At 31.3% G+C, this 144,179-nt stretch overlaps 13 protein-coding genes and 1 pseudogene across 23 annotated transcripts in view; 7 read left to right on the forward strand and 7 right to left on the reverse strand.

Moving 5' to 3' along the window:
* The window catches only part of LOC106758792 (GDSL esterase/lipase At5g33370-like), a 3,540-nt gene extending 634 nt beyond the window's left edge, over nucleotides 1–2,906 (forward strand). Inside the window, exons 2-5 of the mRNA XM_014641779.2 lie at nucleotides 1–78; nucleotides 1,698–1,940; nucleotides 2,168–2,420; nucleotides 2,524–2,906. The exon at nucleotides 1–78 is cut by the window's left edge and continues 50 nt beyond it. Coding sequence (XP_014497265.1) covers nucleotides 1–78; nucleotides 1,698–1,940; nucleotides 2,168–2,420; nucleotides 2,524–2,762 — 813 coding nt within the window. The 3' untranslated portion in view covers nucleotides 2,763–2,906. The remainder of the gene's footprint in view (nucleotides 79–1,697; nucleotides 1,941–2,167; nucleotides 2,421–2,523) is intronic.
* A 9,084-nt stretch (nucleotides 2,907–11,990) lies between these two features.
* On the reverse strand, nucleotides 11,991–15,047 carry LOC106758089 (beta-glucuronosyltransferase GlcAT14A). The gene is made up of 4 exons (XM_014641002.2): nucleotides 14,295–15,047; nucleotides 14,133–14,208; nucleotides 13,208–13,323; nucleotides 11,991–12,693 (listed from the first exon to the last, which is right to left on the reverse strand). The coding sequence occupies exons 1-4, from the start codon at nucleotides 14,881–14,883 to the stop codon at nucleotides 12,179–12,181; spliced, it is 1,296 nt and encodes a 431-aa protein (XP_014496488.1). The 5' UTR covers nucleotides 14,884–15,047; the 3' UTR covers nucleotides 11,991–12,178.
* A 5,311-nt stretch (nucleotides 15,048–20,358) lies between these two features.
* LOC106758449 lies at nucleotides 20,359–21,849 on the forward strand. The gene is made up of 3 exons (XM_014641373.2): nucleotides 20,359–20,924; nucleotides 21,015–21,303; nucleotides 21,519–21,849. Exons 1-3 carry the CDS (start codon nucleotides 20,364–20,366, stop codon nucleotides 21,521–21,523), a joined length of 855 nt encoding a protein of 284 aa, XP_014496859.2. The 5' UTR covers nucleotides 20,359–20,363; the 3' UTR covers nucleotides 21,524–21,849.
* An 11,579-nt stretch (nucleotides 21,850–33,428) lies between these two features.
* On the forward strand, nucleotides 33,429–60,425 carry LOC106759256 (inositol hexakisphosphate and diphosphoinositol-pentakisphosphate kinase VIP2). 7 transcript variants are annotated; one of them, XM_022779978.1, is made up of 31 exons: nucleotides 33,429–33,589; nucleotides 33,723–33,867; nucleotides 34,012–34,071; nucleotides 34,513–34,559; nucleotides 35,479–35,562; nucleotides 39,840–39,903; nucleotides 40,925–41,078; nucleotides 41,620–41,690; nucleotides 42,527–42,631; nucleotides 42,749–42,841; nucleotides 43,201–43,275; nucleotides 44,471–44,556; nucleotides 45,144–45,350; nucleotides 45,427–45,526; nucleotides 45,629–45,699; nucleotides 45,993–46,089; nucleotides 47,804–47,962; nucleotides 48,107–48,149; nucleotides 49,916–49,998; nucleotides 50,177–50,239; nucleotides 50,330–50,404; nucleotides 51,440–51,565; nucleotides 53,648–53,889; nucleotides 54,403–54,447; nucleotides 55,161–55,227; nucleotides 55,800–55,871; nucleotides 56,288–56,541; nucleotides 56,617–56,674; nucleotides 57,579–57,746; nucleotides 59,310–59,384; nucleotides 59,735–60,425. In XM_022779978.1, the coding sequence occupies exons 2-31, from the start codon at nucleotides 33,772–33,774 to the stop codon at nucleotides 59,990–59,992; spliced, it is 3,198 nt and encodes a 1,065-aa protein (XP_022635699.1). In that variant the 5' UTR covers nucleotides 33,429–33,589; nucleotides 33,723–33,771; the 3' UTR covers nucleotides 59,993–60,425. The 7 variants fall into 7 exon arrangements, with proteins under 7 accessions (XP_022635699.1, XP_022635698.1, XP_022635700.1 ...); XM_022779977.1 differs by lacking the exon at nucleotides 33,429–33,589 and having other exon boundaries at nucleotides 33,596–33,867; XM_022779979.1 differs by lacking the exon at nucleotides 33,429–33,589 and having other exon boundaries at nucleotides 33,596–33,867; nucleotides 46,011–46,089.
* Nucleotides 60,426–61,626: 1,201 nt separating this feature from the next.
* LOC106759249 (heat shock 70 kDa protein 17) lies at nucleotides 61,627–71,522 on the reverse strand. The gene is made up of 13 exons (XM_014642329.2): nucleotides 70,408–71,522; nucleotides 67,821–67,980; nucleotides 66,679–66,924; nucleotides 66,429–66,565; nucleotides 65,965–66,301; nucleotides 65,675–65,836; nucleotides 65,137–65,211; nucleotides 64,954–65,054; nucleotides 64,793–64,862; nucleotides 63,717–63,773; nucleotides 63,566–63,627; nucleotides 62,325–62,397; nucleotides 61,627–62,217 (listed from the first exon to the last, which is right to left on the reverse strand). The coding sequence occupies exons 1-13, from the start codon at nucleotides 71,403–71,405 to the stop codon at nucleotides 62,017–62,019; spliced, it is 2,679 nt and encodes an 892-aa protein (XP_014497815.1). The 5' UTR covers nucleotides 71,406–71,522; the 3' UTR covers nucleotides 61,627–62,016.
* Nucleotides 71,523–73,538: 2,016 nt separating this feature from the next.
* Nucleotides 73,539–75,276, forward strand: LOC106758050 (protein ANTAGONIST OF LIKE HETEROCHROMATIN PROTEIN 1). Its single transcript, XM_014640954.2, has one exon. It carries the CDS (start codon nucleotides 73,633–73,635, stop codon nucleotides 74,986–74,988), a length of 1,356 nt encoding a protein of 451 aa, XP_014496440.1. The 5' UTR covers nucleotides 73,539–73,632; the 3' UTR covers nucleotides 74,989–75,276.
* Nucleotides 75,277–75,944: 668 nt separating this feature from the next.
* LOC106758450 lies at nucleotides 75,945–78,815 on the reverse strand (annotated as a pseudogene).
* Nucleotides 78,816–81,381: 2,566 nt separating this feature from the next.
* LOC106758843 (thioredoxin H2) lies at nucleotides 81,382–82,274 on the reverse strand. Its single transcript, XM_014641836.2, has 3 exons — nucleotides 82,061–82,274; nucleotides 81,836–81,958; nucleotides 81,382–81,722 (listed from the first exon to the last, which is right to left on the reverse strand). Exons 1-3 carry the CDS (start codon nucleotides 82,202–82,204, stop codon nucleotides 81,582–81,584), a joined length of 408 nt encoding a protein of 135 aa, XP_014497322.1. The 5' UTR covers nucleotides 82,205–82,274; the 3' UTR covers nucleotides 81,382–81,581.
* A 17,017-nt stretch (nucleotides 82,275–99,291) lies between these two features.
* On the forward strand, nucleotides 99,292–103,655 carry LOC106759212 (probable serine/threonine-protein kinase PIX7). Of its 5 annotated transcripts, none has more exons than XM_022779984.1 (8): nucleotides 99,292–99,483; nucleotides 99,559–99,644; nucleotides 99,787–99,939; nucleotides 100,633–100,970; nucleotides 101,069–101,204; nucleotides 101,633–101,769; nucleotides 101,855–101,978; nucleotides 102,645–103,655. In XM_022779984.1, exons 1-8 carry the CDS (start codon nucleotides 99,419–99,421, stop codon nucleotides 103,148–103,150), a joined length of 1,545 nt encoding a protein of 514 aa, XP_022635705.1. In that variant the 5' UTR covers nucleotides 99,292–99,418; the 3' UTR covers nucleotides 103,151–103,655. The 5 variants fall into 5 exon arrangements, with proteins under 5 accessions (XP_022635705.1, XP_022635704.1, XP_022635707.1 ...); XM_022779983.1 differs by having other exon boundaries at nucleotides 99,293–99,483; nucleotides 101,630–101,769; XM_022779986.1 differs by having other exon boundaries at nucleotides 99,360–99,483; nucleotides 99,576–99,644; nucleotides 101,630–101,769.
* A 3,458-nt stretch (nucleotides 103,656–107,113) lies between these two features.
* LOC106759532 (outer plastidial membrane protein porin) lies at nucleotides 107,114–110,807 on the reverse strand. Its single transcript, XM_014642742.2, has 6 exons — nucleotides 110,639–110,807; nucleotides 110,431–110,498; nucleotides 108,830–108,940; nucleotides 108,274–108,360; nucleotides 107,980–108,188; nucleotides 107,114–107,704 (listed from the first exon to the last, which is right to left on the reverse strand). The coding sequence occupies exons 1-6, from the start codon at nucleotides 110,685–110,687 to the stop codon at nucleotides 107,398–107,400; spliced, it is 831 nt and encodes a 276-aa protein (XP_014498228.1). The 5' UTR covers nucleotides 110,688–110,807; the 3' UTR covers nucleotides 107,114–107,397.
* An 8,838-nt stretch (nucleotides 110,808–119,645) lies between these two features.
* LOC106759097 (auxin efflux carrier component 8-like) lies at nucleotides 119,646–122,925 on the reverse strand. The gene is made up of 7 exons (XM_022779539.1): nucleotides 122,882–122,925; nucleotides 122,095–122,730; nucleotides 121,325–121,499; nucleotides 121,152–121,237; nucleotides 120,817–120,974; nucleotides 120,645–120,721; nucleotides 119,646–119,770 (listed from the first exon to the last, which is right to left on the reverse strand). Exons 2-7 carry the CDS (start codon nucleotides 122,609–122,611, stop codon nucleotides 119,704–119,706), a joined length of 1,080 nt encoding a protein of 359 aa, XP_022635260.1. The 5' UTR covers nucleotides 122,612–122,730; nucleotides 122,882–122,925; the 3' UTR covers nucleotides 119,646–119,703.
* Nucleotides 122,926–131,867: 8,942 nt separating this feature from the next.
* LOC106758987 (pectate lyase-like) lies at nucleotides 131,868–133,801 on the forward strand. Its single transcript, XM_022779540.1, has 3 exons — nucleotides 131,868–132,267; nucleotides 132,333–133,011; nucleotides 133,102–133,801. Exons 1-3 carry the CDS (start codon nucleotides 132,074–132,076, stop codon nucleotides 133,567–133,569), a joined length of 1,341 nt encoding a protein of 446 aa, XP_022635261.1. The 5' UTR covers nucleotides 131,868–132,073; the 3' UTR covers nucleotides 133,570–133,801.
* A 3,555-nt stretch (nucleotides 133,802–137,356) lies between these two features.
* LOC106758451 (AP2-like ethylene-responsive transcription factor At1g16060) lies at nucleotides 137,357–139,339 on the forward strand. Its single transcript, XM_014641374.1, has 7 exons — nucleotides 137,357–137,589; nucleotides 137,689–137,771; nucleotides 138,020–138,108; nucleotides 138,230–138,303; nucleotides 138,421–138,471; nucleotides 138,562–138,638; nucleotides 138,774–139,339. Exons 1-7 carry the CDS (start codon nucleotides 137,357–137,359, stop codon nucleotides 139,337–139,339), a joined length of 1,173 nt encoding a protein of 390 aa, XP_014496860.1.
* Nucleotides 139,340–141,201: 1,862 nt separating this feature from the next.
* LOC106758452 (receptor like protein 30) lies at nucleotides 141,202–143,859 on the reverse strand. The gene has a single exon (XM_022780173.1). The coding sequence runs from the start codon at nucleotides 143,857–143,859 to the stop codon at nucleotides 141,202–141,204; it is 2,658 nt and encodes an 885-aa protein (XP_022635894.1).
* Between the last annotated feature and the right edge of the window lie 320 nt (nucleotides 143,860–144,179).

The raw sequence follows: 144,179 nt of genomic DNA on the forward strand, positions 1-144,179 counted from the left end.
ACAAGAGATAATCTATTAGTTGGTGCGAATTTTGCTTCAGCTGGAGTTGGAATCCTTAACGATACAGGAGATCACTTTGTAAGTACTTGCACTACCAGCTGAAGCATGGTAGTACAATGAGTATTAACATGCAATGCAACACATTTTTTAATATATTATGTATCTTATTTTTATTTAATTTAACTATATTGTAGAGTTAATTTTACCTGATAGAAAATAATGTTTTACATATGCATGCACGAAAGCCTGAGCGTGCTCTATCATAAATAGACGTAGGTCCGCTTTTTGACCTTTTTTACGTTGGAAAATAGCTACTAATTTCTAAGAATATCAATATCATGCATATCTATAGAGTGTTGGGTCTCAGAAACATATAAATATAGCAAATAAAAAACACATGTTTTGATTTCTGGAAGAGAAGTTGTGTTTGTACGATATTTTTATTCAACAAAGATGAAGGTATCCGTTGAAAGCAAAACCCTCTTCTTCTTTTTTTCTGGACCACTGAAGAACCGAAGCAGAAAACTTCAGTTTATTACCTCGGTTGAAACTGATATCAAAAGTCCATCATTTTTTATCTATTTCGGTTTGAAAACTAAAAGTAATTGTTGTCGTTTATTCCACTGAATTAGAGGGTTTAATTAACCTTCAAAATGTTGGATGGAGATGTTTTGTTGCTTGTGACAAAGGATAACTTTTGCAAAAACAAAATCCTACGATTCTAATTAGTAGAGTAAAAAGAAGATTATGAGTATACGAAGAATGAACATGGAACAGGCATAGGCAATAGTGTAGTGAGTACCCTTAAAATAAGTTGTAGAGTAAATATCTTCAAATATACTGTCATTTGATAATTTACATTATAAATTTATCACCTTCTTCATAATTAGCCTCCGAATTTGTCCATGCTAATTTTAACAGTTTCAAATTTAGCTAATTTTTGTCAAGGAAAGAGTGGGAGTTACAATTTGTGATGAGCAAGTGGGTATTAATTAAATTGTATATAGGTAGATAACAAAGCATGTGCCCCTTTTGAAAACTGACTCACTTATATATGTCTAGTCTGTTGTATGCACCAAATCTATGACCTGATGACTCATAATTAAGAAACATTTATTAAAATAAAGTCATGATTTAGTTTCATTTTTTCTAATCAAGTTTTTTCATACCATGAGTTCAACTCTTAACAAACTCGTTTATCTATAATAAATTTGGATTCTGCAAAATTCCTTTATTACTTTTCATGTTGGATAGCATTATGTTAAAACATTATTAATTATTACTGAAAAAATCTATAGTTTCACATTCTTTTTTCTGTTCTTCATTTCTTTTTACTAATTTGACTAGCATGAGATTAACCCATTTCCTTTTTAATCATACGTTTATACCATTGGAGAAGTGAAATGGATAACAATAAATTGTACTAAGTACTAGCCCCAGAAAACATGGAACCATAAACCATGGAATCTATCCGGATCTAAGACAGGGTAGTGGATTCCAGATCATACTTAATGGCCCTCAGCATTCATTAATGGTCAACACTAACATATTATAGAGGGTGGAGTGACATACTTGTTCATATTTTTCTCTCTTTTTTTCCTTATGAAAAGGTTGTAAAGAAGTACAATATTACAAAGTTGAATTTCTGACATGCAAACAGTTGTAGTTGGCGATGCTTATTAATGCAAGCTTTGCAGATGAACATAATTAAAATGCATAAACAATTAGAGAATTTTAAAGAGTACCAACAACGAATGAGTGCTCTAATCGGTGTGTCGAGAACCAAAAGACTGGTGAATCAAGCGTTAATTCTCATCACTGTTGGTGGGAATGACTTTGTGAACAATTACTTCCTGGTGGATTCTACTGCAAGATCTCGTCAATATCCACTCCCAGACTACGTCAACCTTCTCATCTCTCGCTATAGAAAGCACTTGCAGGTATATACAATAATAAACTTTCATACTTAACTTTTAATACAAGTTATTTCAGTCAAGTGAACTTTAAACTTATCTCAATCTCGTAAAATTGATTTGTTAAGTGAAGTTTACATTCACTTATATAAATTGGTCTTATTTTTAATCGACGTAAAACTTTCAACACTTACATAAGAGATAAGAAGTTGTATTGAACATTAATAATATAATAATGGTGGTGATTAATGCAGAGGCTGTATGATCTTGGAGGCAGAAGAGTTATTGTGACAGGGACAGGACCAATAGGTTGTGCTCCTGCAGAATTGGCTATGCGAGGCAAAAATGGAGAATGTTCTGCTGATCTACAACGTGCTGCAGCATTGTATAACCCTCAGTTGGAACAAATGATAACTGAACTCAACAACAAAATTGGCTCTGTCATTTTCATTGCTGCAAACACAGCACTGATGCACAATGACTTCATCACCAATCCCAAAGCTTATGGTAATTAGTTTCTAATAGTAACATGTATGCAATGTTTGATATTGTTATGAAGAAACAAAAAAGAAAAAGAAAAGCTAACATTTAATGTTGTGAAAATGGGTAGGATTTAATACATCAAAAGTTGCTTGTTGTGGACAAGGACCCTACAATGGTATGGGGCTATGCTTGCCAATTTCCAACCTATGCCCAAACAGAGAATTGCATGTTTTTTGGGATGCATTTCATCCAACTGAAAAGGCAAACAAACTTGTTGTACAGCAAATTATGTCAGGTTCTACTAAGTATATGAAGCCAATCAACCTCAGCACCATTCTCGCCATCGACAACTTTCATCAAGATTAACAAAAACCTAATCACTAACTTCATCCTCAATGCTATGCATTATTCGCTTTGTTCTTTTTATACAATCATTTCTCTAATTTTTATATTGTGCCAGCTTGAAATTTCTAGTAATTAACAATTACAATGCAGGTTGTGAAATAGGAAATGATAAGTTATACTCTAGTACAACCAATATTAATTAATAGAACAAATTCGTTAACTTTACAGCTTCAAATAAAGACTTCGGTGTCTGATGGAAAAAAAAAATAATAACCAAAAATATCAAAATATGTTACAGAAATATGTTTTTCAAATTTGCAAGAATTTAAGCATGGATAATTGAAAATAACAAGTAATAATCACAAAAAACAATAACTGAAAAAAAAAAACACTTCTCAATGTAAAAAGTAAACCTTAGAAGCATTAGCTAATCAATTAAATTTTATTAAGATCAAATATGAATACTCAAATCAAAAACATAAATAAATGTCTCTAACCAACCAATTCATAAAACAATAATGTTTATATGTATCTAAAACAATAAAAGAAATAAATTTAAAATAAAATAACCATATAAAACTTATTTATTTAATCATAACTGTTTAATTAATGATCTTAATATTAAAAATGAATAACGACATGAATTTCCCGATAAGATTTCAACTCAATCTAACCGTCAACCGAAAAAGAATCTTAATTTTACTAAAATAGTTTGATGAATATTTTAACATTTTTTCTCTTTTCTTTCTTTAAAAAAGCTACGAAAATAAAATTTTCTTGACATAGAAAATCACTCCACTTAAGATAAATGAAATAAAATAAATTCGAATAGAAAATCACTCAACTTATAGGATAAATGAGATAAAATAAATTTGAATAGAAAATCATTCAACCTAAAATAAATGAGATAAAATAAATTTGACTAGAACGTACTTAAAAGTACAACCCAATACTTAAATGTTTATATATGAAAAATTAATGACTCTCTGAACTTGTTTTTTATTTAGAATGGTTAAAAGAAACTAAGTATTACTTCAAGGTCTCGTATTGAATATAAATTACAAAAAAACAGTTGAATAATAAATAAGAAATTATTAACTACTTTACATTTATAATTATTTGATTTTATATAGCAGGGAAAAACTTATTTAAAAGCTAATTAAAATAATATAAAATTAATTACTTACATAATATAACGTAACATCACCAAAGTTAAGAAATGACCCATATTACATCACTAAAATAAAACCATCAACAACATTATAAAAATATTTTTCATGAAAATTATTTTGGTAATATATGAACTCCATATGCATTAGTCTAAAACAACTTGTCAAATATAATAAATAATCAACAATCTGAAATTATTTACAAGAATAGACACATTCACATAAAAGAAAAACTGTTTAATTTAATACATAAGGCATTAATGAGTGTAAATAAACTTCAAGCCCAACTAAAAAAAATGGTTATTTATTCTTTTACCCTCACAATTACTAACTGCACCTCCAAACTAATGAAAATACTTAACTGAATTTCATCATTGCATCACACCACTTCTCTCGTTCCAAAACGTATTTCAAGTGTTCCACAAAGATTTTCCCAAATCAAATTTCATATATTCTGGAATGCTTGTTTCGAAAATTCAATTTCGAATTAAAAAACTTCTTCTAAATAATCTTCAAAACATATAATCCAAAAGTTACTTTTATCTAGGATAAAATGGTTATGTTAAAAATTTAGGAGGTGCACAAAGTACTTGTGGAGTGCAGGAAGTAAAAGCCTAAGAAAAATTCAAATAAGTTTTATCAACCCACCACACCCTTATGGACTTGCTAGCAAGAATTTTCTCAATTTTTTTTATATATATAGATGTTGCAATAATTATTTTGCTCAATCCAAGCTAAATAAGACTTTGATCTTTTTTCTTTTATGGTTTAAACCTCTTTTTGGTCTGGATGTTAAGTTTAGTCCCGTTTTTAAAAAATGTAAATATGTGATCCCTAAGTTATAAAAAATGTATCAAATGAGTACTTTTTTGACTTGAAATCCTGTTTTTGGTTGTTTCTTAACAACTGTTATATCTTTAGATTGCTCTGATTTGTTTCTTAATAATAACAGCACATTAGATTGCTCTTTGTACTTTGACCATGAACATCAAAAAATGACTCATTTGATACATTTTTTATAACTTAGGAATCAAAGGTTTACATTTTTAAAAACGGAAACTAAAGTGAACATCCGCTCATAACTTAGGGACCAAAAAGAGGTTTAAACTTTCTTTTATTTTCATTTCTAAATTTTAGAATTTCTGTTTAAAAAAAAGGCCTTTTTATTGATATATACCATCACTATCAGCATTCTATGTACTTGTTTCAACGAAAAGAATAGGGTGCTATAGTTTTTTTTTACAAGTATTGTCTATTTGTTACCTTTTTTATTTTTCGAAAAGATCCATCTCATTATTACCCGCCGTATTATTTGTGAAAAGATATTTGCTGAAATTTTTTTTATTCACGTGAGTATTCACAGATGCGGATATATTTATATATTATTTTTTAAAATTTTAAATAAAATTATTTAAAAATAAATATTTAAAATGTAAAAATAGATATAAAAATATATTTATAAGTTCAATTTAAATCATATTGTTTAATAAAATATTAATCTGAATAAATTTGTTCTTTTTGAAAAACAAATTTAAATAAATTGTTTCAACATATAAATTTAAAAAATTATTCTTTTATAAGTTTCGATTAAATTTAAAGTTTATTTCTTAAAATATATTTTGTAACAAAAAGATGTTAATAATGTATTTTTTTATTGACAAAAAATATGTTAATATATATTAGAATACTTGTAACACTCCAAGCTATATATTACAATTAAAATAAAATTAAATTAGAGTATGCAATAAGTATTTATCTTACTAAGTTAAAATATATATAAGTAAATATAAAATCTTACTTTAGATTTTATGATATTAAAATTAGATGAAAAGGCCTAATTTATTGATTTTGAATTATTGGGTAGTTAAATCATAGAATCTTGAAGAACTCGAAATTGAATAGGACAATGTTGAATAATTCAATCGCAAGGGTCAATTCTTCAATTAACCGATTAATTAGCGTGGAAAATATACGCTAATTTCTTTTAGGTGGTGGAACCAACTATTAGTGATTCCAATGTGTAGGAGCAGTTAGGTTTGTGATAGTTGGAACTGTATGTATAAAGGATTTGAATAGACTTGGGGAATGATGCTATTTTACGTACATAAACTACTTTACTTTATTTATTTCTCACAGATTTTTTCGTGTAGTCTTACAAAGCGTTGAAAAAGACTAAATTACTTATATTTTATTTTTAGGTTATAATGAAATTTAGAAATATATTTTAGATTGGATTCTTAAATTTTAAAATAGATTATATATAGAGTATAAAATTTGAAAATTTATTATAGATTATGAAAATATATTTGAATTTTTAGATTATATAATTTGAAATTTACTTTTAGATTACACAATTTAAAAATATATTTGTATTACTCCATTTAACAACATATTATAAATTTTATAATTGTTACAGAATTCCTTTTCAGATTACATAATTCAATTTAAATTATATAATTTAGAATTCTACAATTCAAATACTTATAATCTATAAATAATTTAGATTTTTCTTGCACTTTTAGAATCAACAACAAAAGTATGGTAACGCTGAAAATAATTATCACTTCATTGTTACGTGGTTGATCCAAGGTGACGAGGTTTACGGAATATAATGCAAAATTTTCTAATTGCACCATCCCAATTTTTAATCAATTGTTTTAAAATGTAAATTTTAAGTATAATTTAATCTTATAAAATAAAGTTTGTATTTATTTATATATTATAAATTTGTCTTATTTTTTGTTCATTTGAGATTTTAAAACGTTTCATCAATACATATACTTCTCAAGTATGGAATAAATATAATTATTATTTAATGATCAACAAATTTTTTAATAGAGGTTTCAAATACATTTTATACTATTTTAGGAGTGAATTTGAATTCTAATTTATCCATATAAAATTTTGTAACACATTTTCTATTATTGGTATAGGATTTCTAAATCAACTGTAGATAATTAAAAAGATGACTTAAGCATAACTCAGCAATTCATCTTATAAGATAAGGTTTGTATCCATTTATATATGATAAATTTGTCTTATCTTTTGTTAACTTGATATTTTAACACATCTCGTCATATAAAGACACATACATCTCGTCATATAAAGACACATGGACTTTGAATATTTCTCATGCTATTTTAAGAAGTGAATTTGAATTCTAATATATTCTTATAAAACTTTATAACACACATTTTTTATTATTGATATAAGATCTCCAAAATATTTAAAATAGTCGTAGTTAATGAATTTTGTTAAGAATGAACTTTAAGTTTAATTTTAAATTGGTTTTATCTTTAATCAATATAAGATTTCTAACACTTTTTTTTACGTCGAGATGTATATATCTCTTAGATGGAATATTAATGGATAATCTAATATAATATTAAGAAATAAAATTTAACTTTAACTCAACATTAGCTTAACTTATAATAAGATGAGGTATTTTTAATTGAAGTGAGATTTCTCTCCAAATTTATCATTACACATGACTCTTAAAAAATGATAAAAAGAAACTCAATACTTGTTATATGTACAATTGGGGTATTTGCAACCACTTGTTGAGCTTGGACTGGGCAAGCATGTCTACACATAGTAAAGTTAGAAAGAACCAATTTTCTATTTTAATTTTTATTTTTGGTACATATATGTCTGTATTAGCCAGCAACACAAATCCAGAAGAGTTGACCGGCGTCGCCAAAGCCTTTACACGAACGTCATACATACGCCACTTGGCTGACCTAATATTATTATTACTATCTATTTTATTATCATTATCATGTTTTATTATTTATTATATTAATATTAATATTCGAATACTTTTCTACGTACTACCTAGTAGCACAGACACGCCGAAAACTTGTTCAATCACTATGTGAAGACAAAAGGTCAACATTGCGATTTTGAATTTTTCAATTGACCAACCAGACCAACCAGAACGAACTGCGAATTAGACCGTTCAAAACATTGGCTTCAACATTACCCCGTTCTTTCATTATCATAATAATAAGCTTTGTCTTTTAATTATACTGTTGAAAATTCTAAATGTGAAAAAATATATAGAGTAAAACGGGTTATGGTTGTAATCAAATTTGAACCAGCTAACTTAAATATGAAAATTTGTTTATCTATTATATATATTTTCATATATTTTGGTTTTTAAAATTTAAAATATATATATATATATATTAAAGTAGAAATATATCTGGAATAAGTAAATAATAAGTGAAGTAGTGTGGTTTAATAAATTGATAGCATGAAGACAGTGGAGATGTGGGTTTCAATTGAAAGATTCAAGTTGACTTGTCAAAAGAATTTGTTGGTTTACCCCACCAAAGTTAATGGCAACTTCTTGAGCAATTAGTATGGGTTGAGAATCATGTGTCGGCAATATCTATATATTGCTCATGTTTTGGCAATGGAGTTTGTAAACTAAGAAGGAAGTGAAAGTGGTTGAGAAAATCTTGTCGCAGGAGAGATGACATTGTAGATACATTGCAAAGTTGCATGAACTGCAAAAACATGTAATTAACCAATGTCATTCTCATGCGACACGATTCCCTTCGACCACTTTTCTCGTAATAATGCACTTTCTGTTTCTGTTTCATCAAAGCGAATCCAAGGTAAGTTAGCAACTGTGTTTTGCTTTTCTTTTCTTTTTACTGTTTATGTATCTTTCTGTGTTTTGATCTTCTGTACTTTGTAAAAAGCAGGATTGAAGCATTGGCTACTTTATAAAATATAGCTTTTATAAATGTAAAAATGAATTGAAGCATTGGCTACTTTATAAAATATTGCTTTTATTCTTTTTAAATATTATGTTTCTCAAAGGAATATAATACAGGTGAGTCAATCGGTTCTCAAAACGACTTCAGTGGTGATTCAAAAAGTATGAATAGGTATAATAATAGATTATCTGAGTTAAAATCTTTATAATAAAGTCATTTCTTGTTAATTGAAAAAAAAAAATGATGATTTCTTAATTAATTGAATGTTTACAATTTTAAGTGAGGGCTATTACATTAACAAGAATTATATAAAAAAATTGAGTTATTAAAGTTTAAGTATTTTTAATTGAGTTTACGTTAAAAAAAATTATTCTATTGAATATTTAAAAGTTTTATATTTTTCATTTATGAATATATATCATTTGATTTTGTCGTCAACTTGGGTGATATGGTTAGTTGAATCATTATTGTTTATTGTTTATGTATCTCTACATAAAATAAAAGAAAATGACATTATTAAATTTTAAGTCTCTTATAAATCTAAATTCATATTGAAAAACTTTGTTGTATTAAATATTCAAAATATATATATATATATATATATATATATATATATGTATTTTTAATCGAATCTTTACATTTTGATTTTGTAGTCTCAAATACAACATCATGAACTCGGTCAACAATAAAAATGAATTTCTAGAACACTAATTATTTTGATATTGTTCCATTTTTTAAATAATGCTAAAGAAAAAATTAAGCCAATAATATGAAGATATGAAACAAATTAAGATTCAAATGCTTTATCTTTTATTTGTTCAAAATTTATGATGTTGTCCTTGAAATTGTAAAATCAATTTATCATGTCACAAAGCGAGGTGATATTTTAATTTTATAGTTTCTAGTAGAATATCACAAATTTGGTCAACAATAAAAATAAATTTCTATAACCCTAATTATTTTGACATTGTTCCATTTTCTAAATAATACAAAAGCAAAAGCTAAGCAATTATAGGTAGATACTAAATAATGTTGTTTGGTAAAGATAATTAAGATTTTAATTATTAACTTCTTTATTATTCAAAATTGTAATGTTTTTTTATTAAGTTGTCTTAAGCTAACATTTGAGTTACAAGTGTACTAAATCGTAATAAAGTGAAAAGTTGATATATCGTGTTTTTTCAATAAACTTGTGCAGAACTTGATAATTCTCGTAATTCATACTCAATTAGATAATAAAGTTCACAAAAGCACAAAGAAACTCTTTTTATACTTTTATCAAATATTTGGTGTGCAATAGAAATTTAACATAAAGTATTTACAATGGCCAAAACTAGATTTCATTCACTTTATTCTCATGTATTTACAAACATCTCAGTTCTAAGTTCATGTTAAAACCAAATCACAATAATACTCAAATCTTATTCCTAGTGACTTGATATATATGGTCAACTAATCGAGTCTCAAGATGCAATCGTCCATTAAATTTAAGAGTCTTTAGATTACTATTGAATCATATTTTATTCATACATAAAAGCTCCATTAGGTACTTAATTTCAATTCTAAGATCAAAAGACATTTTTCAATATCTAATAAACCAAATATCAAGCTATGGATGTCCAAACCAAAGCAAGTATTAAACATAGTAATCAAATAATAACGTTGAAATAGAAAAACATATATATTAACCTCGCAAAATATACAAGAAATCAATTTATTACATTTAATTTGAACAAATAGGTTTAGCTCTCTATGTTGGAGAACTTAAGAATTACAAAACTGAAGAATAAGGAATAAATTGAAACCATGGATAAAAATCAAGGTCTCTTGTGACATCTCTCATTCACATTTCTAACTCTAATTTTTGTGACTTATCTTCCTCCTCAACCCAAAAAAAAAACCTTCATGGGTGAAGATAAAAACCCAAAGAGGACAAGTCCAAAGAGCCTCCCTCTAACACCTTAGACAATTTCTAGTCATAAAAATCTAGAAGATCATAAAACTCTCGTAAAAACATGTATAAATATTAAATTCCGCAATGCTCACTAACTAGATAAATTTGACCCAACTATCTTGATTTAAAAAATATACTTGAATAAATTTTAATTAAAGAATAATTCTTAATACATTATTCAATCTTATAAGAGTTTCGTTACATAATATTTCACAAATAAAATTTAAATACTTATTTTTTTCAAAATTATATAATAAAACCTTAATTATAAAAAAATAATAAAAAAATACCAATAAAAGATAATTTTTTTTTTCAAAATTACTTAATAAACCATTAATTATTTAAAAAGATAAAAGTAAAAATACTTATAAAAGATAAAAATAAACATAATAAAAAACATGATAATGTCAATTATTAATATTTTAGTGAAATAAATATATAAAATTAGCATAAATATTAAATTTAACTAGATAACATAATGGAAAAAATAATACAGCAACGTATGTCTATTCTTTAGTATTGATAAAAAAAAAAATCAGAATAAAAAACAGTTATAGGTGGAACAATGTTTCTTATGCAAAATTGAGCTCATTTGCATGTGTTGCTTAAACATTAAACACATCCTAAAATATTTGAGTGCCACACATTCAACCGATTCAATTATTAGATTACTTAGGACCTCTTTTTATTCAATTACAAGGTGGAGTTATCAAACTAAAAAAAAAAAAAAAAGTAAAAATAACCCTTTATAATTAGACCTTTTCTGTTAAATTATTAGTTTGATACAAAATATAATAAACAATATATTAAACATATATAAAATAAAAGATAAAGCCTTTTTGTCCACTAGTTAAAATAATGATGTTGAAGTGGAACTTTAATCTTAATTGGAGAGCACCTAACCCTAAAATACAATAAATGCATACACTTTCTGCATTATTTTTTTCTTTTATCTATGCTGCATTAACCATTTCATTTAACATTTTTCTCTCTTCATATTTCTATGCCCCTCCTTTTTTCATAACTTTATTACATTTTTCCATAATAACACAATCAAAATCCACCTTGTTTACAAATAAACTAAACCTGTTAAACTCAACCATCAGGCATCAACTTACTCCTTTTCAGTTGTATGCAACACCTACAACCTTCAGCACGTGTTGTTCATTGCTCCAGCCAAGTAAAAGGAACAAATAAATAAGCATATATGTAATATCTCCCGTTCACAATAGTCTGAAGTCAGATTTCAGCTCTCACCTTCTACACACCTACACTACCTCACACCAATGTCAGGTAACATGCACCAAACATTATTAGTGGTTCTGTGGTCAGTTGTTTCATTCATGTCACAAAATTGCAGAATGTGATCTAGCTCTACTGTCAATATCATGCCACCACATAGCTTCAATTCTTGTCAATATATAAAAAAATCGTGTTTGTGCTTTACAATCGCAATATTTACATTTCCTACTGAACAGGTACATGAATTCACCCATCAGGTTAACTAAATAGAGAAAAAAAAAAAACTGAAGCAAGTGGCAAGCGACATAATGTCAAGAAACCAGTGCTGTTAGCAGTAGGCTTTTGTCATACACACTGTTTTGGTCGAAAATTTTCATCAGACAACATTGAACTGATCAAAGTTTGAAGCCTTTTAGAACCTGGGCCAGGCCTAAGGAAAGTAGTATTACCAACTACAGAACAAGGATCGCTCCCATTCTCCCTGCTTCCTATGCACCAGCCACCAGGAACAACCATCCCAGGACCTCTGGACAAAAGCTCTGCATCGATTTTGTCCAATACTGGATCGTCTCCGTGGAACTTCCTCGCGAAGGGGGCGTTGCTGTCAACCATCCTTTCCATGTAATCGAGAGAAAGGTAGTGGGGATGTTGTCTGGGAGGATTGTCCCAAGAAATGAAGTGAAGATCACTATTAACAGTTGTGTTCTTGAACTCTTGAGCATTACAAATGACAGTGTGGAAGTACCCTTCAGGGGAAGATACGAAATTTGTGTAGTACATGAGAGCAGTACGAGGTAGGTTGTCCCATCCCCATATACAGTAATCAATGAAAGATCTTGATAGTACCATCCAAGCCGAACCTAACATGAAGAAAAACATCTAGGTAATCATATATTTGTAGGTTCTTGGGCACATAACCTGGATAAGAGCACATACGTTATCCTATGTCCTCTTATCCACAAATGAAGTCCATCCAATGGCACAGTAATCACCTAAAAACTATAACAACTAAAGCTTTCTTCCCTACACAAACAAGACTCTTAAGCTCCAACAACTTAATTAATCACATTAAGTCCAAACCAAAACCTTGCTTCTGATGAAGAAAACCCCGACTCCGGAGCAAGTTACAACCCATAAAATTGAAACAGCAACCAACAAGCTAGAACATATAATTGAAATCACAGTCAGAATTTCGCTGCAATTCTTGTCATTATAGAAAATTGCAAACAAATGAAGCAACAATTATGATCACATTGTGATTGCAAAGAGTACAAAAAACTTGACGTCATGGCCAGATGCAGGTCATTTTATGAAATGTTGGCAACCGACATAAAATCCAGAGAACAAAAATAGACATAAGAAATGCATGAACACCTGTGAAAAGTTTGAAGGCCGTTGGTTTACTTCTCCTCTGTGTTATCCAAAACACATCTTGCTTCTTAGTCATATACAACCCCGGATCAATAATTATAGGCCTTGCCCGTTGATGACTACACATAAGCATAACAATGCTTTAAAATAAAACGCATTCATAGGGTTTCACATGAAAAACAATATATTATTAAAAATATACTTGATTGAAATTTCAGTTCCTGAAATAAGTGATTGTGCTATGTGTGCCTCCTAGATTCCAATTAGGGCGTGGTATCTTTCATATTTTCTCTCATTCACAGACAGGTTCTTCTATCCTCATTCCATCCAATTGAGATAAAATTATAACTTAAGCAAATGGAATCTAGTATCTATGCAGCACGTAAAAAATAATAGTTTGTAATGGGATGAAAATGTTTGAATCATCTCACCATAGAATATTTACTCCTGTAAATAAAAGAAACTCAAAGGAAAAGGACCGCATTGATGCAATAAGAACTTGAAAGTTCAAAATGTTCATTCACACTACTTCATACTAAATATGCAGTTAAGTATTAGAAAATATGTTTAATTACTCATTTAGTTTCTATAATAAGAAAAAAAAATCTCTCAATCCCTACAATTAAAAACATCCCTTTTAACCCCCAATAATGAATCAGGAGTTCCAATTTACAAGGATTATTATAATTCTAATTTCTTCTATTTTAACTTCAGCTTATACAGGAGAATGCGTATAATAGAATGCGGAAGGATTGAAAATTGGATACAATAGTGTGTGTACGGAATAAAAAGATTAAAAATTGTATGTGCATGAACTAAAAAGGAATGTTTCTTCAGTATACAAACTAAAAAAACAAGACATTTTCTAACTGTACAGAGCAAAACTAATACAAAAAAGGGGAGAATGCATTTAATTAAGTACACTCACTCTTTCCACCCAATGTCACTTGTATGATCAATGAAATTAAGATCCCGTGGCAATTGCGACAACGCGTGCAGCAGATCTACCCAATCAAAATATAAAAAAACCATTCGGTTAAAGAAAGAAGAAGGAGCATACCAAAAATAGAAAGAGTTTGAAGTGACGAACCGTCTTGGGTAACGAGGGGATAATCGGAGGCGCTGAGGTTGATGAACCAATCCCAGTAATGGGTGTCGGAGAGGGCGATGGCGGCAGCGTGGAGGGTGTTGGCGACCATGGTGGGGCCGCGGTAGGTAATGAGGTTGGCTTTGGAGATAAGGCGGACGTTGCGGAATTGTCGGAAGGTGGGGTGACGTTCGATGTGGGCGGCGAGGAGGTGGCGTTCCTCGGGGGAGGAATGGCGGTCGAGGTGGAGGATGTAGCGGTTGCGGGGATGGTAGAGGGCGGATAGGGCTCGGAGGAGGGCAGGGGCGTCGCCGGCGGAGGCGGAGATTAGGTAGGCGAGGACGGGGGGAAGAGGGGATGGGGGAGGGAGTGGGAGAGCGTGAAGCTTGGACTCGACGAAGGGGGATGGGGCAGAGATGACGGCGGAGAGGGGGAAGGGGAAGATGAGGGTGGCGTCGGGGGAGGTTAGTCTGAGGGCGAAAAGGAGGAGGGAGATGAGGGAGATGAAGGAGGCGATGGTGATTACTGGGACAATGTACTTTCGTTGTTGTTGATGATGCTGTTGATGGTAATAATGTTTTAGTTTCTTCATTGTTTGGGTTTGGGAATTTTGATGCCTATGTCAGAGATTATTGAACAGAGTCTGAGAAGGAGAAGGAAGAGAGGGAAGAGAAGAAAAGATGCTGGTGAGTGATGAGAGAGGGTGAGTCACCACCACCTTCACTCGATCACGATGATGGTAGATGGACAAGTTGGATGGGATGATAGTAACTTGTTTATTAATGCTTCAAATTTTAAAAATTAAATAATTTAATATTAAATATGTTGAAATAAAATTAAAGATCACCATTTTTTTTTTAATTTTTGGACAGAAAAATTACACATGTTTTCTTTTATTTAGATTATCGCATTATTAAATGAGAAGTGTCTACTTTTTCTCTACACTATATAAAAAAGACATGTGGTTTGAAAAGTCGTTAAGTTATAGCTATTTTTTATATTCATAATTAATAATGAAAGAAAAATGAAAAATAAAGAATCAAAATTAAAATTTTTAAAAAATTAATAATGGGAATAATAACACTAATATGAAGGGAAGCGGTATTTGAGCTAATAACAACATACTAAATGGGTATGTTGATTATTCATCCACTATTTTGATTTAAGAATAAAGTTAAGGATAAACTTAAAGCTATATATTTAAAATCGTTTTAACTAAATATAGTGTTTTTCATATTAATTTCTTTAAAAGTGAAATTTTAAAATAGGTATATATTAATAAGATAAGATAGGTGGAAGAAGTGAAAAAAATAAAATAAGGTAGAAAGAAAATAATAATAGGCTAGGAAATAAAATGGAAAGAAAAACGTGAAAAATGATTCATTATATAATTTATCGTCGACGGTTTCACGAAATGAGCTGCTCACGTGTCAGGCCACCCTGGATAGAATTAGGGATAAATAATGTGAAAACATTATGTAGAGTGAATGGAAACCATTTTATAAAGCAAAACACTTTTCTTGTCATTCTGAGATAAAAATAAAGATAGAATGCAATTTTTTTTTTCTTCAGGTTGATAAAGAAAGATGAAATATAAAAGAATATAAAGCCAATTAATTACTTGCCTTTTACATAAACATCTTTTGGTTTCACTTTAATTCAGAACAAAATTATTTAATAGTTTAATGAAACATGAGAAAAGCCTGTTCCATATTATTTATTATAAATAAATAAATAAAAATCCTTTTCTATCATTTAAATTTTGTTTTTCTTATTATGATATAAATTTATTCATATTTATATGATAGTTTCCCCTTTCTCCATAGAGAGAGAACAATATCACAGCATATACAACTATAGTTAGAGTATATTTGCTATCTAGGTGTCACATTTTGTAGGTGATCTATCAATTGGGGTTGATGATTAAACTTGTAAGATGGGGTAGGGCTAGCTGAACGTGAAGTGGATAGTTATATTTTTGTAACCATTATTTTATACACATAATTATATTTTGTTATTACTGTAAATTATTTTTTTAATTAATTATAACATTTTTAGTAAGTTACTAATGTTTATAAGAAATATCATTTAATCTTTAATAAAAAAAATTAACACAATTTATAAAAGCTATATTTAAATGTTAAGTTGTATCAAAATTTAAAATATTAATAATTTTTAATTTTATATTAACATTTAATAACTAAAAGTATATTTAATCTTTTTATTTTCTTCATAACCTGATATAATGCAAAAAGATGGTTAATCATTTTATACCATAAAATTATTTTCATTCTTACCGTTGCAGAAACAAAACCACATGGGTGGATGTGTAAAAAAGCGTCTCTCAACCACTTAGTCTCACAATCGTTGAACAGAGTTAAAACGTAATTAATGTCATAATGACTACGATTAGACGGTTATGGTTTGTATTAATGATCATTAAGAGGTAAATAATTGGTCAAATTCTTATAAACTCTATAAATAGGGGTTTAATGAGGTGAACTCACTTTGACTTGCTATTGAATTACAAAAGACTTATAGAAAAAAATAAAACATGATTTGTACCAATGGTAGCACGGAACAAAGATAATATTTGACAGAATCAACACAGGCAATTATCCTCGTTCCATTTAAGTAAGAACACTCATCTATCTTATATTTTTAATTAAGATTTCACTCTTACTATTTGCACTAATTTTGAACGTCAATTATGAACTGGTGATGATGAAAATCACACCCTACAACAGTTTGAAAGTGTGATGTATAGTTTCAAATGGAAAGTATATGACGACGCTTGCTACATAATGTAATAATCAATGGAAAAAATATCTCTTTTTAACATGATTGATGTTTTCGTAATACCATCTGCTTATTGAAAAATATTTCAATATCATTAAAATGTAATTAAACATGTAAGATGTACATGTAATGAAAAAAAAATTGTTATAAATATCTATTTACTTCTAACTTCTGACTAAAATTTATTTGTCCATTTATTTCTTATCTCCTTAATTGCTTATATATATATACTAGCAATAATTCTTTACGTATATATGTACACTCTTCTATTTCTTATTATACATGTAAGGCTTAAATTTTGATTATACAAATCAATAAAACGGATCATGTAACATCCCAATAAATATAACCCAAAGTTATAATTCATTTTAGGAATTAACATGAACAATAAAGGAGAACAGTAGTGAATAAGTATAGAGGTGAAACAGATAGGAGAATATCATTAAAAGTTAAAACTGTACAACAGTTGAGTTAAATACAATGTTTACAAAATAGACCGAACGGTTTTACGTAGAGTTCATTGACCTAACGGTCAATCATCAAAAGGTTCCTATACAGAATGATCTACAAAGTACAAGGCAATGAAAACAACTAAACTAAGGACCGGACGGTCCTGCATAACTTTCAGGCACGGCCTCCACGGGTTGCTCGGCCTGCACAGCATCCTCCAGAGTATCTTCCAAAATATCTTCCAAGGTACCCTCTGCTCACATCCCAAAGGATGATCATTGCAATGAAAGGAATAACCGAACGGTCGAATACCGAACGACAACATAGACAAAGACAAACAAATAAGGGTAAGCTTATGTAAATTTAATTAATTAATTTCATCATACAAGAGAACATGCAACCTCAAACCAATCAACCATACATACATACAATTTCTATACATGCAAATTACATTCCTTTAATCATGACTGACCCATAAGACACTGTCCGGACGGTATGAACATGTAGCTCGGTCGTCCCTAGCACCCGGTGTGGTGTAGTAACTGTCTTTCCTTATCAGTTGCCACCCGAGGTTAGTCCTCAAACGGTTATCTATTCATATAACCGCGGACCTCCTGCCATTCCCACACATGAGTGACCTTTCTCTACCTGAGAAAGCGTCCTCACGGAATATCAGGATCAGGACGACACCTGAGTCATTCCCACGTTCATACTTTACCAATCATCACCAAATTCATGAGACATTCCTCCAGTGGAATTCCCTTACTCAACCAAATTCGATATATGTTCATTATCACTTTCAGACTAGAAAGATGTCAAGAAAACGACCAGATTATCAAAGATAGAATAAGAGATTGAGTAAGATAAGAAGGTGTGACCGAATGGTCAGGCAAGAGAAAACCGGACCCCAATAAGGAAGTATAAATAGTTGATCGAATGATTCGACAATGAACAGGACCAAACCAAAGACCGAATTATAACTAATAGTGACCGGACGGTCTAACCAAGATGAGGAATTGAGTATCAAGAATTCAAATAAGTAACCGGACATTCAAATCAAAGGTGAGACTGAATAGCAGAATAAATGTCAAATGGTTGGCCGGATGGTCCGACAAAGAATAAGACCGTGACCCAAAGGATGGACTATAAGTGATAGTCATCCGGACGGTTCAGCAAAGAGTGTTATGAAACAGATACTAATCATGATCGAAGGCTGGTCTATGACCGAACACTTCTCAAACCAAACGAACTAAGAAAAGAGAAACTCTTTAAAGGAGTAAAAGGACTTTAGTCACGTAAACCGGATGTTTCAATAATAAAGACTCACTAGACCATTCAGTCACTAAGTGACCGAACGGTTTCAAAAGGAAGAATATCAGATTTGCAAGTTTTATATTTTAAGTGTCAGCCTAAGGCCGAACACTTGTAGGGCCGAACGCTTGGTTTATGACCAGCGTTCTTAAATATATGACAATGAAATAATTAAAGGAAAGCAACTAAGTTTAGCAAACACGCTAGGCCGAACAGTCTAAACAGACCGAACGGTAAAAAGGGGAACCGAACGGTCCTAATGACCTTCGATCACAGATTTACATTTTCTTCTAAGTTTTATACATACTCACATCAGTGCAGAATTCATAGTTCATACTTATCATACAATTCATACAATAACATATCATATTTCAATCATAAGAAATCAAGCAACATACTTTAGATATCAAGTATACATTAAATCAGACATACATTCAAACCATACAGAGAAATGTTAATTAAACTATATAAGCTTCCCTTACCTCTATATCTAGCTAGGTCTTTGAAAGTAGGTTGGTAGGAACTATCTCTTCTAAGGTTTCCAAAGTCAGATACAAACTCGAAACCGGACGGTTCAAGTGAGAGAGGAGACCACCAGGAGTCTTCAGGTGTGATCTGAATGGTGATCGGAACAGTAGATGGGTTAGAATTTTAGAGAGAAGGTAGGGAGGTTTTAGAGAGAAGGAGGAGAATTTGAGATTTTCAGAAAGTTGAGTTTGAGGAAGAAGAAGATTGCATGGAAAAGTGGCGTCAGGATTTTTCATTTTACCTTAAGTACTGCCTCCATTCCGAACGGTCGGCCAACTCCCAGCGTGACACCTGACTTCCACTTTCTGGGGTTCACTGCTCTCCTGCTGCTACACGGATCACGAAGGAAGGAAATTAAAAGTGTGACAGAATTTGTTTCCCACTAACCAGGGAAGAACCGGACGGTCGACAGGTGTACTCCACTAAGGTGGGGTTTTAAATGGGTTGTGACAATAGTAGGAGTGTGTATTAACAAATAACATAACAAACTTATATTATAATTAAGTCGCAACTTAAAATAACTTTTTAAAACAAAATAATATGATTATATAAATTATCTTTAATAAAACAAATTGCGTTAGTTTTTTGTCGTTTTGCTTTATTCTAAAAACAATATTTATATATAAGTTTAGGGTTTAGGTTAAGAAACAAAATTAGGAAAACCTAGCAGTTAACTTTGTTTAAGAAAAATATAGGGCAACAATCCAAGTTGGTGCCACCAAAAATATAACTAAACGAAACATCCTATCAATTACTTGATAGTTGTTATAGTCGAAAATAAATTTTAAATTTTAAAAGTTTCCATGGTTGATGAGTTAGTGATGATAATCCAAAAAAACTAGTTTTTGAGAACCAGTCGTTTAGTTTTGCAGTCTAATTTTAGCGGTAAAATCCCATCATTCATAATTAACATGCAAAACAAACATCCTAAAAGACGCTCCTTTTAATCTGCGAATTAGAAAGTAGGAAAGTGGTGATTTTGGAATGGAGGTGTTCGAAAAGGCACAGGTGGTGCGTCTGAGGAGTCGCCATGACAAATATCTGTTGGCAGACAATGACAAAGAAGCTGTTTACCAAGATCGAAATGGGATATACAAAAATGCTAAATGGAGCGTGGAAATCGTCCAGGGTACAAACTGGATAAGACTCAAGAGTTGCTATGAAAAATACTTAACAGCCTCCAACATGCCGTTTTTGTTAGGAGCCACAGGTAAGAAAGTCATCCAGACCCTTCCCACAAGGTTAAACTCTTCTTTGGACTGGGAACCCGTAAGAGAAGGTGCATACGTCAGGCTTAAAACACGTTATGGACAGTTTCTTCGTGCTAACAAAGGCTTACCACCCTGGAAAAATTCTATCACTCACGATATCCCACATCGCTCATCAACCACAAATTGGATCCTCTGGGATGTCGACCTTGTACAGCTTCGACCACAACAACCTCCTAAACCAATTTCGCTCCCTCCTCCCGTCTTAGAATCTCCTTCTCATTCTCCACCGGACGATGACTCCTTCAGTATATATCTCAAGTCTCCTTCAAATCAGGTCTAGCCACTAAAAATATATTTAATCTCAAACATTTAGACTAGGATCAGCCATGGTTACATCTTATAATGGGTTCGGTTTTATATGCAGGGTGAAGATTTTCTGGAGGCTGCGTCACCGATAAAAGATGGAAGGATTGTATTTTATAACGTGGAAAATGGAGATGCTTCTAATTCTAATGAGAGTGAAGAAAAATTCTTCTCATTCCAAGGAAGTAGCGTGGAGGATTTGAAGGAGAAGTTAAAGGAAGAGACCGGGCATGATGATATTGTTGTGTGCTGCCGCAACCCATTCAATGCCGAACTTCATCCCCTTCGTTTGCAATTACCTCCTAACAACTCTGACATGCACGTTGTTGTAATTACTCCTTCCTGCAATGGTCAGCATTTCTTCTTTCGTTTCTGCACAAATTTACCCATAGGGATCACAAATTTATTTCCTTCAACAACCGATACACAACTTTAGATTAGTGATTTTGTCAAACTTCTTAAAAATTTAACCATGTATTTCATTGCTTGGTTTAAATCTCGTATTTATACTATTTAACCGTGCATGTGCATTCTTAATTTGTTATACCAACTTTTGTTTTTTTAGCATAAACAAAGATGTTGAGCGTCACACGTTCATCGGTGGAAATGCTTCGTGAAAAGGAGTCGACTCAAAATTCGTGTTCTCACTCCAAGAAGAAAAAGGCACATAGAAGACGAAAACAGAGAAATCTAAAAAGAAAAGTGGCGTAGACGTTAGAAACACCATGAAGAAGTAATGTTAGTCTCCTTATATCTTCGGAATTCAATATTCTTTGTTATGTAATCTGTAATTTTCTTCCACAGGCATATTCCATTGTTGTACATATATAAAGAAAATGTAAATGATTTTTCGTTTGATGTACACAAGATAATTTCAACTATTGTTTCATTTTCAAATTAAGTTCTTTCGTATATTTAGCCATTGAAATCAAAGTAATTAAAAATGTTATATATATTCATTTAAGAATGAAATAAGTTTGTTTGTTTTTTTGTTTTTTTGTTTTATATGTTGATTAAGATAAGATATATGTGAGTTTAAATTAATTTGTAAATAAAGGTTTGATGCTAAAAGTCTAAATGAGTAAAATTTGAAAAAAAAAAAAGGTAAGCTAATTTTTTATATTTATCTTAATAAATTTCATTTAATTCAAATTGTCATTAGGAATAATTTAAACCTAATTCAAAAATAATTTTTCCACGAAAAAATACATGTAAATAAAAATCTGGAATATATATATATATATATATATATATATATAGAGAGAGAGAGAGAGAGAGAGAGAGAGATAGATATATTAGTGTTTGAAATCCGATTTGGATGAATGATGTTTGAAATTCAATCCTTTAATTAGATTGGTTAATTTGGTCCAATCCAAATGGCTTGGTTCATATTCATGTGCATTGTGGCAAAAAAAAGTTCAAAGACTAAAAATATACCAAGCCCTAAAAAATTGTTATGGACCATGGTCATTTTGTGGATTTCTTTTAAAATATAAAAGAATATCATTTTTAAATATATTATTAAACTTTTGGTTTACATAAACATATATTTACATTCATCCAAAATTATCAACAAGTTAAAATTAACCCGTCTTGAATTTTAGTATGTGTCAATCCAAATCAGTTCAAAATTTTTTTAATTAAGATTAATTAAATTTCGATCAAAATTGGCTTAACCGTTAAATTCGATCAAAATTTGGTTGGAAGTGATTCAATTGAAGTTCAACCAAGATTAACTCAATAAAAATTTGATCAAAACTAACACAATCAAATTTCAGCTAACACCGAATTAACAAAAATTATTTAATTACATCAAAAATTTTAAAATAAAAATTAAATTAATATGAATAAAAAAGAAAACCAATTTAAAATTTTTCTACAAAATAGTTACAAGTGACATTATTTAACCCAAAAAAGAAGATGTAAAAGAATATAGATGATACAAATATTAAACAGATATGATTAAAAAGTAAAAGAACAATTTTTATTCCTTTATTATTTACTATCTTTTTTTTTTTTTGGAGTTTTTTAAAATTAAAATTTATTATTTACTATCTATCTTTTTAGAGTTTTTCAAAACTCAAATTTATTAACCGAACAAAATTGGATGGTGAGAAGTGACATAAAACTTGATTTTCCACTTCAACGCCGGTTGTAGTAGATGATGTGGAGTGCCATGGCTTGATGCATCATTAGGACACAAATACTCTACTCCATCGCTTGTATTTAGTTTACAAAAAGTTTCAGCTCCATATCCTTTAATATACCAACGGCCACCATTATTATACTCCAGCTCATGCACGTGAGTCAACATTTTTTTAAAGTTCAATATTTTACTCTAACTCATGCACGTGAGTCTACATTTTTTTTAAACATTCGGGAAGATATGTCAGATTCATAAATGTTTTCAATCCAAAAAATATTTTTATATTCTGGATATTTTAGAAAGTATTTTCAAATTTCAAAATAACTTCCAAAACATATCTCCTGAAATATATTTTGAGAATTTCTGGAATATCCAATCTGGAAAATTAATATAAAAAAAAAAAAGATGTGCAGGAATTGTTATTATGTTTTTAATGAGGGTTACTTTGGGAATTGCAAGTTTTACGGGGTGTAGGAGGAAAAAAAGAGATACAAGAAAAAATGGCCCAATAAAAATCCAATATCTGAAAAAAGATTGTGAAAAGAAAAGCTCCAATGATAAGAATCCTCATAAAAACTATCAAGAAATATATAAACAAATTTATTTTCGAAATTTTATAGAAAATAATTTACAAAATGTATAAGATAAATATAAAGTAAATAATCAGTTGTGCTGGATCGCCATGTTAATTTATAAAATTAAGAAAAAAATCTGAAAATTTTCGTAGTTACGTATACCTTACTAAGATTATTATAATTACTTTAGTCTAATTAGAACTGTCAAAATAGGTTACAATCTATGGATCAATCCGGTCCATTACAGGTTTGAACCAGATTGGGTTTGGAAAAATGTATTTCTTTTTATGCGAGTCAATTTTCAACTTGACTCATTTAAATCTGACTCATCCGGGTTGAACTCGTGATGAGCTGGGTTGACTCGCCAATTCACCTAATTTTATTTTATTAATTTATTATTTTAATAAACCTTAAAAAAAATACTCTCCTCACTCACTATGATAATATACCAAAAAAGATTATTTTGTACTTTTTTTTATTATTTTGAATTGTCTTGAGTTTAATATCATTTTGGAAGTGAAATTTATTTATATTTAAATTACAAAAAGTTTATAATTTTTTTATTTTAAAAAAATTATAATTAAGTGAGTCAGTGACCCAACCCGTTTAACTCACCAACCTGTGATGGATCGGAACATGTTTGAATTTTTTTGACTCGCTGATAAATGAGTCGAATTAGGTTGACTTACTAAGTGGTCAATCCGTAATAAATCGAACCGGATCAGGTCAAATGACCTGTTTTGACAACTCTATCTTTAATTCAGGAACTTAACTAATAATAATAACAACCAGAATGAAAAAAAAAAATCCCGGTAGAAACTTTAAATAATTTGAGAGATATAAGTTCAAGAACATCATTTATTAAAAAGGATGCATTATAAAAAATCATAATATACTAATACATTAATAAATGAGGGAAAGTATTTTATGTGAAGATTAAGTTTATAGAAGAAAAAAGTTTGAGAAGTGGAAAAAAACACGAGAGTAATATAAATTATACCTTTCTAATATCGTGGATAGTTCTAAAATTCTCCTAGTTTCACAATATACATTTTTGTCCTGGCTTCATAAAGGTAGAAATATGGAATTATTTCATCAAAGCTAATAATCTGTGTTATTTCCTGAAAAGATAAAGGACTAATCCTTGGAGACCACAATCTTAATCCTTATCACATAACACCGTTTTCCTATTGCCACCCCTACAAAGGAAGTTATTACGTGGAGCCTACCTTTAATCCCAATCAATAAATCATATCATAATATTGAGTTTCTGGTCAAACTCCTATTCAATCACTAGTTGCCAACTCTGAATTTTGTCAACTAAAATTTTAACCCCTTTCCTCCTTTTAAAGGTCAATATATATTATACATTCAAATATGAATTTAAATTTTACACTTAGTAAAAATAAAAGCGTGAACAATATGAAAAAATACATAAAATTACTTATATTACAATTATATTAATTTCGTGGATTGAACTTTAACTTCATTTGTATTATACTTTTTCGGTAAATGTAGTTCAATAAAATATTAAAATTTGATGCATAACAATAAAAACAAAGTTTCTTTTAAAGTAAAAGTATACATAAATGGAACATTAAAGACTCCCACTAACGCTTACGGCACCATACACTTATAAATAAATGAAGAAGTATTTTACATAAAGTTGTTTCAATCATATGATGTTTACACATAATTACATATTTGTTATTGAACTTACTATAATTTAAAATCGTAAAATGCATATTGTGATAGTAATATATATATATATATATATATATATATATATATATATATATATATATATATATATATATATATAAAGATTAACCGTTAAAGTTATGTTGTGTTTAAATGTTGTTTAGAAATTTAAGTGTTTTATTTAATTGTTTAAAAAGATACATGTAAAAGAAATTTGGATGTCAAAATTAGCTATTAACAATTAATACAACAGTAAATACATGTAATTTATATTTATATCTTAAATTTCTATGAGCTTTTGATTAACATTGACTTAATTATTTGTCAAATGTGAGTAATTATACTTTATGTTTGTCTATCAATCTTAAAACTAATCTCCTGACAGTTTATATCAGTTCAATTCATGATTAATTGGTCTCTTTGATGATTGATGAATTTAGTTGAGTTCACTGATTAATAAATTGACATGTTGTCAACTGTCCCTTGTTAGTTTTGTTAAGTTATTTATAACTTCAAATTTGAACCAAACTAATTACAATTGATTTGTTGTTTAATTTTTCTTTTCTAAAGTTTAATCAATCCAATAAATCGAACAACAATTTTTAAACTTTTGTATTAATGCATTTTAGACTTTACAATCGTATTTTTTATTTGATCAAACATTTTTAAGCTTTTTTTCTTAATTTAGTTATTCTCGTCATGTGATTTTTATTAGGTAACAAGTTAAGTAATGACTAGAAAAACTAGTAAATATTGAGCATGCAAAATATTGCGAGCTTTACCACACGTTTGGAGAAGGTAATTAAGGTATGTTGGCTTGCCCCTTTTGGTAACATCGAAAGTATCAAACCAATGTCCAATCCCATTTTTTTACATACTATAATTTTATCCCTCTTCAACCTTTATTATTGGTCCACTGGGACAAACTAAAGTAACTAATTCGATTCAAATTGCGTTAAACAACTGTATAAAGCCAAATAGATTAGGTAGTTAGTCATTTGAAGTGATCCTGTCAGATCAGACCAAATTAGATCAGCACATCTCAGATTCGGTATTTGACAACAACTCAATGAAAACATTACTCGTATATTCTACATATCTTTTACTAATTAGTACTTTTTAATTATTTTATTACTATACTAAATAATGCACCTATAATTAATTATGAATACCAGATCATCAATTATAATAAGAAATAAACAATTATTTCTTCTTTATTCTTTATTATTTATTAAAATTTTTACATAAATTAAAAATAAAATCATATTATAATATATAAGTAAAATACAAATTTATATTTTTTAATTCGATACACCAAATTACAATTTTGTTAAACTTTTTCTTTTTATATGTTTGAACGAAAAGCCTTTTGACTCTATCCCTCTTTCTCTCTTTTTCTAGGCACATCCACTCGTTAAAAGTATCACCTTCCTCTTTTCTTTCATAGGTCAATCTTTCCACTTTACATCGTGAATGAAGCGTAGTTAGCGAAATGATTGGTGAGGGTATGATTTGTTGCTGGAATCACCGGCACTGTTACCATGGATTACTACCACCACTTTTAGTTGCTGAAAAAGGTGGAAACTCACTCATTGATTCTTTGATTTATTTCTTAATGGCTTGCTATATCTTTTTTGTTTCTTTGTTATGTTTATGTTTACTTGTGGGAAACAACTTTATTTATACCATCATCATTACTACTGTTCCTTTAATGGTAAATAAGATTGAGTTCACAATATTTACTATCCAAAAGATACTCTCAAATATGTTAGCATCTCAAGATATTACTCAGAAAAAAATTAACAAAGTTGTAGCAGTCCATTGGATCTATAAGAAAGGAGATTCACCCGAAGACAATAATAATAAAACATGAGTATCAGATAAAAGATTTCACACCATTTTTTTATTAGATTAAAAATTAAAGATTAATAATATATATATATATATATATATATATATATATATTGTGAAATTTAATTTTTATTATAATAAGATAATACTATTATAATAAGTGCTTTTTTATTGTTATAATTCATACAGTGTATGATATAATTGTTGTTTTTTCAACTTTTATTTTGATGAAAGATTTTTTAACTTCCAACTTAATTAATATTTTATTTAGTTGGTGATTGAAATATTTATGTTTAATACAAAAAAATCTTTTTTATTTTATCATTTAAGTTTTAAATTTTATATCATGAACAAATTATGGAAGATTTCATGTTTTTAGTTGATGATTATATATGTATATGCAAAAATTAGTTCTTTTTCCTTTATTTATCAAACTAAACCTTTTTATTGTTTAGGAGAAAACTTTTGAAAAGTGAACAATGCATAATTTAAATTTCTAACTTTCCTCCTGATTTTTTTAAACACTCTTTACATAATACTTTGAACAACGTTTCAACAATTTTTTGAAACAATAAAGTTACTACCTTTTGTCATAATTATGTTGGTAATCAAAGAGAAAATTTTCAATCATATTTAGAACACCTATTTTTTTTTTAAATAGTTAAGTTTAAACTCACCATTTTAACTATAATTTGTTCAATCGAGATTAATTAAACTTTAACTAAAATTATTGATTAAAATTAGATTTTAAAACATCGGTAGACATTAAACATTTTATACAAAAAACCATTACATTGTTTATATAGATGGTCTAATATGTTCAACTCACTAGATATGGTGAACCATCAATGATATGAATTTTGTAACTAAAATATAAACAATAGTTCATATTTATCTATAATTGATATAATGATAAATGATCTAATAGACCTATGGACGAAGTTTTGTGTAACTAAAATATAAACAAGTTCATATATTATCTATTGTTTATATAATGATAAATGGTTATGGAAAATGTTAACAGATTAATTTTAGGACTTTTTAATGACTAATTGAAGATTTAATTTATGACAAGTTTAGTGGGTTCGAATTCTTATATATGAGCAATTAGATGTTTAATCTATGAACAATCAAATGTCTAATTTGTGAACTACTAAGTTGTGCATATTAGATGTCTAATATGTGTACCACAACCTTACCTAATGTGTGGACGTGTGTACCACAACTTTGTCTAAGATCACATTGTATTTTCTGCACCAAAATTTGTTATTTTGAAGTATTTTCTAAGTTGAATAGAATTTATTAATTTGGATTGCTTGTTGTGTTGAATCTCTAGAAAAAATTGGTTCTTTTTGATAAAATGAATGAAAGCTTAGGATTGTGATTCTGAAAAACATATTCAGTTAACCATGGAACCTGTATACATACATCCATCAACACTCAATCATCTAAACACTCACCATTCAATCTCATCATAACACATCATACTTTTCTATTTTGTAATTCTTAATTTTTTCCGTAAAAGGCTAAACCTTTTTGGATTGATTAACCTAATATATACTTATATTTTATATCGTAGACGTTATTTGATTGCACATTAAATAGTCTAATATTTTATTATATGACCTACTCCAAAAGTGAAAGATTTATCTATTCGTTAAACAATCTACTAAATTTAATCATGAAAATAAGAATGATAAATCATACTTATAATCACTTTTCATGTCTCTAGTTCCAACTTCTTAGTCTTCGTAGTCATTCCATAATATGATCAATGTCTTATTCTTAAAAGGTTCATTTATAATTAGAAAGTTATAATTATTGTATTACAAGAAACACTATAGGAGTTTGATAAGGTTAGCTAAGTGATAAACCAAATTATGACTATGAACAACAAAAGATTTATGTAAATATAGGTGAGTTTAACTGGATAGTTTTAAAAAAAAATATTATTTAAAATAAATTAATTTTTATATATCTTTTATAAAAGTTATATTTTCTTCCTCTCTCTCTAAATATTATGTATAAGTTAAATAATACATTACAACAAGTTTTCTAACAAACTTAATATATAGTCTTTTGTTTTTTTTTTTATGTAGAGGTTATATAATATAGAAGTTTAATTTAGTGAATAACGTTTGAAGAATTAATTTTTGTAATTTCTTTTAAATGTGTGTTTAAGAAAAGAAAAGTGAATATATGTAAAAAAAAATTGTACAGAAACCTATGTATGTGACATAAATACGTTTCTAGTAAACTATACATAGATTAGTGAACATACAGTCATAATCTATTTATGAAAAAAAAAAAGAAAACTTGTTAATATGGGAAATTTTCAATTATTTAAGACGAAGGATTCACGAGTTGGTTCTAGTGTGTAGAGTTTTTTTGTTTTTCTTTCATGGATTTCATTGGTGACCTGCCTTTTTTTTATTTTTTCTGGGATGATGAATGGGTGGTTTAGATGAGAGAGAGGCTTTTGTGGTTTGGATGAATGGAAGGGGTGAAATTAACAATAGAAAAAGCAAATCAATGCACAGAGCATATGTATGATTGTGAGTGGATCATACACAGTGTATTTAATCACTTCTCTTAATCTTACTGTGTATAGTTAAATAGTAGAATATAAGAAATATACAATTAAATGAAAGTAATATCCTTTATAATAAATGATAAGTTTATTTTATAATTTGGTTCCTGAGTCATTATATTCTATTTCAATTTTATTAAATTTTAATATATTTTAAATAAAATCAATTTAATTTATTTTATTAAATTAACGTTGATATCATTTAAAAAGTATCACATATAAAAAATATAAATTATGTTGAATTTTAAAACTCGTCTGTTGTGATCGTGATATTTTTGATACGCGATAATTCTTGATATATGATATTTTAAAAATGCCAATTTAATGAAAAAAATTATTGTGATTTGATTAATTAAAAAATATATATATAAAAATCAAAGTAAATCACAAAATTAAATATAAAGAGTATATACTAATTTTATCAATAATTAACTTAATAGTAAATCCAATTTATTATTTTTAATAGAGTCCTCCTTTTCAATATTGTTCCTACTAATAAAATATATAAGCATATTAAGCATTTAATATTAAATAATATTGCTTTGTTTTTTCCTCATAAATTAATTATTGTAAAGTTATGAGTGTTAAAGTATATGTATTTTTTTTTATAGGATATAAATAGTTTTTTATAATAACTTTTAGGATTGAAAGTATAATATAAATATAATATTGTTAACTTATTTGTAACTTTAATGCTAATTTTTATATAACTTAAAAGTAAACATTTAAAAAAAGTTATATAATTTCCTTTACATAAGTTGATTTAAAAAATGTATCAAACATAAAGATTTGTAACTTTGTAAGAAGATAGAGTGATATTTCTCATTTGTTTCACGAAAAGTTGGAAAACGATGAAATAAAGACGGAAAAGAAAAATAAAAATATAAAAAAATCAATTATATTGTTAATACTTTATTAATATTTACCTAATTGTTATATTATTATTTATTGTGATAAAATAAATAATAATGAAAACAATAAATATAAATGAAAACTATTAATAACAAATAAACATAATTCACTATCAAATTTATTGTTTAAAATTTGCAGTCTTATATTTTTATCATCTTTCATTTCACTTTTTACTTCCCTATTTTTCATAATTCAATAAAAGCAATAATTTGATTGCCATTATAAGATAAGATGATATCGATATACTTTTAGAACAAGGAGACCCTACCTTTCCTTTTCACCATCCATCTGTCTGGTTTTGGTTGCTTTAATTATTAGTGATCATTAAAGGTAAATATCGTTTTTTCCTTGAAAAGAAATTGCTTCACCTTTTTCATATTTATCATTTTCAAAATTTAAAACTAAAATAAAGAAATAATTTTAGTATTGCTTAAGACAATCATACATTTTGTAATACCATCAATTGTTCTATCAAATATAATCATAATATAATGTAAACTAATTTTAAGGAGCTATATAGTATGTTATCTATATTATTATATAAAGAGATTCCTGTGTATATATTTTGTTTTCAATTTGACACTTTAAGAATTTTTTAAATCAAAATAATTTTTTTACAAGTTTTATCATTATTCTTTTAAATTTAACTATTATTTTAATTTGATGGTTTTCTTTTCTAAATTTAACTATTTCTTTTTCAACTAATATAACTATTTATAATAAAAAAAATTTAGACACAACAAAGTAAACATAATCTAAAATTATAAAAATTATAATAATAATTTTATTATTTTTATTATCATAAAAAAAACAGGCGAACATATAATGCACACACTAATATATTTATAAAATTTACAAATGGCACCCATTATATAGATATCCATCTTGAAAAATTAGGATAATTTAAAATCCAAAAATCCAACACAGAGAAAAGCAAAGACTATTTGATTTTAAAGAGATATGATTTTAGAATAAAAAAATATTTTAAATTTATTTATCATTTTTTTAAAATATATTTCCATTTATAATTTAAGTTAAAGTCACAACTAGTTGATCTAAATAAACTGGTTCATTTGAATTACTTTTAAACTTGCTTACATTTGAGTTTTTAATAAATGCGAAACTGAATAACATTATAGGTTCACAATAATGTTTTCATAACTCATCTTATACAACTTTATTTAACAATAAAATATTATATTTAACTGAGTCCATAAGAAAACCAATAACAAAATAATATTTACAATTTTTAAATGGGTGTAAAAAATATTATGATTCAAATAATAATAAGTAAAACCTTTTTAAACAATTAACACCAATTTTAAAGTCATAATTATTAATTAAACTAGTTAATTCAAGGATTTGATATTTGTCAGGGTAGAGGATGAAAGTCAAATAATAAAAAGCTAACAACCATAAAAAAAAATCCTTTATTTGTATTTTTTCAACCCAGCTACAAGTAGAGTAGAAGAATAAATTCCCATTCTAGGCATGAACGCAGTCAAAACGGGAAAAAGTGCTTTTAAAAAATCAACTATTGACTAAAATCTCAACGAATTGCGATGGCTGTTACAAGTCAAAATGCCCCGAGACAGTTCGAAATTTAAGAGCATGTTTTATAAATGTAAAATAAATAAAAAAATCTGCCAAGATTAATTGAATATATAATAGCTATTAAGCATGCTAAATTAAATGCTCAAAATTCTGTAAAGAATATTATATATGGCATGCATTTAAATTAATGAACCTAACTCAGATAGTTTCAACTTAAATTATATATAACTGACTGCGTTAAACATATTTAATAAAGAAAGGTTAATAAAATATAGCGGGCTTACTATATTCTGTGATACTTGCTTTCTGGTGAATGATAAGCAAGAAACAAACAAGCTTGCTTAATTTATAATTTTCTAAATATCACTTGACAAAATGCGTCAAGCATGGTTTACCAAAACCTGAATAAAATAATGGAAGCAGACGGATTCGAAAAAGTCTCAAAAGTGAATCTTAGGTGACAAAAATGAAAAGAAACAAGAGAATGAGACATGCGTGAATGATGGTTGAGGGTGCATGTGGGGGACCTCAGTCATGTTACAGTAGGTGGCCAACATTTCCCATTCCACTTGTCCAATAATTATCCGAGTGCTCAACAGGCCTCCAAGGTTACCAGAAAACCTCATGAAATGTTATCGCGGTGTCACGTTGAGATAGCGACAGAGAAAGCAGCAACCAAAAGTTAATTAGGTCCCACTTGGATCCTTCCCACTGAAAAAAATACCATACACAATATCTCACTCCCTCTTCTTCCAGGCTCTTTTTTGCATCCCTCTCTCTCACCTAAAATCCGTTGCATATTCCACATCAATCCACGCACGCATGCGCCACCCTTTCTTGTATTTTACCAATCTATCATTTATTTTTCTAAATTACTCTTTCAATACATTTCATTCAAATTAATTACTACTATTTTTTTTTTTAATTTCATTGAATGTAGATAAGAGAACTTATACAAACTTTAAAATGGAATTTAATTTATGAAAAAAAATTATTATATTTTACATTTTCAATTTTTTCTCTTCAACACAAGTTTTTCAAATAGGACACATTATGAGAAGAGTTAATAATTTTTTTTATTAAATGATTATGAAAGAGGTAGAAAAATGTTTTTTTTTTTCTTGAGAAAAGGAAAAGAAAAATTAAAGTGGCTGAGAGAGGGATTCAGCTAACTACTCTCGTCGTCTATCTTTTAATTTCTCCGATTTACCCGTGAGAACTCGTGACTTGCGTGCTACTGTACTAACTAGCCTAGCGACTCGTTTTTTCACTATAAATACAAATCCAAGTCGGCGGCCTAAGTTTCGGTAATTTTTCTTCTCTTGCTTTCTCTGTTTCGTTTCGGCATTCTCGAGATTTTTCTGCTCTACATTTCTCTCTCGCACCTCTTCAACCTCCGTCTTCCAAGTTCCGTGCTCACTTCTCCTTGTGTTCGGGAAGAGGCGTCGATCGGTTCGAGTTTCATTTTCGAAGAGCTTTTTTGCTTGCGATGGCGGAGGAGATGGACGAGGAGTTAGTTTTGGCGGCGAAGAAGATAACTATTGGAGTCTGCGTCATGGAAAAGAAGGTGAAATGTGGCTACGAGGTTCTTTCTCTAATTTGTTATTTATTATTATTTTGAAAGTGGATCCTCTGTTTGCAAGCTGGTTTTGCCTTCTCAGTGAAAGGAGGGAGACAGGCAACGAGTTTTCGTGAATCTTTTGATTTAGTTGCTCTGTTTTGGATGCAGGTTTTCTCGGCGCCTATGGAGCAGATCCTCCAGAGGTTGCAAGCATTTGGTGAATTTGAGGTAGTTGAATGTTCAATATTTTTTTTCCCGACGTTTTGGTTATCGCATGATTGATTTAGAATTTACCTCTTCATGAATCTACTGACTAATAATGATAGCGCTGTTCCTATTGTTTTTTTTTTAATAATACCGATACGTTATAAAATTATGTAGTTGATGTTATTTTTTTTTTCCATTTCTCATTGATTTTGAGAGATACTATTTTTACGAGAAAGAGGGAGAGAAACAAAAAGAGAGAGAGAGAGAGAGGAGAGAGAAGCATGAGGGATGTCATTGATGATATGATGGAAAGAGTTAAAAGAGAGAAAAATAATATTATATAAATTGCTCTATCTACCTATGAAAAACACAACTATTAAATTTTTCATATTTGTCTATTATATTTTTGTTGTACAGTAACAGAGATGGTCCACTCTCACCTTTACGTTGTAATATATTCAGGTCGTATATTTTGGGGACAAGGTCATTCTTGAGGAACCAATTGAGAGGTATAGTGCATATCAGTTGGCACTTGTTTGATTCTACATTTTGAAGAATGGTCTATTTATTGCCCTTTTTTTTTAAAAGCTAGTATCTGTTTGATTGAGTACCTACATACTGTTTTGCAATAACTTTTGTTTCTAGTTCTTTTCATTGGCCAGTGGATCAAAAAGATATGATGTACCGTTCTGAAACTCTACCAGTAGACGAGAATTAGTTAATAGTTTGAGGACATTTTACTTGCACATTGGCATGGAGTTTTGGTTGCTTTAAGAAAAAGAATTATCTAAATGTCACGTGAGCAGAAGTTCAAATTCCATATTGAAGGATTTTTTTTTTCTGGTTTTTTAATTTGCCATCGGTAGTAGACCTTTTTAGCTGATCGGAAAGAGTCTTTTACTGTATGTCTGGTTGCACGGGAAATAAGGAAATAATGATGTTGAGAATACTTTCTTTGTTCTGGATATTTACCTTATCGAAGTAGAGAGATTTGCATATGTATATATGACAACACGAGCATATTCTTTGGCATACTCTTTTTCACCGCATGAAATATATTGAAAACTACAAAATCTGGAGAAATGATCATTAAGTAAGAGGTGAGTCCCACACCTCATTTTGTAATTTCTAATAAATTTCAACCAATGAGAGAGAATCTGTCCAAAAAAGTATGTTAGAGAGTGTGCTTTTAAATTTTTGTTCCTAGAGAACACTTTATTCCCTCATCCGCATTGTTTTGCTCTGTCAATACATCCAAACAAGGAATCAAACTGTTTTTTTGCCTATTATTTTCTTGTATGTTCCATAAATAATATTTGCATCTGAGACTTTTAAGTTATAGCTCAAATATTTCTTGGTGTTCACATTCTAAGTGTTTAGAGTTTCAGTGTTGGCATACTATATTTATATATTTTGCTATTATTTCAGCTGGCCAGTGTGCGATTGTTTGATTGCTTTTCATTCCTCTGGATATCCTCTCGAAAAAGCTGAAGCATATTCTGCTTTAAGAAAGTAAGCCTGTTTATTTACTGACTATACTTGACCTGTATGTCACATAAATTATATATATAATCCAAACCGCAGTAGTCTATTATTATCAAATATTGGATCGTGTTATTATAAGATGTTCTGGAAATCTTATTGGAGCCTAGGTCAATTACACCTAGGATGGGAAAAGCTGATGTAATATGAGAATAATTATATGCTAGCTTCTTGACATTCACATTCTAAAGCAAATCAATCTTACAAATTGGATATGAGTGTTTAAAGGGAGTTTGGTACAACAAACCATGCTGATGATAAGTTTTCACGGTTTTGGCAAGAATAAGGAGGCTACTATTTTATAAATTATAACAGTGCACAGTTTATGCTATTTTCTGCTAGTTGCAGAGAATGTCCCTTTTTTTCAGTTGTTCCTCATTGGATGCACATTTGTTATGAGATAAATTTATTCATGCTTTGGTCTTGCATAAAGTAAAGTCCTATACTTTTGTTTGGCGTGCTTAACTCTTTTGCTGCATTTTATATCTGGCCCATTGTTCCTTTCCATTTACCCCCCTCTCTTGTGTGGTTTGGTATGAGAGGTGTGAATTTTAGATGTCTTGCAATTTATGAACTAAGGATTGAAGATGGTGGGCATAATGTAAACGACATAATGGAGATTTAGGCTGTAACAAACTTGTCTTTGTGGCAAGGGTGGAAAGTAAAGGAATAAAAATTAGGACCAAGACAGTAAGGGGAGTGGAGTGGAGAAGGGCATAAGGTTATGGATATATATCTTGTAACTTCAGTTTTAATATCAATGCATAATCTTTTAGAGTGTTTTAATATTAATGCATAATCTTTTAGAGTGAGCAAGGTGCATTTTAAGACTAGGGATTTTGTGTGGAGTAGCTCGTTAATCTAATTCTCATTCGTCATAGTTGATTTTGTCTTTTTTTTTTTTTTTCTTTTTGTGTTTTGTGTGTACATAGGCGTATAGTGTTGATTGAAATTATGTATAGTTCTCGTTTCCTTGCTATAAGTTATTAGAGTATGAACTTAGTTATAATTTTGTATGTAAATATTGTATGTTAGTTGGAGCCTGGTTGTCATAGTACATGCTTATTTATTGTATCTCACAAAATAAATTTAAGCTCTTGAAGAAATTGTTTTATCCACACACATCCACAAGTAGGTGATGCCATTGCCCTATATTTAGCTTTGGCACTAGATCAAGCAATCACATTTATTTCTTGCTTTTCCAAGTAAATAATGTTGGCTCTATTTAAAACATAACATCTGAATGTGGAACACCAAACTGTATGGGATTTGGTCCAATCATCATCGCAATACCCAACTATATGAGTATATCCCTTATCTTTGTAGAGCAATGCCTTTCCTGCAAAGGTATCTAGGATAATGACAACACTCTTATCAAGATGAGGAGCTTGCAGAAATTGACTAATCATTCCACTTGCAAAAGACGATTTAGATTTAGTAATAGTAAGATAAATAAGTTTCCCAATAAGACTTCTATATATTTCTTGGTGGGAGAACGATTCTCTCTACTATGCCATTAACTTCTAATTTGGATCCATTGGACTATCCATTCCATTAACTCACGGATTGTTGTCATCCCAAGTTCTTCTTGTACAATTTTAGGAATAATACATGAGATAAAGGAGAAAAAAGGAGACAACCAATATTGACTTACTCTAAGAGCTATGAGCCAAACATGATCTTCATTATTGGGAGGGTTAGTATGGGTTTATGATGGTGAAGGAATGGATGAAGATGATTGACTAAGTAAACATCAAAGCAATCTCTTGTATTTTGGGTTTATAAGTTATTAGTGATGAAAACTCAGGTGGACTTGATGGAGGAGACAAACATTGAGAATTTGTATGATTTCGAATGTCATAAGTAAGGAATGACAATGACAATGATTCAAAAAATGGAACACGCAAGACTTGTTGTACAAAAGTAACATTGTGAAGTGAAGAAGGAAATATTGAAGGTCTCCTAAAAATGGTGATATTGACATAAATGTAGTACTTTATAATATTGGAGAATGAATAACAACGATATCCTATTTAGAGACGAGAATATCTTAAGAAAACACACTTGATATTTCTTGTAAAGAGTTTTTCCAACTTGGGGAATGTATTATGAACAAAACACACAAACCCAAAGGCAGGGAGATATGAAATAAAGGTTTGTTGGAAATAAGACACTATATGGAATTTGATTTTGAGAGAGAAGGATGATGTTCTATGTATGAGGAAACAAGTAGTAATGATAACATCCATCTAATAATGATCTATTACATTAGTACTAAAGCAACAAGGTACGAGTAGTTTCAGCAAAGTGTTTATTTATTTTACTATACCATTTTTCTGAGGTTTATGAGTGCAGGTGGATTGTAGAATGTCATGCAGACTTAAAAGGTAAAAAAAACTAAGAAAAATGTTCTTTCACATCACCACTTCTAGAAACATTGATTTTCTAAACTGATTTTTTTATCTTGTTATGAAAAGACAGAAATCTGGAAGAAGAAATAATTTTCTTGAGTATGTTTACATGCTTGTCTTGATATTCTTCATCTGAATACTCCCTAGATAGTGTGTAAGTTTACGTGCAGGATATTCTTCATTACAAAACTTACAATCAACATTTTCAGTCTTGGAGACATTGAAAATCTTATTAGGAAAGCCAGGTAAAGAGAAACAATTTTCTTGAGTATGTTCCACTAAGAGAATTGCGACTTCTTTGTCCTTTATTTCCGTAACCCACCCCTTTTGCTAGTAGACACCATGACATATGATTCGACATAATTGTGTAGAATTTTGGCAATGAGAGTGAGAGTTTGAAGTAGTCATGTTGTGAGCCATATATTGATGAGATTTCTTCACCAATCACAATTTGGTCCCATACCTGATCAAAATCTGGTGCATGGCACGAAGAATCATAACTATGTATAACTTATCCAACCTCTCAATCTCTTCCAAGGAATCAACCTCAAAAATTTAAATTTCTCATCATCTTATTGGCCTTTGACAATGAAGGAGGCCATGTCTTGATCTATTCATTTCAGAGATGCTAGTTTATGGTGCTAAATATCATTTTCAAAAATACTCTTAGCATTTCAAAAGGAGTTACAAGTTTTAAATGCTCTAAGAGTTCTCAATATATCGGGTTGCACAAATTGCCACAATAGGACACAACTGAAAAATCTATCTTCCAATGTTCAACCTTATTTAGTGTCTTCTTCCTAGTGATTATGGAAGCCTTGGCCAAGAAATCAATGCTCAATTAATGCAGAGCAAGACAAGTAATTTTTGTCACCAGTTTTTCTAAAGTAATTATGGGATAACTAGAAAAAAAGTGGAAAAGTTCAGAAGTAGCTATTTCAAATAAGGAAATAAGAAGACAATGGTAAAAAAGAGGACCCCACAAGGTCGTCACAAGGGTTGTGCATGAACTAGTGCGAAGAAAAGCTGGTTAGAGCAGGAATAGTAGAGGCTGACAACACGGAGGTGGCATCAAGTCATTCTGGTAGCTGGAAGGTGGCATGTGGGAGCACATGCCTAGGTTTGTTGTCTACTAATGTTGCATGCGGTGTCACACAAGGAGGAATTGGCTTTTGAGATTGGTTGGGTTCTTTGTCCAAAGGAGAGGTCTAGGTTCAATGCTTTAATAGTGAAAACTATGTTGACTGGCAGTGGCAGATAACAACAAGGAGTATTGGGTTCTGGTCGTTTCATGAGTCAAACCCAACAACTTAAAGACGGTGGTGCATTGCTATCAGTGGTGAACACAGCACACAATGATGAACATATGGGATCTACCCACTTTGATACTAACTTGAGATTGGAAAATATGAAAAAATGTCTAAGAGCTTTTAAAAGTTGTTAGCTGATTCATTCATTTAAATGGATTGTAGAAAAAGTGAAAGAAAGATATGATGATTTACATCTAGGTTTTACATAGGTAATATAAAGGATGAGTTAATCTATTGTAACAAGTTAACCTCTTCACATAAGTTAATATATTTTGGCATAAATAAAGCAAAATGTGTGGAATTGGTACAATTTGGAAATCACTCAATAACATTGTTCTATATTCCCCCTTCCCCCAGGACAATGGTGATGTTCACTTAAATATGTACTTGCATAAGAATAATTTCTTCACCTTGTGTGTTTGTTTTAATTGTGTTCTGTTTTTTACTTCTTTTGTTATAGTTTTCTTTACTTTAAGTTATTGGATGAGAATGCTTATTGATCTAAAACATGTGCACTGTGATCTAGACCCTTTCTAGTAAATGAACTGGAGCCGCAACACCTTCTTCATGATCGAAGAAAAGTATACGAGGTAAAAGAATATTGGGTCTTTTTCTTTCTTTTGGTCAAATTCTAATTGCTTTGTTTTCATATTCATGTCATTTCACTTTCGTTACATTAAATTAAGCTAATCTCTGATTTCCATTTAAGAAGAAAATTTCGTTTTGTTGAATCCTTAATGACTTTGTAATATATTATTTGGCTGCAAAGCTGATTGCTGTGGTATCTGGTTCTCATATCAAGCTTAAATGTACTAGGACATGTGCTCTTTTGTTCATTTATTTTGTGTAACGATTCGTTTTAAAATGATGCAAGGAAGCAGATGTTAGAGATACAAACATAATCTTGGGTTGTTTGTTAAATGATATTTGAGCCTTTTTGACTTACTATGTTTGGATTGCAAAAGGGATGGGATAAAATGGAATTGAATGGATAATATCATAACATAAAAAAACTCAATTCAATTGTTTATGTTATGATAGAATAAAATTCCCATTTTATATCATTCCTCTCAAATTGAGGGTGGGGAGAAATGAGAAACTAAAGTGAAATGGATTCTACCAGTCTCCATCATATTCCACCCACATTTCAATGATCTAAAAGATGGATCATAATGCCATTATATTTTATTTTCCTCCATTCCATCCTTTTCCACCAATCCAAACATAGGAATCCTATCCTTGCAACATTTGAAGTCACAAGGTAAAATGGACTTGTGCATTGTGCATTTAGGAAGTTGGTCAAACCTACCTTCGACAATTTTTGGGGAATGACTAGCTCCTGTTGATCGCAAATCTGTGTTACTTTTAGTGATAAGTCTTACCTAGCAAAGACATTCTAGTTGCAATTAGTTTTAATTATGTTTCTTTTTTTTGTGCGGGTGGGGGGAGGCCACCGACCCATATGCTCTGGACTTATAGAGTTTTGGACAAAAAATATTGTATTTGTCTCTGTGGTTGGTGTGTTAATGTTTGGTCTATTACATCCAAATGCTTTTTGTTATTTCCTCTCACATGTAATGGTTTTAATAATGTTCAATTTTGGTGTTCAAGCGTCTTGAAAAGTTTGAAATTCCTGTTCCAAGATATGCCCTTGTAAATAGAGAAGTGCCATACCAACAGTTGGATTACTTTATTGAGGAAGAAGATTTTGTTGAGGTTCATGGTATGCGTTTCTGGAAGCCATTTGTGGAGAAACCTATTGACGGTGAGACTATTTCTTGTATTTAAGACTGGCACTGTTTTGCAATTCCAGAATCGTTCTTGTCATGGTTGAAAGCAATGTGTTGTATGATCAATAGTCTGCCCAGGTATAAAACTGATTGATGGACTTTGCATTAGGTTGCTTTAGCATGAGAAGGATATATGATTATTTGGAAAGCCATTGTATTACGTGTCTGTGGTATAGCTCTAAATACTATACTGGTACTTATCTACTGAGAAACTTCTGCAGTTTGTGGGTATTGCAGAGTTATGTAACATACTTTTGTGCCATATATTTTATTGATAGAAATTAAGCGCTCATAGATGCTCTTATGTTATTGTTATTTGATTATATGCAGAATGCTGTATTGGTTGCATAATTACTAATGTTTCTTTTTTGTTTTTTTGTAAAAAGTAATGAAGATTTAAGTTCTCATGACTACCTCTGTATTTATTTTCTTGTTTATTTGATACATAACTAACTAGACATATATTTTCATGGATGTGGTATAACCCTTATTCTATTTTATTTTATTTTTGTGAAGGTGATAACCATAGTATAATGATATACTATCCCAGTTCAGCTGGTGGAGGAATGAAGGAATTATTTAGGAAGGTAAGCTTTAAGCTGACATATCACTCACCCAAATGTGGCCAGGTGTATTGTATTGCAGTTAACATTTTAGAGCACATAGTAAGTCTTAAAAGAGAGAACTTATTTGATCATGTTTTTTGTCTTTCTTTCACCCAAAAATAAAAGCGACGAATGTCCCAAACTGACATGGATTCCATGCTCCATCCATGAAATTTGATTTAATTTTTCTTTTCCCATTATAGCCTGAGTAGTTTAAAAAAACTGTAGTTATTATTCTTGTTAAATTTAATTTGCCTTAACCACTTAAGTGGTCGATGCTATGCTACTGCTAAAGTATTTACATGGGCAACATGAGTAGAGTTTAATTTGTATATTGTACATCCGGCGCAAATGATGATTAAGACTGCATCCATCACTACTAAAATATTTGTTATTTCTTCAGTGGCTTTTTTTATAAACAGGTTGTAAAATAGAAATAAACTAGAATGATGCTCGATAGTCAATAATATGTATTTAAGTGGCATATGAGGTTGTTGGTGTACCATTATTATTATTATTATTATTATTTTTTATAGAATTATTATTATTTATCATTTTTATTAATATTAGAGATATCATTAGATCAATTTCAATTCCATTTGAAATTAATTCATTCTATCAATGCTAGAAGACTATTATTGTATTAAAAAATGACTTACATTCCATTTCATCTGTATTCCTTCTGTGAAATCAGTTTGCCATGTCCTAAAAGTAACATTGAACTTCTGGATAATCGATGTTATCATTTCTTTCTTTTGGTTTTATGATTAAATATAATCAAGTAGTTTAGTCTGCTTTGGGTTTTTTTATGATCTTAGGTGGGCAACAGATCTAGTGAGTTCCATCCAGAGGTAAGAAGAGTGAGGCGTGAAGGGTCCTATATTTATGAGGAGTTCATGCCAACCGGAGGGACAGATGTGAAGGTTTGGCTGTGAAATTCACATTGCTTGTGTTTGTTTTATTGTTTCTGCATGACATGTAATGTTTCTACATAGTTTTTCACAACAAAAATTATTTTCAACATTTTGACATGATTGTAGGTATATACAGTTGGTCCTGAATATGCTCATGCTGAGGCAAGGAAGTCTCCGGTTGTTGATGGTGTTGTGATGAGAAATCCTGATGGGAAGGAAGTAAGAAGCCTGTCAAAAATTATAGGGTTGGAGTATTGTTTGTAGGGTGTTCTGTCACAGGTCTTTTCTGCTAATGCCTGCCCTTGCATATTGTTGATTGCACCACTACCTTACATCAGAGTTTTCCTAAACAGTAGCCAATAGTCTCTTTTTGTTTGCTTAAATTGTTTGCTTTTGTTGGTTTTAGTTAATCCTTTTTTAATTGCATGAACATTCAATGCTTGTCTGAGTTGTAGATTTTGGATGGATTTGAGAAGAAACAAATTTTTAACATTCAAAAGCAGGATGGGTTAGCTGATTGGTGTGCAACAATAATTGGATTTTTCTTATTGAAAAATATCTACAATTTCATTTGGCAGGTTAGGTATCCTGTCCTACTGACTCCTGCTGAGAAGGAAATGGCAAGAGAAGTTTGCATTGCTTTCAGGCAAGCGGTATGTTTAAGAATGTGGCAACCACAAAACTGCGAGTCATTTGAAGATGATTCTTTTTTTTTTTTTTTGCTATGGCTTATTTTGAGTGACTGTTATCTGAAAATCTGTTAAAACCGGCTATCTGGCTCTTAGTTTGCATAGATGGATTAATTTGCATTAAACTGAACTGATTAGTAATTCTAAGTTGTTGCATCTATCCAAATTTTGAAGTTTGGGTTTTCATAGTTAGAATTGCTATTGAATCTTGCCAATAGTTGCATTTCCGTTTCTTTTGTCCCCTGTATACATGTGCTTGAAATGCATTATGGCTTAGTCTTTCTTTTTGTAGTTTATTTTCCGTATTATAGAATTTTGACTGGTAACTTAAGAAGTATGTAAATCCGTTTTTGGACAAGTAACCACCTTAACAAGTTCTATCATTAAATATCTTGTAAATGATTTTGTTTTATCTTTATTTAATTTGAAATACCTTTATCCCGTAAGAGAAAATAATTTTTATTTTTTTTACTTCATTTAACTTTATGTCTTGGGATTATGTGGCTAATATACTATTTCGATAAGGGGTTGTGTAATAGCAGGGGTACCAAGGTGCTGAGGCAAGGTGGCTTTTGTTGGCTGAGGAACTGTCTCCTTAGAGTGTTTCTTACCTTTAGTACCTTTAGAGTATCTTTCTGGTTATAAGGGAAAACAGACGTTTAGTTGCTAATTATAGTTGTAAAAACCGAAAAGCCTTGGGCTGTGACTTGCTTTCTTTGATGTTAAAAGGGTTATAATAATAAGAATGTACAAATAATTATTACTTGTCTATCCTATGGACTCTTAGCAGCCAGCAGCTTAGGGGTAATAATTAGTATTTTATATTTACTGCAAATGTTATGCCTGAGTAGTAATTTATATGGTAAATTTATTCTATTAGAAACTAGCTTTTTCTATTTTTTTTTCTAGTATTAAGGCATATGTAGAGCGAGGAAAATGGTATTTTGGAACTATTGGCTCAAGGCATTTGAATTCCTTGTCTTGATTGCCTTGATGAGGGGCTGCTAGTTGAAGTTTACACATTTGATGCGTTCAGCTTCATATGCATACACTCATTGATGATGAGGTTTTAAAAATGGTTTGTCTTGCTGGGGAAAATAAACAATTTGGAGTCTGCACCTCTTATTCTCCTACTATAGTTCACTCTTGTTGCTTGCAGGTTTGTGGGTTTGATCTCTTGAGATGTGAGGGACGCTCCTATGTTTGTGACGTGAATGGGTGGAGCTTTGTTAAAAACTCACACAAGTAATATTTTGTGATTTTATTATTTTGGCTTTGTTAGATGGTTCTTAGTACATCGTATTTGTTCACTCGTCAAGTGACTGCAATCAGAAAATTTTATCTACCACTCTGTTTTTTATGATATTTATGATTTGTCTATTTTGTTTGGTCCTTCTATTTGTAACACAAGCTTACATGACAAAAACTAATCCCTCCTGTTTGCAAATTGAAAGATATTCCGATAAATGGAAACTTGTGTCTTTCTTTGATGATTACAAATTTGCGTTCTGCATAGCATGCTGAATTTTTTAATTATATCGTCTGATTTCATCCCATAACATGTTTTTGCAATTAGTACCTCTTCACCTGTACCTAAAATGCACTTTTACTAATCTTGTTTGTGTTAATGAATTAATAGTGATTAGAAATTTGATGGAATCTTTTTTACTGCAGAATATATAAACAAGAAAATTTACTCATCCATGACAAAATTTACTAATTGTTTATGAAATATTTCTTCATATTTTAAATTTCATGTTGCATTTCTTGTTTCCCTTGACATTTATTTTATTGTTGAAATTTTCACCATATCTCATTTGCAACTTCTGAAGGTATTATGATGATACTGCTTGTGTGCTGCGGAAGATGTTCCTAGATGCAAAAGCACCTCATCTTTCTTCGGCAATTCCACCAACTTTACCATGGAAAGTAAATGAACCAGTCCAACCTTCTGAGGGACTCACTCGTCAGGGTAGTGGTATTATTGGTACTTTTGGACAATCTGAAGAGCTAAGATGTGTGATTGCTGTTATTCGTCAGTATGTTTTTTCCCCTTTCTGTAACTTAAATTGGTTAATCATCTTTTCTTTGCTACTTACTACTTTGTTTTGGCAGTGGTGATAGAACTCCCAAACAGAAGGTGAAGCTAAAAGTTACCGAGGAAAAACTGCTGAACCTAATGTTGAAATACAATGGAGGTCGACCTAGAGCTGAGGTGATATGAATTTCTGGTGCCAATGTAATATTTACTAACTTTTATTTCAGTCACTGGATTTTGTTTTGCTTATTTTCTTGATTGATGGTCCTTTGTTTGCAGACAAAACTTAAAAGTGCTGTTCAACTTCAAGATCTGTTAGATGCCACACGCATGCTAGTTCCTCGTACCAGGTATTACACTATGCACACACTTCAATATTTGTAGCACATTTGCATCACATGCAACTCAATTTTAATAATTTGATATGTAAGTTTAATCAAATTTTGGAAGTGTGGTTGGTGTGGTAAAGTGTGTTTTATTCTTGGAATTTCTTTTGATTGAACCAGAATAAATTTGTAATTTTCTATGTTCACATGTTTACTATTTGCACATTTTACCATTGTTATTGACAGGTCATTTCATGGGTTTCCTAATCAGTGTATATTTGCTCTTTGTGTTAAACAAGGTTTTAAATTAATTATAGCTTTTATATACTATGTAGACCAGATCGAGAAAGTGATAGTGAGGCTGAAGTCGAGCATGCTGAAAAGCTCCGCCAAGTTAAAGCTGTCCTGGAGGAGGTATTTAATTTTCTTAACTTTGATATGATGACAAGTTTGTAGAGTATTAACAACATGATGGTTATTGAAATTTGAAATTTACATTTCTATGGACTCTGGAGTTGTTGGTTGGGTTTGATTTATGAAGTTTGTAAAGTTCAGTAAAGTTTCAATAGTTTGTAAAGTTCAGTCAATAACTTTACTACTTGAAACAATAGTTTGTTGGTTGGGTTTGAAATTTGAAATTTACATTTCTATGGACTCTGGAGTTGTAGGGCATTTGTTTTCAAGTTTTGCAATATTTTGTGAGGAGGACTTGGTTAGATACGAACTTGTGTATCTTTATTTTATTTTATTTTTAACTTTATGAAACTATTGAGCCAAGGACTTGGAATTTCAAAAATAGCATTGCCATAAACGTATTTTTTTCTTAAACCATCAAGCATAGGACTTTTATTTTGCATAAGGCATTTAACTTTTATGGAAAAATCATAAAATCAGTGACTTGAAATATCTTTTTCTCCTTTTTTTCATCTATCACATCTGCAGAGTAGGAAATTCGTGTGTGGATAAACTTGCCTACTATTGTGTTAGTCACCAATGTAATAGGTGGTGGGATTCCATTTTGGATTTCATTTGCTATGACTTATATAGGGATAGGTTTTTTTGACTACCTTTTTATAGGTTTGGTAATTGAGTGGGTTTTGGTTAGTCTCCCCACTATCTTATAATCCTTTTCTCTGTTTCTTTCATATCATTTTTGTATTTTGCAAATGTTTGATATAACATAGGGTACCAACCTAATTGGGGTTGTACGCTATATGTAATGATGCTTTTGCATACCTACCTTTGATGAAAGGAAAGAATGAATGACAAGAAAAGGATAACATGAATTGTTGCTATGATTAGATTTTAACCCCTAATGCAGAGTTTGTGGAAAATTTTCTTTTATTTCGTTGGGTAACAAAAGAAAAACTCTCAGCCTTATTCTCATGCGCCCTAGGCAGTATGATGCATATGCTCACTTAGCTTTTATTTAGAAAAATGAGGGAAAAGTTTATCAAAGTCATGACCACTTTGTCAAACAGACTCTTACAGCATGTCATGAATAGAGAAAGAAGAGTAATATTCTTTATTGTATAGACTAATAAGAACATAAAAATAGAAGAGCACTTTCTACTCCAAGGGTTTCCCCTTCACAAAGAGCTAAAGCTCAATCTACAAAATTATTCAAAAGTCCTACACATAAAGGATTCCCCTAACTATATAAAGGAAACCTCACTCAACCGAACAACCTAACTAACAATTACTTCTTAATCTGTTACCTTCTATTATATCCTATCATCACGTGAGAAGAAGCCCGACCAAAAAGCCATTTGGAATGGTTGATCAGATGAACGATAAATGATAAACTGATAGAGGTTAAGACTAAGAAAGAAGAGAAACCATTTATAGCATATAATGGCAGTTTTTGATCATAGATATCCTCTCTTGTGGGAAAGGCTTTTGGTGTTTTTTCTGTGTTTTTATTGAGATAAAAGAGCACAGGTACTGTGTTACACTTAGAGAAACTTGTCTATTAGTTGTGGCGTACTACCCATGTTTCTTGCAAAAGAGAAAGACAATAGCCTTACACACATGACTCTTGAAGCTTAATGATGTTTTATTTTGATAATTTTAGTAAACAAGTCTTGAGATGTTCAGTGTACTTTTGTTTTCTTTTATTCAATGTCAGGGTGGGCACTTCTCTGGCATATATAGAAAGGTTCAACTAAAGCCACTAAAGTGGATCAAAGTGGCCAAAAGCAGTGGTGAAGGAGAAGAGGAACGGCCCGTTGAAGCTCTGATGGTTCTTAAATATGGGGGTGTTCTTACACATGCTGGCAGAAAGCAGGTTCAGATTGATAAACACATCAGAGAATGTTTCTGCTCAGTTTGAGTTTGATTGTATTTCTGTTGTCGAGACTTGATAGTAAATGTGAGATTTGTATTTGTAATCTTCTTTCCCGGTGTGCTAATTTTGTTTTTTTCTTTGTAGGCTGAAGAATTAGGAAGATATTTCCGCAATAATATGTATCCAGGTAACTCAACTAAGTTTTTTGTCGGCAATGCATTCTGAAGTTTAAACTAAAAGGCACTGAGACATGCTAGAGCTGATTTTTTTTCCTGGAATGAACTGTAGAAGTAGTATCACTGATTTTCTATTTTGATATATGCGTATACTATTTGAAAGTCTTCTTTTAAGTAGGAATGATGTTTGCCTAATTGTGTGCTGAAAGAGATATAAAAATACCTATGGGTGGGTGCACACTTGCTTTTTATAGATTTGACACTGATGGGTTGTATATTTTTGGCTTAATTACAATATGTAGCTACCCACGTATTAAAAGCATTCTTTGATCTTATAGTCACAGACTTGATCCTTGGGGGGCTTCAATTGGTGGACTTGTTCACCAAGGAGCTTCCGGAAACAGTATCTCAGGAACTTGTTGTAATTTGGGAATGACGATATGTATTCACAAACTTGAGGGGTAGTATGAAGCACCAATCCTTCAATTTGCTTCACGTATCAATATCTGATACATGCTTAATACCAATACTCTTCGATACTCCATGAATATGTATTGTGAAGTATCTTAACCTTTTGAAGCATCAATATGTTGGATGAAGTGTCTACACTTTTAATGCAGACATGTGCAATATAGAAACATATAATTGTGTCTCTTCATAAACCAGAGAGGGCCATTGTTATCTTTATGAATTATTTTAAAAAATTAATGAGATTGATAATGTTATTCCTATAAGTAGTTTATGATGACATTGATTAATACTTCTTTTATTTCAACAATTACTCCGAAATGGGTTTTTACTTTGGATTTTCACAATTGTAGTTATGTATTTGATGTTATATGAATTTTTAAATATTTTAAAATATGTATCTTATATGTATAGTATCTTGTTTCTTTTAGAGTGTATTGCCGTATCATATTGTAGACATTTTAGGATATGAAAAAATTAGTCTCGAAATTTGTTTATATTTTATATTGTTTCCCTATATTGCTTTTTAGGCTTAGCTGTTTTCCCTATAAATGATTGACTAAAGCTTGTATTTAAACTGTATGGAATATATCAAAGTTTCTTTTCTTTTGACTGATAAACTGCTATCAATTGTTTTATTTGAATTTCTCTTCAACTGTTGTAAATAGTAAATTATTAGGATAAAGATATTCTCAATATTTTCATAGTAATCAAAGAAAAAAATATCTTTAGAATCTTCGTATTCATTTGTGCATATTTGTATTTTCTTGTTTTAAACGTTCTGATTATTACAAATAAGGATAATGAGAATGTAATTAGTGTGATTGTTATCAATAAAACAATTCTTTATCTTCTTACATAGTTCACATTTAACGAAAAAATTCAATTTGATGTTTAGATGTGCTGGGATATACATAAGAAAAATGTAACAGAAGATATTGTGGAACGGACTTACATCTTAAAAAATACAGAATGTATTTAAATGTTTTAGAAAGGTTTTTAAGATGATTTTAGTCCATCTTACTGAGTTCAAAATCTGTTTGAATTGTTTCTTTGCATTATGAAACAGATTTTCGTAGTCATTTAAAATGATTTCTGTTTTTGACCAATTTGGGGAAAAATAGGAAGAATCATACATGTACAGTTTGTGAATGTGTGTATACATCATACTGTCATGCTTAAAATATGAGAGTGCTACTTATGTTTTAGTCAGAAGGATATATTTCAAATATGATCTTTCACTCTTCTTGTAATATAGACATGACAAGGGATTGTACACACAAGCAAATTAAATTCTAAAATGTTGCAGGAGAAGGTACAGGGCTGCTTCGCCTCCATAGCACATACCGTCATGATCTTAAGATATACAGCTCTGATGAGGGTCGCGTACAGGTATGGGCTGCCTCACTTACTTCCTGCAACCAAAAGGAGGCCTTAACTTCTTGATTGGTTGTGGAAGCTAGTACTCCCCTTCTTATATAATTATTTTCGTTTGATTATGTTACTAACTGTCATTATCTGTCAAAAATGCATTGTTTATGAACCATCTTATATTGGTCCATGTTAACAGATGTCTGCAGCTGCTTTTGCCAAAGGTCTTCTTGACCTTGAAGGGCAGCTAACACCAATCCTGGTTTGTTTGTTTTCTAAATTTTTGTAAAGTTATTTTATGATCTATTTTTTGTGTTGGATATATATTTGACTTAAATAATTGTAATGTTAGGTTTCACTTGTTAGTAAGGACTCCTCCATGTTGGATGGGCTTGACAATGCCAGTATTGAAATGGAAGAAGCCAAGGTTTGAAGTGTGTACATTGATTTGTGTTCTTGTTGTATGTTATAGGCATTACAGTATTGATGAAAACTTGAAAATTTGTTCAACGTCAAAGACGGATTATGGCTGAGAATTGTTTTATTTCTTAGATACCCCCTCATCCAAGGGCCCTTTTTTCTTGTAGAGTTATTAGAGATGAAAACCATTCACGTGCTTTTGTCTAAGAGGTAAAACTTTTGGGATTGTGAGTAATACTAGCAACATATTGTATAACAAATGCTTTCCAACACATTCTACTACAACAAAACCTATCCCACTAGGTAAGGCCATCAGCTATATAGATTACACACACTATTTGGCTCAATTAAAGACCAAAGTTTCTGCAATGTTATTTACGCAAAGTCCCTCTTTGACCACTTTCTCCAGTCTTGGCCTCCCTCTCCTATTCATAGGATTAGAAATCATATAACTAACATCTGTCATGGATGCCTTGAGGCCTTCTTCACATATTCAAACTCTAAACCATCTTAATTGATTTTCTGTTATCTTTTCCTCAATCACTGCTGCAACAATCTCTTCTCAAATACATTCATTTTGTATCTTGACGTTTCTTTGTTGACCCACATCCTTGTTTTCTATTTTGGGTTATACAATAGAAGGGTTGATCCATTTTTTTACCTGTATATTTTTGTTAAATTGAATGAGAATTCTAGCACCTTTGTGATGGAACCCCTATTCCTATAATTGTAAAAATGATCATTTCCTTTCCAATAACCATAATATTAATTGGAATTGAAACGACCCCTTCCTATTCTCATTTCATTTACTTCAAAATATTCTCAAATCTTGAGCTATTAGGAGATGAATAATTTTATGTATAGCATAGATGCTAACTATACTAGATTTTGAGACTAAAGCATGGGTAATACATAGACTCACATCTTGATCTCGTGCATAACTTCAATTTTGTGTGGAGAGTCTCAAGTAAGGTTCAGAAAGTAATACAGGAAAACTGCTGTGCTTTTCAACTTATTATAGGCATGGTTGAATATTCTGCAGGCCCGGCTAAACGAAATCATAACCTCCAGTTCAAAGACAATCCCTAGCAATGGATCAGCTGAATTTTCTTGGATGGTTGATGGTGCTGGACTGCCGCCTAACGCATCAGAATTGCTTCCCAAGTTGGTAATGCTTTTGTAAATATAATAATTGCATTGTTGTGCTGCCATGGCAGGATTCAGAGGCAAAGCTAAAAAATCCTTTTTGATGAGGCAAAATAATCTGGTTATCTTATTGTGCTGCCTTAAGAAGACTCTAGTGTGTAACTCAAAAATTGTTTAAAAATACTTATCGGCACGTATTTTTGTAAAATAAAATAATCATTGCCCAAATGAGTCCAGATACTATGGAAGATGAGTGTCATACGAATAGAACATAAAGGGACGATGAAATTCATTGGAATGTTATTATTACCTTTTTTTGACTAAAGATGTGGTTTAGTGCTCATATTTTGTTCATTTACAACATATCCACCTATAACTCCCTCAATCTAAGAAGCAAGAATGAAATAGTAATGGATTGATTTCTTATTTTAAATTCACAATAGATCTTATTAAGATATCTTCTAATCAAGCATACTAATGGAAAACTCAGACCAAGGGAGCCCTAGAATGTTATAAAGCTGTCCAATCTAAAAAATAAAGCAAAGACTAAAGAATGAACATACTATAATTGTTGGGTGAGTGAATGGTCGAATGGGAGAACCATTCCCTTGTGTAATCTCTTTTAAAACTAAAAATAGAACATCTATTTCAAAACTAAAAATAGACCCCTCCCCCTTCAAGCATCCATGAGTAAGTCAATAAAGATCAATTAATGTGATTTCATTTATGATTGCTTTCATGTTTTGGTCATATATGGTTACAGATATGATTTGAATGTCACATTAAATAGAGAGATGTGATAGGGAAATGTTACCAAAAATTTTCTTATTATTAAATATTGTTTTTGTTCCTTATTAATGTATCTCTTTCAAATTGTATCAGAGTGGCCTATTTTGTCATTAATTCCCTATTAGGCCATGAATTTTTCACTCCCTCAACTAACCATTATTCAGTGCAGCATTTTTTATCTCCAGTAGTTGCATTGCCCTCCGAGTATTTTTTTTACTCTTTGGCAACCACCCCGCTCTCCTAGTCTCTGCTCTCTTCAAACCTTTTTTTCTCCTTAGCAGCTACACACCCTCTGAGCATATTTGCTCTTTGGCTACTACCATTGCGATTTCCAGACATTTTTATTGCTCTTTGGAAGTTGCTGCATCTTTTGCTCCTCGATAGCCACTGCATTTTCCGAGCCTCTGCACTCTCCAGATGTTGTTGTGCCCTCTAAGCCCTTTTTCTGTGGCAGGCACTGTGCTCTCCAAACAGTTTATTTTTCTTTTTGACAGTTGTTTCATTCCAAGCATTTTTGCTCCCTAGCAGCCGCCTGCGCTCTCGAAACATTTTCTTTGTGGCAGCTGCCACATTCCAAGTGATTTTTCTTCCTTTATGTGCTGAGCTTTGCAATAACATTTTGCTCTCTGGTACTCACGTCCGTCCAACACAACGATAATATGTATGTTCCAACTTGAGGTGAAGTGTCAAACATACAATGTCATTATTTACTTGATCAGATCTAACAACCAACTGAGCAAGATGATTCTCTTGAGGGGTTTTGTATTAATCATGTTTGTAACAAGCTTGTCTCATGTCTCATGATATATATGCTCTAGGTTGAGGGAGAAGTATTAGAAATGTAATTTGATTATGTTAAGAGATATAATTTGATAGAGAAAATTCTTACCAAATATTTCTCATTATTAAATTTTGATTTTATTTCTTATTATTGTACCTCTTCCCTTAAATAAGAATGTTCATGGGTGTACACAATGCAAAATACACAATTACTAGCAGTTCTTTCAATATATGTGAATATGGTGACAATTATGTCAAGCAAAGATTTATTGAGTTGCAATACTAAAATTTTGTTACACTTCAAAGTTGATCGAGTTTCAATAGTAAAATTTTGAAATATCATGTTAAAATTTTGTTTATATTCTTACCATCTCATGTTTGGTATAAATTTGAGTTCATTACTTGATAGGATAGTGTTTTTGTCACAAGTTATTCCTCCTATAGTTTTTCACTAATGTTAAACATGAAACTATTTGTGTGAAATGGTACTAAAAATGTTTTGTTTCTCATCTTCTTTTGCTTATCTACTGAATAGGTAAGCTTGATTAAGAAGGTTACTGAACAAGTGAGACTACTTGCCACGGATGAAGATGAGAATCTTGCAGAAACGAGCCTATATGATGTAATTCCTCCTTATGATCAAGCAAAAGCACTTGGAAAAACAAATATTGATGTTGATCGTATAGCTGCTGGATTACCTTGTGGTAGTGAAGGGTTTCTTTTAATGTATGCTCGATGGAAAAAGCTTGAAAGGGATCTGTATAATGAACGCAAAGAGTAAGCATTCATGTTTAGTTTTTGTTTAATCTTGTTTGATTCTATTGTATTTCCTTCTATATATGAGAAAACAAATGGTACTTCAACTGCTATCAACACATGAGAAGGTTTTTAGTTACATGCAATATCCATAATAATGATAGGATTCCTCATTTGAATATTTTAAATCTAGTTATTAGTGTAGTCGAAACTTATTAAACCCTGGTAGTTTGTAAATGGGTACTATTTTTGTATCTTTCCTTGATTTCTGGATGGACATATTATTAAATCATTTCATCCAAATTAGTTTTCTTTTCTGGACATTGTAATTTGTAGCTTCTTGAAAACTGAAATAATTCTTTTGTTTGTAACTCGTAAGAAAATTTAACTTTCCTTAGTTAGAATGATTTTCATTTTTCTCTGGCTTTTTCAAATTATGTTTTTTCCTGTGACAAGATTGTTCACAAAACTCTGATGACTTCTAAAGTTGCTTATTGTTTTGGCTGACACACTGGCGGTGTTTTACTTTCATAGGCGCTTTGACATCACTCAAATTCCTGATGTGTACGATTCATGCAAGTAAGTTTTTTAATTAGTTGTGGAATACTGCAACAGTGGAGATTGATTAGATACCTTGCGAGAAAATTTTCATTATATGAATGAAATTACAGTGAGCTATTAGCACAATTGTCAGTTTGACAATTTCTAGAAGCTTGTTTGTGGATTCCCAGGGGATGATTTTGTAATGTTAACAGTTGAGTTTCCTGATGGACTTACTAGTTTATATCTTTATCTTTCCATTTCCTGTTAATGTGGTCCTACCATAGTAGTGATGGCAATTAACATTGTGATACTTTAGCAGTACCATTTTATTGAAAAATGATAATTTCCTTTCCCCTCTCATGCCAGTGACTTGAGACTCGAGCATAGAAATTGATAGGACCTATCATAAATAAATATTTGTTGGCGGTTTAATAGTGACCCAATCACAAGTGCCATGATATGCCCAATTAGGTTCTGATACCATTTTAAAAAACGGACTTTACACATAATTCACTCTTTTAAAATTGGTTTGTAAGACGAGATTTGCACTTACTTATATACTATAATTTGATCATATTTTCCCTCCATCCGGTTTAGTGTGTGAGGTGTCTATGTAGGTATTAAAGTTGAGACTATTGACTAGGCGTTGAAATTTGGGAAACCCACTACAGCCACAATTGTTTCGCTTAAATTATGTAGCTTCTTTATTCCTTATGTTTGAGAAGTTAACATTTACTTTGATATTGCAGATATGATCTTTTACATAATGCGCACCTTAATCTAGAGGGATTGGATAAGCTTTTTAAGGTTGCCCAGGTACGAGTTCTATTAGGGAAATTTGTGCTCAAATAGAACTGCTTGAAACTGTGTAAGCCTGGCTAACTAGCCTGGATTTTTATCCACTAGATATTCTGAGATATAAATTTGGATGGCTAACTATTATTAATATTTCCATGCTTCTTGGGGTTGAGCATAAATTTCATACCAGTAGCATTGGTTATATTAAATCATCAAAATACTCCGTCTGCACTTTTTTATACTGTTTTCAACTTTGATTAGCATGTAATTTGTTGCCTTTATACTTGTGTCCTTGTAGCAAACATCATCTAGTGGGATAAGATTATTGTTCGTGTTTGTTATTGTATTTATCCTTTTTGAAAGAAAAACTTACTTCCAAGCCTGAGCACCTTTTTACTCAGCAAACTTTTTTCTTAAAATTTTGAATGGTGTTTTTGCTTTACCTCTTAAAAAGAAGATTTGGATTTTAAGAAACCAGAAGAGTCAAGCGATCCGCTGTAGAAACAACATACTCACATATAATATTCCTGTGCATCATCACCTTGATCGATGATGATATGTCCTTTATTGCTATGCCTTGTTATTTGCAGGCACTTGCTGATGGTGTAATTCCTAATGAATATGGAATAAATCCGAAGCAGAAGCTAAAGATTGGCTCAAAGGTAAAGTCTTCGTGTATGGAATCTATATGAAAATTTTCGAATAGTTTAGAGACCAAGTTAACTATCTAGTTGGTCCATGAATTATTTAAAAAAATTTAATCTGTTTACTTAATGGAATCCTATTGATTTTTTTGCCAAAGAGCTAATTAAAAATGATTTATAAGTTACGGATCCTTGTATAAATATTTATTGTACCTTTAAATACTTCCAAATAGTTCTGGGTCATACAGATTAATTTAACTTTAATATTATTTTTAAAATTTTCAATTTGATACATAAAATTGATTGCATGACAAGAAGGGAAGATTAGGGTAAAATGAAAACAAAATTCATTGTTAGGCAGAAAACATCCAGTAGCGAGTAAATAATGTGAATTGTTGTTACATTTTTTATTTGTTGGTATTGATTTGATTCAGATTGCACGTCGGTTGTTGGGTAAAATTTTAATTGATTTGAGGAACACTCGAGAGGAAGCCATTAGTGTTGCTGAGTTAAAGAGTAACCAAGACCATGATTCATCCTCCGTGAAAACCGAAAAGGAAGATACTGAGGCCAAGTCAAAACATCCAAATAAGAATGAAGAAATAAGGAAATCCATCACTTTAAGTGATATATCAATGGATCAAGAGGATGACGACGATAAGGAGACCAAATACCGTTTGGATCCAAAGTAACTGTGTTGTCTTTGTTTTATGTTGTGCACTTTTACTCGCATTTTAATACTTCTTTTATTGTCCACCACCAGGTATGCAAATGTGAAGACGCCTGAACGTCATGTGCGAACACGCCTATACTTCACATCAGTGAGTCCTTTCAGTTCACATTATGTTAATAAAACTGCGAACAGAAGTTTACTGGCCACCCCTCTCTCCCTCACTCACTCACTACCCTAGGATCATTCATTTTAAAATATTTTGAAACTGGTTATTTCAATCACAAATAGGTTACCATTGGATATTCTTGTCAACATCTTAGAACTTTTAAGTGGTTTATTATTCTGAAGCAGTATTCTTCAGTGAGTGACATTGAATTTATTTTCCCAAAATCTCGTCATCATATTGGCTGGGGAATAGTGCTGGAGATTTGGATCCTTTTCATCTTGTGTTTTGGCGGACTTTACATCAATTTTACATCAATCTGGTTCAACAACCGGCTTAACTAAAAAAAATGACAAATAGATGAGGAAAAAAGCATATATGGAAGCCAATTGTTGGGTTCTACGGGGTGTACACAAAATAGAAGGCATGCAAGATAGTTGATAGTCAAACATGTTGGACAGGCTATTCTGGTCCAGCTGCTAGCATTATTTACACTCTTGTTAAGAGAATTTGAATAAAGTTTCTTGGAAGGAATCTTTTTGATTAATGATGTTTTGTTCATGATGCATTGTAGTATGACAAGAATAACAAAGTCCTTTGGCATGTAGCTCTGTTTTTATTGAGGTCTTCAGTCATGTGAAAGGAAATTATAGGCTTTAGCAGAGTTTTCTTCACTTAAGCAGTTAGACACCGATGTCACTCCCCAGTTCCCTCAAATAAAACATTCAAAGCTGTCGTTTAACTGTGAAATTATTTTCGAACAAACAGGTATAAAATCCTATAATTTCTCAATAGGTGCAAACTCAGGTTCAAAAGTTTTGACATTAGCATGAATTTATCTACGTTTTATTTCCGTATTTTTGTTTTTAACTACTATTTATGTTTACAGGAATCTCATATCCATTCTCTCATGAATGTTCTTCGTTATTGTAATTTGGATGAATCACTTTTAGAAGAAGAGAGCCTCGTTTGCTATAACGCTCTACAGCGCCTTTATAAAACAAAGGAGCTGGACTATATGAGCTACATTGTGCTGAGGATGTTTGAAAACACGGAGGTAGGTTATTTTTTACCTTCCCCAAGCAATGTTTCTGATTTGATACTGCACGTTTGCAATATCCCTCACAGTCGTTTGCCGCTAGTTGCCATTTTCAATGTGGTATTGAGAGAATAAAGACTTAGTTACCATTTTATTCCTAGGTATATTTTGTTCAATTCTAACCCATTATTAATAAAAGGTTCAATCAAGCTCTCAACTTTTTAAAAATATTAAAATGTGACTATTTGCTATTCAATTTTGTAGTAAAGTCATTAGTAAATAAATAGACACTTTTAATTTAAACATAATACAATGTATAACCAATATGGAGTTACAATTTGTAAAACTACGTTGTTTTCTTTAAAATTAAGAGACTTGATTGAACCTTGAAAAGGCCACATTGTTGTTATTGAAAGACTTGAGTGTTAATAGAGAGACTAAATTAAATAAAAAAAATTAATAATAGAGACCAATAAAAGAAAAAAATAATAATAGAGCCAAAAGGGTAATTAAGTCTAGAATTAAATCTGGTTCTTGAATGCTCAATATTATTTTGGTCCTTCAATTTTTCGTTTTTGGTATAAGAGAGAGTTCACTAGGAGGGGAGGCTATCCCATGGAGGCCAGGGCAAGCCACATGGCGTAGTGGGGTGTACACAGTGGTGTGATATGTTGCTGATAGTTATTTTAAGTCTTTTAGTGACTTGGGTTGATGGCTGCTTGGCTTGTACACATCTACCATAAGGTATGGGCGACAAAAGAATCTACTTATCTGTCATCCATCCACCTGTAAATTCATTTAATTCATTCATCGCAAAATATTAAAATTTATCAGATCAAATCCTTCCGGATAATTTTATGGACGGTTAATGATCCATCCAGGTTTTTTTCAAAATTCAATGTACCTTCCCATCAATTCTTAAGGGATCAAAACTAATCTGAACTAATGTATTCATAATTAAATTTTTCTTAATATTTACTTCCTAGTAATTTATCTTTTGAAAATTGTTTTAAAAATATATTATTTTTATGGATGGATTGAATATTTATCTGTGAAAAAATTGTCAAGCAATGGATTTGATTTTTGTCAAATGGATCTAGACGAATTATATTTTAAATGGATTAATGAACTTATAGTTGGATTCATCAATTTTCCACCCGTACGTGAGGGTAAGGTAATCAAGTGGCCCTATTCTCCTTAGGTGAACAATGCCATTCAGATACTCCGCTTTGTTGAGTGGTATACGAGTGACGAATAACTAGGACTAGGAAAGAGCCCACAGATAGAACATTCTGAACAATCCACTCTTGGTATATGAAACTGCCTTTGGCAAGGCTGTTTAGAATCCTAGATATCCTAATTATGTCAGCTATAGTAACAGTTGTGAAAACTAACCACAGTTGCAACTAACTGGACTAACCAAGAGGCAGTTTTAGTCTGAAAACAGAGAAAGAGAGCTACCTCGTAGAACAGTGTGATACTTTCATTATCTTGGAGGGGTATAATATCTAGAGTTATGTGATATGTAGTTTCTGTGGTATCTGTGTTATATTGATTTTAATTTTGGTTTGCAAATGGCAGGTAGATTTGGAAGATCCAAAAAGGTTCCGCATAGAGTTGACTTTTAGCCGTGGTGCTGATTTATCCCCCTTGGAGGTAAATGCTATTCAATTTATAGTGTTTGCTGTATCTGGTATATGGTTTGAAAGTGAAATTCAATTCAATTCAATTCCACTGGGCATTACTATACAAATGGTGCACAACTGGTTTCAAGCTTCGAAATTTCCAAGTTAATCCATCTGACAGCATCATTGTCCCTCGCAACTGCACATAACACAGCCGTATGAGGCTTCAGTTTTTACATCACTCATTTCATTGAAATTACATTTATTGGCATGATAAAAGTTCTCCCCTTCACAACTTTTCGTTGAGAGGAATATATGCTGACTGATTTTAAGTGTTGAATTTCTTCATTAACTTATTTATGTTTGTTGTATTATTTGCAGAAAAATGATAGCGAGGCATCTTCGTTGCATCAGGAGCACACACTGCCTATTATGGGTCCTGAAAGGCTACAAGAAGTAGGGTCCTATCTCACATTGGAAAAAATGGAGATGATGATTCGTCCATTTGCTATGCCTGCAGAAGACTTCCCTCCACCAGCAACCCCTGCAGGATTCTCTGGCTATTTCTCAAAGAGCGTACTTGAGCGTCTAGTAAACCTTTGGCCTTTCCATAAGCATGCCCATTCTAATGGGAAATAGTTAACTTGTACTTTTGCGCCTCTACTTCAATGTTCCAACTTAATGTTTCTTATTGTACATGGGAAAATTCTGAAACAACCAAAGCGAGCTTTTGGGGCTCTTTGGAAATTTTTTTGAAGCAAACCTCTTCCAGCCAAAAAAAATGTTGGAAGTTGTATAAATCAGCTATAGTAGTTAAATTAGACTCTTGTCCAGCTCCTTATTTTGCTTTTGTCCAAAAACTACCTGGATTACGGGAAGGAATACTATGAGTGAAAACGGGTAAGATGAGCAAAAACCTGATAAATGAGAACAGACACTAGAAAATTGGGATGGTTGGAAAGTAGACAGGCTTGCTCGGATCGGATAACATTTCCGCTGCTGAGAGGGTAGTTGGCAAAATTTCTCCGAATCAAAGTAGTTGCTTCAATGCAATAGCTACTGCAATTTCAAATTCTTTTGCCTGCTCCCGTCAAAACGCGACGCATTGCATACTATACTAAATGTTCAGTGGTACCATCTTTCTTGGTCTACGCCGTGGCAACGTTAATTGTCGTGATTAACTACTTTGGGTTGAATCATCGTATCACGTGTTTAGTTTTTATGGGTTTGATGATAGTTTTGGTTTCATTCTTTGGATTGACTCGTCTGCGCGACCCTGACGAAATTTAGTATCAAACGTAGTTCACGGTCTTATTGTTATTCAATGGTAAATGGTAAATTTCATTTTCCATATTCGAGCAATAATAGCATTGAACAAAGATTTTGAAGAGCAGTATAAATTTCATTTTCCATTCCTTGTCTATGTCTATCATGGTATAGAGTTATAAGTTTGAATTTATTTAAATAAGATTTGTTATTTCTTAGTTCTAATATGTTATTTGTTATTAGACCGGACTAGTATTAGACTATTATTTTCTCACATTCAAAATATATAGAGTGTGTTAAAGATTTCACATGGTTAAGATTATATAGTATATATAAGTATAATTCAATAAGTTGAATTAAATTTAAAAATCACTTTATAATACATCTTAAAAAAGTTAAAATGAATAGAGTTTATATTATTTTAAAAGATAGATGGACATGTTGTATATAATCTTGTATAAAATAATTTATACAAATAATTTGAAATGATTCAAAATTTAGAAATACGTGTTATTCATAAAATTGTATAATTTAAAACGTACCAAATTATATAATTAAAATAGACATTTTGGATTGTACTATATTAAAATTGGAATCCTACACTTTATAATAAATTTTTAAATCAAAATAAGCTTAATCATTAGCTAAGTCTTAATCATTTATTTATTTTAGTTTTCAAATACTTTTTAGTCTTCTATAGTATATTCTAATTTGTATATGTTAATACTAAAAGTATATAGCCGTTATTACTAGTGTACTTCCTAACTAAATGTTTTGAAAATACGATATTTTAAATTTCTAAAATTTATATGTGGAGTGAGCCTAAGATTTTATTTTGCCAAAAATTTTAAATAACATCGAGTGAGCCTAAGAAAATAAATGTTAATCCTTGAAATTAAAAATACCAATTCAAAATTGCCAATATTACTTTTGAATTTAAAGGAAAAACTTGATCTAAATTTGAGGACAAAAAGTCACATAAAACGTGACAACTGTTGCAAACAAAGTTTCGTGAGCAAGGAAAGAGAGACTTTTTATAATTATAACTGAAGCAAAATTTGTATATGATGTTCGTAGCACAAATCAAGTCTCGTGAGTTATCTTTTCTCTTCGATAGCATTGTGTTTCGGCAGATAGAACTTTGCATACGGCTGTAAATAATACGTCCCCTTAAATATAAAAGGGAAATTAATCATCTTCTACAAGGACCCATCTAACCTCAAAAATTTAGCACTCAACCAGCAAGCAAATGTTGCCTCAACTCTATTATCCTGCTAGCTGAGAACTGACACTGCCTCCATTTCACCAATTAATTCTATCATTACCATTCTACATTTGATTATAAAAACTCTCAGCTACATGAATAAAACTGGACTTACGTGCATATTCACAGTTAATCATAGCTCATCATGACCTTCAGGTTGCTCAGTAACAGTTTCTTGGTTTGCCCCTTCTGAACTATCAGCAGATGAATCACTTGAAGAGGAATTGTCCGTTGAGGTAGAATTGGAATCATCCGGATTTTGTTCATTGCTCTCTGTTTCATTCTTTTCAGGCTTCTGAACCTTAGGCTTGGAAATTCTGTTAATACTGGCAACCTGTATATGTACAGGAAACAAGGTCATTAACAAAAAATAAATGGCACTACTTGTAAAATCACATGGCAATATTGTCTTGATTTAGACAAGTAGAAGAGACAGGTTACCTTGTTTTGCAGATCGAGCACCTTTAAATATACTTCTTCGGATGTAAATGCTGGCTTACTGAATCCAGAAGTCCTTCGAAACAAGTACAGAATAGGAAATCAATAACCAACAACGTTAAAAATGCTACGAGCTGAACACAATGCAATTTCCTCAGTGGACAAACTCACTTTGCCAGTCAGTAAAGTGGAAAAGCGAATACTTTACAAACCTAGACTGGTCCATTTCCTTAAATATTCGGAAGTGCATGGTTAAAAAATATGATCTAAAAAAGGGGTAGGGATCTATAAAGTCGTCAATGATATGATTCAGATGATCCATCGGTCATCTTTTACAGTCTTCGTGGACATTTAAGAGAAGGAGACTCACCCTCAAATGAACAATGTTAGGAAAATTATCTAGAAAATGGATATAACACAACAGACAAAGAGACCTTGCAAAGAAAAATCTTAAAGCTCAAAAGAAGTGGTGTCTAGGTTATTTTAATATTATAAAAGACTGAACTTTATTCAAGAATTCCACAGACTCTGAGTAGCACAATACACTGCACATTACATACATATTCCGTTAGCAGTAGCAACTTCCATATACACAAATAACCTCAATTTAACCCAAACTATTTCATTATATAGCTCATTGCCAGTGATCATATTTTGTGCTATAAAGCTAACTGATGAAAAGGCAACCATTTTCAAAGATAACTTCGATTCATAATAATACTATAGAACCTAACTTAGGCCCTCAAAGTCCAGCCATAAGACAATACCAAACCAACAATTTGGAGTGTCTACATTCAGAAATAACAAGGGGTGAGGAATAAATTATTAGGTGGCAGAGAGAGAAGCACAGGTTTTGTGATTTGTGAATTCGGTTACAGTGAGCACCGAGAGGAGACTGGGGGATAGATTTTGATCGTTGGGTTGTTATTACGAAGAGGACTTTTCTCTCTGTTGGAATTCGGCTCTGAGCATGGGAACTTCAAACATCCTTTGCATTATCTTCTTCCTCTTAAAAAATAATTCGGCAATTATTTGATTTTGTAGTTTGATTTTCTTTAATCAATATTTCTTCCTATTATGTTATGGATGAACTGTTTCATGGAATGTTATTTCTAAATAAATAAAAGCAGAGATAAATGTTTTTATATAGGCATCCGCTCACGACATGACAAAATATTGAAATAACAAAGTAAACAACTAATTGCAGCTTCAATAACAACTAAAGTAATAGAACAAGAACTTACTTCTTTTGCTCGTCTTCTTTTTCGCCCAACCAATTCTTTAACTTTTCAGAACTTTCTATAACCTTGTAAGTTAAAAACAAAAAAAACAATGAACTTTCTGAACGTGACATATCAGCATCAATAGATCATCAAAATTTAAGTTAAACAATACCTCATCTACTCGTTCTTGCGGAAGCCAAGGCTTTTTTGCTTTCCACTCTTCAACAATCTGTACAGGTAATAAATGTATCAAGTTACATTACATCAAAAAAATAGCTGGCAGCAGCAGTTGCATATAAAAACTTATAAATCAGAAATTCTCAATATATAATTTATGCTCCAGACACAAGCAATAGTTCAAGGGACGTTTTTAGTTCACCTAACTAATGCCTTTTCAATGAATTGTGTTTTGATTATATAATTTCCTGAAGTGGTTTGAATGTGTACAAATGATTTAATAGGAATGAGTGCATAAATGCTGATATGATGAAAACTGAATAAAACAGATAACCACTTCAATGAAAGTTGTCTTATCTTTCGTATCAGATCATATATCTGACATCTCAACGAGTGCAACTACCAATCTCAACATTCTTTCAAATGAAATATGTGAATTATTGTAATAGAAATAATAGAGAAAATCTTTTTGGTTACCATATTACAGCTTCTATTGATCCAACATAAGCTTACAACAAGAACTTACACATCCATCTAGCAAAGGTATAGAATTTGTGAAATATGCTGAATAAATGTAAAAAGTATTTGTTAAAGTATTTAGATTACACAAATTATATCAAATTCAACATGCATTTGAATTCAAGCTCACTCTCTCTCTCTCTCTCTCCTTTTTCTTTCTCCTATCTCCCCATTTTCTCTCGTTACCATCATCTCATTTCAACCCCCTTTCCCATATCTATTTCCTTGCTTTTCGCCCATTTTCTCTCTCCTCTCTTTCTCCCCTCTCGTTAAAAATGAGAATTGGAATATGGTGACCCTATCCAAACTAAGTATGAAATTTAAAAAATGAACTGATTTATCTAAACAAAGGATTAAAAATGAAAGAAATTTCAATTAAAGCATTTTGAATTTCAGATATTTCAAATTCCTTAATTCTTCCCCCAAACACAATTTAGGAGTGATTAACTATGAGGATCAATCAACATAATTCAACCCTAACAAAGAATTGGATTCAAAAAGAACATAGACAAGAAGAAAATAAAAAACTGAGTCACTTCACATGAGATGTACCTGTTTCAACTCATCAATATACTTACGAGCATGCTCAACTGCTGCTGGTCGAGCTGTAAGCTCTTTTAACCTGAAACAGATATTCACAAATTCAGAAAAACACTATCAAATTTAAAACCGTAAAGGGTAAAATTAATATAATTGGGCAAAATATAACAAACCTTAAGAAAATTGGATCTCCAACAGCTTTTAACTGATCTAGACGCTCTTGAAACTCTGCAGCATTGGCATCCTCACCATCTGTATACAACCAATCTTGCACCTGACAAAATATACAAGAGGCATAAGTCAAGGTTCTTATCAATAACATTTTTTATTCAATTGCCCAAGGAAAAGGGTTAAACCTGATCAAGCTTCTCAATGAAGGACTGGCGTTCCTCACTTGTAGAAACTTTTTCAAAATTCTCTAGAGTTTCAATCTGATAAAGACATGATAAGCATTAAGAACATGTTGAATAAAACAGCTACATTGATGTGCTTGTATTGATGCGTGTGTAAACACACAGAGAGAGAGAGAGAGAGAGTGAAAGAGAGAAAACAGTATATTCAACCTACACAGTCGTGATTGTATTGATGCTATATATAGAGAGAACTAGGGACAGAGGTTATCTAACACTCAACCTCCTGACTTAGACTTAATGATTACATGGATTTATAAGCAATTTCAACAAGTTGGAATTTCTTTCTCAAAAAGCAACAATCAAGAACAAAAGTTAAATTTCCTTAGTATAAATTTAGACTAAGTCAACTATTTAAATGGCAACCTTTTGTATGAATCCCTGAAAGAAAATTAGAAATTTTTAAAGGATAAAGATTACCCATGAATAATAAATGAAGGATGTAAACACCGTGAAAACTATAAGCACATTGCTTTCTACGAACCTTTTCCTTAGTAGAGTATATATATCCTTCTAAATTATTTTTTAACTCAGCTGTTCTTTTTCTGTCTGTGTCTTTTTGGTCTAGTACTTGTAATTTCTTTTTAGCTTCAGTGAGAAAATCTTGTGACAGAGACATTCCAAGTCCAGTTATCTTCTCAGTAATCTGTAATGAGCAAAAAGCAAAAACAGCAATGAAGCAAGAAAGGAATATTAGATCTTGTTTCAATTTTTCCCAAAAGTAGCCACCCAGTTTAAATAATCACAAAATAAGGCTGGCCAGTTGACATTCACCTTTAATGGCACCCTAAAGGTCCGCTTTTTCAGTTTCTTCTCTGTAGCGGGCTCGGCGGAAGCTTTCTCCTCTGCACTAGTGTTGGATGTGTTACTATTCCCAATGTCAGTTTGGATGCTTTCATTGTTTCCCTCAGAACTATTTCCAGCAGCAGATTCAGCCGAAACATTTGATGAAATGGTTGAATTCTCTACAGTCAAATTCTTCTTAGGAACTTCCACCCACTCTGTTATTTCAATAACAGCATCTGCCTTATCCAGAGAAAGAATTCCACTTCTACTAAGAGAAAAATGTATGCTTGCCTTGATGGGGGATGACAAATTCCGAGATGAGTATCTAGAAGAACAGAGAAGAAACAAATATATGAGGTCATCAGAGTTTCTAATTTTACATAAAAAGCAATTCGCCAAGGGGCTAAAATAAGCAATATTGCCCAAAACTTCAGCAAGCCTTTCATCCTTACTTCTCACTTGCATCTGTCAAACCAGATATTTGGTATCGAGCAATTTCAGGAGTGGTAGCACCAGGAGGCAAAAGATGCTCACTTTCATAAGCTAGTGAAACTTCAAAATCTTTGTTATGATTAATGGACCTAAACATCTGGTATGTTAACAACAGTACCATGGATTAGTAAAGTTGAAGAATAAAATTGATCAAATAATTCTTCATGTGATATGTAGTCCCATTCAGCATTGAAACATCAACTGATTTACCTTACTCGGGACTTTCTTCATTCGTGGTACAAGTAACTGCCTAGAGCTTTCATCTTTTAGAAGTTCAGGACCACTCAACTCAACCACAAATCCATACAAGGAACCATCAACCATTCCTAGTTTACGGTTTAACTTAATTCCATCACTTAAATTTGCTGCATGAAGAGCTGCACCAAGAACTATTGCTTCATCAGCATCAAGATGCCTATCAAGCTCTTTTCTACCAAGGAATTCTTGAAGCTTAGCCTGCAATAATATTAACAGAATATCAATAAATAAAGCTCTACACTAATGCTGGACAGTGACAAAAATACTTCATCTGTGAAACTAAAGTTCAAAGACTGTATCCAACAATACATCTGCAAGATAAAGTGCTTCAGTTTCATGGATTCTAGACATTCAAACTCAGTTATATTCATATTTGAAATAAAAAAGTATTAATGTTAGTAAATTATATAGCAATCAATCTTCTCTATTGAAATTTTTGTGCCAAAATTTGAGACATCAGCTGTGCTCTTCCTTTCTCTGCATTATTCAGATAAATATAAATAAGTAAATAAAAAAAGTAGCAATTATAGGTTAACATAAAATAGGGTCAAGTTTGTATAGCATGAATTACTATGATTGACAATAATAACAGAAATATTGAAGTAGAAGCGAACAAAAAGTGAGAGAAAAGGACAGAAAACTAAGAGGGAAAGGGTCTGAAATGCTCTCAGTGTGATTGTGTTTCTTGTGAAAAAAAGAATTAGCCTTGGATGCTGAGTGCAACTCTAAATGTAAAGGAAATTGTGTGGAAAAATCTTTAGCAACTGAATCAGTTGTAACAAACATTCAGACCAATATATAACGAAATAATTAAACTGATGGGTTAGTTAGTTCTGTTAAATCAGATTAGTATCACATGCTGCATTTAACATCTAATAATATACTAGCATAGCAGCTGCAATATAAAGACAGCATATACAGATACAGTTGCATAACAAGGTTTATACTTTAAGTAACAGATGATATATATGGTAAACAAATGTTGTTGACGACTACCAAGCATGGACTACAATATTGTATGAAGAGATCAAACTCCAACCTGGCCAGAATGCACATTGTCAAAATAATTGTCAAAGAAAAAGAAGTATTCACACCTGTAATTTTGGGACTCTTGTGGCTCCTCCTATTAACTCTACTGCATATATCTGTTCCAATGAAAGGCCAGAATGCTCAAGCACCTCTTTCACTGGTAAAAGTGATTTTTCCCAAATGTCTTCACAGAGCTCTTCAAATTTCTCACGGGTTATAGTGCTCCTGTAAGAAACAAGATATGTATGAAGAACCCTTATGCATTCATTACATCGACTGTAAAAATATCAACTTGATAATTGTTGGAAGTCTCACATCAGCTAAAGATAAGACTAATTTAGAGTATATAAATGGGTGCAAACCTCACCTTACAAACTGGTTTAGTGGGATTGAGCTAGATTTTGTGAGACTAAACATTAATGGATGATTCGATAGCGGGTGAAACAATATATCCAACAACACAAATCTCGCTAGGATAGGCTCAGACTCTGATACCATGTTAAAAAGTAGACTTTAAACCTAACTTAACCTTACAAGTCAGTTTTGTAGGATTGAGTTAAACTTAAAATCCACTTCTTAACATGATATTAGAGTCATTATTAGAGTCTATCCTAACAATATTTGTTGTTTATTAGGTGTTTCATCTGCTATCAGACCACCCATTAATGCCTAATCCCACACATATAATATATTTTAGCATGAGGAGGTGTATTGAAATTCCCACATCGATTAGAAATAAAGTCAATTTAAAGGATAAAAGTATTGTTGGGTTGAGTTGCACTTAAAGTCCACTTCTTAATAATAAACTAATTTTACTTTCCTTGTAAGTCAGTACTTTCATTTTTATTTTGACTATTCTATTTATTTATGTTGACATGATTGAACATATAAGGGAATTTCATTGTTAATCGTACTTGAGATTAAAACAGAAAATATATTTCTAGAGAGCTTAAGAAATCACTCTCACGATCTTCTATTTATAATGAAAGTAGAAGAGTACATGGAATATTAAGGAACTACACTAGACACCTAGGTACAGAACTAGGTATGACTAATAAATGATCTAGCATACTACACCCTGCTTAAGCTTAATGATGATACATAGATGAAACTATTCTAACAACAGTATTTATTGACTTCCCCTTTAGAATCCTCAAATTGATCTCTACCATAAGATACCAACCTAGCCTATCTATTAACCAAAATACTAACATTAAGTTTATATGTAACTCCTTAACCAAGCTAAAGCTAAGCATATTACTATATTCCTTAACTGCTGAAATCATAGGCTTAAGTGAAGGAAAGAGAGAATCAAAACAACAGGTGAATATTTTCTTTTGTATCTTGATGTGAAACAAAATACATAGCATACACCTATTTATACTAATATTAGACTTGTAATCTTAATTAACTAAGGAAACAAATCATGATGTGTAAAGAAATACGAAAAAAACACTTCTAAAAGATCATCCCACATACAATATTAGCTTAGAAGATATAATTAAGATATGATGCATCGATTACATATGCTATCAGGAACCATTAACCACCCTACTAATTAACAATGTGAAAATAATGGCTAATGACTTACTAATGTATAACCACTGACAAAACTGGCGATGGATTTAATTGTTCCAAAAAACATGAAATGCACGTATCAAGAATTTGATTGTTTTCTTTTCCAATTTTGTTTATCTAAAACAGAGTGAAGACATGTTTTTACTGCTGTATTCAAGCAAGGCATAACTCCCAAGAATGATGCCCTTTTCTCAACCTCAGCCAGCCAATAAGACCCGCTCCTTCATTCTAATTAATTCCAAATAACTAACTACTTAAGCAACGAGTTTTTTACTCAATCAGCCATTTGAAAGCTGAACTACTTTGTTAATGGAAAATTATGCTATAAACAACTCCTTTTTTTCTGTACGATTTTTCCAACTACGTTTTACCTGAATGAAATCTAGGACGTGATTTTATTGAAGGGTTGGAGAAAGTCAGGTCACAGTTTACTCAGACAACTGAAGCAGAGGCAACTGTGTTCTTGCTACCTGTTTTTGCTACTGTAATCATTTTACAGGAAAGCTATGGTGTTCCCATATAATTCCAATGCCCACACTGAATATTTCCAATACCAGTACTTATTGAATACAAATGCAAGCATACCCAATAATCTTATCACTCATGTAAAACTAAGTTCACACAAAAACACCAAGTCTTGTTACTTAGGAGTTTACTCTGCTACTAGCTGAGACAAAATGCTACTTCACTATCAAACAATCGTTTTGAATAGACAACACTCTATACCAAAAAAAAAAAAAACAAATACAAGAAAACGTATTCCTACCTAGAAAGATTATCAACTGAATTGTTTATTTTTTAGTCAAAAAATTGAAAAATACAAAACTCTTTAGATTAAATATTTCCCATATTAGTTTGCCATCATAACATATAGGATAAATATTGATTGTCATTATCCTTACTGTTATTGTTCGTACTAGATAATAAAAAAAATTAAAGATGGTGCTACAGTACACTGTCCAAATAAGGTTGAACCATGATCTACCCAGCACAAAGCAGCAACTTTTGCTAAGAACTAGAGAGAATAATAATAATAGCAATTTCATAGAATGAGTAATTTCAAATTCCAGCTACCTGAAGTCGACGTCATCATGAAGCGATTCGACGGAAATAGGAGCGGCGGTATTCGCACTAAGAATTTCTTTAGTCCGTTTAACCTGTTTCTTCAATTTAGCCATGGCCTTGGGAAACTTCCTCACATCGATCCCGCCACCAACTTGCGCGTTGAACTGATCCGCAAAATACTCCACCAATCGCAATTCCATGTGCTGACCACCAAGCTCCGCGTTCCAGCGCACATCCTTGACCTGAAACTGGTTCACTGACACACTCTTGCCATACTCCTTACCCTTGTACGACGAGAAGTACACAAGCGCCGCGTAGGTACCGGTCGCACCCATGTCATAGAAAATCACGTGCCTCGTCTCGTTGGAGAAGTCCTTATCGATCCCATACTGCAGCGCCGCACCGGAATGCTCGTTTATCAGGGACAAAACGTTAATCCCCGCCAACTGTGCCGCCACGAGCAGCCCTTTCCGCTCGGCCTGTCCCATGTACGGCGGCACCGCGATCACTGCGTCCTTAATTGGAATCTTCGAGTGAAACTCCGCCAAATTCGCCGCGTAACCTAACACCATGGCGACGAGTTCCTCGGGGGAGTAAACGCTATCGTTCTCGTTTCCGTCGTCCACGACAAAACTAATGTCGCCTCGGAAATTTTCCTTCGTCTTGAAAGGGAGGTACATTGAGTTAAGAATCCTCTGCGCGGAAGCGTAGGGCTTCCCGAGGAGGTCCCGCGTTTGGGAATAGACCTTGTGCGGGTAACGCGCAGCGAGGCCTGCCGCCTCTTCGCCGAGAAGGCGGTGGCCGTCGTGGAAGGAGACCAACGCCGGCGATTTCCGCTTGGACATCTCGTTGATCGCGATCGAGATCGGAGATTGACCGGGCTTCAGGTTCACCACCGCCACCTTCAACGATTCGGAACCTAGATCTACGCTGAAAACCGCAGACTGCGACGGAGAGAACAAGAGTGCGAGGGAGAACAGCACAGTTAACGCCACCTTCCAAGCCATGTTTTTCCGACGGAATGCGGCGTTTTGCCGCCGAGAAAGTGAGGGAAAATTATGTGAATGCGTTGGGAAGGAGATGCGAGATTGTAGAGCTGAGTTTAATAATTAGTAATAATAAATAAATAAATTTGAAGTAAATAGTTGTGGTTTCTTGAAGTGTATTTTACGGGAGAAAGTGTGAGGGAGTGAGGAGGGTTTAACCACTGAGAACACGACACGTGGCGAAATGTACACGTGGCGAGAATTGAGAAGGTGAGGTGTGTTGTTCTTTACTTGACTGGTGTTTGCTGAAGGTTCTCGCAGAGTCAAGGCGTAGCAAATGCATCAAATGACGCTTCTAACCTTGTATGTATTTAGCATGTAACATGAAAATCACTAACTCGTCTGAAAATTTTACATTTTAACACGTTCAAAACGTTTTTAAGTGTTTTATGGATCTTTCTTTATGTACTAAATAAATGCATTAAAAGTATATATTTTTTATTTTTAGTTCGTTCTAAACATTTTTAATATTCTACTTCGTTTTCCACAAAATTCTAAAGATTAAGATTGATATATATATATATATATATATATATAATATAAATTATTTTATTACATTTATCAACTATATATTATTTATGCGATAAAAGTAATGTTTATAATTATTGATTTAAAAGTTGTATATTTAATGTTGTGTTTGGATGAATGAATTATATTATTTATCGTAATTCAGAAAGACGGATTATATTATTTACCGTAATTCAGAAAGACGGATTACGATTCTGAATTCTCTTCGTTTTATCGAATAAATAGCTATGGATGAAGATAGATTTGTGGGATGAAGGATTTATTTTATGTTCACTTAAGTCATGTGATTTGTGTGGATTAGATGTGAAATATCTTACTTACCCTTTTTTAATTTCATTTACAAAGACATTATAATTAATTGAAATGCATGTAGTGGAGGTTGGTGCATAATAACGTTGCTCACAGCTCATGTTAGTGTATAATAACGTTGCTTATAGCTCGTGTTGGTGCTTGTAGCTCTTGTGTTTTCATGGTGATGCTTCCATTTCATGATTGTGTGGTTGTACTCACAGTTGTTGTGAGGAAGGAGGTGTTGCTTGTGTTGTTTGCGGTGAGTGGTGGTTGATGGAGAATATTTTTTCATGATGCAGGTTCAAGGTTTTACACCCTCCATTGTTGTGTGAGGGAGTGGACGTTGAGGAAGAAGATCATGGAAGAAGGTGTAACGATGGAGGTTCATTAACAAAGAAGATGAGTTGAAGAAGAAGAGTGCTTATCCGAATACATGGAGAAGAGGATTCAATTTCAGGGAGAGTCGTATTCGGTTCCATGGAGAGTGGATTCGGTTCCACCTATGTGTGCAAAATGATGAAGGCTCGTCTTCGGTTCTAGTGTGTGGATTTGGTTAATTCTGTGTTGAAAGTGTTGAAGGTTTGTATTTAGTTACAAGGAGAGTGGATATGATTTCAACTCTATGTGTAAAGTGAACAGAACACCATATTCGATTCCAAGCTAGGAGATTCGGTTCAAGCACCTTTAATTTGATGTCGCACACCGCGACCAGCACATTACCTTCGATGAAAGTGAGCACGTTGAAGTAGAATCCTCCAATATTGAGTAACCTTATAACGTTGTCACATCAATTAAGCCACATAGTTGCCAGGTAATGAAAAATTGGACAAATTGACTAAGTTCTGTTAATTTTTTAACATCGTAAGTAAAAATAACTAACTCAAACTATTTTTTACAAAATATAAAATAATTTTGAACGACTGAGAAAAAAATAAAAGAACTTTGAATACATCTCACATGCCAAGAAACCAAAATACATGTTAAACCTTAAAACATCCTCAACATAAGTGCTTTTGTTATATAACTTTTTAATAGAAATAATTGTTGAATATAAAGATTACCCAAAGTAGCAATAGTCATAAGGTGGGGGCGGAGCGCGGTGGGAAAAAGCAAGGAAACTAAACATTTATTAATTATTAAAAAAATAAACAGTTATTATTTTATAATATTATCTCGTATTTTCTGAACCATCTAGCTTCTATTGCTAGTAACATGAGGCTTGTGATTTGTAGTGTGTGAGTGTTTATAATTTTGTTTTGCAGTTGAGCATGTAATTATTAAATACTTAAGCAAAGTAATGGAGCAATAGAGAGAGAGATATTGATAGTTGAGGAGGTGAGGTGAGGGAGGGGGAAAGGAAAAAAAAAGGATGGATCAATCGTTTCTGGTAATGCTGTCAAATCTGCTTCACCTCCACAACTCCCTCGACCCAACCACCTCCCTCCTCTCCGACTCACTCTCATCAACCACCGCCAACCCCTCCTCCCTCCTCCACTCCTCCTCCATCGCCCCCCTCCTCTTCTTCACCATCGCCTCCGTCCTTTCCTACGTCTCTTCCACGCGCCCCTCCTCCTCCCCTCCCAACCCTAACGCCGCCACCACCACCACCAACAACAACCCCAACACCACCACCACCAACAACGCCTCCTCCGACTACTCCGTCTCCGCCTTTCGCGCGCTCTCCACGGAACACATCTGGTCCCTCGAAGCCCCTCTCCGCGACGCCCACTGGCGCTCGCTCTACGGCCTCTCTTACCCCGTCTTCACAACCGTCGTCGACAAGCTCAAGCCCCACATCGCCCTCTCCAATCTCTCCCTACCCTCCGACTACGCCGTCGCCATGGTCCTCTCCCGCCTCGCCCACGGCCTCTCTGCCAAAACCCTCGCCGCCCGCTATTCTCTCGATCCCTACCTCGTCTCCAAAATCACCAACATGGTCACGCGCCTCCTCGCTACCAAGCTCTACCCCGAGTTCATCAAAATACCCGTTGGCCGCCGCCGCCTCCTCGAGACCACCCAGTCCTTCGAGGAACTCACATCCCTCCCCAACATGTGCGGCGCCATCGACACCACCCCCGTCCACCTCCGCTCCACCCATAACAGCAACCCTAACCTCAACCCCTACCGCTGCCGCTATGGCTACCCCTCTTTACTCCTCCAGGTCGTCTCCGACCACAAGAAGATCTTCTGGGACGTCTGCGTCAAGGCCCCTGGCGGCACCGACGACGCCACCCACTTCCGCGACAGCCTCCTCTACCACCGCCTCACCTCCGGCGACGTCGTCTGGGACAAGGTCATTAGCGTTCGCGGCCACCACGTGAGGCCTTACGTGGTCGGCGACTGGTGCTTCCCTCTGCTGCCCTTTCTCCTCACCCCCTTCTCCCCCAGCGGGATGGGCACCCCCGCCCAGAACCTGTTCGATGGAATGCTCATGAAGGGAAGGTCCGTGGTGGTGGAGGCCATTGCGCTTCTGAAGGGGAGGTGGAAGATTCTTCAGGATTTGAACACCGGTGTCCATCACGCCCCCCAAACCATCGTCGCCTGTTGCGTGTTACACAACCTCTGCCAGATTGCAAGGGAGCCGGAACCCGAGCTATGGAAGGAGCCCGACGAGAGTGGACCCCCGCCCAGGGTCATGGACAGTGAGAAGTCCTTTCATTACTATGGGGAAAAATTGAGGCAAGCGCTTGCTGATGATTTGCACCACAAGCTTTCCTCAAGATAGTACTTCCTTAATCTCTTTGCCCCCTTTTTACTATTATAACTGCCAACTGCCTCGCAAGACAGCAACCTCATTGTGTTGTTTAATGAGAAGAAATGTGTTTTTAGTTTTAGTTCTAAATAACTTCTGAGCTTGTTGTCGTTCGTACATGATAAGATAGATTGGTGACACTAAGTGTGGGAATGCTGAATGCGGAGGACTGAACTACTAACATTATTTTCTATTCGTATATGAAAATTTCATGTTTCAGACTCGTTTCAACTCTAATACCATTTGCTTTCGCCTCTCTTACATCCTTTCTTCCTCCTTCAAGGTTAAAACTTACTTCCTTTTGATACTTTTAGTGAGATTCGATAGGTCCTTTTTTGTTTGATTTTGCGGCGGTTTGGTGTTTAATCTGCAACCTTTTTCTTCTATGGAATTTGTTAGTAGCAAGTCCAACACCAAAAGACTGCTTGTTCAACGTATGGTGATGTAATTTGATGATAATATGTTGCCGCTTCGGTCTAGCTGCATGAAGTTTAAAATTAATGTGTGTGTGTGTATATTTGTAGTTTGGGATTTTTTGGGGTCCATATTCTGGTGTAACATGGTTCACATATTGTTAACACCGTCTTTTCTATCAGTAAGATATCAGACATTTCACTTACACACTTGAACACAATCAACACCTGTTTCCTAGAAGCGAGTAACTTGCATACTTGTGAATGTACAAACGATAAGTAACACAAATACCAAAGCAAAATATTGAAAACTGAACAAAAATTGATAGATACGAAACGATTGACTGGGCTACGATTAAGATCACGCTTATGGGAATGTGCATCATGGTGCACATTTTTCTCTTTCCAAACAATTGGAATCGCTCAGCAGCAGCAGCTTCCTATAATTTTAGTTTCTTAAACAGCTAAAATCTCCTTCAACGCTACGAGGAAAGTAACTGATAACACAACAAAACATATAAAATTAAGATTAAAATTTTCAGATTCACAACCGTATGGTTATACAAAAGCATTCATTAATACAGGTGACAGGAAATTATTACAACCCATCGAGACAAAGCTAATCGAATTCTACAATTCATATATTAATTCTTAGACCAACGATCTGTAGACTATTTTACAGTTTGAGCTCCTTCAAAAAGAATCAGAGTTGCATTTCATTATGAACCTGTACTTTTATAAATGGGTGTGCTAGCAAGAGCTTCAGATAACAAGACAATGATGAGTTCCAGCGCCAACTAGACACAAATCCAAATATGACCGAGTCGAGCCACACAAGGCTTCCTCTGCTTTAAATTTTATTCAACCTTCGCAAGGCTTCGGCTAGATACACAGTGTAATAATTTGACAAACCCAAGAAAGCTTAATTTTCCATCAGTGTGGCGTATGTATCCAGTCGTGAAGAACAACACGAACAGGAGGGATAGAGGGACCAAGGCCAAGTTCCTAAACAATATTTTGAAGAAATATGATGCGGATTAGGCATATATACTCATGAACTAAATAGTTGTATATAAGACAACTGTAATTTTAAAATGTTCACCCTATGACTAACAAGAGTCACATCAGTACATTCTTGACAGATCCAGCAGTAATCAGTAGCAGATAACTGCAGATTCGTTAGATCCATATAAAGTGGCAGATAGAAAGTGTATATGCATTAAATTATGCAAAGTGAGGCCATCAGATGTAGTTACCCAATTATTTTTGGAAGACTTCGTTAAATTTGGTTGGAGGACCATGCATGAATTTTTAAGGTCTTTAGTCTCTTCACCTATCATGGGAAAGGGTGGTATTTTATGGCCAAGTATCTTTTTGGTTCAAAGCCTTGCTATACATCTAATTTTTGGGTTCTTTAGTTTCTTAACTTTCCACTTTCTGTTTTTTCCTAATAAATTTTCTGCAACTACCCCCTCCATCTGTTTTTAGTTTCCTATGTAACTACCCCTGCCATTAGTTCTTTTCTTTCTTTACTTTCCCTACGGCCTATGGAGGATTCCTTATCCTCCTTAACTTGTACTTTCTGTTCTTCCTAATAAATTTTGTAACTACCCACTCCCCTCTCGAAAAAGAAGGGTCACAACCTACATCAATTACAAGCACACACATATATAAATCAGTTATAGTGGAAATGACGGTAAATGCAGCTTCAAGAATAATCGCTAATAGTCTAAGAATGAAGTGTTCTTTTCTGAACGTACTGAAGCAAGCTCTTCAATGACAATAGCCCTGTTTCCATCTTTATCATAAAGCTCATAGGCACAGCGAACATGTTGTTCCCACCGATCAAGAGCTTCAAGTTGATGCACACTTAACGCTAAGTTGATGCACTTAACGCTGTACAGAATTCTTCAAAATCTATCCTTCTATATTGTAATAAATTCAGCTGTCGTAAAAAAAATATAAAGAACATGTAAGATTGAAACAAATCAAATTAAGAGATATATCTATATACACAGAACACGGTAGTTTTATCAAGGAAAGAAAGTCGGGGATGCGAGACTCTTTCATGGCATATGTTGCCTATTTCATCAGGGCCTGCCCAGAATGTATGAATTAGAAGAGCTTGTGGAATCTAACATAGATAAACTTCATACACATTGTGTGATGACTAACCTTGTTAACATTCTCTAAAGATATGCTGCCATTTTTGCTTGGTTCGAGCAGTGAAAATTGCTCCCTCAGATAATAGAGTTCATCTGCAGTCAGTGTCTTTGACAAGGCCTGTGAAAGAGACAAATAAAATTAATTAGTCAATCACAAAAAGAAAACTAAATTGCAAACACTTGTGGTTAGAAGCACGCACCCTTAAGGCAGCCTTGCGTAAGAATGATGATATCTCATATATGTCTTCACGAGCTTAAATATTAAAATATCAAGTGGAACTTTTACGTTAAAATATTATTGGTGGAAGATTGAAAAATATCTTACTAGATGTGAATGATGATGTAGGTAAAAGAAAAACTAACTTAGAGCCTGTGCAGCAGATTTCGGCTTCCGTGGGTCCTTATTCAGTAAGCGTTTGACAAAATCCTTTGCTTCTGAAGATAAAGATGGCCACGGTGTTTCATCAAAGCTAGGATCAGCTTTCAGTACTGCCCTGAAAATACCAGACTCCGTTCGAGCCCAAAATGGACGACTACCACATAAAAGAATATATGCTATCACGCCTATACTCCACACATCAGCCTCTGTGCTGTAAGATCTATGGAGAACTTCAGGGGCCACATAATATGCACTTCCAACAATATCATTAAGCCTTTCATCTGTAAGCAAGAAACAATATCATTCCCAAGGTCTCATGATGTAAAGGATACTACTACCAACTACCAGGTAAGGACTTGTAAAGGAAGACCTGGTCTGACAAAATCTGATAACCCAAAGTCTAGCTTTCAACTCAGAACTTTCATCCATTTTAGTGTACAAAAAATTCTGAAAAGAAAAAAGCAAGGAGGTTAGATAATATTCCAAGTTGAAATTCATATTCAATGAACCAATCTAACCTTTCAATACATAGAGCAGGTGTCACTAAAAATGTTGTATCATATATTGTTATGATAAGATATTTTATTTGAGCTAAAAGAAAAGTTATTGTTAAGCTCCCTCCCGCCGGCGCCGGAGACTTCTTCAGGAAGCGCGCGGGGCTCGGGCTGTAGAACGGGAAGAACGGAGACTGTTTCCCGGCGGCGACGTCATCTTTCCGGCAGTGGTTCTCGGCTGCGGCTGGACTAAGTGGGGCTTTTGGGATTTGCGAAGGGTCGGCTTCGGCTTCCGCTTTGCGAAGAGCGTAAGGGTTGGCCTTCTGCGGCTTCGATGTGCAAACTCCATCACTGGTCTTGTCCGTTCATAGAAATTGCTAGATGTAATTTTACCACGAAAATATATTTTTTAGGGGAAATATGGGACGTATTTCTGATGGATTATTTCGTCTTGGTTTTTATCTCTCTAATTACACCTGCTTTTGTCTTACATATATGAAGTTTCTTATTTTATCTTTTGAGTTAGTAGGTAACTTTGTTCATAGTATGCTATATATTGTTAATTTAGAGATAACATATTTTGTTAATCTATACATTTTCTATGTATTTTTTTTATAGGTATTTTGAAGCCTAAACATGTTAAATCATCTTCTTCACCAACATTATAATCAACAATTCTACAAATATTAATGAAATTCACATATTTAACGAAAAATTTGATGATTCTAACTTTTTGGAATGAAATCTATAAGTGGTTTTATTTTTGAAGGCTCATTGTAGTCTTCTATCTTCTTTTTTAATAAGTATCATTTAATCTAAGTTAAAAATCACATATATTATAAGTGAGAATTATAACATCAAGTGAATTCAATTATTATTATCTTTATTGATATTAATAAGAGTCATTCCTATTAGTCTTTGAGTTGAAAATTAGATATTGTTCAACCAAAACCTCATATATAATATATCCATTCAAGAAAACACTTTTCACGTTCATTTAAAATAGTTTAAAGTTAAACATTAGTAAGATTCAAATAGTTTCAAGTCTAGCAGTATATGTCTCGTCATAGTTAATTTTTTATTCTGAACTGATCTTTAGCCAATAGTCTTACCTTATTCTTTATAATAACTCTTAAATCATTGATTTTGTTTCTAAACATCCACTTATTTTTAGTTACCCGAAAAGTATTGCTTCGTGGATCAAGTTTCCAAACAGAGTTTCTTTTGAACTGATTGAGTTCCTCTTCAATTACTAGATATCAGTTTTGATCTTGTAAAACCTCATTAGTGTTTTTTGGTTCCACTTGGAACAAAAATAATACTTTCATGCATAAATGTCTTATTTTCTTATAAATACTCCTTTGGAAATATCACCATTACATTCCCTCTCTCTCTACCTCTCTCATATATATATATATATATATATATATATATATCTTATAATGCAAAAATTTATTGGAATGCCAGGTTAAAATTACGAAAGTAGAGAAGGAAACGAGGCACTACTTTGCCCAAAATATAACAAAGAAGCAAATTACTCTCTACATGCCCACAGCCGAATCAAATACATAGCCTAAGAAGACGTGAATATTGGTTAGGTTTTGGAAAATTCAAATTGAATTTAGTTTTATTATATGTTAGATAAATTATATTTAGATTATATTTATTTTTATTTTATTTTTATCTTTTATTTTTTAGTTAATTTATTATTATTATTTATTTATATTTTGGACTTAATTTATATTTCTTTTATTATAAATAAAACAACCTATATATGTATTTAACATAAAAAAAATTAATCCCAAATATAGTTTTTTATTATACTGTATCTTATCGAGCTTTGATAAACTCTATCTCATACTCAATTTGAGTTCCAGAGCTGCAAGGCTCTACTGAAATTTGGTGCCTTAATATACCCCGTTGTTAAACAAATGAAAATATATGAATTTTTATTCTTAATCTATTTATATATATATTCTAATTTTAACGTATTAAAACATAGTATTTTTTTTTTCTCTTTTACAAAACATTTCTCAAGAAATTTGTTCAAATCAGTCCTTAATTTTTAACGGCGTAATAACTCAACACTACTACAAAGCACTACCCAATTACGTGATAATTTTCATTAACATGATATTAGTGGAGTGCACTTTAGTTTATCCTCTACACTGCCTCCTTCCACCTAAAATAAGTCAAATCCTTATGGTTAACATTATAATGCGCAACGGCATCTGACAAATACTAACAATAACCCAAACAACAACCATAAACTAAAGGACTAAAAAGTCCAGTAAATCATAGAAATCAAAAATTATATTTAAACCTTATACTTTATTGTCTTAAGCACTATCTTTCTATCCAAATATTTAACTTTTTTTTTTTTATAAAAGTCAATAATCCATTCTTAGATAGAAATGTATGTATATATAAATAAAAAAACCTTTATCGTATTATCCAGTTTGCTCAATTAAAAGAATCAAGTAATCGAACAACTTTTCATAATAGTTAAAAATCTATCCAAAAAAAAAAAATATAGTTGTCCAGTAAAAGGAGTAACTTCAATTTCAATGTAGTGATAAAGAAATGTATAGTCATTTCGAAAGATGGTCTATTCAGAGTGAAGAAATGAACTTCTTTTGACATAATTATACCAAGACTTGACTACCAACTAGTTTTGCAATGTCCTAAAACCAGGTATCAAAATTATTCATTCAATCCTACTAAAAAGGCTACTTAGTCAATTCGATCAATATTTTAAATCGACTGACCTATATGGGATCAACCAATCACTTTGACAAGCCCTTTCACAGCTCTAACCCTAAGCATTAACCTGTAATCTGAAGTAAAACTTCAAATCTGATTAAAAATCATCATAAACAACATATAGCAAAAAAAATACTATCATTTTAAAGAAATTGAGCACAAAAGCAACACGCAGTGAGATAGTATTTTGAATTTCGTTATACAATTATGATTGGCTAAATTATGAAACAGACATCATCTTAATGAAGAAACAACTAACAAGTTTAAATTTTACAAATCCATCATGATCATCATAAAAAAAACTTTCAAATATTTGTCCTCCCTCGAAAAGGAAAAGTACATAGCTGGATAACTAGGCTTGAAGAGCTCGATGCTTCTCAACCTTCTTCTCGAGCTCGTCCTTCTTTGCGCCAACAACCCTGTCAATTATCTTCCCTCCCTTGAACAACACGAACGTCGGCATCGCCTGCACCTGAAACTCCCCCGCCACATCCTAGAATATCCAATTCAGAAAATAAAAATTAAAATAAGAAGTTCAGAATCATTCACGGAAACAACAATAGAAGTCAATTAACATAGAAAGAAGAACACGGAAGCGAAAATCACCGATAATTCGTCGACGTCAATCTTGACGAAGTTAACGTCAGTGAACTTTTCGGCCATGGCGTGAATCGCTGGCTCTATGAATTTGCAAGGTCCGCACCACGACGCCGAGAAATCGACCACGAGCTAATGAACATTCAATGAAAAGATGAAGAAGACTAAGATTTAAATTCAGATACAACACGCAGAAAAATAAAATTGGGGAAAGCTTGTGATCTAGGGATTTACGAGCTGGCCGGATTCTTTGACCTCGTTGAAGTGGAGCTGCCAACGCGCCGACGAGTGAAACGACTGCACGCGAGAAGGCCCCTCCGAGTACGACGTCTCATCGCCGCCGCTACCACCAAAGAGCGAAGAAAGGAAACCGCCCATTGCTTTGTTTTGATGGTTGTTGATATTCGTTTCTTACTATCGCGCTTTCTTCCTACGCATTCTTATGTATAAACATAAAGTGGGAAGATACTTCACTCCACATAAAGATTTTTTACATGATAATGATGAATTAAAAACACTTTATTTTAAATAGAGGATGCATTTTCGTTTTTATACAATTAAAGCTTAAAATAAATAAAAAAATTAAATATGTAGATTATATTATATTACATTTTCATTTATGAATATCATGATTATGTACATTTTCTTATTTTAAAATTAATCATTCAAATTATAATAAAAGTTATTTTTATTGTTGGCGTTTTCTTTAAAAATATAATATGAAAATAGAGATAAATAGAAATTAAAAATGTTAAATACAGAGATAATGATTTAGAAAAGGAATTATTTTAGAATTTTATATTTCAATACCTTAAAATTGTATATTATTTAAATTTTTTATGGGTATAATTATAGTAATATTTTTTACTTTCCCCTTATATAAAATATTAGATATGTGAATTCAACACCCCCTCCTATTTTTTTCTCTATTTGGGAAAGATATATATATTCAATAAAATATTGAAATAAGAAAGTATATTCCTTTGCTATTATGAAGACAGTATTATATAGTTTTTTTTTTTCGTAAAATGGCTATTTAATTTCTTGTTTGGGTTAAGGTGAAAAGCTAAGAAAGATATAAATTCACGAGAAATTTCCTAAAAAAAGTTAAACTAAAAGGTGAAGTTTGTTTAAATTGATGATGACAACCTAAAGGAAACTAACCAACCAGTGATGACGGACATCCCAATATGTGTGATTTTGTTAGCAATTAATATGTTTGGTAAAAAAACAAAATTGAAAAAAAATTAATGAGTTTTATTTAATTAATATATTAACTTTTAATGCAAAATATTTTTGTTTTATTTTTATTCGTGTATTTTACTTTTATATATTTGATTTCCTTTGTCCTTCATAATCTCATCGAAAAGACAAATCAGTAGGCAAAATCATAAATGGCGATAAGATCCTGAAAGAAACGGGGAATTCAACGTTGGTTATTTCTGTAATGTATTTTTTTTTTCTTTTATAATATACATTTTGAACCATTGCAATTTAATAATATTTATGCAAACAATGAATATATAAACTTATAATTTTCATTTTCTTAATTATTTTAAATATTGGCCATAACTTCTGTTACCAAGACTTTTTTCATGTTTTTACCTTTGTTTTGTAGAGTTTTTTCATGTTTATAATTATTTATTTTTAATATTGGCCATAACAATGTATTTTTACCTTTGTTTTGTAGAGTTTTTTTCATGTTTATAATTATTTATTTATTAACAATGTTTTAAAAATTGACCAAAATATTAATACAAAATTAAGTATATAACTTTTATCCGTAAAAAATATTATGATTGTACTATTTTAATATTTGAGATGCATGATATTAGAACACACTTCAATTGATCAAATTAAATTGTTTATTTCAAAGTACTTGGCAATAAAAATTTAAAATTAAATATAATTTTAGTCTTTAAGCATTATATTAATTATTGTAAATGATTTTCTGCTTTTAATTTTTTTAAATAGAATTTAAATTTGAAAATTATCAATTTTTCTCTTCAGTTGAGTACAAATAATTAACTACTTAAATAAGGTTTAAATGAGCATTATAAATAATACATATGGTATTCGTATATTAAAATTGTAATACACTGTCACACAAACAAAATCTCGAGATATATAAAATACATGTTCTTTATTTATTTTAAAATGAATATATAGATATTTGAAATATTGGAGTGAACATATAAAAAATTATTTAAAAAAAAAAAGTAAAAGAAAAGTTCATACATTTCATGAATGGTTTCAAATTTTATGGAAATGAAAAAGATAGCAAAGTTAAAACATATACGATATTATAAAATTAAAAGTACTTTTTAAGTTTTAAATTTTAATTAAAAGATAAAATTTTGAAACCATTTAAAATATATTTCATAATTTTATTTATGCACTTGTTGAATCAATGATTTAATCTTTAATTCAACAACATATTAGGAAAGAAGAGCCTATTCCTTTGTCCAAACCCAACCTTCTTCAAGAGAGTAAGTCTTCTCTCTCTTTCGTTTTTGCTAGATAAGAAAAGATCCATATGCATGTGTGAAAGTTTTATTCTACATGTGTTTCTTGAGCTTTTTCTTAGGATTCTAGATTTGCACAGAGTCTTGGAGCATATTGAAAGGCGTAGAATTTGCCCACCACAACAAATTGAGGAAAGCTAAATCTATAACAAATTGCATAGTATTTTTGTCAAATTTATTGTTGATACTTTGACTTGGATATGATTTGTATAATGTATGTTATCTTTTCATAAACGGGTTGACTTTTTTTTTTTATAGTATTTGAGTTTGAGGTTTGATAGGTCGAAAAAGGATAAAAATTATGTTATTTTCGCTCAAATAAATATAGTTCTTACTTAAATAAAAATAGCATAAAATTTTATTTTACTGTCTACCAAAATCTTGTTCGAGTGATACATTATAACTTAAATGAGAAAGTTATCACCCAAGTGACAAAAATGTTGCCCATGCGACAAATATTGTTACTCAAGCAAGTAACTTTTTTCTTAGATGACACTCCATTTTTTAGTTTGAGCCGTTTTTGGAAAATTAAGATTTTTCGTTAACTGCGAGATCAAACTTAAATTTTGACAAGAGGTCCTACACACATGAATTGTTACTTGACGTATGAGATCTTTGATTTGAAATCCGTAATTAAAAAATTAATCTCTTATATTTGTCTTAGTTTCTATTTTGTGAAAAATATATTTTTTTTTTTAATTTTGGTTTCATCTTACAATAAAAGAAAGTATATGATTGTTTATAAAATTGTTATAAATTCATTGATAAATATACATGTATTTGATGATGATGTAGTTAATGGATATAACATGTATTAAAATATGTGATAATTATAATTTAGAACATAAATATTATATTATTTAATATGAATGAATAGAAATATGGATTAAGAGTCGGTATAAAAAATAATTTTGAGGATGAAAGAGAATAATAAATTTACTTTATTTAAATGCACATACATAAAATTCACTTCTATGTTATACAGATTTATATAAGATATGAATTATAAATTTTAATCTTAGATGAGGTTGATGTTTAATATTATGATAAAAGCATTTTCTTACAGTATCATGTAAGAGAGCAATTATATTATTACTTTTTATTTTATTTTTTATATATTATTTTATACATTGAAACAATTCAAGTATCTTTATTTAATATATTTATTGTACTAGTGCTTCCCTTTACCAATTACTTTTGATGTTGTTATAAATAAGTTAAAGTAGATATTTTAGATTTTCTATAAATATAATAAATCTTACAAAAAAAAATAATTATGTGATTATATATGAAACTTGGCTTTTATATATTAGTTTTATCTTGCGTAAAAGTCGAAGTTTTTGTGATGACTTAAATAATTATTGTTGCTTTTAGTGACATTTCTCCATCAGGTAGTTAATATGAAAGTCAAACTTCACTATCATATAATGTCTTATCCTATAAGATAATTATCCCTAAAGAAAAATTATATGTAATTGTTTTAAAGCTTATTAATAAAGTTTGTTCATTGTGAAGATTTTTGATAACTTGATCTTTGATTCATTCTGAAATTTTGGGTTGCGTGTAAATGTAAAAACTATAGTTGAAACTGAATAACATTAATTGCATTTTCGTCTTATATGTTTTATTTGCATATATAATTGAAGAAAATCTATTCCATGTGCATATGATGTTCCTTAATAGTATGTAGAATCTTATTAACATCAATTGCATGAACATCTAGCATTCCCCCACAATAATGTTGAGTCTATATAGAATCCCCGTTTTTAACTACAAAATTATAGTCTCTTTTTATTTGTCTAAACCAGAGTCATTTTAAATTTATGTAAATTTTGAATTTAGTATGATCATTTCCACTTTCAAAATGAAAAGTATTATGATATGATATCGGAACATGATTCGAAGAAGGTATCTTCAATAGTTTCATTTTAAGTGTTATTGCCCTAGTTTAGAAGGTTTCTTCTAATATTCTTGCTCGAGTAAAAGCAAATAAATATTTCAAATAAAATTAGTACAATTTTAAAATAAACATTTGAAATAAAATTAATACAAATTTTAAACAAAAATTAAATAAAATCAATAGAAATTTGTTGTAATTAGAAGAAATATCTATAAATTTTTTTTAATTAGATATAATATCTATAGGATTTTCCTAATTGGACAAAATTTTTTGTAGAATATAATAATTTATTTTGAAAAATATTTTGTTTCCTTATTTTCCTAATATTATTTTTAGTATATTGTTTCCCAATTTTCCTTTTTACAAAATTAAATTTAAAAAAAATAATTAATTCACTATCTTTTTCAAATACAACAAAAACAAATTTTCTTTTCATAAACTTCAAAAAGAACATAAATAAATAAACATCATAATTTAATAAGAATTAAAAACAATCATTCAATTTCAAAAATTAAAATAAAAAAAAATTGTTCAGTTCCCAAAACCATTGAACAACCATTTTCTAAACATTCCTTATAATTCAAAATGGTTTCAAAAATCATTCAATCCTTCAATGGTTTTCAAACTCATTAAATCCATTCACGAGCCAGGCTTTTACAAATATATAATAATTGAAAATATATTAAAATTGTTTGATGGGTTTCAAAAACCATTCATAACCATTTAAACCTATGGTTTTCCACACCCACCACAATGGCTAAGCTTAACTGTTTTTCGTTTTTTTTCCATGCTATTTTCATTATTATTTGAAAACCCCTATAGAAGAGAAAAAACAGGGGAAGATGACAAATGGATGGGGTAAAAACCCCTATTTATAAGAAAATTTTTTGAAAATCGTCGCGCATCCCCACCGTTCAAAATTCACAACACCAACGCCTCAGATTCAGCGCCGTTACAGTTTCCCAAACGTAACGAACCACAGAAATGTGACACGTGCCCTTTCCCGCTCAAATTCCATAAGATCAGCCTCCCTGTTGCGCGCCAGCATCCAGAGTGCCTTTAAACCCCACGACAATCACGTTGCCTAGGGCTTGGGGGGCCTATGTACAGTAGGGACCGGATAGCGCCGTGAGGTCTACCTACATACCGGCAGTCTAGTTAAAGGCTAGTCAACCGCCACCACACAACCGACCGAAGGTTAGGAAATAGAGCTCGGTCGACATCTGCATAGCAGCAGGAACGGATGGACGTTCCGCGAGAGTCACAGGACACCCGTCAGGAGCTAGGGTTCACAGAGGGTTGCCGTCTCATAGCAGCGGCGACGAACGGACGCTCCGCCGGAGTCATGGGACGATAGCCAAGAGCTAGGGTTCACAGAGGGTTGACGTCTCCATAGCGGCGAGGACAGACGGACACTCCGCGAGAGTCACAAGACGACCGTTTGCAGAGATTGGGCGTGTCTGATTCAAGACACCACGACGACGCTAGCCGAAATATCGTCCGGTAAATTCGTGATAAAGTAGGAGGAAACAAAATAATTAAAGTATAATAAAACACAATTAGAAGATTGGGCCTTGATTAAGGAATAGATAATTAAAAGCCCACAATGAATACTATAAATACAAGTCAAAAGTAAAAGGTAGTTGGTTACATTGAATGCACATTTATTTCACCCTCTCTCTATCTCTACCCTTTTAACCAGTACTGACTTGAGCGTCGGAGTGTATTTAACAGGTACCCGACCGGACAAAACTGAGAGTTATCCTATTGAGCGAAGTTGGCGGAGAGGAGGAGTGCAGACGGTTTGCAAGGAAAGTGTGTAGGAAGACTTGGAGATATTCCCAACCGGAACAATTTTCAAAAACCATTGTGCAATTATAAAACAGATAAGTATTAAATGGTTTTCAAAAAGGTGCAATTATAAGATTAAAAGTATTAAATGGTTTTCAAAAACCATTGTGCAATTATAAAACACATTAAAAGTATTAAATGGTTTTCTGATGAGAAAAAGAAAGAGTTAAAGAAAAGGCTTTTTAGGCAAAATGGGCTTATGCCCAAAGAGAATGGGGTGCGAAATATGAAACCGGGGTGCAAAAAAAAGTTCTTTTTTTATTTTTTATTTTAGTTTGGCCCAACATCGGCCCAGACAGAAAATAAAGAGGGGTGCACGTGAGAAACGAGGGTGTACACAAAGTAGAAAGCGTTTCTTTTTTTTCATATTTTGTAAGCTGAATCAGAAGGCCCGAGGCCTTTTTGCTTCTCAGATCTGGAAAAACCCTTAGTAGTTCTCATATCCTAATTCATTTCAGCACCTATACTAAAATCAAAACCTAGAACCAGACACCTTCGAGAGAGAGCAAGTAGGTTCGCATCCTCGGCCCCCATGCACACACTGTCGTCAACCTCTCGGATAGCCACCGCGAGGAGACCGTCCGCCTGGTTCATGATATCGTCGGCGAACCCAAGCGCAACCAAGGCTGTCGTCGACCGCAACACCACATCTTCTTCCGGCCCTTTCTCGCGTGCGAGAGGAGAGCACACACCTTCCACCTTGCGTTTCTGCCACCGCTGCCGACCACGACTCAGTCTCCACCGCTCAACGTCGCCGCTGTCCTCGCCGGAGACGCTTCCTCGCCGGTGCTGTCAGCGCCGCTCCCCTTCCCTATCTGTTCGAGGGTTTTCTTTCTTTTCCCTCAAACTCCAGGCGCCTCCAGCAGTGCCACCACCTACCTCTAGTAGCTCCACCGCCGACGTTCTACTCTATTTTTTTTGTTATGAAAACTGACATGAGGATGCATCTGATTCTATGTATGTTTTTTGAAGCAAAAGGTATATCGAAATCTTGATGTTGGAGGATCTACTTATCCTCTATTATTAGTTAAGTCTCTGATGGAGTTTACAAGCAAAGAAACTATATTTTGGGTGCAGTTTTGATGAACAGGTGAAGCCATGAATAACATAAACACAATTATATTCACTCATCATACATCAGTTATTGATATCTAGACACAACAGAGGAGTATGCATTCAAATCAAACCGAGAGCTTAGATATGGAGACTTACCTTCACAGCTTCACAAGAAGTTCTCCTTTTGATTCTAGCTCTTTTGATTCTCCAATACTCTTGCAGGCACGAGAAAGTTGAATGGGAGGTTCGTGGATGACCACCAAGGTGAAAGCAAATTGGTTACTTTTTCTCTCGTGCTCTCGTGGTGATCGTGAAAAAGAAAAATGGTGATCCCTGTGAATCCTGTCCTCTAGCTCTGATATGGTATTTCGTGAATAATGCTCTCTTGTGGTAGTGCTCTTGTGCTCTTCCTGTGATCTTGAATGAATAACGTTTTTCTTAAGGGTTCTCTAAGGCGTGGTAAAAGAATCTCTTTCCCAATGTCCGGTCTCGTAGGGTTTTTAAGAAACCGGTTTCCCTCCCAAGAAAGTACACACCTCTCTTTCCTTTCTCGATGATTAGGACGTATACCAAAAGATTTGCTATCTGTATAGTAGGGACCGGATAACGCCACGGGACCGGTCAAAGACTAGTCAATCGATGTCACGTGGCCGGAAGCTAGGAACTAGGGCTCACAGAGGGTTGCCACCCCCATAGCAATAGCGGCGGACGGACGGTCGTGGCAGCCAAAAGACCAGTCAACCAACATCACATGACCGGAAGCTAGGAGCTAGGGCTCACAGAGGGTTGCCACCTCCACAGCAACAACGGTGGACGGACGGTCACGACAGGGCATGACAGTCCAGAGCAGCATCCCACGAGTCACGGCATTGGACGATTATTAACAGCGACCGGTCGTGTCTGCATGACTGTTGGAGCCACTGCGATGTCGCAAACTAAGATGTCGGGTAAGAGATAACGAATTTCGGCCGCCTGGTGAATCCGTGATGGGTATTAGGAAAAGGTGATTAGAGTATGAAAACACAATTAGAAGGATTGGGCCATAGATTGGGTCGTGATTAAGGAGTAGGTAATTAAGGGTCCATAATGAATACTATAAATACAAGTCAAAGATGAAAGGTAGTTGGTTACATTGAATGCTCATTTATTCCTGCATAGTCAAATTCCTTTCCTATTCCCATTCCTTTTTTATCACTAACTTGGGCGTCGGAGTGCCTTTAGCAGGTACCCGGCCGGTCTGAACAAGAGCGTACAGAGTCAAGGAGAGAGTTGGAGGATACGTGTTCGGGACACCTGGTAGTCTGAGAGGTGAGCAGGAGACAGAGAACATCATCCGGAACACTATCCATCCTCTTTTGTAACTCATTGCAGGCATCTGGTTGCAGCTACTGGACAGTGATATTCTGTAGAGAGCTGAACTTGTACTTGCGTAGCGGTAAAAGGGAAAGCACAAAGTCTATCATTTCCAAAAAGGGTTAGCTGACCATTGCGTTTTTTTTCTTCTTTGTTTTTCTTATTTTTTGTTTTTGTCTGTACAACAACGTTTCTGATTTTTTTTCATTAATAACACACATTATTTTTTTAACGCTTAATACCCCTGATGGTCCCTATTTTCATCAAGTTTGTTCACTTTGGTCTCCATGTTTTTTTTATGTTCAATGTTGTCCTAAAGAGTGTAAATTTTGTTCAATTTGGTCCTTTTTGCTAACGTCGTTTAAATCGTTAACGGCCAGATCTCCACATGTGCAATTAGAGAGTGAACTGTCATTTATGTTCTGATGTGGACTAGATCAGTCATCATCATAGGGATCACATTCGGAAATAATTAACAGAAATGAGGACTAGATTGAACAACCTTCATTCATTACAAAACATAGAGCCACATCACCATCTTCTTCAACCTTCAGCCCAATCAAATATAGAAACCCTACTTTCTTTCTAAAAATCTAACCCTAGCACCGCCACACCTAAACCCTCAGGCCACCACCGCAATCACCACATACCTACAAATGAAACCCAGAAGACCATTACCATGACGCGGCTGCGACCACCTCCACGCACCACCATCTTCATCGCGCGCCTTCACCATCATCTTCTTCCCATTTCGCGCTGCCACCATAGCGATTGAGGGTTTCTAATATTCTTGCTCGAGTAAAAGCAAATACACTTAAGTGAATGTATAATCTAAGTCACTCTATTAAGTGTTTCATATGATGCTCAGGGCAAAAATAGTTGTATTTAAATGGGATACTATTTGAGTGACTCTAGTTAATACTTCTTTTTGATATTTTTGTTCAACAAAAAATATTGTTTGATCTTATTTTAATGATTTTCATGATATGTTTGAAGGTATGTGTTATTATAAGTATGTTTATGTGTATAAATTATAGTGTGTTTGTATGTGTGTATGCATGTAATGGAAACAAAAATAGTATTATTATGTATGATTATGATGTCACAAAATGGGATGATATGTAAGTCACATCTCATTGTGGATATTATAATCAAAGATATTTATGTTGTAATACAAATTTCTTAAGCATCAGTGGTAAAAAGCTAAAGGATATTTTATTATGTCATCAAATTGCATGTTGAAGTCTAAAAGAGTGAATTAATTGGAATTTGGTTAAGGATATGCTTTAAACTCACTTAGATCCAAGTAATTGATGTGTACATACCTTCTGTTCTAAAATGGGTTAGGTAATAAATTTCTTGTGAAAAATACTTAATATAGGTATCCTAGAGACATTAATAAATATTTTGGATAGGTGGGTCCATGTGTATACATCTTATAATATAGATGATTGTGAGATTATGTATTTAGTGTTAAGTTGTGGAAACTTAGAATTTATGGATTCTTAATAGCTCATTCTGGTAGAGTTTACCTTTGTATTTTTGCTTATATAAAAGATTATATATATATATATATATATATATATATATATACACTAAACTTGTAACTATTATGTGACCATTATCCACTGTAAGAAAATCATATATTACTAACACTCTTAATTTGTCGATAATAGCAAAAATATGTTGGTAAAGTGGTCATTATAAACATTAATGACAAATGGCAAAATTCGTCGATAATTACCAACGATCACAAATATGTTCAGTAAGTGCTCGTAGGTAAATATTTGTTGGTAATTATTGATAGATTCAAACCATCGGTAAAATACGTGATTGGGTCTCATTCTTCTTCTTACTTTTTGTTTTTCTTTATTTCTTCATCTTCATCCTTCTCTCTTCCTCATAGGATTATCGTTGTCATCATGCTACCAACGCCAATTCCAACTAATCTTCACTCTCACCATTCTCCTTCTTCCTCCTCTTTATCTTATTTTTCCTCCTTCAGTTCCTCCTCATCCTCCTTCTCCAACTCCAATAACCACCAATGTGTCTCTCCATCACATCACTTATTCACATCCAAACACCATCAAGTTGTCATCACGTCACCACCATGCCAACAATGTGTCTTCACTGTTACATTGTCGTATCACCATCAAACGTGTAGTAACTTATCGTAAAGCCTCTACCTCCTACTCTTCTTTTATTCTTCTTCTTTTTCTTTTCTTATTCTTTTACTCTTCTTTTAATCCATCTTTCCTTAATATACAAAAAAACTCATCAGAATTTTGTGACAGAAAATTTGTGATCTAAATTGTTGACGAATTTACCAATAAAGAAAAAGAATTGGTAGTTGTATTGATAAGTTACTAACAAAAATATTTGTTGATAATTTTCATGATAAATTATAGACAAAAATATTTGTCAATAATAAAAAATGTACTTTACCAACAAACCTTACCGATAAACTTTACTAGTAGATTTGTTATTAACTAAATTAAATATTAAAAATTTAAATTGTGAAATTCGTAAAAGATTTATTGATAAAATTGATTTTATTAACGATTTTTCTGTTGTTAATAATTACAAAAATTCATGTAATGATTTAACTTCAAACCACCCACAATTATTTAATTTCATCTTCTACAAGTTCAGTTTTTTCAATATGAACAAGTAAGTTGGAAATTGCATATTAACCAAAAGAAATAAGTATAAACTAAAAAAGAATATTCTATAAATATATCGGATGCATGAATAAGTGCGGATGTAAACATTGAACGTGTATCTAAACAAGTATAAAACATAACCTTGCAATAGGCTTATTTTATAGACATACCTTGTGTCCATAAAAGAGTTAAATATTTTTTTTTTGTCATCAAACTATATTCAAAAATTGTGTTTTTGTTCATAAACTAAACTTTATACTTATTTTGTTCCCATGGGCTTTATGAAAATATAGTGAAACATATTTTCAAGCAAACAACGTGACTATATTAAAGTCTAATGTAAGACTCTTAAGAAACACTTCACTTATAGTTTCATGAGAATTTATAAAAAAAAGAAGTACATAATTTAATTCAAAAAAGGAATACAATTTTTTAAAATAGTTAAAAAATAAAATTATATTTAACTTTTTTTTATCAAGTTTAAGTTAGTCTACCTATTATGGATTTGTTTTCTTTTTTTGTTAAGATTGCTTGGTAATAGAGATTAGTGATGTCCGTGAAGATTAGTTGACGTTAAGATTCTCGTGACCATTTAATACATCTTATCGGATTTTAATTATGAAGCGGAATAGTTTTCCTAATACGCTGAATTCTATTATCCCAAAAATCATGATACTCCGAGTTACCTGCTCCGTTATTGTTATGGAAAGCGAATTTAAAAGTTTCTGTGAGATTAAATTAATTTGTTTTCTTTTCAGAATAATATTTTTAAATAAATTTAAGCAATTAAAAAAATAACTCTCAAAAGTAAATATCAGTGTGAATGCTTCAAAATGAACAATTTAAATAGTTATTTCTTCTATTCTTTTATAGCTGTCTGTATAAACCTTTGTCCATTTTTATATTTACTTTTCTAAAATTTCAAGATCATTTTTTTTTCAGTTATATTCTTAATTTAATTGATATAAAGAGAAAAATTAGGTATAACAACAAATATATGCATTAAAAAAAATTGACAAAGTATAATTGATATTGCACTTAAACTTTAAAGAAATGAAAATGAAATGATTTCCTTATCATTGATGAAAGTAAATTTAAATAATTATTATATATTTCGAAAATTATTTTGGTAAGAGTATGAAAAATCATGTTTTAGAATTAATAGTTTATTTAAATTGATAATACTTAATTATTTTAATATTAAAAGTTTAAAGTATAAATATAGTTTTTATAGACATATTTTATTATTTAAAAATATATTATCTCTTTAAAAACTTTTTTTAAAATTCTCTTCTTTTTCTATAAGTTTCTCAAGTTTTGTTATGTTTAAAGATGAAGACTACTAGGATAATATTTGAGACGAGTTTTTCACTTTGTTCGATTAGTTTTTTCAATAGAGTAAGTTGATTTTTTATTCTTTTCTTAGTTTGTATGTTTTATACGTGCATGTTAATCATCTTGTTTCTCATAATAATCTCTGTTGATCAATGGTTATAATGGTGTGTCCTGATTGTGTTTATGTTATTCCTATGAGCATATAAGGTTTTATGTGTATTTGAAGGTGTTTTAAGAGTTTTTGAACAACTTGGTTTGTCTCTTAGACAAGAGAAGCTAACGACACAACTTTTTACATGATTGATATATTGTAAGTGCTAATTGTATGATTTTACTATGAATTGTCAACATGATTGAGTTGTATGGTGAATTGTCTTGGTTGAGTTTGTGTTAATTGAAGAATTTAGGATATGATTAATTTTCTTAGTTAAGTTTGTGTTAATTAGGGAACTTACAATGTGATTCATTAAGCTAATTGGTATGTTCCTAACATTAAAAGTTTTTTTTTTCTTAACAAAATACTAAAAAGGGAATACCAATTTAACCATTTGAACATGTTTTATTTTTCTTAAATCACAGAGTTTATTTTAATCTATAAACCGTTGATTAAGTAAGTAATCTTCAAATTCCAACCCACATAACAAGACTTTATAAAAGATAGCAAAAACACATGTTCTAAACATGTGTATTCACAATTTTTTTATATATTAAAACAATAAACCAAAAACACTTTTGTTAAATTAATTATCGGTAAGTATGCTTAGTGTTATTTAAATATTTTATAATTAATTTGATAACATGGAATGTCCTTTATCAACGACCAAATCAGCTTGAGTTTAAAATATTCTTTAGTAAGAAAGAAAACACATAACTCCCTTTTGTATGTTTTAGTTATAATATTTTTAGGTTATCAAACAAAAGTTAATCGATATTGAAACATAAAACTATAATTATTTTTTCATAGTTGTTTTCCTAAGAAATTGTTTCCAAATTTATTTATTTATTTTTATTATCATTAGTTTTGGAAACATAGTTTGGTCATCCAACTTGATATAAATATAATTCGGTTCAGTTCGACAAGTTTAATACAGTTCAGTTATCAAAGTTGACTCAGCTCAACCATCAAACTTTATATTATTCTATAACACAACTCGATTATATATCGTTTAGAGTCATTAGCACAGATAACTTTGTTCTTCTGTTTTTTTTTACTCTTTTTTTCTTCTCTTTCTTTGGTTAATTGTGTCAGATATTATACTTGTTATTTACCTAAAGATATTTTTTATTTTCTCCTTTTCTATTCTCTCTTTTCTTCATTTTTGGTTGGAGTGTTTGATACCTTACGATTTCATCCATGCAATTTTTTCTTTTGCAATTTATAACGTAAAACTTATTTTGTGTTGGATAATGATATTTAGACAACATTTTTTTTGACAACATTTGAACATTGATTACGTGTCAATCTGTGATTGGTCAAAAATCACTCCACAATCAATAATAATAATCATAAACATTATTGTGGAGTGATATTTGACCAATCACAGATTGACACGTAATCAATGTTTAAATGTTGTCAAAAAAATATTGTCTAAAATGTTATGGTATGCGAGTGTAATATCACTTTTTTTTTTTATTCTTTCAATTACTTATTTTCAACTCTCTTTCTTCTTTCTTTGAAATATGTACTCACACTATCGCACGACTAACAAAGAAACATCTTTTTCAACTATATTACTTATCTTCTGGAAAATTTTGTATGTATACTTGACTTTTCTTAACCATGTGTACTGTTTTTCAATTTAAAAATATTGTATTACAATGTAATTTTCATTTTAAATTCAGAATATAATTTATAATATTCAAACATCTATTTATATGAATATTAATTATATCTTTCAATAAATCTAAACAAATTATTTGTTATCAATTTTATCACATAAAATAATTTTTTATCCTATTCATTGACTGATACGTTAATTAATAAACAGGTACAGTAGATTCAATGATTGAAAACTTCTGTTTCTTTAACAAATGATTAGAAAATTTATATCCTAAAATAACCTTTTTACTATTATTATTATCATTATTATTTCTTAACAACTTTTCTTTTCCTAGAGAACATTATCCTCAAATTATTCCTACATTTCCTAATAATTTATTTTCTCTCTGTCACCTTAATACATATTTTATCTCGTATCTTGTACTATAAAGTTGATTTTTTTATTGTTTAACATATCAAAATATAATTAAGAGTCTCACATTTCCATTATTTTAATTATAAATTTTCAACACTATTTTTCTTCTCTTTTCATAAGATGCATTTCACTTACAATCCCAAAATTAGCGAAAAAAAATTCTCTTAACTATTTCAATCCATAATTCATTTTGTTTTATCGTATGTATCTTGACTTAAACGTTTACATGTTTCAATTAGAAAAACTTTATTTATTTATATATGTGTGTGTATATATATATATATATATATATATATATATATATATATATATATATTAAAAATATTTATTTTGCTATAAATTTCAAAATACAGCATACGACATAAGATACCAGCTTCTCGTAGTTTAAGGAATAAACATGTGTCTAAAATAAACGAAGTTTGTAAAGTCCAATAATTACAAACAAAGCATTTTGTTCTCTAAGTTTTAGTTTCTGATTAATGTGTGGTACTATATTTGTCGTGTACCGTATTTTGTTGTTTATACTTGTTCTCACATGCCTTTTCTATTTAACATTTTTCTCTGTTTGCTTTCGTCTATGGAATACTAAAGTTTCCAACATCTTTTGTCTTTATGTTAATTATTTTATTAACTCCAATATAACATTTCGTTTTCTTTTCTTCTCTCTCATTTGTTTCCCCCCATCTTTTCTCTCATTTCCTCTTACGTTTTTTTCTTCAGCCGCATTTAAAAAAACTGATTTTTTTAATACATTCTTTTCCGTCGATTAAAAACATTATTAAATATTGGTAAAAAAAAGGACTTTAAAGTAGTGGTGTGAAAACAACTCACCGACTTGGTTCATCACTTAATAAACCAATTAAATCCGTCTAATTTATTAATGAACAAGAAAAATTTAAATTTGATCTGATTCACTATGGATTAATGGGTAAATGGGTTGATTCACTGACTCACTTAATTACAATATTTTTTAAATAAAAAAATTACAAACTTTCTATAATTCAAATTTAAACAAATTTCACTTCCAACATGAAGTGTTTAATTAGTTTTAAAAATAGAAAACTTAAATAATTTTTTCAAGTAAAAAATAATAAATATTTTTTTATAAAATTAAAATTAAATTTTAATAATATAAAATTAGGTAGATGGATTGGTGGGTCAACTCGGTCCATCACGGGTTCAATCTAGATGAGTCGGGTTGAAATATGACTTGCATAAAAAAATATAATTTTTTAAAACCCAACTCGGCTCCAACTGTGGTGGACTGGGTTGATCCGCGGGTTGTGACTCATTTTGATAGTTCTACTTTAAAGTTTAACTTAATTCTATAAAAATGGATAAGGTGAAGTTTACACCTACTTATATACTTTAAATTGGTGTTATTTTTAGACGTTGTAGGACTTTGAAGAAACATAATGATAAAAAAAATATAATTTTCAACCAAGAATATGAAAAATAAGAATAAAAATTGTGTTACCGATTTGTTCTATTAAAAGAAATAGTAGTGAGATATGAGCACTGGGCCACACACTCACACAGAACCCAACAATTTAAAGGCCCAGCAAGGCACTATGAAAATGATTGATTCCATTGTCTCTTGTGCTTCTTTCTTACTCCACAAATTGGCTCAAAAAACGTTTCAAAAGTTAGGCACCATCCTATATTGGTCACGAGTCATGAGTTGTCCCATTCCAGTACACCAAATATGGGTAAAAATATATGTTGCAGACAAAAAAATAACACTAATGAGACTAACGTGGCATATTCTGAATGATGGAACAACTCATAGTGCAATTGCTCCTAAGTCCCAAATTGCCTTACACCACTATGTAAACAGTTTCCATAATTATTGTCTCTAAGCATAATTACATTATTAAATAAGTTTAACGCTTTTGCTAAAAAATAATGTCTAATCATATACATATAGACTTTTAAAAAATGGAGAACAAAAATATGCTAGATAGGTTAAGTCATCATCTAATTATGATATTTATTTTGTTACATAATCTCTTTTGAAAATATTTGTGGTTATCCAATAATTAGATCGATTGATATACGGGTTATCAATTATTCATAGTTCTTTGTTGAGTGACGAGCGATTCAACAATATTAAATGCTTGTATTTACATCATTCGATCATTTTATATAAAAGATAAATTAATTAATAAATCCATTATTTTTTATCATGTCTATTAAACTTCTAAACTTCACTTAAGTTTATTTATTTTTATATAGTTTTTAGTTGAGAATTTACGTGGTACACTAATAACATTTATTGGTATTATAAATAGTATTCGACAAAACAAAATAATGTAATGAAATAGTCCATTAATTAGTTGTATGTGTACAAATAAATATATATATATAAATAAGAGGTTGTGTAGGAAGATAAGCTACCAACAATGGGTATTAATTTATTAACAAGCGTAACACTTGATTATGGTTTTGATTTAATGATTGAGATATTTGATATATAAATTTAGGGGAAAAAGAAGATTATCTTGTGTGAAATAATTCAGAGTGCAAAAATAAAGTCAAACAAATAAGAGGAAAGTAGATATTGTAAGTTGTAACTAGCAAGTGCTCTTCTCAAAAAAGCAAAAACATAAAGAAATGGCTGTCACTTTCTCTCTCCTGCCCGCACTGCCCGGCTGCCAACTTTCACATTTGAAGCCTACCCGGCCGGCCCGTTGTTGAAAAACTCTCTCTTTCACATGCAGTTTCCCATTGCCTCTCTCCTCCACCACCTACACCCCTTCTGGACTGATTTTCAGAACTGGTATTCTGTTTGTGTTTGTTTTTTACCCATTTATCTGTGTACTTGTGTTGATCCTTTTGTTCTGATTCACTACAGTGATGTTCTTCTTTTAGTTCTGTTGATTGTGACTGTGATCACGGTCGTGATCATCATATGGGTTGCAGAGTCTTCAATTATTGGAAGTGAGTTTGCTTGAACAGGCTTTTTATTTCCGTTTTTCCTTTTTCAATCCTAAAGTCGGAAACTTGTGGGGACTTTGAGCATGAAAAGCTCTTTCTAAGACTTTGTGGAAGATGGGGTTTGGGAATAATGCAATTCAAGCAGGGAGTTTGGATGTGGGGAAGTCAAAGGTAAAGATGCAAAAGGCTGGTGCAGAAAAGGAAATTGGGTGCTGTGTTAAATTCTGTTTCATTGGGAGCTGTATACCTTCAAGATCAAAGGTTGATACTTCCATCAGTGGCACTAGTGCTAACAGTGGTAATTTTCTTTCCTTCTTCATACGCTTCTCTTCTTTAGTTCCAGGAAATTATTTCAATTTGACATTATTTTTTGGTAAAAATAAATCATTTTTATCTCTCCCTTTGGTTGAAATCCACCCTTTTTTCTCTCCGAATTTTTTGAAACAATATAACTTCTGTGAGTTGATTAAGGTAATATTATGTCTGACGTGCTTCAACTCGTGGATGTAGTTGAAGAGCTGCCTAATTTTCTTGCAAACAATTGAGCTTCAAAACAATTATATGGTGTGCATTACCATTGAAAAATTGCATGATCTTTCTGTAAACAGTACAGTAGCACTATCTCGGTTTGATCTTGTCCATAAGTAAGGCTGAGGAACTTATCTACTTAATTCTTTTGACAATTTAATAGCAACTTGAGGTTCTTAGATGGTAATGGAGGGGTGAGATTTCAGTGAAGGTTTTTCAAAATTCATAGATTCATCTTAACAAAAAAATATATCATGGTTTGAAACTTAGTATAATAAAAGTGTAGTTTTTTTCGTTGCCATGAACAAAACCATTATTGCATGATCATTTTAGCACAGTTCGTGCGTTTGAATTTAGTTAGTGTACAAATTCATTATCCTGTAATGAACCTGCACACTGTGTGGCACATCAGGGTCAGATTCTGAAGAAGTGATAATTTAATATATGAATTTTTTTTAAGCAGTGGAAAAAACACCTGCATATGAGAAAAACAAGAAGGAAACAAATGCTCTTCCAGGGTCCTCTACAACAACCAGTAATGCAGAAAGTATCCCTTCCACCCCAAAATTCAGTGAGGAGTTGAAGGTTTCTTCTCGTTTGAGAAAATTTACATTCAATGAGCTTAAGTTGGCCACTAGGAATTTCAGACCAGAGAGTCTTCTTGGTGAGGGAGGGTTTGGATGTGTTTTCAAGGGCTGGATTGAAGAAAATGGTACTGCACCCGTGAAACCTGGTACCGGGCTTACTGTAGCTGTGAAAACTCTCAACCATGATGGGCTTCAGGGTCACAAAGAGTGGCTTGTATAAACTTATATACTCTTCTCAATGTTTTCCTTCTATGATTTTTTCTCTTACAGTTCTCTTTGTTAACATTTTCCCTATTTTTTATTCCTTCTCAGGCAGAGTTAGACATTCTTGGTGACCTCGTCCATCCAAATCTGGTCAAATTGGTTGGTTTCTGTATTGAAGATGACCAAAGATTGCTGGTTTATGAATGCATGCCCCGTGGAAGTTTGGAGAACCACCTCTTCAGAAGTACGCATTGGACTTGTTTTGTTTCTAATCATGTCTTCGCTACTGCTTGTTTAAATCTGTTTTCACTTGTTTCTGCAGCAAATTTGGATGTTCTTCACACAAATTAAATCAACATTATCAAAACTACTAAATGAAGTTCACACATGACCTTGAGTTTTACTGACACCACTACTTTTTTTTAAGACAAATGTTAATGCTGTATTAACCATTTGAAGTACTGCCATCATTTTCGTACATATTTGATTCAATAGTAATTCTTGGAGTCCTAGATTAATAGTGAATACGCAGGCGTTTATGCTCAAAGAAAATGTAAACCAGAACTAAAGATTCTCTTCCTATAGCACATTATTCTTTCTGGTTTTTGTGTGCTCTTTTTATGCATAAGGAAGTTCATTGTTTTCTGGTAACAACCATGATTTGTGCAGAAGGGTCGTTGCCTCTTCCTTGGTCTATCAGAATGAAAATTGCACTTGGTGCCGCAAAAGGTCTTTCTTTTCTCCATGAAGAAGCTCAGCGACCAGTAATCTATCGTGATTTTAAGACATCTAATATTCTGTTGGATGCGGTATGTGAATTGATCAGAAAAGGAAGTTGTTTATTATTTGCTATCTACATCCAACATAAAAATCTAAAAGCAGAATTATTGTTAGGAATACAATGCAAAGCTCTCTGATTTTGGACTCGCCAAAGATGGTCCTGAAGGGGAAAAGACACATATATCAACAAGAGTCATGGGAACATATGGTTATGCAGCTCCTGAGTATGTGATGACTGGTGAGTTTCCTTTTCTATTTTTTGTTTTTCATTGATTTTAGACTTCACTGCATGATTTAGGCTCTAGATTGCTAATGACATATGGGACTGTGTATAATATTGTCCTCTAGCTGTCTTTTTTTGTTTTCCTGGAATGAAATATGTAATCGACTGCTTTTGTTGCACTAAAGTTATTCTTAAGCTAAAAATATTTTATTACAAGTTCTCCAGCTTATCATAAATAAACTTCTTTCTTCCCAGAAAAAAGGCTAGATTTTTTTTTTTTGCTAGTAAAGTGTTGAAATAATAGATGGGAAATATTTGCAAATTGCTTATAGAATGGACTTGTGTTGTTGGGTTTCAAACAGTCTGGTTCTTGACATCGACATTGGAAAAATGTTTATGCATCAACTAATCATGCGTATCAAAACCAAATGCATACTTCATCTTTAAAAGCAGGGAAAGGTGACTAGATGACATTAAAACTTTCTTCTTGTTCAGCACATATTATAAATATTCCTTTGAACTGCTTCCTTTTTAACCAAGCTGTTATAATGACAAAAAAAAATGTAAGAAAGATTCATGATGTTTTCCCATAATAACTAGGAAACTTCAACTGATACCCTCTATTGCATAGCTTTTCACTTGCACAGTTTCAGTCTTGACCTTAACTGTGAATTCTGTCAGGACACTTGACATCAAAAAGTGATGTCTATAGTTTTGGAGTAGTACTGTTAGAAATGCTGACCGGGCGGCGATCCATCGATAAGAACAGACCAAATGGGGAACACAATCTTGTGGAGTGGGCAAGGCCTGTGCTTGGCGACAGGAGGATGTTACTACGGATCATTGATCCTCGCCTTGAAGGTCACTTCTCTGTTAAAGGGGCACAGAAGGCTGCACAGCTGGCTGCTCAATGCCTCTGCCGTGATCCAAAATCCAGACCTATGATGAGTGATGTTGTTCATGCTCTGAAGCATTTGCAAAACCTCAAGGATATGGCCATCTCAACTTTTCATTTCCAGGTTGCACGAGTGGATCGAACCATGTCCATGCCAACTTCTAAAAATGGTATGCAAGCACAGTTAACAATATCAAGGAAGGGTCAACCTGCAAGGTCCTTGTCAAGTCCAAAAGGCCCTCATGGTTCTCCTTATCATCATTATATCAAGTCACCAAAACCAAATGGATGATAATATCATGGTTGTGTCTTTGATTTGCTTTTCTATTCATTCAGTTCCCTCAACTTAGGCTATCAGCTGAACAGAAACTGTTTGTGTTTTTAAAAATGCTCTGAAATTTGAGGAATCATTAGAGTTTTCTGACCTTATCTTGTCTCAAATAAGGTGGGGGATGGTGGGGACCATGATAGAGTTTCCTGGACTACAAAGTTTAGTGGGGACTGAATTGACCAAACTTGAAGAGAAAACTATACAGTTTTCACATGGAGAATTTGTTACTGTGAAGTTGCTATACTTTTTCTACCATTTCACAGGCTTTCTTCTGCCTTTCAGAATGTATTTTTGTAAAGAAAACAGGATGGTGGTGTTAACTCATGTTATTCATAGAGATTTTTACATACTAATTCGTCAATATACTTTCAGTTAATACTTATCAGTGTAATTAAGTGTTGTACTAAATATGCTACAGTTTGGAATTTCAACCACTTAAAAGGTTCTCAACTTTCTTCTTTTGTCATATCTGTGTTAAATGAGTTGTTCAAAGAAAGAACATTGTTGCTTTTTCATGCAGATTCTGTGTTTTGCAATTGTTATATCAAGCATGCTACGTGTATCATTTACAAACATTTGGAACATAATATTTAATACCATGTTATCACTTATTTCTAGCAGGTTGGGAAAGTTTTTCATAAAAGAAAGTTATTCTGTTAAAAATTAATCGCTAACTTCAGATCGATAATAAATATAAATTTAAGCGTAGAAATTCTTCCGTATAATTTGTAAAGTTCTATTTTTAATTTGTATATAGATTAATTTTAATTTATAGAAAAGCTAATTCTTTTTTTTTTGTCATACTTTATCAAAAGGAAATTTATGAAAAAGTTCGTCTAAATATATCCCGACTTGATTGCACTTAATTTTTTTATAAAAAAATATAAAAACGTCCTTTTGTTTTTTTGGTGTATAATTAGTGGAAGAAAATAAAATAAAAAAACAAAGAAAAGAATTCGTAAAAGTGACAGAAAACAGATAGAAATATAAAAAAGTACAAATAGAATAAAAGAGAAGTTAAATATATTAAAATAATAAGCATTTTTTTTAATAAAGGTTCAAAATAACACATTTATTAAATCAGTTCAAAATATTTTATCTATCTCACATATTTATTAAAAGAATAATGATATTTGATAATATTTTTTTATAACATTTTAAATATTGTGAAAAAAATGTTGTGAAATAATAATTATCCTTATTACAAAGTCTCAATTTTTTTCTTACACAGAAGGTTATTTCATTCCCTTCTTTAAAATTCTTTTCAGCAACGCTTTTTTTCTTGACTTTTTGTTATGTTCAAAAGAGACAACAAAATGTTCGTTTGTTTTTTTCTTACTTTCTCGTGTTAGCAAAAGTAAAAATGTATACCATACATATATATATATATATATATATATATATATATATAGAATTTTTTTTATCAAATGAATTTTGATTGTATTATATCGGAAAGGTTTATATACTTTTGTTATTGTATATTAGGTATTTCTTAAATTCTCAATCAAAATATTTAACATACATATTACTTTTTGCATAGTACGATATCGGGACCGAATGGTTAGTATCTAAGACCGGTTGGTCCATTTAGATTCAGCGTTCGTCAGACCAAGCTAAGTGATATTTGACCGCAATTAGGTCAGCGTTTAAGTGATTGAGCTAATAGTCCAACAGAAAATAAAATAAATTAAGAATATCTGGTTAAAGATATTTATGAAGTCGTTTAGTGCAACCAACTGGATTTCCAGATAAACCGTTTAAGGTAAGTTTGTTTTTATTTTATTGGCTTAAAACAGGTTAAGTCCGTAAGATAACTTATAAGTTAAAAGTCAGGTATGTTTCATCTACACCACACTGATACTTAGAAACACTCAATTAAGAACCGAGGTTCTTCTATCAATACGCCTAACTTGACTGAAGAGGAAACAAAGACGCATCCGTCAGGTCAGTCTCTCGGTCCCACAAAATTTATACCGAAACACTTTCCTTTCTTTCTTCACCACATCAACAATTATATTCTTCTCCTATATTTCTTTTCAATACACTTCAAACAAAGAGTAAGCATTATTATTCAAAAACTTGTCTAGGATTATATTTTCTTATGAAAATAACCATTGGTAATTATATTTATACCATATATATATATATATATATATATATATATATATTCCTACTTCAATGATTCAAAATATAATTTAATAAAATATTTACCTTACACTGAAATAAATTTTGTGCACATAAAAGATATTAATGTTTCTTTTTATCTTCAATTAATGTAGTCATTTTTCCAAATTTTTGTCATAACTTTTGGAAAAATAAATAAAATAATAATAAATATGTTCTAGTCTAGAGTTAACCAGTGAAAAAAAAAATCTAATTTAGATTAAATAGTATTTTAAATAAAAAAAACTTAAACACCTTTGCTTTTCTATTTATAAACATTTAAGTTACAAATCATATATCTATAAAATATAAAGATAATATAATCATTTTTATTTTCTGCTAAAATATCTCCTGACTATTACTTCATGTATCATATCTCAACATCCTATCATTTCGGAATTTATTTTTCAAAACACATTAAACCAAATTTAGAATTTTTTTTTTCCGGTAAACAGTCACCAACTTCTATTACCGAAATAATTTTCCAGATGCTTTAATGGGGTGCAGCAAGAAATTTGATATGGTGCTGGAAGTCCTTGCCTTATAAGATTATAAGATTTGATAGCCAAATCATAATTTTCTATGAGACTTAGAACTAATCTAATAAACGGATATTTATTAGAGAATTTCTTAAATAATCGATAAATATTTGATTACATTTATGTTATCTTTAACTTCATCATATAAATTTTAAACACGGATGTTCAATAGTATTAATTTAATTTATAACATTAAATGTTTAATTAATAATACATTTACATTTCATATGTTAAAACTTTTTTTTTTAATAAATTACCTGCAAAAGTGAATTTGAATACTGAAGATAAATAAAGTATGTATTTATAAATCCATGAGACAAGTATTACTATGAATTATAAATGTAAAACGGATTGCATCATTGAAATTAAAAGTCATTTAAAAACCACTAAAATTTTAGGATAATGTGTTTGTGATGGTGGTTGCATCCGTGCAATGCCATGGCTGATAAAACAGTGATGCCAATAAACTGATTTTGATGGTACTTACTACACAGTAGAATGATTGCTCTGCAATTTGCATAAATTCTGTTATAAAAGTGCTACATCCTTTTTTATTGTGCTTGAAGTTATTATAGCATTAATGTTCATTGATTGGGTTGCTGCCTTTGAGCAGAGAAATGAGATAAGTTTGAAAAGTGTTATCTGGTTCCATTAGCTCGTGTTTATCATTCTTTTTTTTGTAAAATATTGTCTATAAAATCATAAGAGCCTTGTAAATTGTTGAGATTAATAAATTAAATCCTTGGAGCTGAGTAGCATAAGTGTTTGTGTTTTGGAAACCTCCGACAAATTAACCTTGTGAGGGTCGCTGTGCTGGAAAGCCATGTTATTGCACACACAATACAACAGATTTTGATATCTCCTTTTCAATGTAGCACTCATCACAACAACTTCGATCACGATTTGTTTATCTTTCTTCGAGACAAAAATTAAGTTGAAAATGGTAACATGCAGAATCGTTAAGCTGTAGTTTCAATGGCTCAAAATAAAAGCAAATTTCGAAATAAATTAATGAGTTTGCACTCAGTTAAGGAAAAATATAATTTGAAAACAAACATTGAAACATCTCATGGATATAAAGGAATTCAGGAATAAAGCATAAAGGGGAATATCTATCCCTAGCATCAACGTATTTTATCTAAAGATGCAAAACAGCAACAAAGCAAGTGGAAGAAAAAGCAACCAAATATTCATAAAGAGGATATGAAAATGCAAGGGACGATTGCAAAAAATATCCATCAATCAGAAGATATAAAATTTCGCATGTCAAAACCTCAATAGAGTACCAATCCTCATGCAACAAAAGAGGCTTGCTGAGCTTTGGGCAGTCACAGTTGGTTTATAGAAAACCTATTTTATTTTTACAAGGTCGAATTGCTCAGATGCAACGAAAACACCATGAACACTTCTTACCCAAAAAGAGAACCAACTTAAAGAAAATGATTGTCTGACAGACTAGCTTCCTAACACCTATTTCAACGCTCTTGCCAGGATGGATAAAAATTCTTAGGGCTTGAGAACCAAACTCAATCCAACCTTGGCACTCTTTTCAATGGCCTTGGTGTCTACCTCACCAGAAATTGTAAAGAATGATTTGGGACGCCACTCGTGCTGGATGAGAGCACTTGTCTTACCAAAGTTGTTGACACGTGCCTTCAATGTGGTCAATGGATCCAATGCATGTTGGGTACCAAGAGTGAGAGTGTTCTCATTAGTTGAGAAACGATGAGTGACCTCAGCACCAACAGCAGTGTTGGTCAAGGGGTTAACTACATGATAATATGCAGCATTCAGAGCATCACCTTTGTCATTCCTGCACACAAGAACTCACCACATCACCAAAAAGTTCATTCAAAATCAGTAGTATGATACAAGCACAGGCAGGCCTAGGGAATAGTTTGGACAAGCATATGCAACTAGGCAGAACTTGGGAAAAGGGGAAGTAGAAAACTGAAAATAACAAAAAATGCATCTATAATGGAACTTCGAAAGGTTCACCAATCGACCCTAGAGCCTTGAACCAAACAAAGTAAACGATGCATTTTTTCTAGATCATACTGTTAACACTGAGTAGCTACTGTTACTTACAGAGTCAATGAGGCAATCAAGTCATCCTTAGTGAAGCTCAGTCCAGCATTGGATTTTGTTAACTCCCCAATTTTGGTGTCAAATGAAAGATCAGCACCAAGAGCAAGAACATTGGTTCCTACTACACCAGAGAAGTTAACAATTGGGTTCGCTGTCAACCCAACACTGGTGCTTATTCCAGCATAGTCATGCAAGTACTGAAGTTCCACCTGTTTACATTAAGACAATGAAAATTTCAGATTGAGTTTAAGGTTTTTGAAAGCTTGTTATGTAAAAATGCTTTGACTATCTTACCTTTCCAGACCTCTGGTCAGGAACTTTGAAGTTAAAGATAGCCTTAAGACCAGGAGCAGGTTCATTGACAGTGATAGTTGTGAAGAGCTGCAATGCACACATTAACCAACATTAGCAAAATGGATACAAGAATATAGAAGTCATAAATAGATGAAAGCATGAACTTCCACTCAACATGGTTCATGAAAGATGAACCTTTTGCTTTAAATTATGTATGCACGTAGTATAAAAACAGTTCGACTACAATTATTGAAAAAGTTGAACAGGAGATATTTTAATCCAATTTTGAAAAGGAGTTCTATGAAGAACAAAATAATTGTTGATGGGAAAAAAAACTACACACAATATCCTAAAAATATAATATACAACAAATTGAATTTTCTGGAAACGCACCCACCAAGGGCAGTAGAACAAACATGTAATATCAATCACAAAACTTGATTGATAATTCCCTACATGGTGTGTGTGTGTGTGTATCAGAAGCACAGGAAACCAGATATCAATTAAAAAGAGAAAAGAATATCAACAAATATCCAAACAAGAATATTGAACTTACATTAGAATCTGTATCAACTTTGATATCAGTAGTGATGTTTTTGTTCTTCAACTGTGTGTTGACATCAGCCACAAAAAGTTCACCTTTCCTAGTTCCTGATGACGTAATAGCCTGAAGCAGAAGACAAAAAATAAATCAGAACGCTAACAGTGGTTAAAATGACACTGATATAATGTAAATATCACAGTGCTTCACAGGATCAGTTTAAAGTATGCTTCTGCAACTGATATACTACTTGAATCAACATCCATCCATCTCATCTAAGGTATCCACATTGCAAGGTATACATGACAGTCCATACTTCCTTATTGATATACACAAACATAATGCATCAACTTCCATGATGAATATTAAGACAGGGTACGAAGTATACAAAAGTAAATTATGAGAGAAAACAAAGCAGGCAGACAAGGCACACAAAATCTTAAGGCAACATGTCAGATCCCAAAGTAGCCTGCCTTTATCAATTAACCAAAACAACGGGTAGGCAACATAAATTACCATAAAACAAAAGGGATGTCAATTACAAAAAAGAAAATAGGGAAATGGTGATCTCTTTTTTGTAAACAATCAGTCCGTGTGGACTTGGATGAGTAGAGCAGAGAGATAACAGCTAAAAGCAGCATCACAAGTACAAAACAGAGAGTGCCCACAGCTTAAAGAAAAAAAATGGTAGATGTGTAATGGGGTTGGTTAGTTGAGTGCAAAACAGAGGGATCATGTGAATGAAATCAATAGCCAATCAAGAAGGCTGGTTCCCTGGTTTGCAGCATTACACTGAAAACTCTCATAAAAACCCTAAGAAAAGTAAAAAATCAAATTATGCACGGCAAAAAGCGTGCATTGCTCCACTTTTGATGCAAAAATTGTCACTCTGGCCACTATTGACATGCATACGCAAGCTTGTCATTACATACAAACTCCACACGTTTACATAAAATGAAAATCAGGAAAATCTAATGAAATTCTAAAAGTGGTTAAAACATAAATTTGCGTTTAGTTGGTGGCATATTACATTAAATTACAAAAATCTAATCGGTACATCCAGATTATTTCCATCACGATGCTATAGGAACAGCCATCGAAAATAAAAGCTCATGCAAAACTACAACCCAATCGGCAAATGAAGAAAATGAAAATGGTAGAGAAGAAACTTATGAAAACAGCTAGAGTGAAAAATCACAACAAAACAAGCTATTGTTTTCATTTTAAAATAAAAGGATATGCTTATTTGGATTATCTGTTCTTCCATTCACTGAAAAAAAAAAGATTATAACCAAAATGCTGCTAGAATACTTCCAGCCAAAAAAACCCAGTTCGTTTTATCATCAAGAAAATTCAACACTAAAGAGTTGAATGAAAATCAAAATGGCCAAAACAGAACACAAACCCATTTCTTTCCTTTTTGAAAAACGAAATTCATGACAAAGATTTCTTGCTGTCAAAACATAGATAGAACACATAAATCTTCCAACAAAACCAACCAGCCACTAGTTAAATAGAACATCCAATAACAAACCGAACAGCATAAAAGAAATACCCATTCCACGCATTGTGTCTGTGCTGCAAAATTGAAGGACTAAAAATAAAAGGAGACTCACAACTCCGGTGGGCGAGTAGGTGGTGACGGTGAACTTCTGGTCACTCTGGTAGTCCTTGAACAACAGATCTACAAAAAACAAACAAAAGCAATTACAAGATTCATCAAAAATCATAAGTTTTTGACGGTCGGAAAAGAACCTCTCGCCCCCCCAAATCCGAATTCGGAATTCAAGAAGACATAGAGTGAGAGAGAGGGAAAGACAGTACCCCTGGCCTTCTTGCCGATATCAGAGTAGAGACCGGGACCCTTGGCCATGGCTTTGATTCGGAGAAAATGGGGATCTCGAGAAATTTTGTGGAGGAAGAACGCAGAGTGTTTTGTCTGTCTGTGAAACCCAAACACTGTCTTTTGCCAATTAAATAAATACCTCAAAACCCTAATTTTCAGCTTCTTTTCCAAGACTTATTTTCTTCAAATCTTGAAGGCTACTCCACCGTTTGATCTCAAAACGTTTTCTTTTTCCTTTATGGAATTATTTTAAATACATTATTATGGAATTTTTTACTCCTTTATACATTAGTAATAACAATAATAAAATAATTGTAATAATAATTATTATAATATCAATAAAAGTAATGATAATAAATAATAATTCGTACTTGTCTTAAATTTTTTGAAAATAAAAAATATTTCAAACATACTATATCGTATATAAAACTATATTACAAATCTTAATTTAAAATGTAAGAACAATAGTAATTATTAATTATATCCAAATAAATACACCTATAGACGCGCAACAAAAACACAAAACAAGTTCAACGACGGAATAATTAAATGAATAAGGAAATTTCACATATGTAATTACATTATTTTATTTTCACATCGAGTTTTTTTCTAACTGCATTTTTAATAAGTGTTCGTTTAATTAATTTTTTTTTCTTTCAATGATGTTTTTCTATTCATAAACTCAAAATTTAAATCTTTTCATAAATAATTTGAGCCAAAATATATTTGAAATGAATGTAATGTTAATTTTAAGATCAAATTTTATCTTTCTTGAATATCTCACAATTTCTTTAAATATAGTTATTTCCTTTAAGTTTTAATAAAATAATATTTAACATAATTTTAAAAGAAATAATTATATTGTTTTCTTATTTTTAATTCTATTTTTTCACTCTTAAAAAATAGATTAGATTTTAAATATTTCTCATACAGTCATAAATTTTTATAAAAACAAAATGGAAATTTATATTTTTAAAATTTTTGGATACACTTTTAAGATAAAACTTGTATTTGAAATTACATTACAGTTAAAAGGTTAAGTGTAATAAATATATTGATATATTATGATATTCGTAGTAAAACGATTATTTATAATTCAATTAGGAAATGTATATAACTTTAAAAATACTTACTTTTAATTCATGAGAACTTCCTACTCTCCTTGCATAAAGGAAGAAATGGTCAGAATCGAAGTTGTTGGAACTAATTATTTGACTAGTCTTGATGATTTCAAAACTCACTTTCTGCAAAGTTCTTTTAAATAACTTTACATCAAATTATGTTTATATGTTTTTAGAATTCATTGTCCTATTCAAGGTACATCTAATAATGCTATTAAATTATAGAGACCACTTTTTTTCCTTTATAAAATCAATTTTTAGCCAAAGCTAAATAACCATAATATAGTGATTATTTTCTATTTAAAGTGAAAATTCTTGATGAAACTTTCATAGATTCATAGTTTACTTCAAACTATCGTTGTAAATATTATTTTAGCAAGCGTTTTTAGTCAAGGTCGATAATATTAATTATCATATCTCGAAACGAGTTTATGGCTTAAAATAGTAATAAAATATAATATTTATTTAAATAGTTACATAGATAAATGTATTTTATGAACAATATTAATTGAAAGATAGTATTTTTAATGTTTAATCAAATGTAAAATAATAATTAAGGAACGAACAAAGAGATAACTTTTATTCAATATTTTACATATAGTAAACGCTTTACTTAACATAATTATTATTATAATAGTAAAAATATCAATAATTAATTTTATCCTAAATATAAAATAATATATATATATATATATATATAATTGTTTTAAAATTAATTACTTATAAAAAATTGAAATTATAATATAATTTATGTTAAAAACATTTATTCATTATAACTTTCAAATATATTAAGTTTATGTTTCAGGAATAGGTGGTGTATTTTCATTTTAACCTTTAAATATATATTTTTTAAATTAAAATAATTATTTTATCAATATTATTTTTTGAATAATCGTTTATTTAAATTTAACTATTTTTTAAACTTAATTATTTTTTAATTAGAATATTACCTAAAAAAATAAAAGCTACTTGCAATAAAATTATAAAAAAAAATATTTATATTTTATTTTATAATAATAATAATAATTTTATTAGTTTTTATTATCATAAAAAAAATAAACACGCGCTAAGTATGTACTATATATGTTACTGTCTTTAAATTTTACTAATTTAAAATGTATGCTTCATAGAGTAAATTTAGAAAATAATAATAATATTGTAATGTATGTATCATATATATTTATTAAAATTAATAATATGGTAAAACTTAATAATATTATTAGAGATTATTATATGTTACACTTTTAATATGTACAATGGTCTGATATTATTTAATGATTATATAAATACTAAAGTACTTTAAATAATAATAATGACATTTTAATGCATGTCACATATATATTTATTAAAATTAATTATATACTAAAATGTATTAATTAGAGTTTATTACGGTTAAAATTATTTAATATTATTTAATTATTGCAATAATGTTAAGTGTAATTTCTCATTATAATAATCTATCACTAAATCACAACTATAACTATCCAAAATAACTATAATTCAAATTTATATACATAATTCTATCAAAATTATTTACTAATTTACAAAAGATTTCGCAATTATATTAACCAAAAACAACTACACTAAGTACAATTAAATATATGTATCCTTTTCATTAGGATTTGTTTCACTATTAGATCACTTTCATCTGCTCATACTTATCCGATAATAATTTAAATCACATAACAAAAACAATAAATAAACCATACAACAAAGATAAACTAATATCAAAAGAATAACACATAGCATTCACAAAGTAACATATTTTATTTTCATTTCGAATTAAGCAAAACACCTAAACATGTAAGACATCTAGACTCAAAATTCGGATACATGCGTTATTGTTGAGTTGCGGCAGCTGTATACTTGTAGTGGTGAAACAGCTTCTTCCCAAGCTACCACACAAAATTAGTCCGTTAAAACACCATTTGCCAATGGTAGAAGGCTTCAGACTAGGATTTCCTGCTACTTTCACCGTATGACTTACCCCTCTCTACTTGAAAATAAATTACTATTAGAGTGTTAAGACAATCCCCAAAATTGAGCTTCTGCAATAGTACACTATTTTGAAATTCCTTTCCAATCACATTTATCCACATGTATAACCTCAAGTAAAGTCCACAATACCATTCCATAAATATTACTAAACATCCATCAACGTACTTGAAATAATTTATGATCAACATGAAACAAGAAACAAAATACATAAATAGAATAAGTAGCGGGGCACCCAACGCCAGAAACCTAACGTTTAGCGCCAACACCACTAAAAGTGTGGCGCTCAACGCATAAAAATCAAAGAACTCATTGACTTTGTGGCACCCAGCGTTCTAGAGCCTGGGGGCTATTGGGTTTGACAACGCTGAGCGTCACACGAGACCACTCAACACACCATAAGACAACAACATATTTTCTGATTTTTTAGGCACCTTGAACCTATCCAAATTATCAATCTAGGTTCTTCAACACTAGGATTGATACGAAAACAAGTTTACATATGAAAATGGAGAACCTCATTACTTATTTGGTTAGAATCTAGATGCACTAAACCAACTCAGTAACTTAAAAGCACCTAAAATCAATTTTATACCTTCTAGGCCAGAAATTTGCAACCTAAGGGATTGAGCTAGAGTTGTTAAAACGGGTCACCCGGCCTGATCCGGTTCGGATCACCACGAGTTGTTTACTTAGTGAGCCAACCCAACCTGACTCATTTATTAGCGAGCCAGAAAAATTCAAATACGGCCCGACCCGTAGGTAAACAAGTTGGCTCACTTAGTTACAATTTTTTTAAATAAAAAAAATTACAAAATTTCTATAATTCAAATCTAACCAAATTTCACTTCCAACATGAGTGTTTAATTAATTTTGAAAATAGGAAACTTAAATAATTTTTTCAAGCAAAAAAAAAAACAATAAATATTTTTAAAAAAATTAAAATTAAAATTTAATAAAATAAAATTAAGTAGGTGGGTTGGTGGGCCAACCCGGCCCACCACGGGTTTAACCCGCATGAGTCGGGTTGAAATATGACCCGTATAAAAAAAATACAATTTTTTCAAACTCAACCCGGCCCGAACCTGTGGTGGACCGGATTGACCCACAGATTGTGACCTATTTTAACAACTCTAGTTTGAACAAGTCACAATTGAAATAAACAACCTTCATTTTCATCACAAACCTTCTCCTTTAGATTTGCACTCATTAAAACCTCTAAAAATGGAAAAAAAATCCTACAAAATTGAACGTATCATATACTAACAAATTCTACCTCAGACTTTCCTTAACTCAAATCCTATACAAGTTTTTAATGACTATAAAAAAGACCTAAAAACGTAGTTTCCGCCAATTGACCACCTTCTCAACTTTTCACCTATCAAAACCTTCTTTTTTATTAAGATCAACCTACAATTCAACTTATTTTCTATTTCTCAATGGCACAACAGTTTTCTGCCTAATCATACAACAAAATAACTCTTTCATCCACTTTTATTCCAAATCACAAGCATAAACACAATAAATATTAATTTTTTATAAACAAGCATTTTGACAACTTATTAATACACAAATGACAATAATTAATCATATAAACTTCAAATTTCAACACATGTCAAACACACACACTGATCAAATTATTTATAACCTCTAAAGTATTAATTAGCTTTCTTTATTTGGTTGGAAACAACTTTAAAAAGAACAATTATCTTTGCTTTAGCTCAGATGACTCTATTTATACCTACAGACCATAGAACTATGATCAAAGTAGGTCTTCAGAACCACTGATCGACAAAGAACTAGTAAAAGAGATTAAATGACACATGTGTGAAATTCTATTTGTATATGTCTTAAATTGGAAAATTAAAGGAAAAAGTGGTAGAAACTGACTTATTCTATATAGAAAACTGATTGAATGAAGAGGAAAAACTCACTACCGTAATCACTTAAGTGCTTCCTGATCGTCAAAAAGATTAATCAAGAGTGAAAAATCTTAAAAAGAAAGAAAATGATGAATTTTAGAGAAATGACAAGTATTTTAAATATTGAGATGTGTTTATAAAATTTTATTTATATTATTAAATTATTTTAATATTAAATTACTCTTTTAAAACGTTTTGTGAAGTGCAATACTTAATTTCCTATACTAAGAATATGTTAAAAAAAATAACATATATATATATATATATATATATATATATATATATATATATATATAAATAATGTATATTTAATAAAATTAATGATATAATAACATTTAACATATGCAATGGTTTAATATATTTAATTATTACTTAAACTCTGCATATACATAAATTATTACAAACACAAATATCGCTTTGAAATACTGCTCCAACTAATTTTGAAAAGCGTAGGACGAAAATACACATACCCCGTGAAATAGGTTTATTGGGCATTCCTGAATATTAGAAAAATAATAAATGTATATTTATTTTAAAGTTTATAAAAATTCTCTGTATAAAAATATAATTTTATTTAGTTTAATTAGTATCTGTTTATTTTTTTATGATGATAAAAAAATATTTTTTATAATTTTATTACAAAAATGAATAATATATAATTTCATTAATGTTTTTTATTTGTTTTTAAGGTAGTTTTATAATTAAAAAATAGTTAAGTTTTCAAATAAAAAATAAATTAAAAAATAGTTACTTAAAAAGTAAAATTAATAAAATAATTATTTTAGTTTAAAAAACTTTTATTTAAATAATAAAATTTTTAAAAAAATGTATATCAAAATGAAAAATATGAAAACCTAGAAAATAGAGTATTAGAAGTGATAGAGTATTCTAAATAATTTAATATTAAAAGTTCAAAGATATGAATAAAATTTGAATTAACAAGTCTTATTATCTAAAAGAATAATATATCTCTAACACTCTTTCTTTAAGGACTCTCTACCATCTCTCTAAACCTTAACACTCTTTCTTTAAGGACTCTCTACCATCTCTCTAAACCTTTTAAGCTCTTGCTAATATGTTTAAAGATTAGAGAGTGACTAAGTAATCACTAAGGTAAGGTCTTCAAGTATATCCAATTAGTTTTTGGAAAATAGTAAGTTATTATTTATTTTTTTCTCTAGTTTGTGCGTTTTTCCGTTCATGTGAGTATTGTTCTGTCGCATGTGTCATCTTGGTCATCTATAAGACTTTCTACTTATCAGTGGTGCTAATGATATGACCTGATCATGATTTTGTGGTTTGTAATACCAAATAGAGTTCTTTGAGTCGATGGAGTTATTCTAGGTTCCATAGAGCAATTTGAGCTTCTAACCGATAAGGGAAGCTAAATACCATTATTCTCAAGTTTCAATATGATTAGAATTGTGTGTGCATATGTTTAATTTTCTGTGATTGATTGAAATTTCCGTTTTAATTGAATAATTCATCGTTAAAATATGTTTTGAGCTATATGATAGTGTGTTGTTTGACGCATTTGAATTTATTTATAACTGGTGATAGTTTATAGAGATTTTTTGATGGGACTGTTGGTTGAAAGTGTGCCTTTGTTGGTCTATATGAAATGGGTGAAATTGAAACTTTGATTAGTTGAAAATAGTTTTGAAATTTTGTTTGGTGAAATATGATTGTGTAATGTTGGAATTAGTCGATATGAGGTTTTGAAATTAGTATCTGATGAGATGATAAAATTGGTATTCCCTTAGACATTAAAACATGTATTTGGATCAATCCCTGAGTTAGAAATACCAATTTGGTCATTTGATTTGGTACATGGTTCATCATATCATAGTTTGAAAATGTATAGATTTTTGGTATGACGCTCACTGCTGAGCGACCAAAATGCCAATGGTCTGGCATTGAACGGTGACAGGGCATGATTGAACGCCAATGACCACTACAAGTTTAGAGCTGATTTTTGTCTTTTGGCGCCAAGTGCCAAAAATTGACATTGGGCGCTCTCTTTTGCGAGAGCTTTTGTGCTCAACGTCAATTTAGGTACCAATGTGCTGTTTTGTAATTTTCTGACCTTGTTTATTTGAAGTGGTTTTCTATGATTGTTATGTATGTTTAGTGTGAAGTTTGTGATGCTTTCTGAACTATATTATGTTGTGAAATAAATTCAAGGAGAAGTTTCTTGTGTGGTTATGTATTGATGTAAGGATTATGTATTAGGGTTATCCTAACACTAACCATCTCAAGTAGAAAAGGATGAGATATGTGGTGAGAGAAGTAGGATGTCATAATTTAGGAATTTTACCTGCTTTAAAGCGTTAGTGAACTAATCTGGCCAGTGGTAGAGCGAAATCCATTAATAATGACTTTGTATAACAGTATAAGCCACTACAAGTACGTAACTCATCAAAAATTGACATCAAATTATTATTTAAAGAGCAAAATTAAAACATAAAATATATATCAAAAGATTTTTTTATATAATAATATAAATGAATTTAAAGATTTTAAATTTAGTGAGTAAATAAAGTTATTTATTTATGTTTTTAATATTTAAAAATTTAATTTTTTTCTTTTAGAACTAACTTTTTTTTTCTATGTTAAGGGAGAAGGGATGTAGTCCCTTTTTTTGTCTCATCTAACATTTAATTATTGAATTGTCTTAAGTTTGAATACTTTTGCGTTATTTTGGAATAAAAATGTTTTTTAAGTGCTTAGAACGTGTATTATAATAAAAATCATTTCAAAATTTTAAACTTATTTGATAGTTATTTTTTTCAGAGTAAAGTTTTGTATATAAGATGTTTGTATTGTTTTTTCAGTTTAAATGTATAATTTACTTGATATCCATAAATTAAAATATGGTTTATATATATATATATATATATATATATATAATCATGCATGATAATTTATATTTTAGGTATATAATTTTATATTTAATATTTACTTATTAAAACAATTTAAGTATAACAAACCATTTAGATATTTAAATTAAGTTGTCAATGAGATCAATTAATGGTAAACCAACAAAATATACCTAAATCAAACAAAAACTAAAGTTGCAAGATTACAGCATTATAATACATCGCTAACATGAAGAAGATTTGTTACGTTTGTTATTTTTGCCTTTTACATCACTTAAAATACCAATATCAATGTCGATGATGTAAATTTTATGCTGGAGTTAAAATACTATGTATTTTTACGTTGGATCCAACGTTAATTCTTTATACTCTCACATAAATTGGAACTGTTTTTTCTTCAAAAGAAACTCAGAAATTTATATTGGACTTTGCATTATCCAAATTATTTTTGAATTTTACTTTTTAATATTAGATTAGTTTTAACACGCTACTAAAGCAAGTATATTAGAAAAGATTTCCAGAATATAAAACATGTTTTAACTACTCATTCATTGTAACCTCAATATATAAATGACCTAACTAATATAAGACCTCACCAAATTTACATGCTACCTATAAGAGTCCAACGTACAAGATTTTTTATGTTACTCACATACAAATTATAAGTCATTTTTTTACTTTATATTCTACCAAACTTATCCACAAAATAGACAAAATTATAAACAAAACAAAATTCAAATACTCACAAAGTAACCCATATACGGATCCATAAATTAAAAACATTTTTTTAAACTAATATAGCAACTCTTTGTTTTTTCTTGTTTGAAGGAACTAAATAAAAAAATTTCATGAAACATTTATCTAACAATATATACAAATAATATATATATTTATTTATAAGCAATCCAATATTAATTAGCCTTGGCGAAGTCGCATGTTTTCTAATTACAATAAACGAATAATGTAGTAAATTTATATATATATATATATATATATATATATATATATATATATATATATATATATATATATATATATATATATATATATATATATATGTAAATTATTGTAACAGCAATGTAATGCTGGTTATTCTTGTTCATATATATCATAACTACTTAACTGTTCAAATTGCTAAGAGAAAGTAGAAGGCTAATTCCATTGGCAAGGCCATGATCATTCCTAACAAGATCCTGCCATAAAAAAAAAAAAAACATCAAATCTCTTCACTATTTTTATTAAACAAAAATAAAATAATAAAATTAGAGAAGAAAAGAAATATAAATGTTACTATCAACTAACTTTATACTTATAAAGAGGACAAAACATATTTGGACTTAAAGTTGACCCGTCATTCTTTTAAGAGCTTTTAATCTGTCAGTTATTTTTTAAAATAAAAACATTAAAATTTTAAAGATTTTTTTTGTTTATTAATATTATAAGTTAAGTTTCAATTATTAATTATAATTAAGTAGTTTAATATATAAAGACAATGCTTATTTTAATTTATCAATTAAAAAAATTAATTAATCAATTAAAACTTAAAAAATATTTACTGTGATTTATATATATATATATATATATATATATATATATATATATATATATAATAAATTTAAAAAAAATAAAAAATAGTTAGTGATTTCACTAGTCTTTTGATCCATCCTTTTACGGGATATTAGGCTGTTTTCTTATGATAGACCAATTCTTCCCATCCAATCTGTTTTGTTCTCCTTATTTTTATCAAATATTTATTTTTATAATGATACCATTTAATATTTTTTGAGAATGTAAAATTAATGTTGAATAGAAATTTTAACGAAACAGATCGAGTTTATAAAATTCTATGCAAATATTACTTATATATTATTTAATTTTGATCGATAATGTATGTTCAAATATAAGTAAATGTTGCCAGAAAGTGTTTTTAAAAAGAAAAGAAAATGAAGACAAACGTTTACACGAACTATAATGTTAATTTTCAACCATTTAATCTAGTCTTTAGAAATAAATTTATAGAAATAATTATGTTTATGTTTATGCAGTAAGAGATATTTGAAGACTTACGCTGTGCTTAAAACAGATGGATGAACATTATATTCTTTGGCAAAAACAAAAGGAACAATTCCTTGAGGTAGAGCTGCCTGCCACATGCAAGATCCGCAAGATCATGATCATGCAAACTATTTACCTTTAAATGGCCTGAAAAGTAGGAAAAAAAAAATAAAGGAAAAATCACCTGAAGAATTGTCACTTTGAACAATGTGCATCTTAATCCTATCAGAAGAGAAGCCACTGTCATGAGACCAGGTCCAACCACAAATTTCAGTACTACTGCCACCATTGTCATCTTTGGCCCACATGCTATGATGCTCGACTGTGATGCCATAAACAGACCTGATACCAATCTCCATCAACAAATATAAAATAAAATTATACCCTTTAATGCAATTTTAGAATTGCATTTTGGATTGTCCAGTTATTTTCAAAACTCATCACATTCTCCAATAAGAAACAATAGGGTGCTCAAAATAGTACTTCATAAAGAAACCATGAACTTCTGCTTTTACTTACCTAGGCTGAACATTGCCATGCCAAGACCTCCATTGGACAATATTTCTATTGACTGATTAACAATTTCAGGCATGCGTAATCCCCATCTGCACAAGTTAACATTATTTGTCACGTTCATTATTGTATATGATCAGGAATTTAAAATGGCATGCTGACAGACATGTTTTAATTACCTGAAATGTATGCTTGACCAAATAAAACCCATTAAAGTTGCATATGTATTAGGATTTTTTATTAGCTTCTTTCCCACTTTGGCAAGAATGGGCAAGACCTTCAGCTTCCTTTTTGTTCTAGGGTCTACGTCTTCTTCTCCTTTTGATTGTACCTCACGATCTGTGTCTGTTTCTCCTTACAGACATTTATGGAACATAGAAAATTACACAATTTTTATTTCTGGAAATATATCTGCACTTTAAAATTTACACCGTATATGCTAAATCAACATGATACGTGTTAGTTTGATTTACATGTTGCTACTAAAGCACTGGGATATAGTTTCCTAACAAAATTGTATTTAAATATTCAAATGGCATCTAAAGAGGAGGTAGAGAAAGAAAAGATCGCATAGAAACATGTTAACATATAAAAACTGATTTTTAGAAGCTTATAATATAGTATTCAAATATAGTTACTCTTTAAATATATTTATGTTCAGGCCCCATTTAATCTGACTGTCTTAGATCACTTTACTTGGTTGAACACGATTAACTTATCAATAATATATTATCTATCTATGTACAAACATATATATATATATATATATATATATATATATATATATAAATTATGGCTTTAGAGTATTATTATGAGAGAAAAGTAATGGCAAGAAGAAGAATGAATCTAGATGAACGTTTTGCTAAGTTAATTACTATTTGTTTCACGTATATTAATCACTCTAAATCTCATTCCTTACAAAGAAAATTAACCTACTATAAACACCTACCAGCCGAGCCTTGTGATGGTGGTGCAGCTGAAGCAGGCCTGGTGTTGACAGCATCAAGTTCATAAAGAAACAACAACAAATTGTACCAGATCATGCTCTGCAAGAAAATAATCTGTGCAAGGAGAAGAACTGCTTCACCCTTATACGTAGCTTTCATCAGAGGGATTCCTAGAATCAAAGTGTTGGGAAGTGTTGTTAATGAAAAACCCGTTATGATCCACTTTAAACCTCCTCGGCCACTGATCTTCGTGATTGCTATTAAGACTAGAAATGCAAGCAATTTCTGAACAAAATCGGCATATAAGAGTTTGAGGGTCATTTTGTAGAAGTTGTTCGAGGAAATGATTTGAAATGACAAAAGGGGGATGGAGAACTTTGCCACAAATTTGTTTATGCCTGAACATTGATCTGGTGTGAAGATCTTCCACCATTTCACAGAAACGTAGGCAAGTATCATGGTCACATATAATGGGACAGTGGCTGCCACTACATGATAGGCATCTGCTAGGGAAATCATGATGGCTAGTGTAGGAAGATTTATGATCACTAACACCTTATTAAGCTGCCTTGCATGCTTTTTAGGCTATTTTGTTCATGAATAGTACTGGCTTAAGAAACTTCTTCGGAGGCTTTCTTCTGCGCACTCAAAAAGTGACTTAAGGTTAGCTGGAAAAATAATTAGTAAGACACTATAAGATTATATTTTCATTTCAACAATCTATACCAAATCTCAATGTAAACATTTATTATGATAATAGCAGTTTAATTCTAAATGAAAAGCTTGTACCTGTAATGGGATTGGATTGCTAATTTTAGCAGCTTCTTTTTTCTTCCCCTTTTCCCGAAAATGAACCTTAGCGTAATAGTAAGGTTGCTGCTTTATGAACTCTAAGTCACAACAGTTAAGTATATTGAAAACAACCTTTGTACTTTGAGTAAGACAGCATATAATTATCATCTCAGGTTTGTCGTCTGCTGAATCACTCTTTCTGGTTTTTTCTTCTTTTGTTAAGCTAAGTTATCGTCTATTCGGAGTTCTCAACTTCGTTTTTGCAAAGTGCACTAGTCTAGTTGTATTATTCTCTTAAACGGCTATACTGCATGTCTGTGATACCTCCACGAATAGATATCATGAATCTGATGGTATTTCGGTGTAGATATCACGATTTCACAATTATGGTTAGAAAAAAGAGCTTAATGATGAAATAAAGTGAGGGCATTTAAGTCCACTTGAAGTATATAAAAATTAGATTCCAATTTTCTTCTTGGCATAGTCTTTCGGTTCATAGGTTCTTTAACAAAGCAGACCTAGACAGTGTATGCTGACAAATAGCAAATCACTATCAGAAGACAAAATCATGATACAGTTCAGTTATTTTTTTATTGTAAAAGAACGTAAATTCAAGTGCCCTATTTTTGGTTTCAGTTTGTGTTCAGCCTTTGTCTGATATTCCTATGAATAATCTTCACTCTTGAACATGCAAAAACTAATCTTGGTTTTACACTACTGTCATCATGTAACCCAAATTTATGCTTAAAATTTCCCATATATTGATCTTGAGACTTCTTTTTTCTATAAAATATTTCTTTAAAGCTTTTCAGTGCTAGGAAGGAAGAATAAAGAAGTTAATCGGAAGTTAAGTATCTAAGGACTGTTAAGAACTGTGTGAAGAAGAATACTTTCCAATTTTGGTCAAAAGTGTTGCAGCAGGGAATTTACTTTCCAAAACGTGATTTTTTTGCCATAAAAGACCCATCATCTCTTTCTTCATATGTTGTCTTTGTAAGAGAATATAAAACTCAATCACACCAAGGTCATTAAATTGTCTTTTTATGCAGGGATGATGCTAAACAGAGATTATTAGAAAGATTTTATGCATAAATAATAATGTATCTAAGCATTTGAAGACTTTTACCCTACTTGATACAATGAATGCTATTCATGAATTTGTTCTGTTATTTTTATAATTGGAGAAACCTTAGATTTTTGCATGGATGAATGACGAAAAGTAATTGTTGTGAATTAAGTAGAAAAAGATCTTGATTCCCCTGCGCTTAAAGAAGAGTTATATAAGTTATATTGATGTGAGAAAGAGAACAAATTTTCTGGTATAAAACAATTGATTATGTTGATATATCACTTTCAAACTAGTAATTTTTAGTCCTGAATAACTCATTGTCAAATGTAACACTTATTTTTATGTGATTCCCACTAACAAGACCAAAGAGATATTTGTACAAGACAAGAAAACTTATTGTCCATACAAAGTTTCCGACAGAATGTTCCTTAGCATAATAGCTACACAATCCCCAAGTTGAAGGTCCTTTAATACTGCCAAAGAAATTTGATTTAACTTATATACCAAATAAAAGTAACAAAATTTTGTCAATATTATAAAAAGATTTAATTAAAAGTACTCAGTATATTTCGAAGATAATAACGTATCAAATAAATTTAAAATATTCTAATATTTTAAAAAGTAGAATATTACCATATTCATATACCTTTATCTTGATGAATTTGAATATTCTTCATTCATACGAAAATGAGTTAAAATAATATTACTAGTATGATTTTGTTTATCAGTAACACTAATTTATCTCTTCTCTTTTTATATCATATATCTTTTCTTTTTTCTTCCTTATGTTCCTGATCTCATGCCCAAGAGTCCACAAAAAAGAGCAGTCTACAATATTAGGGTTTCATAGGATAAAATTTCTGACTCCATCAATTCCTATTTACGCATGTATGTAAAAATATTGTTTAACCCTGCTGTGAGATAATTCTTTTTTTTTTCTGTTTTTAAAAACAAACAAAATATTTTTTTGAAACTATTTTAACAAATACATTTATCAAATAAGTCTTTTAGTTTTTAAAATTTTTAAAACTGAACATTGTTTTTCAAAACAGTAAACAAACAAGTTAAGAATTATCAAAGTTGAACATGTATTATATATATATATATATATATATATATATATATATATATATATATATATATATATATATATATATATATATATATATCATCACATTACATGTACACACTTTTTATTTTATATATATATATAGTCTGATTCTATTTCCAAGCAGTTGAAGAAAATATAACAAGAACATAATTTTGTTGAGAGAATCATTCCAAGTTTTGAATATTAATACAAGAAAGTGAAAAATTCAATAGATCTGAAAGGAAAGTAGAATGTATTTTGATTCGTGGAGAATGTCACTATAAATATAATAGTATTAAAACTGTTAAATTACAATAAATGAAGTCATTTACCGTAGCACTAATATCAAAGGTAGTTGTCACGCAAGCTAAAGAATATGTACAAGAAATGATTATTTCTCAATGAAAAAAAAAAAATACCAAAAATATTTTTTGAAGTTTCTTAAACAAAACAAAACTTACATTTCAGAGTCTTCTTAAGTTCATGCAAAACATTCATAACGAAGTCAACTTTCTTAAGTTTGTCTAAATATTCTTAATTTTATTCGTGAAAGTAAAATATTTGCTGCAACATAAACCTAAATTATAATGTCTTATCTTAAATATATATATATATATATAGATTGACTTGATTCTTAAGCTTCTTTTATGTTTTGATGTTTGAAGGAAGGAATGTTTATTTTATATATAAATGTAAATTCGTTGTAGGTGTTAATAGACATCAGGTCTTCTTTCTGCTAAAGTTAAAGTTAGCTAGTTTTAAGTTAATATAATAAACAGTCGTTGGTGCAGCAGTGGAAGCTTTTGACCAACCCTACCACTTATATTGTTAATGTTAAAATTAGTTTTTTTTTTTTTTTTGCGAGCTATTTTATTAACAACATGCATATAGCCATTGTTCATTCTTTAAATAAAGCCCTTTTTCTCGGTGATGCTGTCCTGTAAAGATCTTCATACTTCACCACAGATTTTTCAAAAATAACAATATTAATCATTAGGTTTTCTTTTTATGATGCTATGATAATTTTATAATGTGTTACGTATACTACTATGGGTTTTGTTGTTGTGATGATTGTAGTTATAGCGACTAAAACGAGTTGGATTTTTTTTTTTATTTTCAGATTATGGGGGAAAATAATTTTAGACCTATTTTAAGAAATATGTTAGATCTATATTTTTGAAAACTATTTACTTAAAATGATAAAAGTTTTAGATTTTTCAAGATTACTTATATTATCTATTTGGAAATAGTAATATTTGTTTTTTATTACATTAAATTTTATTATAATGTTTTAAAATTATATATTTTTGTGTCCTTTAACTTATATTAAAAGTTAAATTCATAAGATTATCAATGTACACAAGTTGTATATTATTTAAAATTTGTAAATACTTAAAAAATGACATTTTAGTATAGTGATAGTGGTTTAAAAATAGTGAGACTTGATTATTTTAATATTAAATGATTCTAATATAAATAATTTCATTATGAACGAGTTTTATTATTTTAAAACATGTAATCTCTTTATAAACCATTTTTCTAGAGTTCTGTAACCTTTATCTAGGAGTTTTTATCATCTGCTCGTTTGACTGAAGAACTAAGATCGTAAATTTTATTATTGCGACAAACTCTTCAAATTAAACTAATTGGTTTATTTATTTGAGTAAGTTAAGTTTCAACCATTTTCCTTAGTCTTTTCTCATATCTGTTGCATGTGGGTCCTGCTAAGCTTACATGTGTCTTTTGATTCATCAGATTGAATATTTGTTGATTAGTGGTTCTAATAGTGTATCCTGATCGTATTTTCATTGTTCGTAGAAGTGTATAGAACTTCTTGTGTGTTTGGAGATGTTTTAACATTTCTAGAGTGTTTTGGTAATCGTTTAGGTAAGGGAATCTAAATACCATTTTTTTCAAGTTCTAATATGATTAGAATTGTGTGTGCATGTTTGGTAGTTTATGATTGATTGAAATTACTGAATTAGTTAATTTAATCATTGCTAAAATCTGTTTTGAGTCTGATGCTGGTGTGTTGTTGACACACTTGCTTTGGTTTACCATTTCTAGTTTACTATAGGGACACTCTATTGTGAATCCCTGTTGAAAGTGTTCTTATTGTTGGCTGTTTGAGATTATGAAATTTATGACTTAGCTAGTTAAATTTGCTAGGATAATTGATATGCTAGTGTGTTGTTTGATAGTTGAAATTCGAGTGAGCTGATTGACCGAGTCTTTGGTTATTTGATCAAATTGGTATTAAATATGACATTTAAACATGTTTTGAACCAATCGTAGAGTCAGGAATACATATTTGGCCATCTAAATAGGTTTATAGTGCAATTAAATCATATTTTGACAAGTGTAATTTTTCTGGAATGGCGTTAAGCGTCAATTTCACTTTTGAGTGTCAGTTTCATCGTTGAGCGGACCAAAGTGTGATGGCACTGCAAGTTTGGAGCTATTTTTCTAGATTTGGCGCTAATCACTGGAGATGGCACTGAGTGTTTTCTTTTGCGGAAGCTTCTGTGCTCAGCATTAGTGTGTTGTTTTGTGATTTTCTGACCTGTGCTTATTTGAAGTGGTTTACCATGAGTTCTAAGTATGTTTATTATGGTTTGTGATACTTCATGGATTGATAATATGATTGTGAATGTGTATGATAATTGCTCGTGTATGATATTGTAATGAGGATGTGCTTGTTATTGGTTATCTGTGCATGATATATGTGTTTTGTGTAATTCCATGGATCTCGTGGAGAGATCTTATGATGACATTTTAGTAGTATAAGCATTGATGTGAGAGTTTAGAAGTTAGAAGTTGTCTTGACGCTCTAATAACCATCTAATCTTAAGTAAAGAATGGTGATGTATATGTTGAGAGGAGTAAGATGTCTTAGTCTAAGGGTTTTACCTTGACTTAGGGCGTTAATGGACTAACTTTGTGTGCGGTAGGGTGAAACTCGTTGACAATGACTCTACAAAGTAGTAAAGAACACCACAAGTGCATGATTTTGTAAGATTTCACATCAATGTTATTAGAATATTTGAGTATAGAATGAGTCATTTCATGTTATAGGGTTGTTTTATGAACGAGTGTTGTATGATGTTTATTTTCATGTTTAGTTATGAAAACTCTTTTGGTACATTAACTTATTCTTTATTCTCTGTTTGTTTGTTTCTTATCCTAATGATCATCTTAAGGGTGTGAGCAGATATAGATGCTTTGGTGGATCTAGTACAAGACGAGAGTGATGTAAACAATTTGGTTTCCTATTTATATATCAATCTTTGAAAATCAGTATTTTGCATTTGAATAAGTGTAATATTACTCTTAGGAATATAGGAATTTATACTTACATACATACATATACACATATATGTGTGTTTGTATGTATGTGTGTATGTATGTATTATGTATATTTGATGTTATAGTATGTTAATTAATAGTTTTATGTATATATTTTTTTTTAGTTATTTGTTTTTTATGTGCGATGTTTCTTTTAGTAGTTTTATACTATTAAAATGAGATGTTATAAAATTTATATTACAAAAGAGATTTTTAAATAAACTTATTACACATTATGCATATGATTATACACGTTACATATACATATATGTTAACCTAATAATATAAGAAAATTATAATTATGAACAACTCTATTCAAGCTAATAAAACTATGTAAGTCTTTTATAATTTTTATTATAAATTATAAAGTAGGTTTGTAGCGAGATTAACTTTTATCGATTGAGTTACATCTCTAGAAATATTTTAGTCAGTGAATGAATTAAATTCAAACTTTAATTTTTTTTAACGAAGATTAAACACATTATTGTTTGAACAATGTTAGATACCAAGTACATGACTCCCTCTTCTAGCAAAGGTTGATACTTAGTTTGTCACATTTGATTCTTTTTCGGCAAAAAAAAAATATGCCTATAAATGGGTACTACCTTATATATATATATATATATATATGAAACTCATCAAGGTTAACAAAACAAAACCATAGTTGTTTTTTAGTGGCAGAAGGTTGTATCTGGAACAATCTAGCACGCGTAGGAAGATTTCTCCAGAAATCGTCTTACAGAACAACAAATCGTCTACATCTCTGCAAAGACGCCGATTAAGATCAACTCCTTACTCGCTTAGTAACTCTATTTCTGATGAAGCTATATTTAATTGTAATAGATTATTCTGGTTAAAGAATGGACCAAAAGAAGCTCTTAAGTTGTGGAATTTGGGGAAGCAAACAGGAATCACACATTCCGGTGAGGAAGAAAGTATTCTTAAAAAATTGGAGGAAATGGAAGAAAGAGATAACAGTATGAAACATAGATTATCAGAGATGAAAGAAGAAGTGAACTTATGAAGATCTTAACTTGTAATATAAGAGGTTTAATGGGGTCGGTGAAATGGAGATATCTTAGGGAAACTATATGAAAAGAAACAGTAGATATGATATATGCATCCAAGAAACTAAAAGCTGCAATGATAAACATAGATAAGTGTATTGCAATTAGGGGAGATAACAATTTGGAGTTGGCTCATGTAGATATGCAGAGAATAGTGCTAGAGGTACACAAGCATTTGATGTAGAAGTATGTTCATTTTGGAGAAGTCTAGGACTCGTAAGGAAACAGTTAAGGGGTTTTGGAATAGTCATGAGGTTCATGGAAGTGGTATGCTGATCCTAAAAGAGAAACTAAAATGGCTTAAACAAGACCTCAAAACATGGAATAAAGAGGCTTTTAGGGACCTAAATCGCAAAAAGCAAAAGATGATAGCTGACATAAGCATTCTAAGGCAGAAAACCACAAGATTCAGATGAATACAGACACAAATATATATATATATATATATATATATATATATATATATATATATATATATATCATTGGTGGCAAGCATGTATAAGATTTATATCTAATAGACTGAAGAGATTCGTGATGGAGATGAAGTTGTGTTATCCTCAATAAAAACATGTTATCATGATGAGATTTATAAGGGAAACAAATTCTATAGGGTTGAAGAAAGGTGACAGGAATCGACTCCTTCAACTAAAGATCAAAACAACCTAAACCGGTTAGCACATTATACATGGACAAAATTGAAAGTAACACTTCAACAAAGCTTATCAGTAAACTATTTATACGTGATGAAATTAGAACATACCTCAAAATGGATTAAACTTTAGGCCAACTTGACCATGAATTTGAGTCCAATTAGATTTAAAATAAATTATAAATTTTAACATGAGTCAAAATTAAATATGATTTATTAATAATTCGACTCATCAACCTACTCATAAATGCTGTGAATTTATCCATTTAAGATTATAACATTATATATAGATAAATGACAACAATGATTTGATGTTAGATTGTAATTTGTTTTGTATTTTTATACTTTTGAATTGTATTTGGAATTTAACATGATTTCTTATTGTATTGTACTTTTTTTTAGAGTGTAGGTGGAGTTTATCATATTTTGAATTGTATTTGAATTCAAGTTTATTTAGATTTCAATCAGAAAACAAATTTACTTTTTTGTGATTATGGAAAAAAATAGTATATGGATCAGGCTGAATTCGAATTGTTTGAATTAATTAATAAGTGAGTCCAACTTTTTGAGTTTATTAACAAGTGAGTCGGGTTAAGTGAGTTGAGTTGACTCATCAACCTATCCATAAATTTTAAATTATATTAAAAAAAATCAAAACCTTAAACCCTCATATATGCTGTAGATTTTTCCATAATAAGTGACAAGAATGATTTGATGTTAGATAATAATTTGTTTTGTATTTAGAGTTTAACATGATTTTGAATTGTATTGTATTTTTTTTTTTTAGATTGTATTTGTAGTTTAACATTATTTTAGATTAAGCTTTATTTATATTTCAATTAAAAAAAGTTATAATTAAGTGAGTTACTAAATTAATTTATTTAAAATTTTTTAAACTCGTTAATAAGTGAATCGGATTAGATCGATTTAGATAATCAACCCGAAATAAAAAATGAGCCGGATATTTTTTTTTTTCAGGACATCATTGTCTTAGCCTCTTAGAATAAGTGTTTATTTCATTTTAATTTAATTGAATAATTGAAATTAATTTGGATTTGATTTCTGTATAAAAAAAGAAGGTTATTTTAAAGCATTTTTACTTCTGTTTTTTAATGAAAATACAAAATTTCAAGAATATCACTCAATTTAGAGTTTTTAAAAAAGGTAAGTGACTTTAGCAGTTTTTTTTTTTTTTTTCCACCAGCTTTGTTTTAAAGTAATTTTTATTTTTTCCAGAAAAAAAGTAGGTGATTCCTGACTACATTCCCATCATATAAACGAGATATACTTTAGAAGTAAGTAGAATTTGACAGAAATATATACAACAAAACTGTAGGACCAAACACGTCACAAATATAGGGCTTGCAAGTGTTTCCAAATAGATATGGTGAAACAAACTAGAAAAGGCATCACAATAATACACATTTTTGTGGCTGATAGGTTATACATAAGAAATTTCAGCAATGGCTATTAAAATGGAGAAGCAAAGAAAATAATGATGAGAAATTGTAGGCTAAGTGAACGGATTAACAGTCATTTCCTTTTGAAGCCAAATCTGTATGTTAGAGAGACAGAATCCACATTCTGTTAACGAATTCTGAATGAAATTGAAAACAGCCATAGAAATAGAAAGGTTTCCCAGTCTTTACGCTCCTAAATTTAGAAGTGAAGGTATCACTGTTGAAGGAATGCCACCATTATTTAAGTAGGTAGATTTTGGTTCTCTAAACAGCTCAATTGAGCGCTATGCTGTGGACCTAATAAAGTGTTCGGCTCTAATATATATTGGCTTGGTAAGGTCTATTTTGCAGACTCTAAAAGGCTCAAATATAGACCGAAGGCTTTGTCCTTGCCTTCTAAACCAAGAACAAAAACAAGTTTTAGTTTCTGAAGCAAAAGAAAAAAGAGAAAAACTCCAAATAGAGAAGAAAACCAGATAGAAAAAACATAAGCGGCACTGGAAAGCATAATGGCAGGAAGTTCATGCAAGGTTGCCTTTATCTTGGTCGCTTTTGCCATTACTATTCCATGCCTTGAGGCTGGCATTGCCGCGTTCGACGAATTTCTCCAAGAAAAAGCTGTAGAGGCCCATGAAATCGCTATTAAATCCTACGTGCCTGACCCTACAAACGCTACTACCCACCAAGATATTCATGATGACGAGTAAGTACTTGCATCATCAACTCGTACATGATTGGGTGTTGATTCTCACAAATGCTTTGATGCAGGGATTTTAAGAAGATGTCAAAGAAGTCAAACAACACAAGGAGGGAGCTGAAGCAGAATGAGAAGAAGAAATACCATGGACCTTGCTTGGCCCTGAACCCAATCGATCGTTGTTGGAGGTGCAAGGAAAACTGGGCCAAAAACCGTTTTAAGTTAGCCAGTTGCGTGAAGGGTTTTGGAAGAAGGGCCATCGGAGGAGCCAACGGCAAAATCTACACTGTCACTGATCCCTCTGACGATGATCCCGTTAACCCAAAACCAGGAACCCTACGCTACGCGGTTCTACAAAAGGACCCACTGTGGATCATATTTTCACGAAGCATGGTCATCAAGTTGAATTACGAGTTGTTGATTTCTTCTGACAAAACCATCGACGGTCGCGGGTACAGCGTGGTGATCAAGGATGGCGCAGGCCTTACCATGCAGTTTGTGAACAACGTTATTATCCATGGGCTTAAAATACATCAGATCAAGTCCACGTCAGGTGGCATGATCAGGGACTCTTGGGACCATGTCGGAATAAGAACAAGGGCTGATGGGGATGCCATCTCCATTTTCGGCTCTTCAAACATTTGGATCGATCACATCTCACTCGCTGATTGCGAAGATGGTCTCGTCGACATTATCCAGGGATCCACTGCAATCACCATCTCAAATTGCCACATGACCAAACATAACGATGTAAATGCATTATATTCTTCTTATTCTCTCTCTCTCTCTCTCTTTTACTCTTCACTTTTATTCATTGATTATTGTTTGGCTGTTAATTAGGTGATGTTGTTCGGAGCGAGCGACACTTTCTCCGGAGACAAGATAATGCAGGTGACAGTGGCATTCAACCATTTCGGGCAGGGTCTGATTCAGAGAATGCCCAGATGCAGATGGGGTTTCTTCCATGTGTTGAACAACGACTACACTCACTGGCTGATGTATGCAATTGGTGGGAGCTCAGGGCCAACGATTCTGAGCCAAGGAAACCGGTTCATTGCACCAAACAACGACGCTGCGAAGATAGTGACGCACAGGGACTATGCACCCTCTTCTGAGTGGGAGAAATGGCAATGGAGATCAGAAAACGATGTCTTCATGAATGGGGCTAAGTTTATTCAGTCAGGGAAACCTCTTGGAAAGCTTCCATTTAACAAAGGGTTTCTCATGAAACCTAGACATGGGTCACAAGCCAACAGGCTCACACGCTTTGCTGGAGTCCTCAACTGCAAGGTGGGAAGCCCTTGCTAGATTAGTGGATTAAGGTCCATGGCTTCTTAATTAATATCTCATAATGCTTAATTAATCATTAAGCAAACTAATAATACTTAGGTAATCCTCTAGGCTCTACTGTAAGCAGTAGCTCTTCTGCTTTAGACAGACAATACTTCTGCTTTAGACAGACATTATTAGAGGATGTCTTTCACAATGTTTCTTTCATCTCCAAATTTCATTTGTATAATAATAGTATCAACATTTACAAGCACACGTAAACTTTGGTTTACATTTACAAATTCCATCTGTATATTATTTCTCCATGACAGTATTATCGTAATTTGTCCCTTTGGGAGGAGAGAGTGAGTTGCATTGCATGCATGGCAAACATCCCAATCATTTCGAAAACATTTTTCTTTCTTTCTCTTAACTCATATTCATTGAGCCTTTGGATTATTCTACTAAAACCACCATCATTTTCTTAATTCTAAAACCTTGACAGATGTTAATTAATTAACCAGAGGTGAAAGCATACCATAGCCAGTAGGCCTAAACCTGTCCTCATTCATGCTTTTACAAATTCTAATCCTAATTTATTTATTTGTTATACAACGACTTTTAAAACTTGGCTTAACACATTTGAAGGCATGCTTTATACAGGGACTGTGGATCAATACACCTATAAGACTATATTATATAGATCTTTAACATTTATAATTAATAATTACATTTTATTGTTATTATTATTTATATCTACATTTTATTCATATATACTATTCCATAAGATTCAGTTGTCTTTTATTTAAAGCTTAATAAAATGTGAACTTTTGACATAAATAAGCTTTTTAAAAATAAATATATATAATTACATCCAACATTTTTAATAAATAAGCCAAGTCTTATGTGGACCTAACTATTTGCTTGATTTTCACTGATACATACATTAACCATAATATGGTTGTTCCTTCTATTACCTTTAGAGGCTTTCTGAATAAATAATTATTTTAGTTTTTAAAAGTGTTACATTAGTTTGTGAAACTTAGAGAATTCCATTTTTTTTAATGTGCAATCTATCAATCATATTACTCTAAAATAAAAATTAGTGACATATAAGAGATAAAATACTAACAAATCTTTTGAAAACACACACACACACACACACACACACACACACACACACACACACACACACACACACACACACACACACANACACACACACACACACACACACACACACACACACACACACACACATATATATATATATATATATATATATATATATATATATATATATATATATAATTTTAAAGACTTATGAATGCATTTCACTTTCAATAACCAAAATAGCATTTCAGTGCACTTGATTTATCATATTCGACATTTACTTACCAAACTTAATCCGTGTATCCCCACAAAGTAATTTGATTATGAGAAAACATAAAATTTCAGGTTAAGCTACGTTATAAACTTGGAAAACCATTATTTTCAGTCACATTTCTCGAAATGTCTCAGCAAGTTGTAAGTGAGGAAGACAACATCATTGCTAATCAATTTCCTCAAACGACATGCTAAATTTTAAAGTAATCATGCAAAAGCAAATTGAACATTAAAACCAGAAAAATAGGCATGTTCCAAGAATTATTATTATTATTTTTTTTAATTTAGGGGGACAATGACATATTGTCACATTCAGCATACATGGCTATGGCTTAAATAATTATTCTCCATTTTTTAAACTAAAAACCACGTCTTGAAGTATGGGTTGAAAGGTAAACGTTCTTTTCTTAATTAATTAAACCAGTCCGTATCAGTAACCCAAATGCAAATAAAATACATATATAAAGATGCCAAGTTTTCATCTCTTAATAGGTATTTAATCTAAATATATTGTCCGCATGTTTGTGTACTCATAATTAATAAACTTAACAGTTAACAAAATGATTGAACATATTAATTTAATAATACAAGTGTACTACAAGAAATTTCGTACCAACTGTACAAGTATATTAAACTAATATATACACCAAAAAAAAAATTATAACACTAAATAAATGACAAGATGAATATATTATTAGCTTTCAGTCATTGGTAGCACCGTAAATTTTAGATAACGTGGTGTAAGCAAATTCTTTTCTGCCCCAAGAAAGATTCCAACTCGACAGTGATGAATCCAAGGAAAACACTATTATGCACCAAAGCATAAACCTTTTTATATTCATGCTGTCTTTTTATTGTTAAATAACATATATAATTGAAGAAAACATTCCTCATCTATCCTGTCAGTTTCAAGTCAAACTTTGCATGGTTTAATAATTACTAAATTGTTTGGGTTCCTTACACATTCTACATCTTCCAGGACTGTTTTTCCTTTTCGAAAAACATATATGTGACATGTTTGAAAATCACTTAAAAAGTACAAAAATTACGTTTGAGATATAAAAGTTACTGTTTGCTAATTTCTAAAAATCAGGTTAGGAATATATTTTTCCTAAGTATCATCTTTAAGGTCTCCGAAAAACAGAGCAGCCAAACATAATATATGTGACAACTTATAAAAGATTTAGGTCATGATATATTGGTTAACTGAAAAGATGAAAAGTTTTTTTTTTTTTTTGAGTGATCTTCAAATACTATAATGCTTAAAAACAGTGTTTTAATTTCTTGTATGAATTTAGGTACCTTCTATCTTTTATTTATTAAATATTCTCCTTCCCATAAAAAACATTATAGGACTCATGACCCAACATAATTTTAGTAAATCACAAACTCATACATAAATTACTGTGACATTTCTCTGTATGAAACTCATTTTATGAGAAAACTAAAATTAAAGAGTTTAAGAAATGTAAATTTAAGGAACCATGATAAATTCACAATTTTTTTAACATTTTTTTAATAATAAACTATATATATTTTACTATTTTATTGACTTATATACTTAAAACAGACTAATTACATCACATCAACGGTTATAAAAAAATTATCAAACAAATTGTTAAAAAAAGCATTTTCCTTTCAAGGAAACTCGTACATGCAATTAAGCATATCATGGTGCTTATTTTCACCATCATATTTTAAGATAGAACTGTGTAGGATGGAGAGTGGATATTAGTATATTCATTATTGTTCCTGAAATAAAAATTTATTTTTATTTCTGTTTTCATACTTAATGGTATGTAAACTTAACCTTATTCTATCGAGTAATGGATATTTTATATACTTCCTTAATGTAAAAAATATTAATTATTTTTTTTTCATAAAAAAAACATCAAAATAAACACCATAAGGAAACAAACACGTTAATGGGTGTACGGTTTCTCATAGAAATAAACACCAATAAGGAAGCAATTCGTCAACCTAACCCTACTATTTGGTAAATCCTGGTCAAACTAAAGAAAAATATTAAGCAATTTAGGTCTGTGAAAGCTTGAAAGTATTAGTGAATGATTAACCAAAACCAGAAACTTTTGGTTAGCGAGTCATTGAAAATGTGAGTGTGAATATGAAATGACTTTGAAAGAGGAGTTCTTATATTTGTTATATATGGTAGGGTAGGGTTGATATGAAGCAAGTTCAAGACTGATGGACTTTGAGCTGGCAATAGGACAACACAAACACGACCGCTACTTTCCCCGTTATTATCGTCCTCCTTGTTTGTAACTACAGCATTGTAGCTAACAATAAATACAAAAACATAAAGAGACCAAAATAAGCATGCAAATTATAAGAACAACGCATAACTCACACTCCTCTCATCAACTTAAGCACAGTTGAGAAGGAAAAAGGGTCTACCAAACAATCACAATATATATAAGAAATGGAAATGATGAAACATAACATTATAGAGGTGAGCCTTGGGAAGAGCCAAATTTCCATGGCAGAAGGTGATCTTCAAGCTACACGATGTGTCAAGAGACGAAGAAGAGAGGTTGCTGCAGCAGTTAGCAGTGGTGACGATAGCCACCAGCAGCAGTTACCAAAACAACACGGTGGTGAAAATTCTACAATCAACACAACAAAGAGAAGCTCAAAATTTCGTGGTGTTAGCAGGTGATATATAAGAAAGAACTTCTTTGTTCTATAGTTTCAAAGAGCGTTAACTACTATGGTCTTATGTCTAATTTGCTCATTCAAATGAACTGTAAATAGACATAGGTGGACTGGTCGGTATGAAGCTCACTTGTGGGACAAACTCTCTTGGAACATAACACAGAAGAAAAAAGGGAAGCAAGGTAGAGTTTCTCCAACTGGTGTTTTCTCATCAACTGCTACTCTATATATTTCTTACTTTTTCTCATTCACTTGCTTTTCCTTGCTAACATACTAACGTGATCCTTTTCATTTGGAACTTCAACTGGAATTGGGATTGGTTTAACAGTTTACCTTGGTGAGTCATTTAATGATAAGAACCAAGATTTTGGTTTAATTATTCTGTTAATCAAGTTTAGGTTGACAATAATTTATCTTTCAAATATCATAGGGGCTTATGATGAAGAAGAATCAGCTGCCAGAGCATATGATTTAGCCGCACTTAAGTATTGGGGAACTTCAACCTTCACCAATTTTCCAGTAAGATGATATAGTAACAGATTATATATATATATATATATATATATATATATATATATATATATATTTCATTTAGGTGCCAATATTCATCTAATGCTCCTTATACTTGAAATTTCAACAGATATCTGATTACGGGAAGGATATGGAAATAATGCAGACTATGACCAAAGAGGAGTATTTAGCAACTTTAAGGAGGTAAAGTTATATAGAATTTTAATATTGTACCTAAGTTTGGGTATACACTATAGTTTGGTTACTTGGTCATGAAAAAATGACTTCCTGACTCTGGTTATTTTAAAATTGATTTTGCAGAAAGAGCAGTGGTTTTTCAAGAGGTGTGTCGAAGTATAGGGGTGTTGCAAGGTGAATATTTCTGATCAACAGGCACAAAATTGAGTTTTGAGTTGTTGCTTTGTGAAGATGAATCAGTAATGAGTGTTGAATGTTTTGCAGGCACCACCACAATGGTAGATGGGAAGCAAGAATAGGAAGGGTTTTTGGAAACAAATATCTCTATCTCGGCACGTATGGTAAGTTAAATCTCCACAAGTCACCACGGTGTAGTTCACAAACACACGCAAAGCAAAGATATATATAGTAATTATGCTTCTTTCATTCATTAGCCTCAGCATATTTTGTTGACCAACATATATATATATATATAGGCACCCAAGAGGAAGCAGCACGAGCTTATGACTTAGCGGCCATTGAGTACAGAGGGATCAATGCTGTGACAAACTTTGATTTGAGCACTTACATAAAATGGTTAAAGCCAGGAGGAGTAAGCACCCCAGAAGCAAAACTTGAAACACAAGCAGTACTAGAGGGTCAAAAGGTGGCATCCCCATCTAATTATTCTCTAACAGAAGAGTCAAAATCTTCAGTCATTCACAACAGTTTTTTCAGCCTAGATTCTCTGAATTCCCCAGTAGGGCAAGAGAATTTTGGAAACAAACCCTACCCATTCTCAAGCAGTAAGTCATCTTCTCCCACTGCACTTGGCCTTCTTCTCCGCTCTTCGTTGTTTAGAGAATTGGTTGAGAAGAATTCAAATGTATCTGGAGATGAAGCTGATGATGGGGAAGTCACAAAAAGTGAACAGCCACAAATAGCTAGTGATGATGATCTGGGTGGAATCTTCTTTGATAGTATTGGTGATATCCCATTTGTTTGTGATCCCAATAGATACAACTTGGAATTGCAAGAAAGAGACCTGCACTCAATATTTTGAACATAGATTGTCTAGATTTTGCTCTCAATTTGTCTTCATCTCAGTTACTTCCAATTTTGGACATGAGAATAATGATAGAGGGAATATATGTACATGGAAGCCATAGTTATAACAAGAAGAAATCCTCCCATCATATGTTTCAAAAAGGTTTTAAATTATGGTTTTGGTTGCATAAGGGCCAATTGTGTTGCTGCAATACATTATGAAGGTCTATTGTAAATAATAATGAATTAGTGCATGATTTTCATTATATTGTGTAAATACTCAAGCCACTTGTAACATTAAATGGGAAGGAATCTCATTCATGCTTAGTATTCAAGGATAAAATTTATAGAAATTTATTATGCATATTCATGCTTTTTTACATTAAACTATCAATGTATTCGTGCTATTACCTTTTGTTTTGAGTAGTAAATTATCAATGTATTTTGATGGTGATTTATAGGAACATATATAGTGGAAAAGACTTCAATATCTTTATTCTACATGTACTTAAAGATACTTTGTTTTAAGATATCCAAAATTTTCACATAACTTAAAAGTTAAGCTTAAAAATAATGTGTAAAAAATGCCACCTCTTATCTACTGATATAATAAAATTGTAATCAAAACATTATATTTTAAAACAGATAATTAGTAATATTTTGAAATTTTTTATAATTACAAAATAATTAATATATTGATAAGGAAATTTAGTTTAATAGATTTTTACGAAAAAGAAACCAATATGGCCCAATAAGGAAATTATAATTAATAGACATAAAATCACTTCTATAATCTCATAAATGTCTTCAGAAAGGAATGGAGAGAAGATTAAGCATTATATATGATGGTTAATCAATATATCATTCTCATTATTTATTTATTTATTTATTAAGTTATATATATATATATATATATATATATATATATTAAGTTATATATATATATATATATATATATATATATATATATATATATATATAGTTTAATATGAAAGGAAATCATTAATTTGGTTGTTCATTTCCCTCTTACTTAATCTTTAAAGTATTGAAAAATAATAAATAATTCTTAATGTTTTTCTAACATTTATCTCCTTAATCCCTTTTTAAATGAGTATTATGATAGAAAAAGTAAAATTAGTGACGAAGTTTTTTTCCAGAAAAATCCGTCGTAATTTGTGAGATGTGACGGATTCATAATATTTGCAACAAACATTTAATTAAACTAACTTTCTTTTGACGAATATCTTCCATAGCTAAAAATTTTGTTATAAAATTAATAAATATACATTATAGCGAGAAGATTGTATGAAAATTTTCTATGATTGATTTTTTCCATGACAAAACATGTCGCGAAAATGAACTTGGAATATTGTAATACTTTTTCAATGAACTTTGTCCTTTTGCAAGTTGTTTGCCACAAATATCTAATAAAATATAAGAAAAAATTTCTTTTAACAACACTTTTTTAACAACTTTTAACGATGTATACATGACAGTTTATGATTGGTTCGTTTTAAATATTTTTTAAACGTAAATTCAAATAAACCAATAAAGTGATGACACATGTTCCGTTGTAAAAAAGTATTGTCAAAATATCATCGTCCAACATATAATTATATATGTTATGAGACATTTTGTGAAGGATTTTGATCACTAACAAAATTTTCCAATTTTTTTTATAAATATTGTCGTAGAATCCCTTGCCAAATCTTTTGGTTATATATTTATGGTTTTTTCTTTATCTTTATTATTTTTGTACGTAATGTATATGTGTTTACTTGTTTTTTTAAAATTATATAGAAATTACTTCTCATTATACTAAAATACAACTACATCGTATATTGATATTTGATATAACGTAATACATATCACACTTAATTACATTATGAAATTATTTGAAGATAATTTCATAAAACAAACCCTTTTAAGCCAAGCAAATATCTCACGATGAAAAGAGCTTCCCAGTGCTAATCCCACAAGAAGTCCACCTCCATACCCAATCAGAACCACTTTCCAGTCCAATTCAATAAAAGTTCCAGACTTTATATCATCATCAGATGTGGAAGGTGGAACAAATGGCAGCCCTCCATCTTCCTCACATTTATTCACCGATGGATTAACACACAATTCTTGATTACCCTCAAATGAACTATCTGGGAAAGTAGCAAACTGCATATTTTGAGGTATAGGACCCGAAAGATTGTTAAAGGACACGTTAAAGTGCGAAAGAAATGTTAGTTCTTGCAACTGTAGGGGAATCTTCCCTGATAAAGTATTGAGGGAAACATCCAAAGTTTCAAGGTTTGAAAGCTTCCCAAAGGAAGAAGGAATGTTGCCACTAAGCATGTTGTTTGAAAGGTTCAGCAAAACAAGACCAGTTAAGTCTCCTATAACATTTGGAATCTCTCCGGAGAATTTATTACTTGAAAGATTAATGACTATCAAGTTGTAAAACTCTTGGAGATTTTCATAAACCAGGGTCGTACCTTTGTTACACAGTGCAAATGAATACCTGTAAGAGCCATCCTTCAACACGATAAACCTTGCCAACATGTGATAATCATACACCGTATAATATTGATACTGTAATTGGCTCTCGTTTGAAGCTTCCATTGATTTCCAATTCTGGATTGTTTTTGAAGGCAAACTTCCAGACAATTGATTGTGAGAAAGATCAATGATATGCAGTTTGGGAAATTTGCAAGATGTAGGGCACCCTATGGATCCGTATAAATGATTATGATGTAAAGCAACAACTTTCACCTCCGGAAGAGTTCCCAACCAACAGGGAAATGAATCATTGATTTGGTTATAGCTGACATCAATATACTCTAGCATTCTAATGTTTAGCAGTGCTCTTGGCAATCGACCCTGCAGATTGTTATTGCTTAAATCTATCATTCTTAGATCACTTGTCTTCGTATATGTCTCAGGAAAGGGGCCAGTCAATTTGTTTCCTTTTAGCACTAAAATTTGCAGAAGTTTACTGGAACTTCCCAAACATGAGGGAACTGTGCCACTTAAGTTGTTAAATGACAAGTCAAGAAGCATAAGAGAGTTCAAATTGCATATTTGTGGATCTATTTTTCCTATTAATGAGTTGTGAGAAACAATTAAGCTCCGAAGACTTGTTTTTCTCCACATCCAGCTGGGGAATGAACTGACATTATTGTATGGCATGTAAATATATGATAGCTCAGTCAAGTCCTGAATAAAATGTGGAAACTCACTCAGATTGCTTAATCCCAAACCTAACCCTTGAATTTTTGAAAGGCTTGCATTGGATGGATTTTTTCCACTAATTAACGACAATTTATTGAAACATAATTCAACCAGCACTAGCACTTTTAGCTTTAGAAATTTATTCAGCTCTAATTCTCCCTCCAACAGATTACTGATCACAGAAAAAGTTTCTAGGTTCTCAAGTTCGAAGAGAGAGTTTGGAATTTCACCCCGAAGATTATTTTTTCCAAGATCCAAGGAAGCTAAATTAGTTAGGTTCATTATCCAAGTTGGAATTTGCCCACTTAATTTGCTTTGATAGAGGGATAATATGGATAGTTGGGTGAGGTTTGTGAAACAAAATGGAATTTCGTGGCCAATATTTACAAATTCCAGGCGCAAATCATTAATTCCCGACAACTTACAAATCCATGAGAAGGTTTCAGTAGTAAATTCATTAAAACCAATTCTCAGGGTGCTTAATTTGGTAAGATTTTGCAAGAACGAAGAAATATCACCTTTGAATTTGTTGCCTGCAATATCTACAAACTTTAGCTGAGTGAGGTTTCTAAATGAAGGAACAGAGCCAGAAAATTTGGAATATGCTATTGATAACCAATTCAAAGAATTGAGATTTCCAATCGATGCAGGAAGTGTACCGTAGAAACTTGTGGAATCAAGTTCTAATGTTGTAATTTGTGAACTTGAATGAAAATCAGGAAATTTGCCAATGAGGTTTTGATTATTTCCCAAATTTAGATATCTCAAGTTTGGAAGATGAAATATTCCAGGTGGAAATTCCCCGTATAGTTCACAATGATAAAGAGAGAGTTGCTGCAAAGATGTAAGATTTGTGAATGTATGGAGTACAGACGAGGAAATGGTTACATAATTAGCACGAAAAACTTCAAGATCAGTTAAGTTTTGAATTAAGCTTCTCAGAGTAGATATTTTAAAACTCAAAAGATTGACTGGAAGTAGAGAAACAAATGCACCAGATAGATCAAGAGAAAGTAACTTGGACAAATGTGAAATTTGTTGCGGGATTTCACCAGAAAAATAGGTTCGAGAAAGGTTCAGATACCTTAACTGTGAAAGCTCACCAATTCGAGATGGAATTTGAGAGTAATTGAAGTGATTATCAGCAAGATCAAGGCTTTGAAGATGTTTGAGGTGAAAAAGTGTACTGTTTGCATCCATTGTACCATAGATGTGGCTGCTACTAAGATCAATGTTGATCACAAGATTTGTGTGTTCATCACATTCAATTCCATCCCATGAGCAGCAATCAGAGGTTGCATTCCAAGATGCCATTTTAGGATAACTGAAAGGATTATAAGAAGACGACTTATTGATAACAAACCTTTCCTTAAATTGCAACAAAGCACGACTTTCATTTTCATGGCATTTGGTAGGAGGCGCGAAAAGAAGACAATTAGTAACTGTGAATGAAAACAGTGAATAAATGAAGAGAAAGTATTTTGAGAGAGCAAAAGGCCAATCCATCATTGTATATTTTGCTAATTTATAAGCTGAGCTGAAGTAGGTCCTTTATATCCTCAATTAATACATTGTGTACGCAAAAATATCTAAACACTTGCATTGACCGGTACTAAAAAATTAAATATTTTCAA

This window comes from Vigna radiata, chromosome 4 (genome assembly GCF_000741045.1).
Source record: "Vigna radiata var. radiata cultivar VC1973A chromosome 4, Vradiata_ver6, whole genome shotgun sequence".
In the NCBI taxonomy this organism is placed as follows: Eukaryota; Viridiplantae; Streptophyta; class Magnoliopsida; order Fabales; family Fabaceae; genus Vigna; species Vigna radiata.

Bases quoted from the DNA above. Each gene is read 5' to 3' on its own strand.
- LOC106758451 (XM_014641374.1), top strand. From the start codon at position 137,357: ATGGAAATGATGAAACATAACATTATAGAGGTGAGCCTTGGGAAGAGC. The intron at 138,109-138,229 runs GTAAGATGATAT...AAATTTCAACAG, and splicing joins CAACCTTCACCAATTTTCCA to ATATCTGATTACGGGAAGGA. The intron at 138,304-138,420 runs GTAAAGTTATAT...TTGATTTTGCAG, and splicing joins TATTTAGCAACTTTAAGGAG to AAAGAGCAGTGGTTTTTCAA.
- LOC106759097 (XM_022779539.1), bottom strand. From the start codon at position 122,611: ATGATTTCCCTAGCAGATGCCTATCATGTAGTGGCAGCCACTGTCCCA. The intron at 121,500-122,094 runs GTAGGTGTTTAT...AATGTCTGTAAG, and splicing joins ACCATCACAAGGCTCGGCTG to GAGAAACAGACACAGATCGT. The intron at 120,722-120,816 runs GTGATTTTTCCT...TGCATGTGGCAG, and splicing joins TCAAAGTGACAATTCTTCAG to GCAGCTCTACCTCAAGGAAT.
- LOC106759256 (XM_022779978.1), top strand. From the start codon at position 33,772: ATGGCGGAGGAGATGGACGAGGAGTTAGTTTTGGCGGCGAAGAAGATA. The intron at 34,072-34,512 runs GTAGTTGAATGT...TAATATATTCAG, and splicing joins AAGCATTTGGTGAATTTGAG to GTCGTATATTTTGGGGACAA. The intron at 46,090-47,803 runs GTATTTAATTTT...ATTCAATGTCAG, and splicing joins TTAAAGCTGTCCTGGAGGAG to GGTGGGCACTTCTCTGGCAT.
- LOC106759212 (XM_022779983.1), top strand. From the start codon at position 99,419: ATGCAGTTTCCCATTGCCTCTCTCCTCCACCACCTACACCCCTTCTGG. The intron at 99,940-100,632 runs GTAATTTTCTTT...TTTTTTAAGCAG, and splicing joins TGGCACTAGTGCTAACAGTG to TGGAAAAAACACCTGCATAT. The intron at 101,205-101,629 runs GTACGCATTGGA...TGATTTGTGCAG, and splicing joins GGAGAACCACCTCTTCAGAA to AAGGGTCGTTGCCTCTTCCT.
- LOC106759249 (XM_014642329.2), bottom strand. From the start codon at position 71,405: ATGGCTTGGAAGGTGGCGTTAACTGTGCTGTTCTCCCTCGCACTCTTG. The intron at 67,981-70,407 runs GTAGCTGGAATT...TGTTTCTTACAG, and splicing joins CATGATGACGTCGACTTCAG to GAGCACTATAACCCGTGAGA. The intron at 63,774-64,792 runs GTACATCTCATG...TTACCTGTACAG, and splicing joins ATATTGATGAGTTGAAACAG to ATTGTTGAAGAGTGGAAAGC.
- LOC106758452 (XM_022780173.1), bottom strand. From the start codon at position 143,859: ATGGCATCTTGGAATGCAACCTCTGATTGCTGCTCATGGGATGGAATT.
- LOC106758050 (XM_014640954.2), top strand. From the start codon at position 73,633: ATGGATCAATCGTTTCTGGTAATGCTGTCAAATCTGCTTCACCTCCAC.
- LOC106758987 (XM_022779540.1), top strand. From the start codon at position 132,074: ATGGCAGGAAGTTCATGCAAGGTTGCCTTTATCTTGGTCGCTTTTGCC. The intron at 132,268-132,332 runs GTAAGTACTTGC...GCTTTGATGCAG, and splicing joins CAAGATATTCATGATGACGA to GGATTTTAAGAAGATGTCAA. The intron at 133,012-133,101 runs GTAAATGCATTA...GCTGTTAATTAG, and splicing joins ACATGACCAAACATAACGAT to GTGATGTTGTTCGGAGCGAG.
- LOC106758843 (XM_014641836.2), bottom strand. From the start codon at position 82,204: ATGGGCGGTTTCCTTTCTTCGCTCTTTGGTGGTAGCGGCGGCGATGAG. The intron at 81,959-82,060 runs GTAAATCCCTAG...AATGTTCATTAG, and splicing joins TCAAAGAATCCGGCCAGCTC to CTCGTGGTCGATTTCTCGGC. The intron at 81,723-81,835 runs GTGATTTTCGCT...TGGATATTCTAG, and splicing joins TTGACGTCGACGAATTATCG to GATGTGGCGGGGGAGTTTCA.
- LOC106758449 (XM_014641373.2), top strand. From the start codon at position 20,364: ATGGAGGTGTTCGAAAAGGCACAGGTGGTGCGTCTGAGGAGTCGCCAT. The intron at 20,925-21,014 runs GTCTAGCCACTA...TTTTATATGCAG, and splicing joins TCAAGTCTCCTTCAAATCAG to GGTGAAGATTTTCTGGAGGC.
- LOC106759532 (XM_014642742.2), bottom strand. From the start codon at position 110,687: ATGGCCAAGGGTCCCGGTCTCTACTCTGATATCGGCAAGAAGGCCAGG. The intron at 108,941-110,430 runs GTGAGTCTCCTT...CTTCTGCTTCAG, and splicing joins CCTACTCGCCCACCGGAGTT to GCTATTACGTCATCAGGAAC. The intron at 108,361-108,829 runs GTAAGTTCAATA...TGTGCATTGCAG, and splicing joins AAGTTGATACAGATTCTAAT to CTCTTCACAACTATCACTGT.
- LOC106758089 (XM_014641002.2), bottom strand. From the start codon at position 14,883: ATGAAGAAACTAAAACATTATTACCATCAACAGCATCATCAACAACAA. The intron at 14,209-14,294 runs GTTCGTCACTTC...TTGATTGGGTAG, and splicing joins TCCCCTCGTTACCCAAGACG to ATCTGCTGCACGCGTTGTCG. The intron at 13,324-14,132 runs GTGAGTGTACTT...GCTTATGTGTAG, and splicing joins AGTGACATTGGGTGGAAAGA to TCATCAACGGGCAAGGCCTA.